The sequence below is a fragment of the Callorhinus ursinus genome, unplaced genomic scaffold (genome assembly GCF_003265705.2).
Source record: "Callorhinus ursinus isolate GAN/ISIS: 27379988/994484 unplaced genomic scaffold, GSC_fseal_2.0 scaffold87, whole genome shotgun sequence".
NCBI classification, from domain to species: domain Eukaryota; kingdom Metazoa; phylum Chordata; class Mammalia; order Carnivora; family Otariidae; genus Callorhinus; species Callorhinus ursinus.
In genome coordinates this window covers 678,200-814,418 of record NW_027397149.1, presented here as the reverse complement: position 1 = coordinate 814,418, position 136,219 = coordinate 678,200, and the positions used below count along the sequence as shown (strand labels likewise).

The window sequence follows — 136,219 nt, the reverse complement described above, 5'->3', positions numbered from 1 at the left end:
ACAGAAATGCTAAAAATGCATGAAGTTATCCATAGGTCTCGTGAAGCCCGTCGGCTTCTATGGATTCACGCAGTATTTCTTGAGAGTTCTGTGTCAGAGCCTGCTCTGTGCCCCGAGGGCACGGTGATGAACATGACAGACAAGTCCCTGCCCCCAGGAAGCATCAACCCAGTGGGAAAACAGAGTGAAAAGGTAGAAATGTGATTCCACGTGGGCGAGGGGTTTGTGAAGAAGATAAAACAGGATAGCAGGCTGGAGAGTGATGGGGAGGGCTCTCTTACATCGGTGATGCTCTGTCACACACACACACACATGCAAAAAGTGAATATTTTCATCAGGGTTGGGAGCAAAATAGCACAGAAAATCTGGGAGCTTCATTTCAGGAACAGACCTGCCCAGGAATCTATATCCCCACTCCCTTAAGAGCTCCCATCCTCAATTACCTACATGTCCTTCACCGCCTGTGTCTTTGCAAATGCTGTTCCCCTTGCCAGCGCATCCAATTCCAGCCCCTTTCTATCCTTTAAAATCTTCCTACTTCAGGGGCGCCTAGGTGGCTCAGTTGGTTAAGCGACTGCCTTTGGCTCAGGTCATGATCCTGGAGTCCTAGGATCAAGTCCCGCATCGGGCTCCCTGCTCAGCAGGGAGTCTGCTTCTCCCTCTGACCCTCATGCTCTCTCTATATATATATATCTCATTCTCTCTCTCAAATAAATAAAATCTTTAAAATAAATAAATAAATAAATAAATAAAATCTTCCTACTTCAAAGCACTTCCAAGCTTTTCTCATCCCCTCAGTTCCTAGACAAAATGACCCATTTCATCTTCACTTTATACCCCTTCAGAACACATAACACGGTGTGGGCTCCTCTCTCAAGACTGGGAGGTTCTAGAAGGCAAGATTCAGTCTTTGCTCACTTGTGTTACCAACACTGACCCCTCCCCAGGGCTGGCAACAAAGAAGACATTCAATAAGTGTTTGATTCAGTGGCCTTCACATGTTTTGGGCTCAGGACCTCTTTATACTCTTAAAAATTAAAGATCCCCAGACTTTTTGTTTATATGGGTTATACCTATTGGTGTTTGTCCAGTTAGAAATTCAAATGGAGAAAAATTTAAAACATATGGAGACCCAAGTCCACATTGCTCACAAGCTGTCCGAATGATGACATATGTTCTCACAGGCCATGTAGCCTCTAGAAAACACCATCCTCTTGGCACAGAGTGAAAAAGTAACACCTTAGTATCATTGGGAAAATGGTCAAAACTAGTCAGGTTTGAGTCCAGGCTCTGCTGCTTCGCAGCTGTGCCAGGGGGGGCCATTACTTACCTTCTCTGGGACTCACTTCTTCATCTGTAAAATGGGAATAATAATGGTATATCCCTCAGAGCTCTTGTGAACATGATATAACACTTGCAAGTGGTCTAGAACTTTGGGGAGCACATCTGTGCTTGATAAAGGTGGGGAATAGAAATGGTTTAGTTGTGGGGATGCCTGGGTGGCTCAGTTGTTTGAGCGTCTGCCTTTGGTTCGAGTCGTGGTCCCAGGGTCCTGGGATCGAGTCCTGCATTGGGCTCCCTGCTCAGCGGGGAGTCTGCTTCTCCCTCTGCCTGCCATTCCCTCTGCTTGTGCTTGCTCTCTCTCTGACAAATAAATAAAATCTTAAAAAAAAAATGGTTTAGTTGTGTAGCGCCTGGCTGGCTCAGTCGGTGGAGCAGGCGACTCTTGATCTCGGGGTCATGAGTTCAATCTCCACGTTGGGTGGAAAGATGACTTTTAAAAAAATGGTTTAGCTGTGCAGGACGATGTGGTCAAAGCAGCACGCTGGACTGCAAAAGACCTGGCACTGGAGTCCTAGTTCTTTGCCGTGACCTTGAGAAAGATGCATGCCCTTCCTGGGCTGCTTTGCCCCACCTGGGACCTGAAGGAACCTCAGCAGCTGTTGTGTGGAAGAGAGGGATGGTGGCCGAGCAGCTGAGGCCCCCTCACTTGACCTGCTTTAAATGCTAAGGTCCATAAGTAGCATGCAGGCTCCTTTATCAATTAAGCACCACAAGCACCGTGTCCAGGCCCCCCGGCTTTCAATGGCCTACAAACATGTTTGGGAGCTGAAAAAAAAATCAACCCCAAAGTACAAAAATTAAATTGTATAATTGAAATAAATGTTAAAGTAAATGTCTACAAATGTAATATGTCAGGTAGTCAAATGCGGTTCTATTTAACATCTGTAGTTACATATATGAACTATATGAAATATGGAGTATTTTAATATTTGAAATTATGTGTGGTAGGGTATCGTACAAAAATGTGCATAAAGTTTACAAAGATCTTTAAAAGACCGAGAGATATTACTTGAAAAATAATGTTCTACTCTCAAAAATAATTAAAACTTTAAAAAAATACCAAACACAACCAAACTGTGTTGAACTATGTGATTTATTTATTTTTTTAATAAGATTTTATTTATTTGTCAGAGAGCGAGCAGAAGGAGGGGGAGTGGCAGAGGGGCAGGGAGAAACAGACTTCCCGCTGAGCAGGGAGCCCGATGCGGGGCTCCATCCCAGGACCCCGGGATCATGACCTGAGCCGAAGGCAGACGCTTAACCGACTGAGCCACCCAGCCGCCCCAAACTACATGATTTCTAAGGCTCCTTCCAGAGCTTGCAGAACATAAGAGGCTGGATAGAAACATCGTTGGAGAAGTTATTTGCTCTTGACAAGTTAGAAGGCCCCGAGGATGGGTGTGGGGCTGGGGGTGACTTGAGGCTTCGAGGCCCAAGAGCCCTTATAGAGCCCTGAATCCCCCGCCTGCCTGTGTGGCCGAGCCGCTGGGGCTGATGGAGCCAGGCAGATGTGGTCTGAATGTCTCACCTGCCTTCTATCCACAGAGTGACTTTAAGCAGGTCAGAGCTCTGGGAACTCATTTCTCCTTATCCCTGAAAGAGAATGAAAAAATCTTCGCAGAGACATCGGGCCCTTACAGACACTCATCTCAAGACGTTCCTGGCAGCCGGGTGATTCCCCAGGGTGTGGCCTGTCCTACTCAGCTAAGGTCAAGGCAGGCCACACCCCAGGATCCCACACACTCACCGCTGACGCCAACTCTCCATTCTTTCCTGAGAGCCACGTATTAGGAGGGCTGAGGCTCAGATAGGAAAGAAAAGTAGGATAAAGGCAGGGTGGGAGCAGGGTGATCCCAATAGGCCCAGGGGTCCTAAAAAAGAGGCAGAGGTGTGGCAAATCCGGCCCAGCCTGGTGGGTTGGTCTTAAAGGCTGGAGTTGTTCAATCCTCTCACTGGGTCCCCTATGTGCCCCCTACAGGTGGGGTCGGGACTGCAGGCACTCTGTGGTTCTGGTCACTCCGGGTCTGCACAAAGTTGATGGCCAGAGGTTCCGGCTGGGGAGGGGGGAGGAGGATGGCACAGCTAGATGCTGGGAGCCAGAAAGAGATGGAACACAGGCTCTATGCCTGGCTATGAGAACAGGGTCTGTTCTCTGGCCCGAGGACAGACCCTCTGTGTTTGGTGAAAGGGATATCCCACAAAGTCAAAGGCTCTCTCACCCCTCCCACACTGAGCTCCCTCTGTGTTTGTGCAGGATTCAAAGCATGAGACAAAACTTGGGGATATACGGGCAGGTCACATCTCCTGAGCATCACATTATAAGATTCCAGGGAAACTTGGAACATAAAAGCGCTTCCCAGACAGGACCCTATGGCTTCACTGGCTCTGTGTACTTATCACTGAGCGTCTCCCACTGCCCGAGGCACTACCCATGCACACATTTTAAGGACAAGTCTCTTTTGCCACATAAAGGTTTTTATTGAACTCAAATTCAGGGGCTCCAAAGCCTGAGGAAGACAAGGGAGGCTGGGGTTTGCACTGAGGCCCAAGCCCCACCCCAGGGCCCCACTCCCCCCCCCACCTACCCTCACCCCTTCCTGACTCAACGAGGGTCTCAGTAGCTACCAATCTAAGCTACCCAACTCTAATTAAGTAACCCTCCCCCCTCCCCCCCACCCCCGCCTAGCGCTTTGCCAAGCCAGGCACCCACCAAGGGGCAAGTTGCTGCCAAGGCCAGCTCTCTGCTGACCTCTCTCCTGGATCTCTCCCAGAACCTCCCACTGCCTGCCTGGCCTCTCTCCAACCCCTCTTCATAGCCCATTTCCCATAAATCTCCAGGGCACGTAACTTCCTGCACCCTGGCCCTCGACTCCTCCAACCTCCCCCAGCTTTCCCACTATCCCCTCTAAAGGTTTTTCTCTAGCTCCCTGGCCTCTTCTCTTCTGCCCACCACCTCCCCAGCCTCTGGCAGGGCCCCAGGTCAGCGCCGGCCGGCTGCATGGGTCCGCTGGTGGCGGATGAGGTCGGAGCTCTGCGAGAAGGCCTTTCCACAGTCATCGCACTTGTAGGGCCGCTCCCCGCTGTGGACCCGGTGATGCTGCAGCAGCGTGGAGGAGCGGCAGAAGCCCTTGCCGCACACGGCGCACCGGTAGGGCCGCTCGCCCGTGTGGGAGCGCTGGTGCTGAATCAGCGTGGAGGAGCGGTTGAAGGTCTTGCCGCAGTCGGGGCAGCTGTAGGTGCGGCCTGGCAGGTGGGTGCGGGCGTGGATGGCCAGCACCGAGCTCTGGCCAAAGCGCTTGCCGCACTCAGGGCACTTGAAGGGCTTCTCGCGGGCGTGGCTGCGGGCATGGGGGATGAGCGCCGAGCGCTGCGAGAAGCTCTTGCCACAGATGCCACAGCTGAAGGGCCTTTGCCCGGTGTGCACCCTCTGGTGACTACGCAGGGAAGAGTTCTGGCTGTAGCACTTGCCACACTCGGGGCAGCTGTAGGGCCGCTCGTGGCTGTGGGTGCGCTGGTGCCGCAGGAGGTAGGAGCTGTCACCGAAGGCCTTGCCGCAGTGCGGGCACTTGTAGGGCTTCTGACCAGAGTGGGTGCGCTGGTGGCGAAGCAGGTAAGAGCTGTCGGCGAAGGCCTTGCCACAACGGGGACACTTGTAGGGCCGCTCGCCCGTGTGGGTGCGCTGGTGTTTGATGAGGTCAGAGCTCTGGGAGAAGGCCTTACTACAGACCTCACATTTATAGGGCTTCTCACCCGTATGGATGCGCTGGTGCTGGATCAGGGTGGAGCCCCGCCCAAAACTCTTCCCGCAGATGCCGCAGATATTAGGCCGAGGGCCCTGCCCACCCCTGGCCCGGCCACCCCGCCTGCCTGGCCCCCGAAGGGCCCCTGTCAGGCCCAGGGGATTCTGGAGCATCTCAAACTGGGGTGTGGCCAGCAGGGCCCCTGTGGGCATCTCAAAAGGTGGCCCTAGGGGTAGGCCCCCTGTGGGCTGCTCCCCAAACCCCTGGGTGAAGGAGTCCAAGGGGTGGACTCCCAAGGGGATGCTCAAAGGATTCTTTTCCTCAGGATTCAGAAGCATCTCTGCACCTTCCTGAAATTTGGAACTTTGAGCTTCAAATTCAGGGCTTTGGGTTTTGAACTCAGGATTCTGGGCCTCATATTCCGGGCTCTGGGATTCATACCCAGGGCTCTGGGATCCATACCCAGGGCTCTTGGGTTCATAACCAGGGCTCTTGGGTTCATAACCAGGGCTCCGGGGTTCATATCCAGGGCTCTTGGGGTCATACCCAGGGCTTTGGGGCTCATACCTAGGACTTTGGGGTTCAAACTCAGGACTCTCTGATTCAGGGCTTCTGGGTGCAAATTCAGGGCTTGGGGGCACAAACCCAGGGCTTCGGGACTCAAAACCTGGGCTTTCAGGCTCAAACCTGGGGCTCTGGGGTTCAAACTCGGGGCTCTGTGGCTCAAACCCAGGGCTCTGGGGTTCAAGCCCAAAGGGTATCTCTTCGACCTCATAGTCCCCAGTGCCTTCTTGTTGAGACATTTCTTCTTCCTCATTCTCACTCATGTTGCCTGCAGGATCAGAGAATTACAGAACACACAGATTGTGCGGGGCCTGGAAGGTCATTTGGTCCCACCACTAGTTGCCACAAACCCCTCCCTCCTCCTCCAGCAGGGTCGCTGGCCCTTGAGCAGGTGCTGAAATTCCCACCTCCCCCTCCGCCGACCCAGGACTTCCAGTCCCCGCCCCCGCCTCCTCCAAGTCCCAGGTGTCCAAGCCCCCCGCCCCCGCTCTCTTCCCCTCCCATGGCCCACAGCCCCCTCTCCCGCTCCCAGGCACGCTCCTCAGAGAGACGCTCCCTCCCTCACCTTTGAGGGACCCTTCGGGGCTCCCCAGTTCGTCAGGACTTTGCACATCCCCGGGCTCAAGGCCCCACGGCGACGCCTCCCGTTCCATCCCCGCCGGCTCCCAGTACGGCGGCGGCGGCGATGGCGGACGATCCTGCGACCAGGCCTGAGTGCCCTGAGACCCGGGCCCTCGCCGCCCGCCTGCTCAGCGCCGCCCAGGGGACCCGGCTGCCCAGCCCGGGCCCCTGAGGCCGGACGTCTTGACCCTGGGCCTCTCTGGCCGGCCGGGCCCCTCCCCTACCCGCGGCCCCGCCCCCACCCACAAGGTCTCGCCTTGCCCTGGGGCCCTCCAAGGCCCCCGTGCGTCGTGGCCTCGGAGACGAGGGTCTTCACGACTTGCCCTGCCGCCCCCGGACGCCGCTCCCCGCCCGCGACCCCGCAGTCTGGCCCCCCAGCCCCGGCTGGGCTGCGGCTGTCCGACCCCCTCCCCCCTCCCCCCGCACAGGAAGTGTCCGTCCGCGGCCAGTTTCCCCCGCTGGCTAGCGCCACGGCCTCTCTAGGAGCGGCTGGAGGTGGAAACTCGTTGGCATTAACCCTGGGCTGGATGGCCCCGGCTTTGAGGTGGGGGATGACGGGGAGCCCTGGAGCCGGCAGGAAAGGCTGGGGTAGTTTGTGTGCTATGTCCTAGGTCTCCGTCCGTCCAGGAGCCTATCTATCCGTCTCCCGGGCCCTGCGTCCGTCAGTGCCTGTGGCCAAGGGCGAGGCGACAAGCGAGACCAAGGTCAGCGAGAAGGAGCGACGCTTCCCGGCGCCAGCGGGGGCGGTGTCTAGCTCCCCTCCCCTCCCGGGCCTTGGGGTCAGCTTCGGCCGCGCCTCGGGAACCTAGACGGACCCCACCCCCAGCCCTGAGCTCCTGAGTCTTGGGGCTCCCACCCGCCCAACCCGAACTCTACTCCTCCGCACCAGCGCGCCCACCCTCACTCCTCCCGGCCCCCTCCCCTCTCTGCCCCTCCTAATCTCCACCCTACCCACTCCTGGAGGGCTAGGATCGTTGCCAATGAAACAGCCCCGCCTCGGGTTTCCAGAGGCACCGCCCCTACCACCCAAAGAGTACAGCGATTGGCCGGGGGAGCTTGTGCTCTCGTCGTCCCGCCTCCTCCCACTACACCAACTGCCAGGAGTTAATGGTCGCCAGGGAACGCGAGGCACCTTTCTGATTGGCTGGAGGGGGCAGGCCGGTTCCACCTACCCCAGCGGTCAGAAGTGCCTGCGGGAGGGCTGAGAGGGAGGTGCCTGGTGTCTCCCTGCCCGTCCTCCGGCTGGTGCTTTCAGAACTTTTCCCGCCTCTACTTACCTTTCATTATGTCTTATCTCTCTGAAGCAAGCCAAGGGATCTGGAGACAGACAGCCTTCCCTACACCGCCCCCCCCCCCCGGTCTCCCGCATACTTCCTTTCCCAGCACTTTCCTTTCTCCCACAGGTTCCTGGTGCTGAAAGGGGCCAGTTGGCCGATCCTCCCGCAGAGAGGAGGCTGCTTTCCTTTCTGTTACCTGCCTATCCCTTCCACCTTCCCCGAAGTGGGAACCTTAGTCCCTGGTTCCTGGGTTTTCTCACAGAGAGGCAGGGATCCTACGGGAGTTACTTCCAGGTGAGGGTGGTGTTCAGAAGTAAAGAACCATCTGGCCTTTAAGGGAGCTAAGAACTCTACAGTCCTGTCTGACTTGGACAGACGCTTGTAGAAGGGAACCTAAGAAACACTGCCCTTGGTGCAGCTTTCAATCAAGGGAAAAGTGAATCTGGAAAGACAATTCTTGTTCCCTTTTTTACCCTTGCTGCTGAAAGTATTTTGGTAGCGTTCTTGACAATTGATGAGCCAAATTCTCCCTGTGTGAGTGATGCAGGAGCCATGATTGTGTTATCTCGTTGCCTTCTCAGACAAATGAAGGGAAGAAACTGGTTTAGGAGGAAAGATGGCATCTTCCATTCTCCTGAAAAGAGATGAGAACAAGAATCTGGAGAATTGCAAGCAGTAAAAGCCTAGAGAAAACAGAGGCTTACAAAGAGAATCACAATTATCTCCCTACAAATAAAGCAGAAGCACGTTTCTCCCATGAAGAGGAACAGCTTCCAGCTCCATGCCTGTCTCCCACCCCACTGTCAGTCTGTCCTAAAACCTTCTGTGTCTGTCCTAAAACCTTCTGTGAAGAATGGCTCACCCAGTCCAGCACTAGATGGCCCACACGGGCAGGACACCTTACAAGTGCACTGACTATGGAAGGAGCTGGACCTGGAGCACTCTCTGGTCATTCCCAAAGCACTCACACGAATGAGAAACGGAAGTCTCCTTCATGAGACACTTTTCTCTGATCTCCAACCTGCTTACCCACCAGAAAATGTACACAGGAGAGCAGCTGTTCCCTGCAAAGTGCGTGGCGAGGCCTCCAACCCCAGCTCTGACCCGGTCCCATTGTCTGCAGCACTCTCCACCAGCCCCACATGTAGCAGAAGTCAGGGCAGGGCTGCAAGCTGCTTTGGCACCTGCATTGCCACATGGACATTCAGTCTTCCTAGTGCCTAGAGTAAAGGAGGAGCTGACCTCCAGGCAGCCTCCTCCAGCACCAGGCCTATCCATACAATAGGCCTGAGAAGCAACCAGCCTGTCTGCCACTCACCCATAGCAGTGAGAGGCTCTAAGCACAGGGAATCCTCTGATGTGGGTTCCAGCTTGACCCGGCACCAACTGATCCAAGGCAAGAGTCCACTGACCTTATTCTACCACTGTGTCCTGGTGAGGAGGAGCTGTGTTTGTGTCCTGAGTTGGGCAGCCACTTTGTCCATAGGATCTTTACCGGTGTGTGGCAGAGCTGGGGCAGAGATATTCAGTGTGCAGCCAACACTTACAGTCCAGCCAACTTGGCCAACACTTGAGCAAAGGCCCTCAGTATGAGGGCGACTCCTGCGTGAACTGCTCTTTCCCTGCATGCAACGGACAGATGCTACGAGAGACGTCCCTGTATATTCAAGAAGATTTGAGGTACCAAGAAGAGCTCAGCCATGGCACAGGCCCCTTTGGGAAGAACAAACAAAATGGGAGTCTTTGTCATCCTCTGACCTCAAGCATTTGCAAAACTAAAAGTAGCTAGAAAGTAACATTTTGTTCAGAGCATCATTACCAGGTGTGAGAGTCCATCCCTGGAGATTCTGATTCAATACTCCAGAGATAAAGCCCAGGGAGTTGGCTACATTTTAAAGTTACTGAATGGGATTCTGTGGCAGAAAGGCCTTACTTTGAAAAATACTTGCTTAGGGGCACCTGAGTGGCTCAGTTAGTTAAGCATCTGTCTTCAACTCAGGTCATGATTCTGGGGTCCTGGGATCAAGCCCCACATTGGGCTCCCTACTCAGTGGGGAGTCTGCTTCTCCCTCTCCCTCTGCCCCTCCCCACCCTGCTTGTGCTCACTTTCTAATAAAATCTTTAAAAAAGGGAAAAAAAAGAAAAGAAAAATACTGGCCTAGAGCAGGTTTTTCCTTCTTTGGGTCATAAACATCTTTGCACATCCCATTCCTAGAGACACACATAAACAAACATTCAAAAATGTTTAGGGGTCTTGGGGCACCTGGATGGTTCAGTCCGTTAAGCATCTGCCTTCGGGGGGGCGCCTGGGTGGCTCAGTCGGTTAGGCATCTGCCTTCGGCTCAGGTCATGATCCCAGGGCCCATGATCCCAAGCCCCACATCGGGCTCCCTGCTCCACAGGAAGCCTGCTTCTCCCTCTCCCACTCCCCCTGCTTGTGTTCCCTCTCTCGCTGTGTCTCCGTCTGTCAAATAAATAAAATCTTCAAAAAAAAAAAAAGGATCTGCCTTCGGCTCAGGTCTTGATCTCAGGGTTCTAGGATGGAGCCCGCATTCCCTGTGGGGCTTCCTGCTCAGTGAGGAGCCTGCTTCTCCTTATTCCCCTACCACACACACCCCTTGTGCTCTCTCTCAAATAAATAAAAACCTTTAAAAAAATGTTTAAGGGTCTTTAAAAGCTCAAGTCGACACTTGCCCTCATTTTACATGGCTTGGACAAGTTAGGAATGGGCCACGTGGTCATGACTTTGACCTTTCACTCTGGCCATTTGCACGGGGCTCATTTTGTCTGATTCAGACAAGCATTTCTCCTGATGTACCAAGAAAGCCCTAGGAAAACCCTCTTCCTGGCTTAAAAGTGCTTTGGGGTCTAAGCCTTAAAGACCTATGGGAGCAGAGAGAGAAAAGGGAGCCCCATCTCTGGTGGCAGCAACCATGCCAAGAAATGAGCTGAGAATGGAGTGAGGCTAAGGCTTAAGCATTTCGTGACACTCAAAAATCGATTAAATGGCAGAAAGTTGGGTCGTGAGGGCAGGAAGCGGAGGAGCTGGGTCTGGTTTTGGGGCCCTAAGCAAGCTTGGCAAACTTCAAAGCACTCGGAGAAAGTAGTAATTATGGTACCTTTAATTGTCAAGCTGAGGGCAGGATCCAGATCTGACTTTGAATCTGAGCTGACAACCGGTATTGCAGGCTGGGCTTTCCCCGGGCAGTGCTGAGCGTGAGGCAACGGAAGGGCTGTACGCTGGCTTCTCTTTAGGGAATTAGAAGCTGGTACAAAGGTAGGTCCTGCTGTCAAGGTGCCTCTTTTCACTGCACGTCCCCCTTGTGACAAGATGGCACCTGAGCCAACCCTCCCACTAAAATTTAGGGTAAGCCAGGTCCTGGTGGGGTCAGATCTGAAGATTAAATTGGTATCAATTCAGTTGATTATTTCACCTGAACAGTGTCTTTCCCCCCCCGATTTTCTCCCTCTTCCTTTAGAAGTTTCTCTAGGTTGACAAATCTGGTTTCTTCCTAAGATAGGCCAGACAGGACACGGGACAGATTTGGGTGAAGGAGACGGGTGCACACAGACCGGCAGAAGACATAAGCCCCTGCTATTACTCCTCGAGGTGAAGGTGAAGGAGGCAGGAACGGGTCTGCCCGTGGCTGGTAGCAGCGTCACTGGGACAAGGCTGGACTCTGAACACAGCGGAACTGGGTGGCTAATGGATAATGGAGTCACAAGCAATACGGCTTGGGAATACAGATGAGCAGGTCCCTTGGCTACTAACCCCAAATGTTCCTGGCCTTGTCCTTCTTTGTTCATGATGAGAGGTACTTAAAAAGAGAAGAGGCAAGCTTTGCTTCTGTTTGCCCTGGAACTCTCATCTCAGGCTGGTTTCTCCCTTGCCTTGCTTTGCTGTGTGGCTGTTCTGTCATTTTGTAACTGGGCCTCACTGACACTGGGTTGCTCTGTCCCTAGTCCAGGTCATTGTTTGGGAACTGTCGTAGGGAGGGAGCAGATTGCTCCAGAACCCTGGCTGAGACACGGGCAAGGAACTCAGGCATGGCGTGGTAAAGACAGCAGTAAACCAAGAACCCTGGAGTCTCACTCACTCTGTATGTGACCTTGGACGGGTCGTTTGGCCTTCCCCAGTCTGAGTCCCCAAAGAGAAGGACAGAAAAACTAAGATCTCTTCCAGATCAAAAATGTGATGAGGCCCTCCTGGCTGGCTGGCTGGTGGCTAAGGCCTGAGCAATAGGGCTCTCCCAGGGAGGCTCAAGGAGGACTGGAGGGCACACTCAGAGCCTTCCTCTTCAAAACCAGGAACTGCCGGTCAACCAAGAGGCCTATCGTGGCGTGGCAGAGATGCCTCTCGGTTTGGAGCAAAATATAGCCTCTTCCTGACTGGGCTGTCCTTTCCAAGCTACATGGACAAGGTCCAAGCTGATGGACAAAACAGTACTTTGTAAACCAGAGAACGTGATACAAGCAGACATCTGAAATAAAGCCTGCTTTTCCTTCTCTTCTCCTGCCCTTTCACACGGGTGCTGTCAACCTAAATCCCTGGGTGAGGACAACATGAACGTGGGGCGCCTGGGTGGCTCAGGTTAAGCGTCTGCCTTCAGCTCAGGTCATGATCCCAGGGTCCTGGGATCGAGCCCCGCATCGGGCTCCCTGCTTCTCCCTCTTCCTCTACTGTTCCCCCTGCTTCTGCTCTCTCACTCTCTGTGTCAAATAAATGAAATCTTAAAAAAAATAAAAATAAATAAAAAATAAAAAATAAAATAGAACATGAATGCTATCCACCAGTCTGCAAACTCAAATGACTACAGGAAGCCAGCGGGTCATGTAAACAAGGGGAAAATGCCCGATGGAGAGGGCCTGCTGTACTGGGGACATGGACAAGTGGGGACAAGGGCCAGCTGACACTGGTGGCAAGCCGGGAAGGGCTGGTGGGCAGGCTGAACAGCTGCCCTGCGCTTCCTGCCACCTGTGCCTTTGTGGGAGCTCAGGTCGAGTTGCCAAATCCCCGAATTTTTCAAAAGAGGCCAGAAACCTGAATTTTTGTGTGAAATATCCTTTTAAGTCTTAACCATGATTTGTAACATTTTAAAATGCTGGTTGGACCACAAATACTTTGTAAAAGGTTTGCTACGAGCCAGATTCAGTACAAGGCCGTCAGTTTTTAACCCCTGCAGTAAAGACAACCAATACAGCAAACTTCCCTTCTACCTCAATCCTCTTAACATGTCTAAGTGGAGAAAGAGCCTTTTCTTCCCCACAGCGGAGGTCTTGTGCAGGTGCTTACCTCAGCCCTAACGGAGCAGAGGGGGCTTCTAGAGTCTGGGACAGTAGGGAGCAAGGTGTCAGCAGATCAAGCTTGTGAAGGCCTAAGGTAAGAAGTTCCTCATCCCCCAGGTCCACCTCTTGCCTGGAATTGTGGGACCTCCCTGGAGCTGCCACAGAGGTTCAGGCCCCTGAGCCCAACCTGGGCCTCAGGCAATGTCTAGATCTTCACCCTTTGCCTTGACATCTTTAGGACCATCACCCACACTCCTGGATTATTTCTGGGTAGTGCTGGAAGCCCACAGGTGGGTCCAGGTCCCCTTGGCCAGGGGCCAGAGGCACAGGCAACGCACTGGCACCCCGGCCCCTGGGCCCCCCGGCACCAGGCCTATGGACCCACTGGTGCTTGGCCATGGCTGACTTCTGGCCAAAGCACCTGCCACACTGAGGACAGGGGTAGGGGCGTTCACCGCTGTGGGTACGCCGATGGGCTGCCATTTCGGAGCTCTGTCGGAAACAGCGCCCACAGTCTGGGCAAGGGTAGGGCTTCTCGCCCGTGTGGGTGCGTATGTGGCGCCGAAGGTCTGACGCATGGGCAAAGGCACGGCCACAGTCCGGGCAGGGGAAGGGAGTCTCGCCACTGTGGACCCGCTGGTGCTGGTAGAGGGCAGAGCTCTGGCTAAAGCAGCGGCCACAGTCAGCACAGCCATAGGGCTTCTCGCCCGTGTGGACCCGCAGGTGAGTGGTGAGGGCAGAGCGCTGGGTGAAGGCCCGGCCACAGTCCAGGCAGCGGTGGGGCCGCTCCCCACGGTGGATGGCCCGGTGCTTGCTCAGAGAGGAGGCCTGGCTGAAGCCCTTGCCACAGTCAGGGCAACGGAAGGGCTTCTCCCCCGTGTGGGTGTACAGGTGCTCCACTAGGGTGGAGCGCCAAGCAAAACTCTTCCCGCACATGTAGCAACCATGACGCTGGTCGGCTCTTGGGACAGGGGGATGCGTACAGAGTGGGGGGCGACCCCGGCGAGGTGCCTTGGACGGCTGCTCCAAGCTGTCAGGGAACCCAGCAGAAGGGTGTGTTGGAGCCTTTGGCCCAGGAGCTTCCACAGAAAGGCTCTTCTTCAGGGCCTCAGTCCCTTCTCTTTGTTTTTTCTCTTCCTTGTTTCTGGAATCTGCTGGGAGGTAAGGGGAGAGCTTAGACCCTCGCTTACCCTGGTTCTTATGGCCAAACCCCAAATGGTGACAGAGAAGCCTTTTAGATACAGCCACCTTCTGGACCCACTGCTGCCTCTGGGACTCAGCTCGGTACAGGCAAGGAAGCTCGGAGTGACACATTTTCCTGAACTGCAGAGGACAGAAAAGACACCAAGACAAAGAAGGAAGGAAGGAACGGAACACCGTACGTTCTACCTCAGAGCTGGGGAAATGCGGGCAGAGGGGACATTCTTGCTGGATCCTGGAGGATGACAGGATGTCTCAGGACACTCCAGGCAGCAGGAACATGTTCGTGCAAGAGAGGCAGGACCGTGGCCGGCATTGACAAGCTCACAGGGAGGGGGTGCGGTGCAAGGATCAACTGGAGGAAGTAAACAAACAGTGGAACCCACGAGAAAGGAGACCACAAAAACGTAACAAAAAGAAAGGAAGCTAAAACACAAGAGGCGGCCGCGAAGCTAGAGTGTAGGAAAGCGGCAGGAGGGATGATGTGAAGCTCGAGAGAGCTCTGAGACCAACCAGATGTGAGGGGCACAGATTCGCTGGAGAGGCAGGTACGCAGGGCCCCGCACCCCAGCAGAGCCCGGGCCACACTCGCAGCCCCTTTCTAGGCTGAAGCCTGCAGCGAGGCACGGGCCGGCATGGTAACCTCAGCGGGGAAAGCAACCCAGGGAAGAAAATGAGGAGCAGGGAAGGTGTTGGCAGAAGGTCAGCTGGGTGGCCCAGGCCCAGAGGCGGTCCCGGGAGACGCAGTACCCAATACTTCACCTGCGTCTGCTTCTGTCAGACACTCTCCCACCTCCGGATCCCGGGCAGCCGGGCCCCACAGGTCCGCCTCTTCCTCCACCCAGGAAATGAGAGCTGGCTTGGCGCCTCGGAACCCTGGGGGAGGAGAACGGAAACCCCACGCTGCCGGGAGGCCGCCCCCCGTCGCCCCGGCTTCCCGGACCTCGGGGCTCCCACTGCCGGGGCCGGCCCGGGAGGCTGGGCGGGGTGGGCGGGGAGGTGGCCCGGGCGAGCCGGCGGGGCCTCACCGAGCGCGCCCAGGTGGCCGTAGGTCTCCCGCATCACGTCCCGGTACAGGGCCCTCTGCGCGGGCCGCAGACAGCCCCACTCCTCGGGGGAGAAGTACACGGCCACGTCCGCGAAGCTCACGCCGCCCGGCCCCCTCCGCTCGCGCCCCGCGCCGTCCGGTTCCCACGCGGGCAGCGGGGCCGGAGGCGGCGCCATGGCAAGGGCCGGGCCGGGGTCCGCGGAGCCGCCCGCGCCGGAAGACGTCCCCGGGCCAGGGCGCGGGCCGGAAGGCCGCGAGCGCAGCAGGCCGCCCCTCGAAGGCCCACCAGGGTGGCCAAGGACCAAGAGCCGCGAGCGGAAGGGACACAGAGCATCAGAAAGAAATGGCGGCAACGCGCCGCGCGAACGTTTCTCCTACGCAACCGTGCCCAGATGACGCCTCCCCGGGGTCTCCAGGGGGCTTTGTCCTCGAGCCCTCAGCCAAAATGGCCGCGACGGCTACAAGTGCGGGAGGGGGCGGCGAGCCGCCTCCGCCCCGCGAAGTGCACGCGCCCGCCGCGCTGGGAGGCGCAGCCGCAGCCCCGCCCGGGTTTGGAGGCGGGACGGGCGCGGCGGAGGGTGCGGGCTGACCCGGCCCGCTCTGCCCTCGTGAGTTCCACGCTACTTTTCGTCGCCGGGCCGTTCATAAGTGGGTTCCTGGGTTTCGGCCCGTCACTGGGTGACAACGCACTTTCCCCAATGTTGAGAGGAGAAAAATGTAGTGGGTAAAAGAGAACCTTCTCTACCGGGAGCTTCTATTAAGGAGATCGTGGCGGCGGCTGGGGGCGGGTAGGGTAAGGTCTGTAAAAGTCGGCAGGACCCACTTTTTGCAACCTTACTTTCTTACTTTCTCCGCACATGCTCTGCAGGAGGCCCGTCGAACATCTATTTACCTTTAGCTCAAGCCTGGCTCCTAAGCTCCTGATCACAGAGCACAGAGCCACCTGCTCCCTTGCCCCTGCACGAATTCCCACTAGAACTTCACACTAGGCATGGCTCCCACTGAATTCATCATCCCTTTCTGCCCCCAGCCTGCTCTTCCTGGGGTCTTTATAAGCAAGTGACACCCACTCTCCCTATCATTTCTACCTCTAACCTCCTTCTCTCACTCCACACATTTATTGACGGCTTACTCTGCGTCCCCATATGCCTTCATAAATACCCTACCCTAAAAAGACTTGATAATTTTCCTTTGGCCGGCTAAATCACTGCATTTCACACCTTCCTTCACCAGGTCTGGGGTCTAGTCTGGAGCTTCTCTCTGCTTGCTTCCTTCCAGAGGTCTTCCTGAGGCTTTTGCCTAACACCTTGTATCTGGTGGATGCTTCTCCCCTACGCCAGAGGAGCTGGGCAAGTAGAGGTAATCAAAGTAGAAAGGGGAAAAGGAAAAGATGAAAAGCCTGGGAAAAGGTAAGGATGCAGATTTGCCCATGGACTTAGCCCTAGCTACTCCTAGCCTCCGGTCCCTGAAGGACACAAGAAAAGAAAAAATTTTTTTTCAGTAAGAGTAATAGCATTTTATCATCTGTCAGCGCCCACCCCTCACGGTGATGCCTCTCACACATAGGCCTGGAAGAGCTCTGGGTAGTGCTGGAAACTCACAGAGGGGTCTGAACACTCCTGAGGAAGAGCCCAGGGCAGAGTTCACACCTGTGTGTCAGCCCTTGAGGTCCACGGCACCAGGCTGGCACTGGGGTCTACTGGTGGGCCTCTGGCTAAAGCACCTTCCACACTAGGGACAGGAATAGGTCAGCTTGCCTGTGTGAGTCAGCAGGTAGCACGAGAGGTACCACCTGTGGCAGAAACAGGTGCCACACTACGCGCAGGCAAAGGGCCCCTCTCCAGAATGCACTGAGTCAGGTGAAAGGTCATGGCAAAGCGTGCCTGCACTCGGGGCAGGGTGCTGTGTGAGTACCAGGCACTGAGGCTGGGTGTAGAGTTGGGGCTTGGGAAAGGCCTGTCTACCTGGGGTGCTTTGGCCACAGGCTCAGAGACCAAGCTAGTGTCTCTGACCCCAGGAGCTCATGACAACTCCCCAGTAGACTCCTGCTGGCTTCTTCCAAATGTATCATTTTTCTGAGTGGCTGTTTTGAAACAGCAGATTCAAAACTTACTTTTTGCCCTATTCAGTCAAACTCTACTCAATGTTTAGGTGGCAGAATCAACTTTCACAACCTCAGATGGGTGCCTAGCCCCTGGAAGCACCCACCTAGACTGTGTTGACCAATTGAGGGGGTCACGGCAAGTCAGGGACATTCCCACTTCAGGACCAACCCAAAGAGACACCCTCAACCAGAGAAACAGGTGTTATAAGGCACAGGCACCTACAGGAAGGGGAACTGCTTCCATCCTAAACTTTCATTCACACGTTGACACTGACCTAGAGTTTGGATGATTTGTACAGTGTGACCTGATCTTGGGACGCGTGGATGCCTCAATTAAGTGAAAAAGAGAAGGTCAAGATTCTAGTCTCCGGTGGGTATCATAAATTCAGGCCAGCAGGGGCGCCTGGGTGGCTCAGTCGGTTAAGCTCAGGTCCTGATCCGGGATTGAGCCCCGCATCGGGCTCCATGATCGGCAGGAAGCCTGCTTCTCCCTCTTCCACTCCCCCTGCTTGTGTTCTCTCTCTCGCTGTGTCGTCTCTGTCAAATCAATCAATAAAATCTTTTAAAAAAATAAAAATCTGCGAGGGCGCCTGGGTGGCTCAGTTGGTTAAGCGACTGCCTTCGGCTCAGGTCATGGTCCTGGAGTCCCGGGATCGAGTCCCGCATCAGGCTCCCTGCTGCGCGGGAAGCCTGCTTCTCCCTCTCCCACTCCCCCTGCTTGTGTTCCATCTCTCTCTGTCTCTCTCCCTGTCAAATAAATAAATAAAATCTGGGCGCCTAGGTAGCTCAGTTGGTTAAGCAACTGCCTTCGGCTCAGGTCATGATCCTGGAGTCCCGGGATCGAGTCCCACATCAGGCTCCCTGCTGAGCAGGGAGTCTGCTTCTCCCTCTGACCCTCTGACCCTCTTCCCTCTCCTGCTCTCTATCTCTCATTCTCTCTCTCTCAAATAAATAAATAAAATCTTAAAAATAAATCTTTTAAAAAAACATTAAAAAAAATCAGGCCAGCAAAAAGTAGTAAGGTACATGTAGATGGTGTTTCTTTCTTTCTTTTTTAAAAGATTTTATTTATTTGAGAGAGAGAGAGAGAGCATGAGCGGAGGAGGGGGGAAAGGCAGATGGAGAGGGAGAGGCAGACTCCCCGCTGAGCAAGAAGCCCGATGCGGGACTCGATCCCAGGGCGCTGGGATCATGACCAGAGCCGAAAGCAGACGCTTAACCGACTGGGCCACCCGGGCATCCCTAGATGGTGTTTCTTGTTCAACAAAACATTTTCTCTTCCAGCTGGACCTGGAACATTACCCCCACTCCTCATCTTTCTTTCTCTCAGGCATCCACCTGGGGATCCTGAGCATCTGCACTCCACATCTGGGCCATCTTTTCTACCCAGGAGATGAGAGCTGGTTTGGGCTCTGGAATCTTGGAGAAGAACGTTAATCACTCAATAAACAATTCTTCATTCATTTAATGAAAACATATTGGGCATTGTGTGGCAGGCATTGTTCTAGATGTTCTAGGTGTTGGGAGACATTGGTGAACCAAGATAAGGTTCCTACTCTAAGTTTACACTAAGCTCTAGGTTTACGCTAAGGGAGAGAGAAGGCACCTATGAGCTCTGGGGGCAAAGGTGCAGAGACCTTCAGGCAGTTAAAGAGCTAGACAAAGCTGCAGCTGAGACTTCCTACTTGCGGCAGAAGAGCTTCAGGAAGAATTTCTTAGAGACATTTGAAAGGCATTTGAAAAGGGCATTGAAAGATGTTAGATTAGGCTCATTAAGCCAGATGTGTGTCCAGGGCTCCCTGCTCCGCAGGAAGCCTGCTTCTGCCTCTCCCACTCCCCCTGCTTCTGTTCCCTCTCTCTGTCAAATAAATAAAATATTAAAAAAAAAAAAAAAAAAAAACCAACCCAAAGATTCTTTGTAGCTGGAGCCAATGGGATCATTAGCCTGTAGGGAGAGACTGGGTTTGAATTGGGGGTTAGCAAGCCACGGGCTTTCACACTGTGGTACACAGGTTCTGAACTTTTTGCAGAAGTCCTGGGGAACCACGGAAGAGCCTGGCCAAAGAGGCTCCGCTGTAAATTTCAGTTGGGCCAATCTGGCGGGGGTCACAGGAAACGAAGTCATCTGAGGGCAGGAGTGGGGGCGAGTCTGTCACTCAGACCTGCGCATCCCACCCGCCCCCTTCCCTTTTCAGAGATGCGGGTTGGCTATCGATCTCCCGCGTCAGGTCTACGCATATGGGCCTCGGCGGGCACCTCAGCACCGAGCCGGGAGCAGGGCCAGGGACCCAAACGCCCCTCCCCACCAGCACCCCTGCACCGGGGAGGGGACGCCCAGCATTCCGCCTCCAGGGAGCTAGATTCTTCCGGGCCTAGGCGGCCGGCCAGTAGCCTCGGGTGGGGCGGCTCTAGGACAGCTAGAAACGGTCGGTTACGCGAACTCGGTGGTTGCGCGACCAAGAAAATGAAGGCGCCTTCAGAAAAGATGGTGGCATTCCAGTGTTTTTCAGTTTTAGAGAAGCATTTAACAGCGTCACTACCAGGGTGACGCCACTACCAGGGTCTGGTATTGATGACCTGGTTTATTCCTCTCTCCAGCTGTCCTCTGCTATTCCGCAAGCCGCCTTGGGAAGCGCCTCTTGCCCACAGTTAAGATGGCCGCGGCCGCTTCGGCGTCCGTGCTCAGGTCCGGCGGGGGGAAAAGGGAGGAGGCTCGGGTGCGTGAGCGCAGCCGGTTGCTAGGGGTCCGAGAGAGGGGGAAAGGGGCCAGGACTCTGGGCCCTCGGCCTGGCGACTCCCTCCCAGCCCCCTTCAGAACGCCCACTCAGTGACCTGGTCTTAAAAGAAAATTTCTTTTTGGCAAGCTAGTTCATTTCTCAACTTTTTTTCGTTTACAAGGTACAGAATAATATTCTGTGACGTCTCCTCCCCCACCCTTTTCTTCTATTAGGAGTTTCTAGAACATGCCTCCAGATATAGCCTGTCTACCTATCTGCTATTTCCATACACTTGCTAGCTCTTTAACCGAGGACACTAGACCGAATGCCTCTGAATGCCTTAGAGTTCAGCTCTTTGACCGAAGAAGAAACTGAAGCCTGGTGGTTACCAAGGTCAGGCAGCCCATTAGTTGACTGAGCAGCTTCAGACCCCTAAATTCAGCCTTTTTCACCATCTTGCGCTGCCTCCTCCAGGCCTGTTCCAGGAAAGCAACTGAAGACTTTGAATGTACTGACCCCTGCTGACCTTGTGAAAATGAACTCCATTCTCTATTTAAGAGATGATTGTATAAAAAGCAGATGAGTGACTGAATCACCTGACTTGTTTGTTTTAACACTCGGTTTGAAGGTGCCCCCAGACTTCCCAAGTCAAAGCTCCTCTAAAAGAACAATGGCCGACTATGCAAGGGATGCAGTTTGTTCTGTGATAGAACTAAGACATTAATCATACTAGTTTACCTTACTTGATCACTTACTATATGCCAGACTGTTCTAAGTGCTTCTGCCTGTTAACTCATTGAATTCTCACAATCCCTCAGAGATAAGTACCCTTCTGGATCAGGAAACTGAGGCAGAGAGCGGTCACCTTGCCCCAGGCCACCCAGCTAGTAAGTGGTGAAGCCAGGATTCAAACCCAGGCAGTCTTAACTCCAGAACCCATGCTGTAATGCTTTGAATAATTGAAGGTACAATCTCAGCAACCACAGAGCGAGGTAGGATTTTAAGACAGGCTACCAAGATGCAGTTGAAACGTGAGATATGGCAGCAACCTGGGAGGTTAGAAGAGCTGCTTCTGGTCACCTATACAACTCCATGCTGTCATGTAAATGTAAAGAGAAAAAAAACTTAAATGATGGGCTATGGTAAGTACTGAAAGTAAGTAAAAGGGTTGTATTTAAGAGTCATGTCATGGCAAAAAAAAAAAAATGTCATTCAGGTGTTTAGAAGGTATGTGAAATTGCCCTGGGGGAAGGGTGACGACAGGCTTCACAAAAGGTACCCTGTTGCATCTCTCACCAGTGGGCTCCTCTTGCCCAGGCCCTCGCTGATTTAGGCTTGGGTGGCCTGGCTGATCTCTGGGCCTCCAGCCTTTTGCCTTTCCCATCCATCGACACCGCAGCCTGGTATAGTGAAAAGAGCAAGAACATCCACTGAGAAATCTGGAGATTTGGGTTCCAGGCCTGCCTCTGCCACTACTTCAACTGTGTGATCTTAAGTAAGGGCCTTCCCCTCTCTGGGCCTCAGCCTTTCTCAGAGCGTATTCTGTGCAACAGTATTTACGTGAAAGCTTGTGGAAAGAACCAAACATTCTTCCCCATGTCCCCTGGAGAATCTCCTCAGGAAAGAAACCTATTCCACCCACAGCTTCCTAAACCCTGCTTAAACCTTTGAGCCAGGCAGCTCCTAAAAGCTCCCTTCCAGGTCTAAAATGCTGTGGTCCGTGGGGCACCTGGGTGGCTCAGTCGTTAAGCGTCTGCCTTGGGCTCAGGTCATGATCCCAGGGTCCTGAGATCGAGCCCCGCATCGGGCTCCCTGCTCTGCCAGAAGCCTGCTTCTCCCTCTCCCACTCCCCCTGCTTGTGTTCCCTCTCTCGCTGTGTCTCTCTCTGTCAAATAAATAAATAAAATCTTAAAATAAAATAAAATGCTGTGGTCCACCCTGTCACCACCTCCCAGGAACTGACCCCTCCATCTTCCTCCTCACTCAGCCAAAAATCTTACCATCGTTCCTGGCTCCTCTGAGGCTCTCAGCCCCACCACATTGCCCGCTGCAGTCCATTCTCAGAGCAACCAGAGTGGGTTTGCGGTCACATCACCTTGCCACTCTGCTTGAAACCTCCCCATGGTTTATATGAGGTCCCTAGAATAGTCAGACTCATAGAGAGAGAAAATGGAACCGTGGCTGCCGAGGACTGGAGAAAGGAGGAGTGGGGACTTAGTGTTTAATGGGTATGGGGTTTCAGCTGGGGAAGATGGAAAAGTTCTAGAGAGGGCTGATGGATGCACACAACGTGATTGTACTTAATGCCACTAAACTGTATACTTAACAAAATATTTAAAATGGTAAATTTTGTTACATGTATTTTACCACAAGGCAACAACAAACATGACCCAGTGGCTTTCCAATATGTTTAGAATCAAACCCAGACTTGACATCGTGGCAAGCCAGAGTTCTATGATCTGCTCCCTTCCCCTCCTCCAAGCTCATCTGTGATTCTGTTCCGCTCAGTTCCTCAGTCCAGCCACCAGGGTCCTTTCTGTACCTCACCCAAACTCACCCCTACCTCAGAGCATGGCACCTGCTATTGCCTCTGTCTGGAATCACTGCCCCCCCCAACTCCCAGCCTCTGAAACCCTGCACTTCCCCACTCCCACATCCTGCCACCTCACCCCTGTTTCCCTTTGGCTCCTTCTCATCATTTGGATCTCGGTTCAGATGTCTCCTCCACTCCACACCAAGACCTGGCTTAAGTACCTGTCTGCAACGGGCACTTTGAGGACATCCTGTTTTAGTACCTCTGTGGTACTTATTATTTACAATTATAATAACTTGTCTGACTTGTGCTGGCTTATCACTTGTCCGTCTTACTTTTTTGGGGGGGAGATCTTTCTTTCTTTCTTTCTTTCTTTCTTTCTTTCTTTCTTTCTTTCTTTCTTTTTCTTTCTTTCTTTGTTTGAGAGAAAGAGCACGAGCAGGGGGAGAGGGAGAAGTAAGCTCCCCACTGAGCAGGGAGCCCTACATGGGGCTCGATCCCAGGACCCTGGGATCATGACCTGGGCCAAAGGCAGATGCTTAACTGACTGAGCCACCCAGGTGCCCCACTTGTCTTACTTATGTGCTGGCTTATCCCTTGCTTTACCCTACCCTTCTTGAACGTAAGCTCCAAAACAGTTCCTATGTCTGTTTTCCATGCTCTATCTTGGCACACAGAGTAGTGCCTAGTACATGGCAGATGCTTAGTAGGTATTTGTTAAATGGATAAACACGAAAGAAAGCAGACAGCACTCACTCTGTGCCGTATGCTGACCTGGGCAACTCTGTGCCTGATACACTCTGCCAGGTTCTGCTCCCCCCTCCCTCATGGTGCCTCTTGTCTTTGCCTCACCTCTCTCCAGTACTGGTCATCTCTTGTGCTCCACACTGTCCCACTCCTGACTGACTGCCCCTCGCCAGACCTTCAGGCTCCCTTGCTCCAGCTCTCCATGCTTGAGCCCCCTGGGGCGTACTTGTTCCCAGCTCCTATTGTCAGTCACTGAGCCACACAGATTCTGTGGCAGAAGCCTGTCCTCAATATCTTTCTCCCCAATCCCAAGGTCAGCAAACAAGGGCAACTGCAAGAAAAAGTGTTGCTTTTCAGCCTGGTCCCAGCTCCTGCTCACCTCTACCTGGGAGCAGATGCCCAACAGATCTCTAGTCTAGTCTCCTGCACAGGTGACATCTTCGGACAGAACTGGTCAAATAGCCCTGCTCCCTGTTCAAGACCTGTCTATGGCTCCTCAGTGCCTACTGGGTAAACCTCAAGCCCTCCTTCAGGGATTGTTGGCCCCCCCAGATTGCTGCATGTGTCTTCTATGACCCTTTACCTAGTTCTTTATGTTTCACTCAGGTGGCACTGCTGACCATTCCCTAGACATGCCTAACCTGGTTGAAATCTTTCCCATCCTTCAAGGCCAGTTTGAAACTCCTCCTCCAGGAAACCTCCCTTGATTCAGAAGATCTGCCCACGTCTCCTCTTTGTCCTCTTCACATACTCTTTTATATTCTTTTAGAATAACAGTAACCAGTGTTTATTAAACACTAACGTGGGAAGCCTTCTTTGGTATTCTCTCATTTAATCTGTACATCACTCTTAGGAGGCAGGTGCTATTATTATGCAGGTTTCACAGATTAAGAAACTAAGGCACAAGAGGAACCATGAGAGACGGTGGACTCTGAAAAACAAACTGAGGGTTCTAGAGGGGAGGGGGGTGGGGGGATGGGTTAGCCTGGTGATGGGTATTAAAGAGGGCACGTTCTGCGTGGAGCACTGGGTGTTATGCACAAACAATGAATCATGGAACACTACATCCAAAACTAAAGATGTCATGTATGGTGATTAACATAACAATAAAAAAATTAAAAAAAAGAAACTAAGGCACAGAGAGGCGGGGCGAGCACCGACTCCACACTGTGCCCATTTTTCATCCTTCCTTTGAAATAAGGCTCCCTTTGCCTGAAAATCTCCCCTCACACCAATTCCTACTCTACTATTCCTACTATTTCTATTAGAATTCCTACTCATGTATGGGAAGCATAACCGTCTCCTTCTCCAAGCTGCATTTCCTGGTGGATCACCAGCCAGGAGGGGTTAGGTGGTGCCTCTGGACTTCTTCCAGCACAGCCCCAATCACCATGGAACATGGGACCTGAGTTTGAGTGTCCCTGGAGCCCAGCACAAAACCCCACAGAGGCCTCATATGGTGTTTACTGAATGAATGAATGAATGAATGAATGAGTCTGAGGGTCCCTAGAGCCCAGCACAAAACTCACAGAGGCTTCATGTGTTTGCTGAGTGAATGAATGAATGAATGAATGGGATCAGCCTGCCTCATCCCGAACTCCCTTACCACCTAGTAGTCTCTCCCACAGAAGCCACTCAATCTATGGCCACTGAATGTTGCCGGCACTTTCTAAGTGAAAGGTCACTGGCCTTGGTGGGGCTCTCCATTTCCTGCTGAGACTCCCCCAGGAAGGCAGGGCTGGGCCCCTGGCCAGACCCGTTTTCACCTCACCCTCACCTGAGCCCCTGCTCTGTTTTCTGCCCAGAAGTGACTGCCCATAGAAAGTGGTAGGTATCGGGTGCCTGGGTGGCTCAGATGGTTAAGCATCTGCCTTCGGCTCGGGTCATGATCGCAGGGTCCTGGGATCGGGTCCCACATCGGGCTCCCTGCTCCTTGGGAGCCTGCTTCTCACTCTGCCTCTCTCTCTCTCTCGCTCTGTCTCTCATGAATAAATAAATAAAATCTTTGAAAAAAAATGAAAGTTATAAAAAAATTTAAAAAAAAAGTGGTAGTATCTGGGCACTGTCAGCTTCCAGCTTTGCTGCCCTATAGCAGTGACCCTTTGAGAAAATCACTTTCTCTCTCAGAGCCTCAGTTTACTCATCTGCAAAATACGGCTATTGATGTCCATGCCCTGCCTCTTTAGCAGGCTTCTTTACATTTTCGGAAGCATAAAATGTCAACGATAATTCACTCTTTCAACAAATGTTTATTGCACATTGACTCTGTCCTACATACTATCTTGTTAAAATTTCAGCCTTCACAGTGACCCGTTGAGGTAGATATATTTAATCTTTATTTTACAGATGAGGGAGCTGAGGCTCAGGGACGGCATGTGACTTGCAAGCTGTGCCTGGGGACAAGTTGCAGAGACTAGATCTGTGCTTCTGTACTCTTTGCACCCACTTCACTTCCCAGGGTCCCTGCTGCTGTCAGTTAGCCGGGGCCTGCGCATGCCCTGGGTCCCGGAGCAGAGGGGAGAGCCCTCCCCAGGCCTTAGTCCCCTCAGCATTTGCCTCTGATGCAGAGGAGTAGCAAGGGGAGGTTTCTGAGACAACGTTGCACCTGCTGCTGAGATTAACACTTTGAGAAAAGTCCAGCATCTCACTTTTTTTTTTAGAAAGACTGGCGGGAGTAGTGTCAAGTTTAATCTATTTGCATCTTTACAGGCACTTTTCTTTTTACAAGTTTTGAAACTTGAGGGATCCTTGAGGGAAGCCCAAGGGATGAATTTCGATTCCCAAGTCCCGGCCTCCGGAGCCTCCCTCAGGGCTCAGGCAGTCCTAGGTCAGGCTCAACCCCAGCCTGCGGGAGCAGCTCACCCGCACTCCTCAAAGATGTCCGGGTAGTGTCGGAACAGCACGGGAGGGTCCCGGTCACCCCTCACCGGAGCCCGAGGCACAGCCCGGATCCCAGGCCTCCGGCCCCGCCGCCCGCCGGAGCAGGAGCGGTGGATCCACTGGTGCGCCTCCACGGCGAACTTCCTCTTGAAGCGCATGCCACACTCCGGGCAGGGGAAGGGCCGCTCCCCCGAGTGCATCCGCCGGTGGCTGACCAGCAGTGAGGGGTAGGTGAAGCGGCGGCCACAGTCCGCACACACGTGACGCCGCTGGCTGTCCTGCGTGCCCACGCCGGGGGCCGGGCCGGACGGCTGCGCGCCTGTGCTCTGGCTGCAGGCAGCGCTCGTGGGCCGCTGTGCTCTGGCCGAAACTTTTCCGACGGTCCAGTTAGGGCTCTGTTTAACCAGCTCTTTAGAAGGCTCCTTCCCGGGAGGCTTTCTGGGTCCCTTGGCTCCTGACCCTTCCTGCGGTGCCTCTTCCTTCTTGTTTGGGGTGTCTCCTGGGAAACGGGAATTAAGATACATTTTATTTTTTAAATATTTTATTTATTTGACAGAGAGATAGAGAGAGCACAAGGGAGTGGAGCGACAGGCAGAGAGAGAGGGAGAAACAGGCTTCCCGGCTGAGCAGGGAGCCCAATGCGATGCGGGACTCATCCCAGGACCCTGGGATCATGACCTGAGCCGACTGAGCCACCCCGGTGTCCCAAGATACATTTTTTTTTTTGGACTTTATTTATTTATTTGACACAGAGAGAGACAGCGAGAGAGGAAACACAAGCAGGGGGAGTGGAACAGGGAGAAGCAGGCCTCCTGCAGAGCAGGGAGCCCCATGCGGGGCTCGATCCCAGGACGCTGGGATCATGACCTGAGCGGAAGGCAGACGCTTAACGACTGAGCCACCCAGGCGTCCCCCAAGATACATTTTAAAACATATTTGCTTACACCATCTCAGGTTATAGCGTTCTTATACTTCGGGAAGTGGCAGAAAAGTACTGCCCAGCAATTGACACACAGTCTTTGCAGGATGATAAACAAGGTTCACATTCCTAAGAGTGACTTATCCGGGCCTTGCCTCTCATGTTTCAACTGGGAATCAGTGGTTTCTTTACTTCACAGGGTTAGGAGGATTAAATCAGGAGAAGCATGTTAGGCATTTAGTAAATGCTCAATAAAACAATAGCTAGTATTACTGTGTTTGCTCGATTTTTTATAGGATAAGACTTCTGCAGATGAGGAAACATATTTGCTCAAGATCACTCTGCTAGGGGATGGGGAGAAGAGCCACCTTGTTGATTACTGGGCATTTCCTCTTGTACCACTTTGCCTTGCTTGAGGAATGTGAAAGGAGGACCTGAAGCTGCTTCCATTCCTAGGGGGTTTTAGTCGTTCTTGAAAAGGGGAGAATGAGTGGTGTTTTCTCCAAGAGGGCCCTAGAAACCTGAGTCTGGGACTTGGGTTCCTGATTCTCCTACTCTGGTCCTAAAATGACAGATCTGCCTTCTTTCCTCTTTTAGTATCCAACATCGGGGGGCTCTTTAATTCCTTTAGGGTTGCTGGAAGTGGGGATCCAAAGGAAAATTTTGTGAGACAGGAAGCCCTGGAGCGCCAAGTGGGGGGAGACTTGGGACAATCCCTCACCTCTCAGAGCTCCTCCCAGGCTTTCCCCCTCCTCAGGATCCTGGGCGGCGGGGCTCCAAGCCTCACTCTCCTGTTCCATCCAAGAGATGAGGGCTGGTTTGGGGCCTGGGAATCCTGGGAGAGAACAGGGATCACAGTGCTGGCCTGAGAGGCTGTCCTGGGCAGATGGCATCCCCCTGCCAGGGTAAGGGCACCTCCTCAGAACTTAGGCTCAACCTGGACAGGGTCTGCAATGCTCCTGCCTGAAGGAAGCGGATGCCAGGTGGAAGCACTCCCTAACCTGAAGCCCTGGGAATGGAGGGGGCTGGTGCTGTTGGTGGAATAGTGTGGGATTAGGGCTCACAATCATCTCGGTCCTCATGTCATCTCCCCTGTGAACCCCAGTGAAGGAGGAGGGGGGGGCTCTGACCCGGGGCCTCACCGAGCGCGCCCAGGTGGCCGTAGGTCTCCCGCATCACGTCCCGGTACAGGGCCCTCTGCGCGGGCCGCAGACAGCCCCACTCCTCCGGGGAGAAGTACACGGCCACGTCCGCGAAGCTCACGGCCCCGGGCTTCTTGTAACCAGGCCCGGTCTCCCCCGGTCTCAGCGCCAGAAGCGGGGCTGGGGGCGGCGCCATGGGGCCTCCCGGCCCCGAGTAGCGGCCGCCTTGTCCCCGAGGCCACCGCCTCCCCGCGCGCGGCCTCAGCTTTCGTCGTCCACAGCAAGGGCTCCGGAGGTCGGGGCCCCGCCCAGCCTTGGCGTCCGAACGCAGTCGAGGGCACCGAGGTAGCAGGGCCTGGCTGCGAGGGATTCGGGGGTTGTGATGGGGACAAACAAAACCCCTCGGTGTTTATTCACTTCATGGCAGCTTGGACTTAGACAGCCGGGTTAAGGGACCCGGAAGGTGTCTTCAGAAAATATGGCGACATCCTGGCTTTAGTTGTCACTGGATGCTCTTAAGGGCGCCATTCCTTGATCATATCAAACATGGCGCCTGTCTGGCTTCTCTGGCCTCAGCGGCCACTTGCCCTCAACTACAATGGCCGCTACAGGGGGGCGGGGGGGGGGTTTAGGCGAGGCAGAGACGGAACTAGGAAAAAAGGACTGGGGGGGCGGAGCCTTCCTGCCCTCAAGAAAGATGGACGGGCCGTGGCTTCCAGCACCGCTCTTCGCCCGCGCTGCCCGGCGGCCGGTGATTGGCCCACAGAGCAGGAAGAGGCTGCGCCGCCAGGTCTCGGGTTGGCGGGGCGTTGGAAAGCGCACCTTGGTCACCTAGTTTTGGACCTATGGAGTCCTTCCGCGTCTGTGGAACTCGGGATTGTGCCCTCGACGGTCTCCCTCCATGCCTCCCGACGGCAGGATCTGGAATCGGGTCCCTAGCCCCTGTGAGAGACGCACATACCCTGGCCAAACCCTGGGGACAGCCGAGGTAAAACCAGGTACACGGTTTACCGTTGAGACCACGGCTGCAGGGCGCGCCCGACTCATTGCACCCGCGGGACGGCTCGCAGTTTCTGGACTGGAGCTTAGGGGGAGGAACTTTGCTTGGTGAGGTTGGAATCGGAGTGGGGAAATTATACATTACATTTTAATTTTCTGCAAATTACTATGCATGGCTTTTTAAAAAGTAATTCAAAATTATAATGAAAAAGGCAGCCCCCTGTATCCTTTCACCTTGTTCCCTAAAGACCACTTTGTTGAACTCTTTTTATGAATCTGAATTATATCATACATACAGTAAAATGCACAGTTTTTAAGTGTAAACTTCGCTCAGTTTTGACAAATGCATACAACCGTGTTAACCGTCACCCAGAACAAAATATAGAGCATTGATGACCCCTGCATGTTTCGTTGTGCACTTTTCAATCACTACACAACTTTTCACTGTGGTAAAATACATGTAACAAAAATTAACCACTTTAGACCTTACAATTCAATAGCATTTAGGACATTAACAATATGCAACTATCATCACTATTTTTATCACCTCTAAAGGAAACTCCCTACCCTTGAAATAGCCACTCCCGGGGCACTTGGGTGGCTCAGTTGGTTAAGCGACTGCCTTCCGCTCAAGTCATGATCCTGGAGTCCTGGGATCGAGTCCCACATGGGGCTCTCTGCTCAGTAGGGAGTTTGCTTCTCCCTCTGACCCTCTTCCCTCTCGTGCTCTCTATCTCTCATTCTCTCTCTCTCAAATAAATAAATAAAATCTTAAAAAAAAAAAAAGAAATACCACTCGCCATTCTCCCTGCCTCCATTGCTTGACAATCACGAATGTTTCTGTCTCTGTGGATTTACTTTTTCTGGATACTTCACATAAATGGAATCATGCAGTATGTGGCCTTTCGTGTGTGGCTCGTGACAGCAAAATGTTTTCAAGGTTCATCAATGTAGCATTTATCAGTATCTTACTCCTTTTTTATGGTTGAATAATATTCCATTGTATGGATACAGGTTTCCCCTGCTGTCCCAAAGTAGAACATTTCTATGAAACTTTTCATAAGCTGAAATGGTGTAAAGCAAAGAAGTAATTACCACTAATTCATATGGAAAATTTTTTGAGCATTCCCAGACTCCAAAAATAACCTCTCTTAAGGCTTTACTGATACCTTAGGACACATCTTGCTAAAAGATGCACAGAATAAATGTAGGCCAAGCACAGATGCTCACGTATTTCAAAGCTCTAATAGCTTGATGCTGAGAGGCTGAGTGTAGCTCCCTGGGAAGGAGCTTGGTGGGGCCAGTCTCCCTGCTTGGGGTGTGAGCTGCCTCTAAAAGTAAAAATCCTCTTCAGATTTCTTTTGGTTAGTGAAAACAGGTACTAATGTAGGTTTTTCTTAAAATGAAGTGGCCTAATGGGAGCTTCTGAAAAGTGAGGGGACAACTGGGGCACCTGGGTGATGCAGTCCTTTGGGCATTTGACTCTTGGTTTGGCTCAGGTTTGATCTTGGGGTTGTGGGATCAAGCCCTGTGTCCAGCTCCGTGCTCAATCTGCTTGTGTTTTTCTCTCCCTCTCCCTCTGCCCCTCCCCACTGTGCTCTCTCCCTCTCTCTCAAAATAAATAAAATAGATCTTAAAAAAAAAAAAGAAAAATGAGGGGACACCTGTATACCATATTTTGTTTATCCATTCATCAGTTGATGGAAATTTGAGTTGTTTTTACTTTTCATGTTGCTGTGAACATTTGTGTAAGGCATTTTGTTTAATCGTTTTGAGATAAAATTCACTCATTAGATAATTCATGCATTTATTTATTTATTTTTTAAGATTTTATTTATTTATTTGACAGAGAGACACAGCGAGAGAGCGAACACAAGAGGGGGAAGTGGAGAGGGAGAAGCAGGCTTCCCGCAGAGCAGGGAGCCCAATGCAGGGCTCGATCCCACGACCCTGGGATCAGGACCTGAGCCGAAGGCAGATGCTTGACAACTGAGCCACCCAAGCGCCCCTAATTCATGCATTTAAATTGTACAGTTCAATGGGTTTGGGTATATTACATTATTTTTTTTAATTGTGGTAAAATATACAAGACATAGTATTTGCCACTTTAATCATTTTTAAGTTTACAGTTCAGTGGCATTAATTACATACATGCTGTGCATCTATCACCACTCTTTCCGAAACATTTTCACCACTGCAAAAGGAAACTGGGAATCCACAAGGTGGTCGCTCCCCATTCTTTTCCCCAGCTCCTGGTAACTTCCAGCTTGCTTTATGTGCCTATGAATTTCCCTGTTCTAGGTACCTTATGTCAGTGGAACTGTATAACACCTGTCTTTTCTGTCTAACTTATTTCACTGCCATCCTAACCATTTTTTAAGTGTATGGTTCAGTGGTATTAAGTACATTCACATTGTTGCACAACCATCATCATCATCCTCTCTAAAACTTTTTCATCTTCACAAACTGAATCAATACACTTTTAACTCTTAGCCTTTCTTCTGGAGCTTGCATTTACTTATGTATGTATGTATGTATTTATAGATTTTATTTATTTAACAGAGAGAGAGAGACTGCGAGAGAGGGAACACAAGCAGGGGGAGTGGGAGAGGGAGAAGCAGGCTTCCCGCTGAGCAGGGAGCCCGATGTGGGGCTCAATCCCAGGACCCTTTTCTCCCTCTCCCTCTGCCTGCTGCTTCCCTTGCTTGTACACTCTCTCTGTCAAAAATAAATCTTAAAAAAAAAAATATGCTTTAGATTCTCTCCCTCTGCCCACCCCCAACCCCTGCTTGCTCCCACCCTGTGTACACATGCTCTCTCTCTCTCACTCAAAAAAACTCCTTAAAAAAATGCTTTTACTCTTGTTTCTTGATATATTAATTTTTTGTATTTATTTGTTTTAAAGATTTTATTTGTCAGAAAGAGAGAGAGCGTGTGCACAAGCAGGGGGAGCAGCAGGTAGAGGGAGAAGCAGACTCCCCACTGAGCGAGGAGGCCGATGCGGGACTTGATCCCAGGGCTCTGGATCATGACCTGAGCCAAAGGCAGATGCTTAACTGACTGAGCCACCCAAGCGTCCCTTGATATATTCATTTTAGAAATTATTTGTGGGCATCTTGCTATGATACTTGCTCAGTTTCTAGCCCCATCTCCTTCACCTCTTTTCCCGACATAATGCAATAAATTATTATGAAATTTCCTGGGGCACCTGGGTGTCTCAGTAGGTTGAGCATCCGACTCTTGAGTTCAGCTCAGCTCATGATCTCAGGGTCTTGAGATCCAGCCTCATATCAGGCTCCGTGCTCAGCGCAAAGTCTGCTTGTTCTCTTCCCTCCCCATCTGCCCCTTCCCCTGCTTGCACGCTTGAGATCTATCTAAAATAAATAAATAAATAGCTAGATAAATAAATAACATCTTAAAAAAAAAAAGTCCTGTACATGCTATGATTATGTTTCCTTTCTTGTCAACTGTTTGCTCTTTTTTACTGAAACATACTTGACATAGAACATGTGTAAATGTAAGGTGTACAACATGTTGTTTTGATAAATTTATATATTGTAATATGATTGCCATTGTGATTGTTGGCCTTTTTTAAAATTTCCAGTTGTATTCCCTTTCAGTTGCATTATCTGTGCTTTCTGCTTTTTTTAAATTTTTATTTTTTTTAGATTTTATTTATTTATTTGAGAGAGCGTGAAATCAAGGGAGATCACAGAGGGAGAGGGAGAAGCAGACTCTCCTCTGAGCAGAGCCTGATGCGGGGCTCCATCCCAGGACCCTGGGATCATGACCCGAGCCAAAGGCAGACACTTAACCAACTGAGCCATCCAGATGCCTCCGTTTTTTGTTTTTGTTTTTTATTAAAGATTTTATTTATTCATTTGAGAGAGAGACAAGCATGAGCGGGTCAGGGGCAGAGAGAGAAGCAGACTCCCTGCTGAGCTTGGAGCCTGATGGTTGGGCTCAATCCTGGGACTCCGAGACTGTGACCTGAGCTAAAGGCAGACGCTTAACTGACTGAGGCACCCAGGCGCCCCTCTGCTTCTTTAAGTTGTTTTAAATTACCAGGGATAGCATCAAATCTCAGATTACCATTTTTTCCCTGAGAAACCTCTTTCCTTGACCCCTCGGTCTTCTCTCTCCAGACTTGCCTGGGCCTCAGCTGTCATCCAGGGTCTGACTTCCCTACTGTCCTGAATTGTATCCTCTGCTTCCTAGTTTCAATATCTTCCTATTTTTTAGTGGAGATGGATCATCTTAATGGTTTGTGGCATTGGGCTATAGATACTAGATAGCTTTTTTTTTTTAAGATTTTATTTATTTGTCAGAGAGAGATGGAGAGAGCATAAGCAGGGAGAGCGGCAGACAGAGGGAGAAGCAGGCTCCCCGCTAAGCAAGGAGCCGGATGCGGGATTCGATCCCAGGACCCTAGGACCGTGACCTGAGCTGAAGGCAGCCGCTTAACCAACTGAGCCACCCAGGCGTCCCTAGATACTAGATAGCTTTATCCCATTGGGAATATTCCTGCAATCAGGCAGGATGCCAGGTGCTCTTTGCTAAGCATGGGGCTAGTCGTTGGATTAACGAACAAAACCTACATCTCTGTTGACAGCAGTCCACTATCTGGTCTTGGAACCTTGGATCTCCTGCCTGCCCTAGCACACGCTGTCTCTCTTTTGTGTTCACAAATGTCCTTCATTGCTAAGTTAGTGCCTTCTCCGTCTTTATATTTTCTTGCCCCACCCTTGCTGTTTTTCACCTGGAATACTTCTGGCTTTTGGTATGACTTCTGCTGATTTCATCTAAACAATTACCTGCTTGTTTTGTAACTTTCTAAACTTGAGTCCCGGAGGGACCTCACTGCACTCATTGTGGTGAATAGTGTAGAAATGGAATAAGGAAAAACGTATCTTCAGATAGGAGTCTCCTTCTAAACGGAGAATCAACTTTACCTAAAGAGAAACTACAAAGGATTTCACCTGGACCAAAAAATAGTTTTGTTTACTCAGGTAGTATGTTATAAATCACTTCTTTTTGCACCAGGGATAGAGAAAACTTAAGGAGATGGAGCTAAACAATGAACTGGGTGTTAACTAATGAGATTGAAATAAAGGTTCAAGACTAAAACTGCCCCATCCTAAGTGGCTGATGTTATGTTGTTTTTCCTGCCAAACATTATAAAAATACAAAGATGCTCTTGCTTTCAAATTGTTTTATTGCCCACCGAACTGTATGTTTGTTCCAGAATCTTAATCAGACATAATTATAAGAAATTATAAAACATACAATGATACAGTTCATAAATTTTACTTGTGTATAACAAGCTGCATTTGAATTTTTTTTTAAAGATTTTATTTATTTGAGGGATGCCTGGGTGGCTCAGTCATTAAGCATCTGCCTTCGGCTCAGGTCATAATCCCAGGGTGCTGGGATTGAGCCCCACATCCGGCTCCCTGCTCAGAGGGAGGCCTGCTTCTCCCTCTCCCATCCCCCTGCTTGTGTTCCTGCTCTCGCTCTCTCTCTCTCAGTCAAATAAACAAAATCTTTAAAAAAAAAAAAAAAGATTTTATTTATTTGAGAGAGTGAGAGCGAGCAGGGGTAGGGGCACAGGGAGGGAGAGAATCTCAAGCCGACTCCACACTGAGCACAGAGCCCCACACAGGGCTCATCTCACAAACCTGAGATCACGACCCGAGCTGAAACCAAGAGTCCAAGGCTCAACCGACTGAGCCACCCAGGCGTGCCGGCGTATCTGAATTTTAAGGGAGAGCTAAAGTTTCTTGCATAAAGCTTAGCCTTCTTCCATTGAAGTGTTTAGGGATGAAGTATAATGATGCCTGCAACTTACTGTGAAATAAGATGTATAAATGAACAGATAGGGAATGGATTCATTGATTGACATGTGATAAAGCAGCTTACTGTGAAATAAGATGTATAAATGAACAGTTAGGGGATGGATTCATCAATTGACATGTGATAAAGCAAATGTAGCACAATTATAGAATCTAGATTATAGAAAGGGTGTGAGTGTTTCCCAAAAAAATTCTTACAACTCTTTTGAACGAAAAATGTTAGTAAAACGTTGTGGGGGCACTCAGCCACTTGTTCTTCAAACTACGACGATCTGTGAGGTGCTTTCATGTTTTATCTCAGACAACCCTGTGGAGTTGCCAAGCGAGACAGTGAAGGCTTAGAAAGGTTGAATGATAGGCTTACGGCCCCACAGCTAGTGGGGACTGAGCCAAACCTGGAATCCAGGTCTACCAATTCAGGAGAGCCTATGTGGTGTGGTAAAATAACACCCAGTTTCCATTCATAATCATCTTTGGAACCCAGGAGTTCCAAGAGTAGTCTCTTGTTCACAGAGATAACTGAGTCCCCCAGGACCACTCCTAGCATGCAGCTGTGCTTAGTCCCACCCACGTCCTGATTCCATCAATAGTCTCCTGATCAGAAGTACGGCTAGCAGATCAAAGTGGGTCAGAAAGACCCCTCTTAACTGCTGACACATACAAGCATTACACTAAAAACTACACTGGAGATACTTGGCCTTGATTTCAAGCCTAATCACAAGTAATTTACTCTCTTAAATAGAAGTGCCAACATTATGTTTCCAGTTGCTGTAGCCCAAGAACACATCTTTATTCAGGAGATGTAAAATCCTGACGACATGCAAATATCTGAAGAGAAAAACACTGCAATCACTAATTCATAAAAGTTTGAGGGGGAAAAAAAACCCCTTTACGCTAAGCTTGGCACTTTTGTGCACTAGGAGCAGAGTGAGCATGGGGCAGGATGGTTCCCCACCTGAAGCCATTGTTCTCCTATGGTCACCTTCAAGATTTTAAGACCAAAGAGTGCCAACAGTGGCTTGACACCGCATGCGTCTCCTTGCCAGATGTCTCATCGGCACTGGGTAAAAGAATCCTTGGATGAGCTTCCCCCCGCCCCCCAGGGGATAGGCCCAAGGTGTGTTCTTGCATGTGGGGACCCCATCTCTGAGGAACAGGAGAGTTACAGGCCAGAAAGCAGAATGCTCTAATGGAGAGAACAATCCGGGGGGGGGGGGGGAAGCCAGGTAGGTAAATGATTTGCTGGGAAGAAACTCCAAGTGGGACTTGGAAGTGGGAGCAGGAGCTCAGAAAATGGGGTCAGCCTTCAGGTGGCCTTTCAGATTCCTGCCTCCTTCCAAAGGACCAGCTCTGTGCTCCCTTAACTCAGAGCTTTGTTTTCCTTCAATGCCTACTTCCTTTCCATTCCTTATCCCCCAAATGCATAAACTTTGCCTTTTCCCTTCCAAAGAAAACATCTCTTGTGAGCTCTATCACCCACATTCTTGAAATATATCTGGAAAGTACCGGAAATGAACTGGGGGATCCTGGCCTCCCAAAACAAGGATCGGCTCCGAGAGCCCTACTGCAGGCCGTCGCCACCTCAGCCTCTTGCCAGAGCAGTGAACCCACTGATGGGCTTCCAAGGCATACCTGCGCTTAAAGCCTTTCCCACACTATGGACAGGGGAAGGGCCGGCTGTCAGAGTGAATGCGCTGGTGACTGAGGAGGAGAGATGAGTAGGTGAAGCGGAGGCCACAGTCTGGGCAAGGGTAGGGCTTCTCGCCCGTATGTGTGCGCCTGTGGATAGCCAGCAGGGAGCTGTAGGCAAAACGGAGGCCGCAGCTGGGACAGCTGTAGGGCTTCTCGCCTGTGTGTTTGCGCTGGTGGATGGCTAGCAGGTAGGGGTAAGTGAAGCGACTTTGGCAGTCTGGGCATGGGTACGGCTTCTCCCCGCTGTGAGCCCGTCTATGGATGGCCAGGGAACCCCTCTGGCGGAAACGTTGTCCACAGTCAGGGCAGGAGTAGGGCTTTTCACCTGTGTGGATGACCTGATGCTGGAGCAGGTACTTGCGCTGGGAGAAATGAGCCTGGCACTGGTCACAGGGGAAGGGCTGCTCCCCAGAGTGGACCCGCTTGTGGTTGGCCAGGAGGGAGGGGTAGCTGAAGTTGCGGCCACAGTCTGGGCAAGAGTAGGGTGATTTGCGGGTCGTGGTGTCCTTGAACCAAGGCTTGACTGGGCTCCGCCCTGAGTTCCAGCAGAGCGCTGGGCAGGAGGCTCTGTGATTGGCACCAGATGGCCTGCTGGATGGTAACCACTCCTTGAGAGACACTTCCTCATGCTCCATCTCTTTTTGCTTTGGACTCTTCTTCAGTTCTTCTTTCTTTTCACTCTCATCCCTGGATCCTGAGACAGGGAAAAAGATAAAACCTGAAACTCAGGAGCACATTCCATACAGTGGCCTTCCCTGGGAGGCAGCATGAGTGTCTGAGTATATGGCAGTCTTTGAGACTGGGGCCTCATCAAGCCCAGAAAGCCATCCTGGAGTAAAAGCAAAATTCATCGTCTGGCTGGTGTTAACACAAGAAAGCTCTGAAAACTGGAGATAAATGGAGGTGTCAATAATATTGAACCCCTACTCTCAGGCAATGAGGGTGGTGATGGTCCCAGCCTTCATAGAGCTTACGGTCCTGAACCTGTTTATGATCCCTTTGCAAAATAGCCATTAAATGATCTCCCTTGGTGCCATTCAAGGCCATCGCCAAAATGTCTACACTTGGACTGTACTCCAGGTTCCACGGGAAGACCTGGGAACAAGCATTTATGACATGGCTGCAGAGAAAACACCTTTTCTTGATTTTAAGATCGCTGATGAATGACATTATCATTACAGTGTGATCCACATAATAGCCAAAAGGAACATTTGTCTTCATTTTATTACACAACAAAAACCAAATTACGGATGTGTTTCTCCTTTCCCTTGGCTGCCCTGGCAACTCGGGCACTATTTTGCACTAAACTGGGGATTCCCTGATTAATTAAGTGGTGCTGTAAGTCCCAATTTAGCTCTTCTATGAGCCATTCTGCAGTGACACTGGAACTTTCTGGAGATGAGGTGTAGGGAGACACGATGGGGCTTTGGAGGAGGCGGTGTGTACTGTGGATCCGAGTTGGGGGAAGGGGTTCTCAAAGGTCCCATACTGGGTTTGAAGTGAAGTACCTGTTACCTTACCCCTGTCTCTGATGACAGCTGCTCGGGTCTCACCCTCTGGATCCTGGGCCTCCGGGCTCCACGCCTCCACCTCTCCTTCCACCCAAGAAATAAAAGCGGGTTTAGGGCCTGAAAATCCTGCGGAGGGGAAACATTGGGTTCGGCTGAGAACCCGAGAGGGGAGGATGAGGGTGCTTCCTCAAGTGCCCGACACTTCCAGCCCACTTGTCTCTGGGGACATCAGTTAGTCCCAGCTTCCCACGTATTACTGGGTCTTGGCTGGACCGCCGGGCCTCACCGAGCGCGCCCAGGAGGCCGTAGGTCTCCCGCATCACGTCCCGGTACAGGGCCCTCTGCGCGGGCCGCAGACAGCCCCACTCCTCGGGGGAGAAGTACACGGCCACGTCCGCGAAGCTCACGGCCCCGGGGCTGCTTTCTCTCGTCGGCCCTCTCTCGGCCTCCCCGGGTACACCCGCCGGGAGAGGGGCCAGGGGCGGCGCCATGGGCAAGCTCTCCAGTGCTACGCCAAGAGAGGCTTCCGGAATATGTGGAAACGCTAGAGCCTTCCTGGCTTCTGAAAAAGTCCTTAAGGGCCAGAGCACTGCCCTTGACCAACATGGCGTCCCTCCGGACTCAATCTCCCTTGCCTTTCCCGTCTGCGGTTAGGTACCAAGGGGAAAACCAGAAGGGAGGTTGGAGCCGCAGCGCAGCCAACCGTAGATGACGTGCGTTGATTGGACAGCGCTGGGTGGACTGGAGAAGACGGAAGGCTGTGATTGGTCCTGCCGGAGCGGCATATTTGAAAGGCTGAAGGGAAGGGAGTGACTGGTCTGAAGGTGGCGGGCGCTGAGGGACAGTAGGCTCTTTTTTCACCTGGCTTTTCCCGGACAGGTCCTAAAAAAAGAGGTTTTGACGGGTTGGAGCTATTCCCTTCTACTACTACATGAGGCCGATGCTAGCAGATGCCGATGTCCCGGGCTTGGAGGTGAGTAAAAGCCGACGGGCTAAGGCCGATTCTGGAGATGTTGGAAGTGAGGGATGGCCCGTCCCCGCCTGCTCTGGGTACTCAGGGCAAGGCTACCCCGGTTCTTACCGGTATTTGATTTGACCCATGCCCCGAGGTCACAGATGTCTTGACTTTAACAGACGCAGCAGCTGAGGAACAGAAAGCCTAGGTGACTGCTCACGGGCGGCAGAGCCAGATTCAAAGTTATTTTCTGGCTTCCAGGTTCAGCTAAGCGCTAAGGCTTAGCTAAGTGCTTACTGTACCCTGTCTCAATCGGAAAACTTGTGTTTAAATTACAGCTTATAAATGAGTAATAAAACTGGGAAACGAATCAGATCATCTCTTAATCTGTTTTTCAGACTTTAACAACTAACATTCATAGGAGCAGCAAAGGAAAGTTCTAGAGATATAACAAAAAAGCTGACCATCCCCACAGTGCAACCACTTTGAACACATAGTATAGTTTTACAATTCATGTGGCTATGCATTCTATTTCATAATATAACCACATTCAATAGAATGCATAGTCAAAAGTAAGATTTGCAAATGTTGAATGCTCTTACGCTACAGGTGGAGTGTAAGTTGGTACAACTACTTTGGAAAACTGGCAGTATCTACTAAAGCTAAATATATGCATATCTATGACCCAGCAATACCACTTCTCCCTGTCTACCCAACAAATGTGCATACATATGTTTACTGAAAGACATGTGCTCAAATGTTCACAGCAACACTAGTTGCAATAGGCAAAACCCAGAAACTATCCACAACAGTAGAAAAACGAATTAAAATATTGTGGAATATTCATGGGAATACTATTTACAGAATACTATTCATAGAATACTGCTCAGAAATGAGAATGAATGATATAGAATTACAAGCATAATGTGGATGAATCTTGCAGATATGGTGTTGAGCAAAAGAAGCCAGACACAAAATAATATGTAATATGTGATTCCATTTATATAAAACATAAAATTTGGCAAAACTAATCCAAGCTATTACTAATCCAAGTTTTTTGTTTGTGAAGTGCTGATAATCTGTTTCTTGATCTAGATGCTGGTTACACAGAAGTGTTCTGTTTGTGAAAATTAACCTGCACACTTATGTATGTGTGTTATGCTTCAATTAAAAAAAAAAGTCTCCTCCCTCTAGTTTTCCTTCCCCTTCCCAGAGGCAACCTCTGTTACCGGCTTCTTGTGTCCTTCTGGACATAATTTAGGTACATAAAAACATATTTTTTTTTCTTTTCACAAGTAGCATAATAAACACCCTGTTCGCTTTGCTTTCTTTTCTCACTTGATGCATCTTGTAGATTGTTTAATTTCAGCACATATAGATTGCTTTTTTTAATGGCTGCATACATAGTGTTCCACTATATGGATAAAACAGTTTATTTAGTTCATTTTCTGTTGATGAGCAATTAGTTTGTTTCCAGTCTTACTACCATAAGATACTGTAATCACATCCTTAGATATACTTCTTTAGATGCATATATTAGCATGTCTGTAGAATAAAATTCTAGAAGCAGAATTGCTGATTCAAAGAAGATTTTCTCCCAAATCCACAAGAAGCATTGATATCCAGAAGATATATTTATTTTGTATCTTCAAGATGCCCAATTTTGAGAAGCGTGGTTTTAAGGTCTTTTATTTATTCAGGTGACATGGCAGACAGAGTAATGGACACCAAAGATGTCCATGTTCTAATCCCTGAAACCTGTGAATATGTTATATTGGCAAACAGGACTTTGCAGATGTGATCAATCTAAGGATTTTCAGATGGGAAGACTATCTTGAATTATCCCAGTGTGTCCAGTGTACTTACAATGATCCTTATTAAAGAGAGATAAGAGGCTCCTCTGGGCTCGGAGCTAGTTTGCAGCGACATGGCTAAAATGCACCAAGAAGGTCAGAATTGTCAGTAAATAAGGACCCATTATGGTGCCTCTGTCAGGAAAATGATGAAGAAAATCGAAATAAGGGGCGCTTGGGTGACTCAGTCGGTTAAGCCTCTGCCTACAGCTCAGGTCATGGTCCTGGAGTCCTGGGATCTAGCTCCGCATCGGGCTCCCTGCTCTGTGGGGAGTCTGCTTCTCCCTCTCTCTCTGCTCCTTACCCCCCAACTCGTGCTCTCTCTCTCTCTCACTCTCTGAAATAAAATCTTAAAAAAAAAAAATTGAAATAAGCCAGCACACCAAGTACATTTTTGCTCCTTCTGTGGCAAACCAAAGATGAAAACACGAGCTGTGACAATCTGGCATTGTGGTTCCTGCATGAAAATGATAGATGGTGGTGCCTGGACCTACGAGACTGCTTCTGTTGTCCATCAGAAGACTGAAGGAATTTTTTTCATTTGAAACATTGCTAGCCTATAATAAATGAGTTAATTTATGTAAACAAAAAAATGGGAGGGAGGAGGCAGGAAGATCAAAGTCGAAAAAGATGTGACAACAAAAACAGGTGGGAGTGATGGATTGCTGGAAAGGGGACACAAACCAAGGACTTTGGGCAGCCTCTAGAGGCTGGAAAAGGCAAGGGAAGGATTCTCCCCTAGAGATTGGCAAATGCAACCTTGCTAACACCTTGATTTTAGTCCTGTAAGACCTGTTTTCACACTTCTGACCTACAGAATTGTAAGATAATAAATTTGTGTTATTTTAAACCACCTAGTTTGGTAATTTCTTGTAGTAGCAATGAGAAACTAATCCAGGTAACCTTACTGAGGAGCTATTTCTGAGCTTTATCAGGTACTGTATTGGGTGTGGGAGCACTCTCCCAGCTCTGAATTCAAGAATTGAAGATCTGAAAGAAGCATTACTCAAAGAGATTATGCTGAATGAAAGAAGCCGTGGGCAGAAGAATACACACTGTAGGATTCCAGTTATATGACATTTTATAACAGGGTAAATGAATCTGTGGTGGGGACACAATTAGAGCAGGAGTTGTCTCTGGCGGGATGGGGATGGGTTTAACCAGGAAGGGAACTTTGTTGCGTGACGGTAATGTTCTATATCCTGATAGAGGTTTAGGTGTAAGCATTGTCAACACTCAGCAAATACACACTTAAAATTTGTTTGCATTTTATTCTTTGTCAGTTTATTTTTTTAAAGATTTTATTTATTTACTTGAGAGAAAGAGCACAAAGGGAGAGGGAGCACAGAGGCAGAGGGAGAAACAGACTCACTGCTGAGCATAGATATATATATTCCAGGAATATATCCCATTTGGTCATAGTGTATAACCCTTCTAATATGCTGCTTTGGTTTGCTAGTATTTTTTGAGGATTTTTCTATCAATATTTGTAAGGGATATTGGTCTGTAATTTTCTTTTCTTATAATGTCTTTGTCTAGCTTTGGTATCAGTGTAAGAGTTTTTAAAATATATTCTAGACTCAAATCCCTTTACAGATATATCAGTTGGAAATATTTTTTCCCATTCAGCAGACCATCTTTTAATTCTCTTCAAGATCTCTTTTGAAGCACAAGTTTTAATCTTGATGAAATCAGTGTATCTATTTTTATCTTTCATCACTTGTGCTTTTTGTGTCATATCTAAGAAACCATTGCCTGATCCAAGATCACAAAGATTGACATCTGTGTGTACTGCTATGAGTTTTATAGTTTTAGCTCTTATATTTAGGTCTGTGGTTTGTCCATATTGAGTTATTTTTTTTCCTTAAGATTTTATTTGTTTGAGAGAGAGAGTACAGTGGGTGGAGGGGCAGAGGGACAAGCAGACTCCTCGCTGAGCAGGGAGCCCATTGCAGGGCTCGATCCCAGGACACTGAGATCATGACCTGAGCCGAAGGTAGATGCTTAGCCAACTGAGCCAACCGGGTCCTCAAATTAATTTTTATATATGGTTGAAGGTAGGGACCCAACTTCATTCTTTTGTATGTGTATATTTAGTCCCAACACCATTTGTTGAAAAGACTATTTCACTTTTCGAATTGTCTTGGCAATTTTTTTGAAAATCAATTGATCATAGGGGTGCTTGCCTGGCTCAGTTGGTAGAGCATGGGACTCTTGATCTGAGCATCATGAGTTCAAGCCCCACGTTGGGCATGGAGCCTACTTAAAAAGAAAAGAAAGAAAGGGGTGCCTGGGTGGCTCAGTCATTTAAGTGTCTGCCTTCGGCTGAGGTCATGATCCCAGGATCCTGGGATCAGCCCCACATCGAGTTTCCTGTTCAGTGGAGAGTCTGCTTCTCCCTCTCCTTCTGTTCCTCCCCCTGCTTGTGTTCTCTCTTTCAAATAAAATCTTTAAAAAAGAAAAAGAAGATCACTTGATCATAGATATAAGGGTTTGTTTCTGGAAGGACATTTTCTTTTATTTAATAAATTCCTCACATTTAATCATTCCATCCTTCAGTTGCAGAGGAGTGTCTGCTGTGACCTAAATGGGAGTATAATGACTTAAGTGAAAATGTTGTAAGGTCCTTATATTTTACCTATAGTTTGGAGATTTTGGTCAACATTAGATTTTTTTCCTTCAAAAGATAAAAACCTTTTAAATCCTTTAGCAAGTCCCTGTGAAAATACTGTACTGTGTACAATAAAAGTGAAAGGTGAGTACCTAGTATCTGACACTTAGCTGACTGAGCCACCCAGGTGCCCCAGTGTTTTTCATTTTATTTATTTATGTATGTATTTATGTATTTATTTACTTATTTATTTGACAGAGAGAGACACAGCGAAAGAGGGAACACAAGCAGGGGGAGTGGGAGAGGGAGAAGCAGGCTTCCCGCGGAGCAGGGAGCCTGATGCAGGGCTCGATCCCAGGACCCCGGGACCGTGACCTGAGCCAAAGGCAGACGCTTAACGACTGAGCCACCCAGGCGCCCCGTATTTTTCATTTTACATTAAAAATAGGCAGGAGCACCTGGGTGGCTCAGTCAGTTAAGTGACCCACTTTTTTTTTATATATATAGATTTTGTTTATTTATTTGACAGAGCAGCAGAGGGAGAGGGAGAGGCAGACTCCCTGCTGAGCAGGGAGCCCGATGTGGAACTTGATCTCAGGACGCTGGGATCATGACATGAGTGGAAGGCAGACACCCAACCGACTGAGCCACCCAGGCACCCCAAGTGACCCGCTTTTGATTTTGGCTCAGGTTGGGATCTTGGGATCTTGGGGTGGTGAGATCGAGTCCTACATGGGGCTCACACTGGGTGTGGAGCCTGCTTGGGATTCTCTCTTCCTCTCCCTTTGCCCCTCCCTTGCTCTCTCGCTTTCTCTAAAAAAATTAAAAATAAACTAAAAAATAGACATACAGTGCTCGTTCAGCAGTACATATACTAAAATCAGAATGATACAGAAAGATTAGCATGGCCCCTGCTCAAGGATGACATGCAGATTCGTGAAGCGTTCCATATTTTGTGCAGGCTCCCAGCAAATGGCCACCCTTCCCAGATGAACTTGGAGGAAACGATATGAGTCAAAGCACAATGTGCGGCACCGAATAATGAAAATTGTGGCATTTCACTGGAAAAATATTAAAAATGAAATAAAAATAGGCATACAGATAATGAGAAATATTAGACTTAAGTTAGATATATGTGTTGAAAATTGAAGGGTAACTTCCAAGAGAATGTATTACTTTCTTTTTTTAATTTTTTTTTTAAGATTTTATTTATTGATTAGATAGACACAGTGAGAGAGGGAACACAAGCAGGGGGAGTGGGAGAGGGAGAAGCAGACTTCCCGCAGAGCAGGGAGGCCAATGCGGGGCTCGATCCCAGGACCCTAGGATCATGACCTGAGCTGAAGGCAGCCACTTAATGACTGAGACACCCAGTCACCCCAAGAATGTATTACTTTCAAAGAACAAGGGGTGAAAACTTGCATAAAGAAAGAATATGTAGTGGGTGCCTGGGTGGCTCAGATGGTTAAGCGTCTGCCTTCGGCTCAGGTCATGATCCCAGAGTCCTGGGATCGAGTCCCGTATCAGGCTCCCTGCTCGGTGGGGAGCCTGCTTCTCCCTCAGCCTTTCTCTCTGTCTCTCATGAATAAATAAATAAAATCTTTAAAAAAAAAAAAGGAAAGAATATGTAGCGAAAAATCATTAAGCCAATATACAATGACAAATTAGAAAAATATTTGCAAATTATATTCCAGAGGACTAATTTATTATTAAAGAATTACAAATGCAGAAGACAAAGACTAACAACAGAAAAATAGGTAAAACGATATAAATGGCAATTCACGTAAAAGAAAATACAGCAATGTCTTAAAGCATTTGAAAAAATAATCACATAACAGGGAACGCAAAGTAGAATTGCATGATGGTATTTTTCAGCTTTCAGATGAGCAGGGATCAAAAAGTTTTCTGATGGGGGCGCCTGGGTGGCTCAGTCAGTTAAGAGGCTGCCTTCGGCTCAGGTCATGATCCCGGGGTCCTGGGATCGAGTCCCACGTCAGGCTCCCTGCTCAGTGGAGAGCCTGCTTCTCCCTCTCCCTCTGCCTGCCTCTCTGCCTACTTGTGCTCTCTCTCTGTCAAATAAATAAATAAAATCTTAAAAAAAAAAAAAAAAGGTTTCTTTAAAAGGAAAGTTTTCTGATGGGGGAAAAAGTTTGTTGAAGAGGGTAGGCAGGGGGAAGAAAGTTTGCTGATACTCCTGTCCCCAAATAGTCCCCCTTGTCACTTTCATCCCCTCATCCTGCACTGACCACTTCCTGATATTGTTTGTCTTTTTCTTTGGCCTGGAGTCTCCACGAGGGCAAAGACTATATTGTCCACTGTTGCATTTCCATCTCTGAGAACATTACATGGCCTGTGGCAGTTGCCCAAGATACTTGTTGAATGAAGGAATGAATGATGCACTGTTTTTAGAGGTAGAGGCGCTCCCACATATTGGATGGGAGTGTAAATTCATGCAGCTTCCTTGGAAAGCAATTTGGTAATAACTATCAAAATTGCAAATACAACATTCATGTATTTATTATTTAATGGGTACATAGTATCTGTTTGGGATGATGAAAAGTTCTGGAAATTGTGGCAGGCTGTACAACATTGTGAATGTACTTAATGCCACTGAACTGTATACTTAAAAATGGTGAACATGGCAAAATTAATGTATATTTTACCACAAAAAAATCTGCAATTTTGTGACTTCCACAGCAATTTAAGAGACCAACTTATTTTACTTCCAAAACTTCTAGAACATCATTTATAGGAGATATGTACAAAGTATCCTGTGAATAGAATATTTTATTTGCAAGACTGACTCCTGGTTAGCAGCAGGCGGGACTGGGGACACAGACTTACCACCCGGCCACCGCTATAAGCGAGGTTACCCGATCCTGTTGTGACATCTTTTATTCTAGGTGCTCCTGTCCCTTTCACAGGTATGTTGACTTTCACTTTCAACTCTGTAGGAACATTTCCTGGTCTTGCTTTTAATGACATCTAAACCACTAACTTCTCTGTTTATTTATTTTTTAAAAAAGATTTTATGTATTTATTTGACAGTGAGAGAGGGAGAGCACAAGCAGGGGAGCGGCAGGGAGAGGGAGAAGCAGGCTCCCCTCCAAGAAAGGAGCCCGATGCGGGGCTTGATCCCACAACCCTGGGACCATGACCTGAGCTGAAGACAGATGCTTAACTGACTGAGCCACCCAGGTGCCCCTTCTCTGTGTTTGTTGTTAGGCTTTAATTCACAGGACAATTATGGTACTTTTTTTTTTTTTTTTTTGCATGTTCCCAGTTCTTGGAACTTGGGTTAATGTATTCATTTCCCAAGAGACGCTGAGAAGGAATTCCTACATGTACACACTAGAAGGAACCACAGAGGCACCAGGAACACTAGAAGAAAATGGTGCATGAAAGCTAAGTTATGAGAGAGCTTCAGTAGGAAAACTAAGATAAATAAGGTAAAAATTAAATTACCGATTTGCTAACTAAGTCATGAGGCGTCTTAAAGGACAGTTTCAGTGGAGTAGTACCTTGTATTGCAGCCAGCTTTGGAGTCAGACCTGGCTTGGAATCCTGGCCCTTAGGTTTACCAGATATGTGATCCTGGACATGTTATTTAATATTATCAGTGAGCCTTAGTTCCCTCCTCTGTTAAAGGGAAATAATACCTACTGTCAGGTGTGTAATTTAAGGTTACCCATTGTTTCATGGATGCCGGCCAAAGACAAGAGACTCCAATGTCATAGACGAAGGACCTTATTCATGGAACAAACCACCTGAGCATCATGTATGTATCAGCTCTTTTGCCTCCTAAGCCCCGCAGAGGCAACATGGGGCCGATGGATGCTAGGCACACAGTGAGTTGCACTATGGGGGAGGAACAATGAACTTGGAGAACCTGGTGCTTTGTGGTAAGTAGTAAGCAAGCTGCTCTTTGTCCCACATAGAGACACTACTTCTCCCTCATGGTTGCTTAACACAAACACAACCCTAAGAAATGGCTGAGAAGAGTAAACGAGGCGTCAGGGCCTTGTCTTTTTTTTTTTTTTTTTCCTTTCTTTCTTTCTGTGCTCTAGGTTATAGCTTATTAAAGGAAAAGGATACAGATTAAAATCAGCAAAGGAAAAAGGGGCATGGGGCAAAGTCTAGGAGAAACCAGACATGCACGAACTTACAAACTTCCAGGTGTCCTTGTCCAGTGGAGTTGCACAGGGATGCACTTTATTCTCCCAACAATGACTTGTGACAGTATGTGTGAACTGTTGCCAACTGGAGAAACTCACCCAAAGCCTGGTGTCTGGGGTTTTTATTGGGGAGTCAGTTACACAGACATGGAGTACTCACATGACTGATCTCAGCTACTCAGACTGTCTCCCAGAGCAAAAACAGGCATTCATCATAAACCACATTGTTAGGATAAACTCATCTGGTCAGACTGGTACAGCATGGCTCGAGGCCTCCAGCATATGAAAACACCCTAATCAGGCAAAATATTACAAGGGCTCGGAATTTATCTCCCAGGAATGAGCCAAGTGCTAGTCCTGAAGATGAGCTTTCTTTGGAATGTGCAGGGTTTGAGCAACCTAGGCCTGCTGAGTTAACCCTTTTCTGTACATGCCTGATCTTCATGAGTCCACTGCCTGGTGAACTACAGTGATGTTTTGGATCTCCAAGAATTAGAATGTGTCTAGATCCAATGTCCAGTAATCCCTGACAACTCTAGTTACTTTCCCTTTTCCTGTATCCTGCCACCCTGGGAAATGGTACCTTTGGAAAAGGCTAAAAGGAAGATATTCAGCACATTTTTGCCAATATAACATAGTCCTTCATCAAGGGACTCAACCTTTCCTCACTCAAAAGGCTCTAGGTCTGGAATCAGCTCATCTGACAATTTGTTGAAGGCAAGGCCTTGCCATTTTTGGCATACTCAGCAAGATATGGGGCAATGCGAGAGACACATGGAAGCGTATCTCCAAACAACTACTTTGTGGGGTTCTCATACACATCACATTGGAATGCATATAAAGTGTTAAGACACAGTACCTGGCCCATCATAAATGCTGTTGCAGTAGGCCAAAGAATACAGTGAATGTAAGCTACTGTTTCAAGAAATTTAGCTGAGGGGCGCCTGGCGGGCTCAGTTAGTAGAGCATGCGACTCTTGATCTTGGGGCTGCGAGTTCGAGCCCCATGTGGGGTGTAGAGATTACTTAAAAATAAAATCTTTAAAAAAGACAGATTTTAGATTGGCATGTGTGTGTTCCAGATAGGAGAGGGACTCTGAAACCATAAAACTAAGAGGAGAGAAAGAATAACAGATGTAGCAAAGTCCCCGAGAGGGCAGTAGATGAAATCAAGCACAGCTATGTTGGTGAGCGTCACACCTAAGTACTGGTAAACGTGGAGTCAGTGGGGAGTGGAATGTTGAATTCCTATTTGAAACCTTGGGTTTTAGTGGAAGAGAAGGTATTCACTGGTTAAGGATGTAGGGAAGACTTAAGTCATACTGAAGGTGAAGGCTCACTGAGGTTGGAGATCAGGAAAGGGGTCGTGCTGGCTCCTCTCAGCAGCACTGCAATTTTCCCCTCTTCAAAGCTTATGGGCAATAAATCCATACTGGGATGGTGGATTCGTTTATTCTTTGGGTTGCAAGTAACAGAAACAAACTACCTGAAACAGAAGGGGGAACAAATTGGAAGGATACTGGGATCTCCCGCTGAAAACAGGGCCAGGATCACAACTGGTCAGGAATGGATGCTGGGACTGAAGTGCCTTAGGGGACCTAGGAAGTTGTCGATCATCTTGGTCCTCCACTGACTGCACACACACTGGAACTTGGCCTCCAAGTCTTAGGAGTTACAATCCAGGCCCAAAGAAAGTTACAAAATTCCTAGATAAAGAGTTGGATCAGCCTGGTGATAAAAGTAGAATAGCCAGCTCTAATGCAGAGCTAGGCAGACATTCGAATAGCTCTGTTAGAAGGCAGGTCTCCATCAGAACTAAAAATTTTTACCCAGTCAAGGACCTAGACTTATGTTTTATAAACAGTGATTCAACAAGAAACATCATTTATCGACATTTTAATGAGACCCAATCTGGTATGACCCCGGTCGGTGTTGGGGCAGCTCATCCATTCATCCAAGGAGAAACAGACCAACAGTTACAATGCAACTTGCTAAATACCACAGAGGTAATTACAAACACTGTGTTCCCCAGCTGCTCTCCCACTTTGGGGCTGAGATTGGGAGAGCTGAAGAAACAAGCAACAGGGGTAGGAACATGACCCACTCCAGCTGTTGAATAGGAGAGAAGTCGTGTCTGAAAATTCCAATTTGGTGCAGCTACCCAAGGCAAAGTGGTAGGCCTTGATCATTGAATGCAGTAAAGCTTTACTGAGCATCTACTCAGGGGTGGGTGCCAGGGAGGCATATCAAAGATTAAGACACATTGCCGCCACTGCTCTGGGAGCTTCTGTAAGGAAGGCAGGCATGAACACAACTTGATGACTGTAGACTCCTTCCTGCCCTGTATTCAATTACTTAACTTTCTACCCTCCTTGAACAGCCTCATCTCACTTTATGAAAAATGTTGACTGAGGACTCATGGAAGGTTCTGTGCTGATGTCTCCTTATTCGGTTGAGAATCAGGGAGGAGTGAGGCCCAGTTCTCAAGGATTTTCTAGCCACTGGCTGCCTGGAACTAATCCAAATGCACTGGATGAAGTACAGACTAGTGCCAGTTTTACTCTTGCTGCTAGACCACAGCTCCCCTCCTTCTCCTTAAAATCAGTCTTTTCCCAAAGCTCACTTTGCCTATGTCCCAGACCCAACTTGAATCAATTTTCCAAACACAGGGGGCAGAAGACTTAACTTCACAGTATGTGGTTTAAAAAAAAAAAAAAGGCTTAGGTATGTTATGTGTCTGCCGCCCAATGAAGCCCTGCTACAGTGTCACCACCCCCAAATTCAGTGCAATCTAGAGCTGTCAAAACAAGTAGAGACCAAGGTGTACCGTGCACACTGTGGTGCTGGCTTATTTTTGCATGACCCTTTAAAAGGAACGTTGGAGAGAAAGCACGTGTGGGGACTGAAACCCTGTCTTTAAGGAATGATTGACCAAATAATGCTGTTTAACCTGAAAACACGGGCAAAGCAGCTGTGGTTATCTGAAATGCTGTCATGTAGATGAAGTATTATATACTCTGGGCAAGACTTCTAGGGAAGGAGAAGGTAGTACTTAACCACCTTCTAAAAATCAGAGCTATCCCACAGTGAAATGACCTGCCTTGTGAGGTAGTGAGCTCCCTGTCAAGGGAGGTTTTTAAAGCAAGGGTAAAAAAACCACTTGGCAGGAGTGTTGAAAAAAAGGGGGCTAAACCAGGTTTGTTTAACGCTGGTATGGAGGAAGGGGCAGAGTAGGGCAAGATACTGCCCCCCACAAAGGGGATTCTCCGGACTGCATACAAGGGGACAGGTGATCCCTGTATGCACAAACTAGAAAAGCAAACAGCCCCTAAGATAGATGGGAGAACTTTTAGCCCTGATATCCACACACACAAATTCTTTCAGGATAGGGTAGCCTGGAAAAGAGCCACGCGATGTCCCCTGTCCTAATGGGACTGTCCGTTCTAGACACAAGCAGTACGGCAGCCAGTGTGGTGAAATATACTAAAGTTCAGGTCTCCGTAGCAGGAGACCTGGGTTTTCCTGCGGACTCTGCCTTGTACGACCCGGGGCTTCTCCTTCCCTGGACCCCTCCACGAAGTGAAGTGAGAATCTACCGTCCTTCCCGTACTAAAGGGCACTGCCCTTCTGGCCGGCGCCCCCTATAGCGGCCCCGGGGCTACACTTGTGGACGGCCAGAGACCACCTCTGGCGGAAGCAACGGCCACACTCCAGGCAGGGGAAGGGCTTCTCCCCGGTGTGCAGGAGCTGGTGCTGCGCCAGGTGGCTCCACTGGGCGAAGCGTTTGGAGCACAGGTCGCACGCGTAGGGCCGCTCGCCTGAGTGCACGCGCCGGTGACTGGCCAGGAGCGAGGGGTAGGCGAAGCGGCGGCCACAGTCGTCGCAGGCGTGCAGCTTCTCCTCGGTGTGCGTGCTGCGGTGGATGGCCAGCGAGCCGCTCCGCCGGAAGGCACGGCCGCAGTCCGGGCACGGGTAGGGCTTCTCCCCCGTGTGCAAGAGCTGGTGCTGGAGCAGCGTGCTGCGCTGGGAGAAGCGGGCCTCGCAGTGCTCGCAGGCGTAGGGGCGCTCCCCGGAGTGCACCCGCCGGTGGCTGACCAGGCGAGAGGACGAGGAGAAGCGCCGCTCGCAGTCTGGACACGGGTAGGGCTTCTCGCCCGTGTGGATGCGCTGGTGGATGACCAGGGCGGTGCGCTGTCGGAAGCGGCGGTTGCATTCCAAGCAGGTGTAGGGCTTCTCGCCCGTGTGCGTGCGCTGGTGGATGGCTAGCAGGGAGGGGTAGGCAAAGCGCCGCCCGCAGCTGGGGCACTGGTGGGGTTTTTCGCCGGTGTGCGTGGTCCGGTGATTGGCCAGGGACCGGCTCCTCCGGAAGCAGCGGCCACAGTCAGGGCAGTGGTAGGGCTTCTCGCCTGTGTGGATGACCTGGTGCTGCGAGAGGTTCTTGCGCTGGGAGAAACGTTTGCCACACTGGTCACAGACATAGGGACACTCGCCAGAGTGTGCCCGCCGGTGACTGACCAGCAGGGAGGGGTAGGAAAAGCGGCGGCCGCAGTCTGGGCAAGGGTAAGGCTTTTTCAGATTCTGGGCACACTTGTGGCTCTCCAGGGCCAGCCGATCAGGGAAGGTGCAACCACAGTCAGGGCAGATGGGGCCCCCAGAAGTCTGCCTGGGGATCAGGCGGGGTTTGCTGGGCCGCCGGCCTCGCTTGCCCTTTCGGGGCGCCTCCTTAGGTGGGAACACTTCCTTCTCTCCGTCCTTCTTTCTGGTTCTGGTTTCTACAGAAACATAGGGAGATATTAACAAATACTGGGCCCCTCCCCTTGCCTATGACAGTGTCACAGATTAGAAGACAGACAGGCTCAGCCCGTCTTCAGGGAGTGTTAGTGCCACAGACATCCCACTGTGACACACCACTACAGAAATGTGGAGGATATTCCAGGAGTCCCAAGCTCAATCTGGAGAAGTCAGGAAGTGTTTCTTGCAGGTTATGCAGGCTTGAGAAATTAGAAGTTTTTGAAGAGGTAAGTGTAAGGCAGGAAGTGGAAATACAAGATATAAGCTGGCAGAGACTAGGTCATAAGGCCCTCTAAGCCAGTGGTTCTCAAATTTTATTGTGATCAGAATCATTTGGATGGCTCATTGAAACAGTTTTGGATTCAGCAGGTCTGGGGTGGGTCCCCCAAGAATTTGTATCTGACTCTTTCCCGAGTGATGCTGCTGCTGGTGTGAGGACCACACTCTCAGAACCACTGCTGTTCAGGACCATGGGCTCTATTTTATCCAATGGTTCTCAAACCTAAGCATGCATGCCAATCAACTGGGGCTGTTAAAAAAGAAATACAAGGTCCTAGACATCCATCAGAGTAAATCAATAGTTCTAGGTCCAGGAATCTGTATTATTTTTAAAAGATTTTATTCATTTATTTGACGGGGGTGGGGTGGGGTGGGGGGAGCGCACAAGCAGAGGGAGCTGCAGGCAGAGGGAGAGGGAGAAGCAGGCTCCCATGGAGCAGAAAGCCTGATGCGGAGCTCGATCCCAGAACCCTGGGATCATGACCTGAGCCGAAGGAAGATGCTTAACTGAGCCACCCAGGTGCCCCTAGGAATCTGTATTTTTTTTTTTTTTTACCAAGTTCCCCAAGTGACTTAGAGATAACTGACAGCCATTTGACAACCTCCATGGCAAAAACTGAAAGGTTTTTAGCAAGGAAGTATCATGGTCAGATCTGAATCTTGGAAAGATAGCCCTGGTGTCAGAGAATCTAGCACAGAAACGGCAGCCCAGATGGTTACATCCACCCCTGTGGGTGGATCTGGGGCCGTTCTACCTGAATGGCATTAATCAGAGCCTTGCTTGACCCTGAGGAGAGCACAGATTCCTTCACTGATTAGGGGTCACCCCTCCAAAAGGGCAGAAAGAGAGCCCTGCACCCCAGGCAGCTGTTCCCCATGAGATCCCTTCAACCAAAATCCAGAAACTCAGAGAGGTCCCAGGTGTCTAAGTCAGAGCACAGTTCAAAGAAGACTGAGGACAGGGATCCTGGGAGGGAGGCCAAGAGGGTAGCTCCTTTCAAAAGCTCACAGATTCATTCACACAATAGAGAACTGCGGACCCTTAGTATGCAAACTGATATGTAAATCACTGTATGGTGGACGCACCCAACACCATCAGAGAGACACGACCCTGAAGCAGTGAAAACAATCACAGTAAATAAAGCATTACGGCATGGGCCAGAGGTACCCCTAGCCACCAACACTCTAGACGGAGTCGTTGGAGGCTGCAGGCCCTGCACAGGCATTTTTCACTCACTTCTTTGGACTGTTAACCCCCTTGGGCACTCCTGCGGATCCAGGGCGGCCGGTTCCCAATCATCGGTATTTCGTTCCAACCAGGAGATGAGGGCTGGTTTGGGACCTGCGCACCCTGGGGAAGGAGAACCAGTCAGACGTCCAGCTCCTAGATAAGGCTGGGTAAAAGATCTACCCGGTGTCACCTCCTGCCAAGCCCCTGTCCTCCTCCCCTGACACAACCTAGTCACGGGCCAGGTCCCTGGACACTCTGGACTCCGTGCCGTCGCCCCCACCCAACCCCCCGCCCTAAGCTCCTCCAACGCTTCGGGCCCCGCGGAAGCGAACTGGGCCGGGCCTCACCGAGCGCGCCCAGGTGGCCGTAGGTCTCCCGCATCACGTCCCGGTACAGGGCCCTCTGCGCGGGCCGCAGACAGCCCCACTCCTCCGGGGAGAAGTACACGGCCACGTCCGCGAACTTCACCGCCCTCGGCCTCCTTCCCCTTCTCCGGCCGGGTCCGGCCTCTCCTGGTCCCCGCGCGGAGAGCGGAGCCGAAGGTGGCGCCATTGGACCCCAGGAGCCGGCGCCACGGCCTTCCCCGTCCCGGCCTGGACCCCCGGCGGACCCCGGGATTTGGGAACCCCCGCCGGCCTGGAGCTGAGCGTGCCTGGGGAGGCCCTGAGGGAATCGGAATCAGCCGCCTTGCGGGGCTAACGGAAACCTTTTGCTGTTATTCAGGAAACTCCTGCCCGAACTTCGGTGAAAGGCACCGGAAGATGCCTTCGGGGAAGATGGCGGCGCCGCTACCGCACCGCCTTAGCCTGGAACACAGGCGGCTTCCAGCTATCGATTTTATTGACCGGAGCGCCATGCCGGCTTCCTAACCTCTTTGCCCTCAAGTGTGATGGCGCTGCGATTGGGCTTCACGCCCTTTTTTTTCCCCCATTACACGCGCTCATTGGGCGGCGGCCGAAGATCGGGCGTTCTGATTGGGTGCTGGCGAAAGCGGCTTGTTTGAACGAAGCCGACGGAAGCGTAAGGGCAGGAAGCCGACCTTCCGTGCCGGGTGCCTGCGGCCAGATCCGCGGCGGGCGGCGGCTGCGAGCTGCCGTGGTGTCAGTGACGGGCCTCTGCTCTCTGGCAGGGGCTGCCTCGCTGACGGAGGGAAGGATTTGAGTGACGGAGCCGCTCCGGCCAACCCGGGGCTGAGATTACCCCGGGTGGCTTTCTCAGAATTGGGACAACTTCCTTGGTGCCCTTTTGGGAGGGAAATTAACGTTGGCGTTTCCTGCGCGCCGGCACTGTTCCCCTCTTAACACATCTTTTTTTCTTTGCTACCATTGTATGGAGTGATGGTCGTCATCCGGTTCTACTGATAAGGAAACTCTCAGAGGGATACTGCTAGTAAGGAGAAGGAACAAAGATTTTAAACCCGGGGCTGACCGGGCTTTTATTCAAACTGCTGAACTCGGCTCCCTTCCCCCACACTCTCCGAATTCGCTTGTCACAGTCTGAGCTCCTGGCCTCTTCTCAGGTTCAATCTTATTTTACATGACACATCTGTCCAATGTACTAAGCGTAGCGCTTGACAGTTTACAAATAAGTCATGCACCATGCTCTGAATGGAGTTCATAGCTGAGTGAGGCATACGCATTTCCAACTGATAACAGTGCTGCAAGCATGTATGTGAAAGGTATAGGAAAATTGCTGTTGGAACCAGTCAGCCCCCACTCCATCGGCTGCCACTCCTGTGTAAGTGTGCAGGGTTTCACCAGCTCAGGGTCATCTCCCAGGGGATCTGAGGGTCGGAAATATGCCATTTGCTACATACTAAAGCTGGTTACATACGTATCTCTCCAACCCATTAATCAAAAATTTTAAAGCACCTGCTATGGGCAAAACGCTACCCCAAAGCCTGCAAGGAGTGAAGACAACATGTCAGGAATTCACAAGATAACCTAGGTAGCAAGAGATTCCAAGGACGATGACTTTGAACAGAGGAAGTAGGAAACACACACACAACTGCAGTAAACATTGAGTTCTACTCTGTCCCAAGCACAGTGACGGTTTATTGAACAAACTACTGGGGGAGCGGGTGGAATGTCAAGATTGCCAAAATAAGTAAGACAGAGTCCCTCTGAATGACTTTCCAGATTGATGCATCAGGTGGGAAATGAGTTTGGTTTATGAATGGGTAGGATTTAGGGAGGGCAGTGGTGCTCAATGTACATCTGTTGAATAAACAGCTGAATTCCATGGCCATAAAGATCTCTGGTACAAAGCCAGGAATTCAGGAAAGTTCTGAGTGTGGAGGGAATGAGGACACTTTCTGATGCAGTACAAAATACTGTTAGGGTAAAACTGAAGGATCGAAAGGATATGTTGGCACCAGATATTGGACGGCTTCATCCTGCACATTGGGGAGCTCCAAATCAGTCTAGAGGAGTGAATTACCTTCCAATGTTTTCGGAAAATTACTCTGGTAGTCTGTTTGCACGGCAAACTGATAGCTTTGTGTCTATGCTTTCTGCCTATACATAGTTCAGTTTGGAGAAATAAGAAGAACTTAGGCTCCAAGGGAATACAAAGGCCAATGGACAGCAAACCATTTCATTTGGAAGAAAGTGACTAAACAGAAGGCTGGAAAGGAATCTGTGGACATTTTGCCTAAATGGTAATGATGTACTGTCAATGATGCTGACATTGCACAGGAAGGATGATTAACTACTGAGGTGAAAAGGTGCTGAGCCCTCTTCCCATAAGCAGGAAATGGGAGGGCAGGCTGGGCTGAGGTGCAGCCTAGCCCTTTGGCCCTGGGCTGGGAAGGCCCCATTTGGCCTGGCTTGCCACCGTCCTGGTGGGAGCTACTAAGGCAGGACCGAGGAATCAGGCAGAGTTAGAGGCTCTTAACTGTGGGAGATATTTTGGAGAGAGAAGCACCCAGGACTTAATGTGAGAGCAGAGGTTCTTGCTCCTTTTCTGTATAAATTCCTGGATCCACATTGGGCACAGGGACAAGCAGGGCTCCTCTTGAAGACTGCCCACTGTAGAGAAGGATGGAGAAGATCTAGGGAGTCTACACACCAAGAGGCCACATAAAGACTAAAGACACCTTGTTTTGGACAAAAGGAAATGGTGTTGAGGGCCAACTAAGTACCAGGTGCCACCTTGTAGGCACATCGATATAGATGATCTCAATTGAAACTCACCTTCCAGGGGCACCTGGCTGGCTCAGTCGGAGGAGTGTGTGACTCTTGATCTCGGGGTTGTGAGTTCGAGCCCCATGTTGGGTGTAGAGATTACTTAAATAAATAAAAACTTAAAGAAAAAAAGAAAAAAGAAACTCACCTTTCAAAGTCCTTATGAGGACAGTTATCAGACAGTTGCACAGCTTGCCCAAAACCTGTTAGTAAAGGCAGGGGTGAGATTTGAACCTAGAATGTCCTCTGCATTCCACTGGCAGCTCTAAGCTGGGTGCAAGGCTTTGAGATTAATTTCTTCTTGTTGCATACTCAGTGAGAGAGAAGTAACTGGCAGTGCAACCTTCGATTACAGCACACATGGACTTCACCTTATAGACTAACTGGAACCCAACCTTTGCCTCAAATGTCATTGCACCATGAACCCAGACTCCAGCAAGCGGTGTTAGTCCTGGGAGAAAGTCATGCCATGAATAATGAAGGAATCTCATCTTTTTTTTTTTTTTAAGATTTTATTTATTTATGAGAGAGAGAGAGCACACAGAGAGAGGGAGAAGCAGACTCCCCGCTGAGCAGAGAGCACGACATGAGGCTTGATCCCAAGGACCCTGAGATCATGACCTGAGCCGACATCAAGAGTCAGACACTTAACTGAGTGAGCCGCCCAGGCGCCCCTTGGCTTCTCCATGTTTGCCCAATGGATCCCCTGGTGGGCTTTCAGGGCAAACTTTCCCTGGGAGCTTTCCCCACGCTCAGTGCCATCAGAGTGGATGTGCCCATGGCTGAGCAGGAGGGAGGAGCAGGAGAAGCAGATGCCACATTCTGGGCAGGGGTACTTTCCTGGGTGTGTGTGTGTGCACCTGTGAATGGCCAAGGGTGCCTGTGGCAGAAGCCCCACGAACAGCCCCAGCACCGCTAGGGCCTCTTTCACGTGTGGATAAGCTGGTGCTGGAGCTTTTCAGAAAGAGTACCATCCCTTCTCACCGCAGGCCTCCAGAACTGTAGCGCGTTCTCATAAAGAAGGGTTGAATTTTTTTCAGAGGGAAGCTGGCACCTCTCCCTGGTTAAAGGCCTTACATATGGACATTTCAGTGGAAACATTTCTCAAAAAAACAAAACAAAACAAAAAAAACAAAACCCACACCTCAGTGCCTTTGGAGCACACAAAAACACCTGTTTTCATCCTAAATGAAAGGTGGCAGTCATTAAATTCTACAGAGGGCTCTAGGCAGCTTCCCGTGGCAGGATATGCCCTGAGAAACAGGGGCAGGCCAGCGAACCAAGTGCACTTCTGGCCTCTTTCCAAGGCCCGTCAGAAATGCACCATGCCTACTGAAAAACTCACTTCCTTGGGCACACGAGCCACATTTCAAGTGCTAAATGGCCACATGTGGCTAGTGCCTTCTGTGTTCGGCAGCACAGATAGAACATTCCCATAACTGAGGAAAGTTCTATTGGAAGCAATAATCTAAGTACTTAGAGGAAAGAAGGCAAAAGACCTCAAACCCCAACTGCTGCCTTGCCCCAACCCCTAGTTAGGGCCAGAGGGACCCGCTACCGTTGAACGCAAGGAAGCCTCCAGGTCTGGGAAAGAGAATTTTAGAAGAGAAGGTTCATCGGATTCTTAGGAATTGGGGTCCTTAAAGAGAAGGGTGCGGTGTAGGTGTGGCTGCGGGAAGAAAGGGCCTGCCCTGGCTCGCTCCCAAGAGATGCTGCAGAACGTCTCACCCCCACTTTCCTCACCTAGAGCAGATCCCGTGTGCCTCGCGCCCTCCTCTGGACGTTTTCCGCGCTCCACGCCTCCTTCTTCCATTTTCAGGAGACGAAGGCGGCTTTGGGATCTGCGAATCCCAAGGAGAATAGGCCAACAACAGGCGGGGTGCGAGGATGGAGCCTAGACAAGGCACTTCCTCTGCAGGGGTGGGTACAGCCTCCTGAACCCGAGCGGCGAAGACCCTCCCCAACAACACAGGCGCATCCGCAGCGATGCGCGCTGGGACCCTTCGATCATGCCCAGGTGGTCCGGGGTCAGGCGCATCACGTCCCTGCGGAGGGCCCAGTGCGTGGCACCAGGTCCACAAACCCTTCGTCCTCAAGGATAATGGCACCGCTGGGCTTCACGCCCTTCTCCCTCCCGTGCACGGCCATTGGGTGGCGCGGGGCCGGAAGCCAGGAGCCGCGTTCTGATTGGGTCTCGGCGAACCACTCCGTTACGCGGAAGCCGGCGGCCGCGTGCGAGCCGGCCTTCCTCCTGGAGCCCCAGCGAACCCCGGGCGCTCACCCGCCGAGCACCTGCTCGGTGCCCCGCGCGGTGTCGGGCAGCGCGTGCGAAGGGACGGGGCGGCGCAGCCCGGCTGCGCGAGGGCCCACAGCACCGCTCCTCCTCCCGGGCCCGCTCGGCCCCGGTCTCTCCAGAGCCCCGACTGCGTCGCTGCGGGGGCTCCCTGCCGCCTTCGCACTCAGACTTGAACGACGCTCCCCCTTGCATTGAACGCGAACTTGTGTTGAGTACAGCTCTGGGAGCCGGGTCAAGAGCCGGGACCTAAACAAAGTCTGCTCGGCCCCGGAGGTTACATGGCGCTCCACAGCCTTCCAGATTCTCAGGTCCCCGCTGGGTTGGACCCAAGGTTTAATCCCTGAGCGCCTGCAGCTCTGCGTGTCTGGTGACGATTAAACGCGGCATCTCCAGACATAATGCTGGGGACTGGAATGAGGTGGCTCTAAGGGTGCCCGCTCTCAGCGGTGCTTGCAACTTGGGTGAGACAGAGACCTAATACATAAGCAAAGGTCTGGGTGCCTAAGCCATAGTGACACACTGCAGGGAATTATGAGACAGTCTCTCATCTCTGAATAGAGCACAGGAAAAGATAAGCACTGTGAATCCCTTAAGGAAAAAATAAGGCAGTAATAGTTTCTAACTTGCTAAGACATGTAAAAGATGTAGGAATTTTACATTAAAAGCCGTTGTTTTCAGCAGGGGTGATTAGGTAAGGCTGTCCTCAATATTCAAGAAACTAGTGTAACGTGCAAAGCTTGGAAGGATATACACAAGAGAAATATTGTACTAGACAGTTCTGACTGAATATATATTATTTAATCCTCACAACCACCTCGGGAGCAGTATTAATGTACTCATTTTATAGTCAGAGAGATGTTGATGATGCAAGGGATGAGCCAAGATTGAACATGGGATAAACTGGTTCAAAGCCTATGATCCTCCTCTTACATTATGGCTCCTGGTCCAAGGAGGTTTGTTCTCCTGAGATCTACAGTCAGGGGAAACCGGAGCTGAAAGGTCAGAGGTCAGCAGTCCGGGCTGGGAGCGGACTGAAGGAGTCTCATGCTTTTTCTGACAGGTTCTTCACTCCGGATGTCCTGCCTCTCAGCTCCCAGGTCTTGCATAGATTCCAGATGTGGCTCAGCCCCCACCATCTCCATTTTGCCTGATTCCCTTTTTCTCCCCTCTCCTATCCCTTGCCCTCTGTGCACCTCCTTCCCAACACTTGATGAGGGAGAACCTTAAAACATTTGTTCCTTCACACTGCTTTACTCAGACACTCACACTACTGGAACATATCGGGAAAATGTCGGAAGTGTACGGACGGTTCCTGACCCTCAGGGACACAAGCCTGGGCTGGGGGTGGTAACAGAGGTCTGTCACCCCTCTGACTTGTCCCGCCTGTACGATGGATCCATTGGTGGGCTTCCAGGGCACTCTTTCGTTTAAAGGTTTTCCCACACTGGGAACAAGGGAAGGGCCTCTCAACAGAATGGATGCGTCTGTGGCTATTGAGGACACAGGAAGAGGTAAATTGGTGCCCACACTCGGAGCAGGAGTAGGGCTTCTCCCCTGTATGTGTGCGTCTGTGGATAGCCAGGGAGCCGCTTTGCCGGAAGCAGCGGCCACAGTCGGGGCACGCATAGGGCTTTTCCCCTGTGTGAATGAGCTGATGCTGGAGCAGGTTATTTTGCTGGGCAAAGCGGGCACTGCAGTGGGTACAAGGGTAGGGGCGCTCACCAGAGTGGACCCGTTGGTGACTGGTCAGGAGGGAGGGGTAGGCAAAGCTCCGACCACAGTCAGAACAGATATGGGGCTTCTTCCTAGTGTGGGTGCGCTGGTGGATAGCCAAGAGAGAAGGGTGTGTAAAGTGGCGTCCACACTCAGTGCACACATACGGCTTCTCCCCACCATGTCTGTGTCTATGGATGGCCAGCGCCCCAGTCTGGCGGAAGCAGCGGCCACAGTCTGGACATGAATAGGGCTTGTCCCCTGTATGAAGCAGCTGGTGCTGGACGAGGTGAGCCCTCTGGGAGAACTGAACCCCACAAGGTCCACAGACATATGGACGGTCTCCAGAATGGATTCGCCGATGCCTGACCAGCATGGAGGGGTAGGCAAAGAGCCTCCCACAGTCTGGGCAGGAGAAGGGCTTCTCCCCTGTATGTATGCGCATGTGGACAGCCAGGTTGCCTCTTTGGCGGAAGCAACGTCCACACTGGCCACATGGAAAAGGCCGCTCCCCCGAGTGGACCCGCTGGTGGCTGGCTAGGAGGGAGGGGTAGCTGAAAGAACGGTTGCATTCCAGGCAGGGGTAGGGCCTCTTGGGAGTCTGGGTGCACTGCTGCTCTGTGTGTGCAGACAGCTGAGGCAATGGATGGCGAAAGTCCCTGAAACTAGGAACCAGCCTGGCCTGCACCGCTGGCGCGTTCCTCACAGGGGCTTCCTCAAGCTCCTCGGCCCCAATTTTGCTGCTGGGTTCGTTCTTTTTCTTGCTTTCTAAAGAGACAAGAGAATTGAAACAGAATTGTTGAGTGCTTGTACGACCATGCCTGTGTTTTCCCTCACGGTGGGGGGATGGAGATGAAGGGGGTGTTTCTCTGTTCTAGACCCTGTTACAGAGCCCCCCAGTCTCATCTCAGGCAGCAGCTCCCCACTCCATGGCCGCCAGGCCCTTTAGTCCCCCCTCATGTAGGGCTTGGAAAATTGCAGTTTGTCACAAGGTGAGGGATCGTACTACCTGTTGGAAACAAGCAATCACCTGCTGTGTTAAAGGCCCTAAATGCGGGCATTTCAGCAGGGACGGCGATTTCTCCAGGCACTGGAATGGACTGCAGGTCAGTGTATATAAAACCGGCAGTCACTACCTGCGCCAAAATTACCGGCGTCACGAAGTGAACGTCTGGCCCCTTTCTGAGGCATGCAGACACTCTGGGAACATGAGAGAGCAAGGCTCACTAAATTTCTAACTCCAACCTCGCTGTCCTTGACCCAAGGTCTGGGAAAGGGAACTTTGGAAGAGAAGACTCAGAGGATTCCCAACTGGGCTCTGTAAGAGAGGCTGTGTGTGGGAAGGAGGCTGCGGGAAGAAACGGCCTGCCCTGGCTCGCTCCCACGAGAGCTGCAGTCCGGCTCAGCCCCACCTTCCTCACCTAGCCCAGATCCTGGGTGCCTCGCCCCCTCCTCGGAATCCTCGGCCTCCGGGCTCCACACCTCCTTCTTTCTCTCCAGCCAGGAGATGAGGGCCGGTTTGGGGCCTGCGAATCCTAAGGGAGGAGAGGCCGAGAGCGGACAGGGTAAGAGGATGGAGCCTAGATAAGGCGTTTCCTCCGCAGGGGTGAGTACAGCCTTCTGAACCCGAGCGGAGAAGACCCTCCCCAACAACAGACACTCAAGCGCGTCGGGACCCGAAGTCTAAAAATCTCCGTGTCACAAAAAGGGAGAGAAGGGGCGGGCCGGGGCTCACCGAGCGCGCCCAGGTGGCCGTAGGTCTCCCGCATCACGTCCCGGTACAGGGCCCTCTGCGCGGGCCGCAGACAGCCCCACTCCTCGGGGGAGAAGTACACGGCCACGTCCGCGAAGCTCACGGCGATCGGCCTCCCTCGTCCCGACTGGGTTTTTTCCTGCCCGCCGGCGAGGCGCGGGACCCGGGGCGGCGCCATGGGTCCAGAGCCTACCCCCCACCCCCACCCCGGTTCGCCGGCGGGTCCGGGGTTCTAGACGCGGCCGGTGCTCGGGCTCAGAGGGCCGCCCAGGAGGCCCGAAGGGCACCGGGACCAGCCTCTCGTGAGGCCAGTGCAAACCCCTCCGGAGTTATTCTTACGGGTCCTGCAAGGACCTGGGTTAGAGCACTGCAGGATGCCTTTTGCCACGGTGGAAGCACGGGACACGCTCGGCCGCAACGGGGCAGGAAACCCTTCGCCCTCAAGGATAATGGCACCGCTGGGCTTCACGCCCTTCTCCCTCCCGTGCACGGCCATTGGGTGGCGCGGGGCCGGAAGCCAGGAGCCGCGTTCTGATTGGGTCTCGGCGAACCACTCCGTTACGCGGAAGCCGGCGGCCGCGTGCGAGCCGGCCTTCCTCCTGGAGCCCCAGCGAACCCCGGGCGCTCACCCGCCGAGCACCTGCTCGGTGCCCCGCGCGGTGTCGGGCAGCGCGTGCGAAGGGACGGGGCGGCGCAGCCCGGCTGCCCGAGGGCCCACAGCACCGCTCCTCCTCCCGGGCCCGCTCGGCCCCGGTCTCTCCAGAGCCCCGACTGCGTCGCTGCGGGGGCTCCCTGCCGCCTTCGCACTCAGACTTGAACGACGCTCCCCCTTGCATTGAACGCGAACTTGTGTTGAGTACAGCTCTGGGAGCCGGGTCAAGAGCCGGGACCTAAACAAAGTCTGCTCGGCCCCGGAGGTTACATGGCGCTCCACAGCCTTCCAGATTCTCAGGTCCCCGCTGGGTTGGACCCAAGGTTTAATCCCTGAGCGCCTGCAGCTCTGCGTGTCTGGTGACGATTAAACGCGGCATCTCCAGACATAATGCTGGGGACTGGAATGAGGTGGCTCTAAGGGTGCCCGCTCTCAGCGGTGCTTACAACCCCTTAAGGTAGACACACAAATATACAAAGGTCTGGGTGCCTCAAGGGCTGGAAAAGCCCCGGATTGGAGCCAGCAGTCCCAAGGTAATAAAGACATCATAATGCAGTGCAGACTTCTTCACACCTAGCTTAGTATGACTTCTAGAAGCATCTGAAGGCAGGCCAATCGGCCTCTTGAATATTTCACTTCAGGTGACACCCTTTTCCCAACATATTGGTAAACCTGTGAAGATTCACACAGGATCTACCGTTGAGAAAGCCACAGTGATAGCACCGACTCACTCCAGGGAATTATCAGACAGTCTCTCAGCGGAGTTGAGAAAGACAGAAAAAGACAAGCATTGCGAATCAGTTAGGAAGAAGAAAGAAAGAAAAAAGGCAAATAGCTCCTCACTGACTTAAACCTGGAGAAAGAGCTAGAGAAATTACATTAAAAGCAGTTGTTTAGGGGTGTCTGGGGGGGCGCCGTCAGTTAAGCGTCTGACGCTTGGTTTTGGCTCAGGTCGTGATCCCAAGGTGGTGGGACTGAGCCCCGTGTGGGGCTCCCCGCTTAGTGGGGAGTCTGCTTCTCCCCCTCTGCCCCTCCCCATGCTTGAGCACATCCTCCCGCATTCTCCCTCTAAAATAAATAAATCTTTTTTTTAAGCAGTTGTTTAAAACGGATGATTACATAAAGCTGTTCAATATTCAAAAAAGCTGTGCTGTTCTCCAAACCATTAGGAGGCCTACTACAAACAAAATAAAACAAACAAACAAAAACAAAACAAAACAAAAAGAATAAAAGAAAAGAAGAAGTGCTGGCCTGGATGTGGAGTAACTAGGATCCTGTGCACTGTGGGTGGAGATGTAAATGGTGCTGCTACTATGGAAAACTGTATGATGGGTTCTAAAAAATTTAAAAATTACTTTATGACCCAGCAATTCCACGTTGGGTATGTGCCCCATGAATTCAAAGTATGGCCTTGAAGAGCTATTTGTCTACACGTTTATAGCAGCAAATTCACAACAGTCAAGAGATGGAAGGAACCCAAATGTCTGTGAACCGATGAATGGGGAAACAAAATGTGGTAGATAACATGCTATGGAATACCATCCAGCTGAAAAAGGAAGGAAATTCTAACACATGCTACAACTTGGACTGAACTTGAAGACATTAAGGGCGCTTTGGTGGCCCGGTCGTTAAACATCTGCCTTTGGCTCAGGTCATGAACCTGGGGTCCTGGGATCAAGCCCCACATTGGCCTCCCTGCTCCACGGGAAGCCTGCTTCTCCCTCTCCCACTCCCCCTGCTTGTGTTCCCTCTCTCGCTGTGTCTCTGTCAAATAAATAAAATCTTAAAAAACAAACCTTGATGACATTATACAAAGTGAAATAAGCCATACTGTATGATTTCACTTATATGAGGTGTCTTCTATAGTATCAAATTCATAGAAGCAGGAGGTTGGGTGATTGTGATAGTGGTTGGGTGATTGGCACAGGCTGAGGTGAGGGGGGAAGGGGGTTATTTAATGAGTATAGAGTTTCAGTTTTGCAAGAGGAGAAAAGTCTGGAGATTGGTTGCCCAACAATGCAAATGTACAGTTAAAAAATGGTTAAGATGGTAAATTTTATGTTGTGTGTATTTTACCACAAATAAAAATAAAAATACTTAACCAAATCCACTAACAGACCAAATCGAGCAACGTATAAAAAAGATTATATACCAGAATTGCACAGGACTAACCCAGAAATGTAAAGTTGGTTTAACATCTGAAAATCAATTAATATAATACATCATATATCAATAAAGACAAAACCCACATGATCATCTTAACAGACATGCAAAAAGCACTTGATAATATCCAACACCCCTTCATGATAAAACCACTCAAAAACTAGGATTCAAAGAAAATGTCCTCTACCTGATGAAAGACTGAATGCTTTCCCCCTAAGATCAGGAACAAGACAAGGAAGTCCACTCTTGCCACTTCTATTCTACTCACCAATTATTCTCATCAATTCTATTCCATTACATTGTACTGTTCTAGCCAGAGCAATTAGGCAAGAAAATAAAATAAAAACATCCAGATTAGAAAGAAAGATGTAAGACTATCTGTAGATGACATGATATACAAACTCTTGAGGAATTCATTGAAAAAGCCATTAGTATTGGGACGCCTGGCCAGCTCAGTCAGTAAAGCATATGACTCTTTATCTCAAGGTCGTTTGTTCAAGCCCCATATTGGGTGTAAAGCTCACTTTGAAAAAGAAAAAAAAAAAGCCACTAGCACAGCCATTTTATAAGACTGTCAATTTCTGGGTGCCTGGGTGGCTCAGTTGGTTAAGCGACTGCCTTCGGCTCAGGTCATGATCCTGGAGTCCCGGGATTGAGTCCCGCAACAGGCTCCCTGCTCAGCAGGGAGTCTGCTTCTCCCTCTGACCCTCTTCCTTCTCGTGCTCTCTATCTCTCATTCTCTCTCTCTCAAATAAATAAATAAAATCTTTTAAAAAAAGATTTTTAGGGTAATGATACTATAATGATTGGTGGATACATGTCATTATGCCTCTACCAAAACCCATAGAATGTACAAAACCAAAACTGAACCCTAATTTAAACTGTGGACTTTGGGTAATAATGACATATCAATGTAGATCCATAGGCTATAACAAATGTACCAATCTGGTATGTGATGCTGATAGTAGCGAGGCTAAGATGGGGGTAGAGGGTTATGGGAACTCTCAGTACTTTCAACTTAACCCTAAATTACTTTAAAAAATAAAATATATTAAAAATGTTTAAAAAATGATTCATGGAACAACATGGATGAACCTTCAAAACAGTATGCCAGGTGAAAAAAAGCCAGACACAAGAGACCACATATCTTATGATTACAATTATATGAAATGTCCAGAATGACAAATCAGTAGACAGAAAGTAGATCAGTGGTTTCCAGGGGCTGAAGGGGGTGGGGGAGAACAGGATCGTGATGACTAAAGGGTTTCTTTCCGGGGTGATGAAAACATTCTGGAGTTAGATTGTAGTGATGGTTGTACAACTCTCTGAATATACTAAAAATCACTGAATTGTTTACTTTAAAGGGAGGAAGTTTATGGTGTGTTAATTATATCTCAATAAAGCTATTTAAAAAAAAAACCCAACTATGTTGTAGTCTTAGACAAGGAAAGAGGGTTACGTAAATTATTTAAAAAAACAAAGCAAAAAACCCCAAGGCTTCCAGGAGGCATTCTAGAACAGTCCCTCCCTAAGTCTCAGCCCCGCCACTTTACCCCCTCTGTCCCCCATCCCTTCTAGGCCTTTTGCACGTCTGGGTGGTTTCCGTGGCTGCAGCTGTCGCCCAAGAACTGGTTTAGATACATTGTGAAAAATGAATGAGTGAGCAGCAAAAATGGGCAGAGCGAGCGCCCCCAAGTGACCTTAGGTCTCCGGCATCCCATCCGGCACAAGGCCTTCTGAGCCTCAGATTTCTCCATTCCCCCAAGAAAAAATACACGACCACCGCGGCGAGCCTCCTCGGCTCCGGTCCAGGTTCTGCTCTCCAGATGGGGAGCAGGGCTGGAGGCGGCGCTTTGGACTCTTCCAGTCCCCAGATCCTGGATGCTCCAACCCCAGGGTCACTGTCTTTTCCGGGCTGAGGAGACACTGCCCCGCTGGGCCCGGCGTCTGAGCTGGCCCGGACGTGGGGCCAAGCTCCGGCTGCAACGGAGGAATCACGGCATCGTGGGTCACTCTGGTACTCAGAGTGGGACCGGAAAATGCCCCAAGAGAATATGGCAGCGACCTGCCTTCACAACCGTCATTCAGATGCACTCGGAAGTTTGTTGTTATTCGTTCCGGTTGACCTTATCTGTCAAGTGTCAGCTCCGAACGCTCAGCTCCTACAATTCCTAAGCCCGTATTGGCGCTGGCGGAGATTGGCTAGAGGACGTTGCTTCTGGCAGCGCCCAGTGATTGGACCACTCCATCACTGAAATAACTGGGTCTGCGCTGGTTGGTCCCTGGGGCCAGACTCTAGGACGCTGTTGCTAGGTAACGCCTGGCAGGGGGCCGGTTCACACGCGCAGGACCAGGCGCTCCGACGAGGTTACTGTGTAGTGAGCCTGCACTGGTCAGAGTCCTCTGCGCGATTCTACCTCGGCTCTTTCTGTTCCGCTGATCCCCAGGACTCCGGGAGTGCTTCCCGGCTGCAAAATGAACCGCGTTCCTGTCCCGAGAGAAGCCAATTCTAGGGAAATTTATGGAATTTCTTCATTATCTATGGAAATTTATGGGATTTATGGAATTTCTTCATTATCCCAGGTACACAACAGCCTCCCTGTGAATCATCTAATTCTGAGCAACGCTCCTCATGAGGGTAAGGAGTGTGGTTCCTGTTTAAGAATAAGAACATTGAGACTAGCTCGATGGTACTCAGGGCTATCTGACTCCAAGTCCAGTGCTCGTTCTACTGATATAATCACTAGAACTTTCCGTCCTGAGCCATCTCAGCCCTTGAGCAGTTCACACACACTCCTGGGATAGAAGTCCTGGCCACCAGTTGCACTGCAGTGGGTTACAGAAGCGCCCTCTTCCCTTTTATCCACCGCTCTGAAGGCTGAGTGGGCAAAGGCAGAATCTTATTCTTTGTTGTTCCTAAACATCTAATAACTGTAGTGTAATAACAAAACAACAACCCACACAATGTGCCAGAAACTGCAGAAACACTTCAATACGTTATCTCATTTAGTCCTCGAAACAACCCCATGAGGCTGATCATTTCACTTTCTGAGTGGGGGCACTCAAACTCAGTCCAGTAAGATACCCTCCTCTGTAACACTGCTAAATGAAGGAGCCAGCATTAGAATCCAATGTATCCGACTTTGAAGCCCATTTATCCTAACCACTGTGCTATACAGCTACGCCTAAGCACAGCAATTGTTCAAAAATATCAAAGGAATTGGGGCACCCGGGTGGCTTAGTCGGTTAAGCATCTGACTCTTGGTTTCAGCTCAGCTCATGATCTCAGGGTTGTGAGATCAAGTCCCACATCAGGCACTGGGCTCAGTGAGGAGTCAGCTTGATATTCTTTCCCCGTTCCATTCCCTCCCCCTCTTCTCCTCCCCGCGCTCACGCTCTCTCTCTCTCTCTCAAATAAATAAATAAAACGCCTTTTTTAAAAAATCAAAGGAAGGAAACATTTTTTTCTTTGCTTTCCCCTTGCTCCTGTGCCCTACCCTCATCTACAAAAGAGATGGTCCTTCTACTTCGAGAGGTTTGCAATGGACCCTCAGTCTGTAGTTCACTCCCATTACAGATATGAGACACAGGACCTGTGATGGACTCCTAATTCAGTGGGAAGAGCTCAGGAGAAAGGAACCTCTCTTGAGCCCTGGCTCCACCTTTTGGCAGCTGGGTGATGTAAGCAAGTTACTTTACCTTGCCAGTGTAGGTTTCTTTGTAAGACTGGGGTTGTACCATCTGTCTCACAGACATGTCATTGAGATTTAAATAAGTTGACTGGGTAAAGTTTGGGGTCTGGTAGGCAGTTAATTCAAGAGAATTATTATCTGAAGGAGATGGAATTTGCCAACAAGAGAGATGCTTCCTACCATGTTCTACTATCTTGAAGCAGTGAGAAATGCCATAAGTTTATATTTTTTATTCTTGGAGAAGCCTTGAAGGGTGGGGGTATGGTCTTTGCCCCATCTTCTTCAGAGTCCCATCCCTTAGCTATTCAAGTATCTCCCAAATCTACATCCTTGGTGTCCCCCTCACTCTCCCAGACTCAACTAACCTAGACTTCTGGAAGATACCTGGATAGTGCTTAATGCCCTCAGGTGAGTCTGGATCTAAGAAAGACCCCAGTTCTTTTTGCTACTTCTTAACATGTTTCTGGATTTTTTTTTTCTACTACTGAGGGTGATTCGGTTGATGCTTAATCAGAGCTAATACATGGAAAAATATTTCAGGCCCTTGGGAAAGGTGTGAGGTCACTCCCCATCACTCATCCAGGTGATGTCCTTGTAAGAGCTAAAAAGGGCCCAGCACTTCCTCTACCAGTAGTGAGATAATTCTGGGCACTGCTTCTGTGGCTAATTCTAAAACTAGAACTAATTCTAGTTCCTAGGCCCTAGAGAAGCAACAGTCACACCCAGGAAAGAGGCAAGGCCACGCACCTTGGTGCAAATCCAAGGTAGAAAGTTTCCAGAAGGCCCAGGTACAGTCAAGGTAACATATCTGATTCCAGGGTTTATAGTGGGGGATTAACACAGATGGATGCAGACTGCAGGTTCTAAGATGTCAGAGCATCATGAATGCCAGGCCATAGTCCTCAGTCTCAGGGTGAGGCACCTGCTCTGGCCCTAATATTTCTACCTCCCAAGGTTTTTTGGCTTTTGGTCCCTTCCTTCTGCATCTCCTTCCTCTTATTTTCTGCTGGAAAATAGGGAGAATCTCAGAACTTAGTCTGTAACCACTTTTGGTCCATGGAGGCAGTGGGTAAATTCACACTTGAGTCAGAACTCAAGTTGATTAAGAGAGGTGCCCAAGTCCCCACAGTTGGCTCACAGTCCTATAGAATCCTGGGACCATTAATCCCTCACCAAGAGCCCATCTTGTCGATGAGGATTGATAGAATACCTCAGTGAGGGCATTATTCTCCACCTGTGAAGGTAGACTCCCCCCAACACTCCTTTCCAATAACAGGAACCCTCTAGGGACCTTCTAGGACTAGCTCAGGAAAGACAAGGGCCCTGAGATCCTCACCCTATAGAGAAACTACTTCAATACTCTTTCCATTTTAGGTTTCTAAAGGCCCAAGATTAGTAACACATGAGTGTTCAGAAAAATGTCGCTGGAAATCTGGGGAAAAAAACCCACTAGATTTTAACCTCTTTTTAATGAGTGGCATACTAAAATCCTGATCTTCACCTTGAAGTGATCATGAACATCAACTTACCTCATACAACTCTCCCACCCCAACCAAAGAAAATGTACCCCGAACTCCAACACTTAATTCATTTTTGGGACCCTTTCCAAAGAGTTTGTTTCCTTGTGAATTCCCATTTGTAAAGCACTCTGATCCTATGCTCCCCATTAGCAAGGGACTAAAATTCTCTGCCTTAATTTTCTTACCTATTAAACATGGGTAATCATTTCTTTTTCTTATGGATGTTGTGAAGATTAAATGAGATAATGTAATTAAAGATTCTCTTTAGGGGGCGCCTGGGTGGCTCAGATGGTTAAGCGTCTGCCTTCGGCTCAGGTCATGATCCCAGGGTCCTGGGATCGAGTCCCACATCAGGCTCTCTGCTCCTTGGGAGCCTGCTTCTCCCTCTGCCTCTCTCTCTCTCTGTCTCTCTCTGTCTCTCATGAATAAATAAAATCTTTAAAAAAAAAAAAAAGATTCTCTTTAGGAACACTGAGGTTCAGGACCTGAGTTCAGTAAGTGCTGAAGAAAATTTATTTCTCTTCCCCAGTTCCACATCAGGACACCCTTTCTCTGTATCATTCATTGGAGAAAAGATGTGTGGAGAAAGAATAGTCAAGGGTTATTTTTAGAAACTTATTGTTATATTCCCGAAAACTAGAAGCAGCTTGGTACCACTTGTAATCTGAGAAAATGGAACTAACCTAGAAAAGGTACTGAATTTGCACCAGATAGATCCTTTAGAAGGAGATCTTTGTGAGGGATGGGTCCTTGAGGCTTTCCAAGAAGTCTAACTTCAGGCATACATTGATCCCCTCAACTCAACAGACTTCTCTGGGATATGCCTTGTCTTTGGCATCTGGAGCTTAAGAGAACCACAGACCTCAATTTCTTGTCCTACCCAAGAGACAAAGGTTCTCTCAGATCCTAGGGAAGAAGAAATGAGTCAGAGATGGTATAGGAGTCCAGAGGAAGTGTGTGTGTGTGTGTGTGTGTGTGTGTCAGCGGTTGGGGGGGGGATACAACTCCTGCGAGGCCTCAGGTAGGCATTATTGGAACCATTTTAACATTAAAAAAACCTGGAGGCTCAGAGAAATAAACTGGTTTGCCCAAGCCCACACCACATATAAGAGAATCAGGATCAGAATTCAAGTCTCTCTAGTATCAGTGCCCAAGCACTTAACCACTTAGAGGTACTGAATATGCTACCTCTGGGACCCACAGATTGGAGCTTCAGAAGCATGGCCTAGGCTGGTGGGAGGCAGAGGGTCTTTGGCCCCGGGCCTTATTTTCAGGAACTCTGAAATGTAAACTTTTTTTTTTAAGATTTTATTTATTTATTTATTTGAGAGCGAGTGAGCGAGAGAGCAGAGCAGGGGTAGGGGCAGGGGCAGAGTGAGAGGAAACAAACTCCCCGCTGAGCGGAGAGCCCAATGTGGGACTGGATCCCAGGTCCCTGGGATCATGACCTGAGCCGAAGGCAGCTCCTTAACTGACTGAGCCACCCAGATGCCCCTAGAATGTAAACTTTTGATTTTATCTTCAAACAAGTAGTCTGGACCCAGAAACTATTACTAGACCTTCCCTTATGTATTATTTTTCTCTTATAGTTATTTTGTGAATAGCACAATTACACTGCAGTGTATTTTTGTATTAAAAGCATCAGTATTCTAAATGCATTTAAGATACACCACTGCTGTACTTTGTTTTGTTTTGTTTTTTTAGTCGTTACCTGCCCCCCCCCTTTTAAAAAATACGGCCGCTTGGGAGGGGGTGGGTATGTAGGGCTAGGACTTCTACCGACTTCTTAATTAGACCCACGTCGGCCTGGGGCAGCGCACCCAGGACGCCTCCTTCTCGCCCAGGGATCCTCCCCACTCGGAGCCCCAGGCCGCCCCTTAAGTTTAGGAGCCCCTTGGAGGACCTCTCATTTTGGATCTGTATCCTGAGAAAGTCGCGTAGAAAACCTGGCGACGCCAGCTTCACCGGGGCTGCCACAGCCGTGTGAGGACCTTTCCTCGCTAGGTCAAGTTCACCTCACTAAAGCAAGCACGGCTGGCGCTCCAGGCTCTTCACTGCCTTGGGCGCTGGGGCACGCGGCTCTGGGCGCCGCCGGAGCTGGGGGCCGTCCCACGATCGCGCTCGTTGATAGGCCATTTCCGGTAGAACGCTGAAACAAGCTGCGTGGTGATTGGGCCTCGGGGGCCGGGGAGGTGTGAATGGCCCCTGCGTGGAGTGACCTGCCGCCGCGCCTCTCTGGATCCTAGTGGGGCGGGTGACCCCGATACCTGGAGGAAAAGGTGGCCCGTGGCTGCTCTCACTTGCAATGCAGCGGCCGGAGTGAGGGGGGAGAACCCAGGCGGCTCTCCCCGCGGAGCTCGGGGTTAGCTCCGGGGCTGCTGGATGGAGGACCGCGGCCTTCCCACTCCGGAGTTCAACATAGCAGCTCCTCTAGGCAGCGAATTCGAAATCCATGTGCAAGTTTAGGTTTTACACATCCTCAACAACGGTCAGTTTTCTCCTGAAAAATAGGGGTGTTGATCCCCAAAGATCATTGTAAAAAAAAATTCCCACGAAGAGAAGTCCTTGTGGGAGTCAAATTAAAATGTGTGAAGGTTGGGCGCCTGGGTGGCTCAGTTGGTTAAGCGACTGCCTTCGGCTCGGGTCATGATCCTGGAGTCCCGGGATCGAGTCCCGCATCGGGCTCCCTGCTCAGCAGGGAGTCTGCTTCTCCCTCTGACCCTCTTCCCTCTCATGCTCTCTATCTCTCATTCTCTCTCTCTCAAATAAATAAATAAAATCTTAAAAAAAATAAAAAATAAAATAAAATAAATGTGTGAAGGTTTATATGAAATGTCCAGAATAGACAGATCCGTAGAAGGGCTGGGGAGGGGGTTGGGAAATAGAAAGTGACAGTAAATGGATATGAAGTTTCTTTTGGGAGTGATGAAAATGTCCTAAAATTAGGTTGTAGTGATGCTAATAGAACGCCTTCGAATTGCACTCTTCGAAGAGGTGAATTATGTGGTAGGTGAGCTCTACCTCAGTAAAGCTGTTTTTAAAGTGTGTGAAAGTTCTTTGTCACTGCGCTAAAATTTGAGCGCACTCTAGTATTCCAAAACTTCCCCGTGTATTATCTAATTTGTCCTCCATCCAGTTCTTTGAGTTGAGCAGAGTTTTAGAAAGGAACACAAATAATTGCAGGGCAGAAGGGACAGTGAGAAATGCCCTAGAAGATCAGAGGAAGACACTTGAAGAAGGCTTCAGGGAAGAGGTGCCATTTGATCTGGGCCTTCAAGGATGGACAAATGGAGACCTGAGGATGGCCTGGGAGAGAGTGGGAAAGCATAGGATACATAGCATGGTAATAATTAGATCACTTTGGCTCTAGTGTAGAGTATCTGAGGGAGAGTTTTTGCAAATGTCCCCAGAAATGTTCAAGTCCTAATCCCCAACAGCTCAGAATGTGACTTTATTTGAAAATAGGGTCTTTGTAAATGTAATCCCGTTAGGATGAGATCACACCCAATTAGAGCGGGCCCTAATCTAATAGAACTTTTGTGTGTATGTATGTATGTATGTATTTTAAGTAAGCGCTATGCCGAACTTGGGGCTTGAATTCACGACCCCAAGATCAAGAGAGGCATGCTGTACGGACTGAGCCAGCCAAGTGCCCCAGTGGCTGGTGTCTTTATAAGAAGGGAAAACAGACACCCAATGACAGACTCAAAGAGAATGCCATGTGATGACAGGACAGAGATTATAATGACGCAGCTGCAGGCTAAGGAATGCCAAGGATTGGTGGCCACCATCAGAAGCTGGGAAGAAGTAAATTCTGCTCAGGGTCTCAGAGGGAACATGACCCAGCTGACACCTCGATTCTGGATTTCTAGCTTCCAGAACTGTGAGAGAATAAATTTTTGTTGTTTGAAGCCACCCAGTTTATGGTTCTTTTTTTTTTTTTAAGATTTTTTTTTTTTTTAATTTGACAGAGAGAAAGACAGCGAGAGAGGGAACACAAGCAGGGGGAGTGGGAGAAGTGGGCTTCCCGCCGAGCAGGGAGCCCGATGCGGGGCTCGAACCCAGGACCCTGGGATCATGACCTGAGCCGAAGGCAGACGCTTAACAACTGAGCCACCCAGGCACCCCCAGTTTATGGTTCTTAGTTACAGTAGCCCTAGAAAAGGGAGGAATCCCTTTCTCTGAAAATGAAACAAGAATTTTGGTCCTTACGCTGTAGGTGGCAGGGAGTTATTAAATGTTCTTGAGCAAGGGAGTTATATGGTTTTAAGATTTGGAAGAGGAGAACCTGGAGGTGAAAAGAGGTTTTTGCTTTTGTTCATTCACATCAGAGTAAACAGGGGTCTTAATTCATGGAAGAGTAGTAGAAATGCACAGGAGTGTCCTTTCCAGAACCTTCTGTGGTCTACTGTGTTCTAAAAGAATGGCATGGTCTCATACTGTTTAGAAAATTCTCTTTTTTAGATCAACTTTTTATTTTTTTAAGTATTATTTATTTACGTCATCTCTATGCCCCAAATGGGGCTCAAACTTGAGACCTAGAGATCAAGAGTCACATACTCTTCCGGTTGAGCCAGCCAGGTGCTGCAAGAGAAAATTCTTAGGGCTCCCAATCCAGGAAGCCAATCTCTTGAAATTAGTCTGAGGAAGCTAAGGGTCAGGTCCAGATCCCATTTCATGCTTTTCTCCAACTTAATTTGTTTAGGGCTCTGCTCCCTTCTTCCTTCCTTCAACAAACATCCTCTTTCCCTCTTGAGAAGGGGAAAGATTGATCCTCTGTCCTTTCGAAGACCCTCCAGGAATGAAGAATGGCGGTGGAATACACCTTTGCTTTCTCTCTTCCCAATTTCCCTGCAGCTTCACCCTCTCTGATTCTCTCTGCTTTTGACCATGTTGTTCCATATTTGCCTGGTCCCTTTCTCGTTGCTAGCTACCAGACTGCATCTACTTTTTCATCACCTGTCTCACCTAGTTGTACACAAGCACACACAGACACACTGCAACAGGGTTTTGCCATGCGATTCCATTAAAACAATTCTCTCCCAAGTCCTGCCAACTTCCTCATTAAAACACTCTGCCGCTTGGTTTCATTGGCTTATGAATCCCTTTTTGTTTTGGTTTGGTTTTACTTTTCTGGTTTTTCTGTCTTTTGTCACAGCCTTCTTCTTTTTTTTTTTTTTTAATTTTAAGTAGGCTCCATACCCAGTGTGGAGCCCAACACGGGGCTTAAATTCACAACCCTGAGATCAAGGCCTGAGCTGAGATCAAGAGTCCAACACTTAACTCACTGAGCCACCAGGTGCCCCACAGCCCTCCTCTTTATTTACTTATTTTAAAAAATTTTTAGGTCCATTTCTATATCAGTTAGGGAGGACGTTAGGTTTGAGGTTGGTGTTGAGGAGAATAACTACCATGACTTCCAGTGCTTTGACGAAACCTCAGATGCGAGGCCTTCTGGCCAAGCGTCTGCGATTTCATATTGTTGGAGCGTTCGCTGTATCCCTGGGGGTTGCAGCTTTCTATAAGTTTGCTGTGGCCGAACCAAGAAAGAAGGCATATGCAGATTTCTACAGAAATTATGATTCCATGAAAGATTTTGAGGAGATGAAGAAGGCTGGTATCTTTCAGAGTGCAAAGTGATTTGGGAATGTAAAGAATTTCTTTGGGTTGAGTTCCATTGAAGTCTGTCACTGACCTGTGTTCTGAACTATGAAACACGAATACTGGCTTATGGAATAGTTTGTCTTGATAAATAAACAACTAACAAATAAAAAAAATTTTTTTTAAGTTTATCTGTTTATAAGTAATCTCTGCACCCAACGTGGGGCTTGAACTCATGACCCAGAGATCAGGAGTCGCGTGCTCTTCTGACTGAGCCTGCTAGGTGCCCTGACAATCTTCATTTTTAAAGTACATTTCCCCAGGATTCAGGGATCCAACCCCTTTCCCTTGGGTTCAATTGTCATTCTATCCTCTAGGACAGTGATCCCCAACTGGCGGTTGGGTGGTGATACCCCTTCCCCGGGAACGCTTGGCAATGTCTACAGCTATTTTTGGTTTTGAGGAGGGAGGGCGGTGGCAGAGAGAGGAGGACAGGGAGGGTTGTGTATGCTACTGACGTCTAGTGGGGATAGGTTAGGGTTACTTCTACTGAACATCTTACCATGCTCCTCACAACAAAGAAGAATCGGGTCCAAACTATTAATAGTGCTGAGGTTGAGAGGCCTCCTCTAGGCCTCCACATCAAACTGGCTGCTTGTTACTTTTTCTAGATATTTTAATTGACTATTCAACTACACTTCACTCCTGTTACTGGCATATCAGACTTACTGATATCTGACCCCTTCTTTTTCATGGCTTTTCCCTGCCAATCCTGAGAGTCTGTTATATACTAGAAGCTTAAGATAAATCAGTGAAGGGGCGCCTGGGTGGCTCAGTTGGTTGAACGTCTGACTCTTGGTTTTGGCTCAGGTCATGATCTCAGGGTCGTGAGATGGAGCCCTGCTTCGGGCTCCATGCTCAGTGTGGCGTCTGCTTGAGATTCTCTCTCTCCCTCTCCATCTGCCCCTCCCTCTGCTTGTGCTCACTCTGTCTCTCAAATAAATAAGTAAAATCTAAAAAAAAAAAAAAAGATAAACCAGTGAAAAGGTAGGCAAAGATCCTCTCCTCAAGGAGCTTACATTGCAAGAGAAGAGTATAAATAATTTCTAATAAACAGAAGTGAGAGATACTTCTAGATGATTGCTTTACCCTTGCTATCTTTTCCATTCCCATCATTCTACCTATGTGTAATACATGGCCTCAAAATTTAGTAGCTTTTTTTTATGTTATGTTAATCATTAGTTTTTGATTCAAAATTTAGTAACTTAACAACAAGAGTTATCATCTTGGTTTCCATGTGTCAGGAATTTGGTAGAGGCTTAGCTGGATGGCTGTAGGTCAGGGTTTCTCATGAGGTGGCAGGAAAGATGTTGGCCAGGTCTGCAACCATTTGAAGGCTTGATGGGGCCTGAAGGATTTGCTTCCAAGTTCACTGACGTGGCTGTTGGCAGGAGGCCTCAGTTTCTCTCATGTGGGTCTCTCTATAGGATTCCATAGAGCCACTTACAACATGTCAGCTGGCTTCCCCCAGAGCAAGTGATCCAGGATAGAGCAAAAGAGGGTGTCTTTTTATGACCTGGTCCCCAAAGTCACATGTTGTCAGTTCTGCTTTCTTCCATGTATTAGATTCGAGGTACTAGGTCCAGCTCATACTCAAGAGGAGGGAATTAGGCTCCAATTCTGAGGGGAGAAGATTCTAAGAATCAATGGATATACTTGTAAAATCACCACACCCCCCTCCCTATTATATCTAGCCTATTTTAATAACTTGCCCCCATATATAACTACTCCCAAATTCATCTTGCACAGGAGTTGCTAAATCTTCCTAAAACATCATCTTAATTTTGTCTTGTCCTTCTTCAAAAATCTCCACTATAGGGACACCTGGGTGGCTCAGTCGGTTAAGCAGCTGCCTTTGGCTCCCACCATGATCCCGGAGTCCTGGGATCAAGCCCTGCATCAGGCTCCCTGCTCAGCAGGGAGCCTGCTTCTCCCTCTGCCTGCTTTTCCCTCTGCCTGCCGCTCCCCCTGCTTGTGTGTACTCTCTCTCTGCCAAGTGGATAAATAAAATCTTAAAAAAAAAAAATCTCCAGGGCGCCTGGGTGGCTCAGTCATTAAGCGTCTGCCTTCAGCTCAGGTCATGATCCCAGGGTCCAGGGATCGAGCCCCACCTCAGGCTCTCTGCTCAGCGGGAAGCCTGCTTCTCCCTCTCCCACTCCCTCTGCTTGTGCTTCCTTTCTCGCTGTGTCTCTCTCTGTTAAATAAATAAAATCTTTAAAAAAAAAATCTCCACTATAAAATACAGGTGCTAAGTGACACATATGTAAAGGTTATCATTGAAGCATTGTTTATAGTACTGAAACGTAGAAAACAACTTAAATCCAATCAATAGGCGAGTGATTAAAGAAACTGTGGCATAGTCACACAATGACCAAGTAGGCAGCTGTTGAAAATAACACAGAAGTGCTCTCCGCACTGCCGAGGAAAAAGCTTCTGGATGTATGGGTGAGAGCAGAACGGTGTGTGTTGTATGCTACCTTTTAAGTATAAACAAGGCAGGGGGAAGAAGAGTAGATTGGATATTTGCTTTTATATGCACAAAGAAACTCTGGAGGATAGATAAGAATTTGATAAGAATGATTTCCTATAGGGAGCTAGGACTGACTAGAAAATTATTTTAAAAATATAAACCATGTGAATATACTACCTATTAAAAAGTGAATTTTAGGGGCGCCTGGGTGGCTCAGTCGTTAAGCGTCTGCCTTCAGCTCAGGTCATGATCCCAGGGTCCTGGGATCGAGCCCCGTGTAGAGCTCCCTGCTCCGCGGAGAGTCCGCCTCTCCCTCTCCTGCCTCTCCCCACCCCCAGCTTGCTCTCTCTCTCTGTGTCAAATAAGTAAAATCTTTAAAGAATAAAAAGTGAATTTTATTTACTTATTTTAAAGATTTTATTTATTTGAGAAAGAGTGCATGCACAAGCAAGGGGAGGAACAGAGGGGGAGGGAGAAGCAGACTCCCCGCAGAGCAGGGAGCCCGACGTGGGACTTGATCCCAGGACCCTGAGGTCATGCCCTGAGCTGAAGGCAGATTTAACCAACTGAGCCACCCAGGCGCCCTAAGAAGTTAATTTTATTTTATTTTTATTTTATTTTTATTTTTTAAAGATTTTATTCATTTATTTTAGAGAGAGAATGAGATAGAGAGAGAGCATGAGAGCGGAGAGGGTCAGAGGGAGAAGCAGACCCCCCCGCTGAGCAGGGAGCCCGACGTGGGACTCGATCCCAGGACTCCAGGATCACGACCTGAGCTGAAGGCAGTCGCTTAACCAACTGAGCCACCCAGGCGCCCCCCTAAGAAGTTAATTTTAAAAGTCAATAGTTTCTTATTACCTGCAAGCTTCCACTCACTCATTTGTTCTCGGACTCACTTAACAAATCGTTATGGATTACAAGCCTATTAGTCCCACCTTTATCCCCCCACTACATTTTTCCTCCAACTAAGCTGACTTTCACTGAACTCTAAATAATCTTTTCACCTCCCACTTCTTTGAGCATCCCTCCCCAGTTGCTGATCTTTTTTTTTTTTTTTAAGATTTTATTTATTTATTTGACAGAGAGAGACACAGAGAGAGAGGGAACACAAGCAGGGGGAGTGGGAGAGGGAGAAGCAGGCTTCCCGCGGAGCAGGGAGCCCGATGCGGGACTCGATCCCAGGACCCTGGGATCATGACCTGAGCCGAAGGCAGAAGCTTAATGACTGAGCCACCCAGGCGCCCCCTCAGTTGTTGATCTTTATGCTCTAAATCTGTGGCCCTAAACCAGTGGCTTTAAACAGGGGACAGTGCTACCCCCTAGGGAGTGTTCTGTGAATTTGTGGGGACATTTTTTGGTCACAGTGATGGAGGACCTATTGGCATTTAATGGGTGGACCCAAGGATATCAGTTGTCTTACACAATAGCAGATAGCCTTGTTCAATGAAAAACATGTCCCTTGTCCTCCACCATTTTCGGAATGATTCATGGACCTTCATGTAGGTCAAAACACATTTATGATTATCCAAGTACAGAACCTAAATCCATTTTATGTATAAACACACATTTATAAGTATAGTTCTAATCCTGGTGTACCTGGCTGGCTCAGTCGGAAGAGCATGTAACTCTTGATCTTGGGGTCATGAGTTTAAGCCCCACATGGGGTGTAGAGATTACTTAAATAAAACTTTTTTAAAAACTGTTTTAGGGCGCCTGGGTGGCTCAGTTGGTTAAGCGACTGCCTTCGGCTCAGGTCATGATCGTGGAGTCCCGGGATCGAGTCCCGCATCGGGCTCCCTGCTCAGCAGGGAGTCTGCTTCTCCCTCTGACCCTCTTCCCTCTCATGCCTCTCTATCTCTCATTCTCTCTCTCAAATAAATAAATAAAATCTTTAAAAAAAAAACTGTTTTAAAAAGGAGCACAGGTTTTTTTCAAAGATTTTATTTATTTATTTGAAAGAGAGAGAGAGGATGAGCGGGGTGAGGGGCGGAGGGAGAAGCAGACTCCCTGCTGAGCAGGGAGCCTGGTGTGGGGCTCCATCCCAAGACTTCGGGATCATTACCTGAGCCAAAGGCAGACACTTAACTGACTGAGACCCCCAGGCGCTGCAAAAAGAGTAGTTTTAATCCTCACTTTTCCAGAGAAGCAGACACCTTTATATACCAAGGGAAGATTGTATTTTGTTTTGTTTGGAATCTCACCAAGAATTATTTGCCATTTTGGAAAATCATAGCACAGATGGGCCCACTTGAATTTGAGTCTGAGCTTGTAGCTGCTGAATTCATAGAGATCCTGCATGCAGATGCAAGCATATGATGACTTCATTATGACCACTTCACTAAATCTTCTGACAAAGCCCTCCCCAAGCATTGACATATTGCGATATACATTATTTAATTTTTTAAAGAATAATATAATACAGGGGCGCCTGGGTGGCTCAGTCATTAAGCGTCTGCCTTCGGCCCCGGTCATGATCCCAGGGTCCTGGGATCGAGCCTGCTTGGCGGGAAGCCTGCTTCTCCCTCTCCCTCTCCCCCTTCTTGTGTTCCCTCTCTCGCCGTCTCTCTCTCTGTCAAATAAATAAAATCTTTTTAAAAAAAGAATAATATAATACAGAAAAGTGCACAATTCTTAAGTGTAAGCTCAATGAATTTTCACAAAGTGAATACATCCACATAACCAGTACCCAGATCAAGAAACCAAAACATTTCTAGCACCCTAGACCCTCCCATGCACCTTCCAGTCAGTGTCCTTCCCAAGGTTACTAGTCTGATTTCTAACATTAAAGATTAGTTTTGCGTCTTTAAAAAAAATTATATATACATTTTTTTTTAAAGATTTATTTATTTGAGGGAGAGAGCGTGAGTGAGCCGCAAGCTGGGGGAGGCGCAGTGGGGGAGAGAGATGGACAAGCAGACTCCATGCCGAGTGCAGAGCCCAACATGGGGCTCGATCCCAGGACCCTGAGATCATGACCTGAGCCGAAACCAAGAGTCAGATACTTTTACCCAACTGAGCCACCCAGGCACTCCTTAAATATATATTTTTAAGTTTATTTATTATTTTTTATTAATCTCTACAACCCCAAGGTTAAGAGTCACAAACTCCTCTGACTGAGCCAGCCAGGCACCCCTAGTTTTGCCTCTTTTTAAATGTAATACAAATGGAATCACACTATATATATACATATATGCATATATGCTCTTTTGTGTCTGGATTCTTTTCCTTCTAAAATTCATATTGTTGCCTGTAATTGTAATTTTTGATTCTAAATTATGTATTTAATTATTATATTATACTATTGGATACACATTTTAAAATAAATGACTTTGTCTTTTATAGTGAGGATTATATTGAGTTTTTAAATGTGGCACTGTAGGGGTGCCTGGGTAGCTCAGCCAGTTAAGCACCTGCCTTTGGCTCAGGTCATGATCTCAGGGTCCTGGGATTGAGCCCTGCATCTGCTCAGCAGGGAGCCTGCTTCTCCCTTTCCCTCTGCCTCTCTCTCTCAAATAAAAATCTTTTAAAAGTAGCACTGTAAATGTGTTACTTCTCCATTCATTTCATCGTAGTAAAAGGAGCATTCAAAATATTCTAAAAGGCAAGCAGTAGTTCTGATAGGCTGCCGAGCAAATTGTTTGCAGCCTCCTGAGTTTGCCCTCTAGCCCTTTGCACAGTTGAGGTAATCCAGGGAAAGTCTCCCTTCCTGACTCCCTTTCCTTCAATTCTCAGATGATTCATCACTTTCTCAGAGATGTCTCCTTCTCCAGCTCTGCTTCTGTGCTCTTTTAGGAACCTGTACACAAGTTGAGTTCAGCATTTATCTCACTATGCTCTGTGTCTACTTACTTGTCTCCCTCTGTCTCATTCACCATGGTAGCTTTTGAGTCTGGTATGTGCTTGGGATTCAACAAATGTGTTGAGCAAATAAATGGACACCTTAGCCCATATTTAGAGCTTTCTCCAACAGCCAGGGCCCTTGCTGTCCCCCATCTAGGCTTCTCTCTCTGAAGGAAAGATCATGGAGGTGTGAATCTGTGTGAGTGTGTGTGTGTGTGTGTGTGTGTGTGTGTGTGTGTGACGGAACTCCCTGCCCCAACATTGTCACTCTAGCCCTGAGTACCACTGTCCCTCGGCCTTCCCAGCCTGCAACACCAAGCACAGTCATTTCCAGAAACCTCTACCTACACTTGTTTCCTGAGTGCTGTCTAGAGCTGACCTGCACCTGAAACCAGATGATGCCAGGGATTGCCTTTAGACGACATGGCGGCTGTCCAGCTCAACTTCCTCCATTCCAACTGAGCCAGCTGTTCTCACAGGCACCATCTGCGCTCATTTTCTTCCTTTCTTTCTTTCTTTTTTCTCCTCAAGTGTGAAAGGAGCATTCAAAATGCCTTTATGGAATATGTCTGCAATGCAGACTTTAAGCCTTTCTTGAAAACGGCCTACTCTCTCAAGTATCTGCATGTAATTACAGTAGGGACTCTCAGATCTTCTGTTTTATTTAATGATAAAACACTAGTATTTTTGTTGGCGACAGCGTAAGTCTGCGTCCAATCAGGAGGGGGAAAGTACACAGTAATTTGAACAAGGACAAGTTTATTCTACAGAATTATTGGGGCAGGGGCACCTGGGTGGCTCAGTCGGTGAAGTGTCTGCCTTCCGCTCGGGTCATGATCCCAGGGTCCTAGGATCCAGCCCCATGTTGGGCTCCCTGCTCAGCGGGGAGTCTGCTTTCTGCCCCTCCACCCCCCCACTCATGCTCTGTCTTCTTCTTTATCTCAAATAAATAAATAAAATCTTAAAAAAAAAAAACAGAAGAATTATTGGGGCACCTGGCTGCCTCAGTCAGTGGAGCATGAAGCTCTTGATCTCAGGGTTGTGGCTTCAAGCCCCACACTGGGTGGCGAGATGGCTTAAAAAAAAATCTTAAAAAAAATGAATTATCAACTATAACAGGGTAGAGAAATGAGGGCTTGGAATGTGTGTTAGTTTCTCAGGGCTGCCCTAACAAGTTACACAAACCAGGTGGCTTAAGACAACACAAATCTATTCTCTCATAGTTCCGGAGACTGGAAATCTGAAATCAAGGCAACAGCAGGGCCATACTCCCTCTGAGATCCCGGGTAATAACCTTCCTTGCCTCTTCCTAGCTTCTGGTGATTGTTAGCAATCTCAGGCATTCCTTGGCTTGGAGATGCATCACTCCACTCTCTGCCTCTGTTGCCACATGGCATCTTCCTGTGTCTCTGTGCATGTCTTCACGTGGCGTTCCCCTTTCTATCTGTGTCCAAATTTCCTTCTTCATACAAGGACACCGGTCATTGGATCAGCACCCACCCTAATCCAATTTATGACCCCACTTATAATCCCAAAGATTCTATTTCCAAATAAGGTCACAGTTACAGGAACTGGGGGTTAGGATTTGAACATATATTTGAGGCGGGGGGGGGGGGGGGGGGAACACCATTCTGCCCCCTACAGATAATAGGAAGTAAAGATTCTAAAGAATGCAGGAACAGCAGATTTAAGAAGTCACTACCTCAGCTGGGGATATAGCACTCAAGGAATAGCCTCTACCTGGGCCTCCCTGGGGTGAGATCCAGAACTTTTTGGAGAGAGCACAGAAGTTGCTGGGGTGCTGCCTCTGGTGGCACCTGCTGGAAATCAGGGAAACTTGCTGGGATGCCAGGGAAAACTGTTCACAGGAAGGTGTCTCAGAGGCACTCCAGCAGAGAACCGTCCAAGGAATATACCGGGGGGAGCTGCTGGCCCCGCCCGGAGCCCGCCAGGAGCCCAGCACTGGAGAAGCTGCCTGCATTTCAGAACCTGGGAGCGGGGGAACCCACTTGTACCCCAGGATCCTGCCAATAGGGCTCACTGGAACCAGGCAACGAACCCCTTTTTTTCTGCAATGGCTCCCCAGCTGTCTACTGACAAATTTAATATGATGCCAGTTGGCAAAGAAAATATATTTAAAGGGCTCAGATCCTTTTCACAGAGGAGGCAAGAAGGATGAATTTGGAGCTGATAGGTAATAAATTGGCAACTGGTATAGCGACATACCATTGTTTCAGATATTAATGGACATCTCCCTTCACCCTTCTTGATTCTACTTTCCTCAACCTTCTCCCCATCTCACCATAAGCCCTATCACTTTATCATTCAGTTCTTCTACACTTGACACCTTCCTATCATCTCTCCCTCAAAAAGAAAAGAAAGAAAGAAAAAGGAGACAAAGAAAGAAAGAAAAAGGAGACAAAAAAGAAAAAGAGAGAGAGGAAAAAGGAAGGAAGGAAGGAAGGAAGGAAGGAAGGAAGGAAGGAAGGAAGGAAGGAAGGGAGGGAGACAAATACAGTACTGGTGGCAGGTGGCTCTCTAACTGGGCAAGTGGAGTTAGACCAGAGGCAGGACCAGCTTTCTCAGACCAATATAAATTCTGGCAACTCATAGTAGCTGACCAGAGTGGAAAGCCCCGAGAGGTGGGTCTTGAAAGCTCCTCACCTGGGGAATTAAATTGATCAGGAATTGCTGACACCTGGCTGGGACAAGCCCTTTAAGAAGAAAGAGAGCTGAAGCTGCAGGAAGTAGCAGTAAATGCCAATTTTGTATACAGAGACGAAAACTCCAACTTCCTGGGGATAAGCACCTGTCTATCGCCAGGCACAGCATGTAGAAGGTGTTGAAATCTTGTTAAATGGCTGATGCCAACCAGACCAGCAACCCAAACTCAAAGCTTCCTGTCATTTTTCAGGGGTGGTTCTTAGCAAAGGAGCTCTAGCTGACCATCACACCCCTCCCAATACCCAACAACCCAACACAACCTGCCCTACCCTGGCTGATCTGGAGCTCAGCCTAGAGGCTTCCGCAGACAAAGGTATTGAGCAGAGCTGGCTTGAGGGCCAGAAGGGATAGTGTACTCTGAGAGAAAGAAGAGATAGTTTTATCATCTGCATTTTGCGTGTAACCCGAGACTTAATTTATCAGGCACATTCAGATGTGTCTTCTCATTTGATCTTGATCTTTCAAGTCGATTTTGAGATAGGCATGACAGCGTTTATTGTTCCCATTTTACAAGTGAGGCCACTGAGGCCCAGAGTCTAAAGGGGCCCAGAGTTTCTGGAGAATGAAACACTCATGTGTCAACCTCCAGCCACATCACCTGCCCCACTGAAAGCTATGTGGGGCCTCTTGCCACTGGATCAGCACACACTGGCCATGCCCTAGAGCGTGTACACAGGTGGTGGGTTAAGGTAAGAGTTGTTGAAATGGTAGTCACAAAGAAGGCAGAGGTGAGACCGTGAGGCTCTTAGGCTCACCATTAGTGGCCTGGGCGTAGGGCCAAGACACCCCAGTCTACATTAGACTTCAATTTGATGAACTCCAGCACCCCAACTTAGGGTCTTAGGGCTGTGCCCTCTCTACCAGATTCTCAGGCCCAGGCCCTTTCCTTAGGCTACTTCCTTTGTCCTTCGTGTTGACTTCTTCAGGAGACCCAGAGAATCAAAACTCTCATCGGGCATGCTCTGCCCTTGAAAGCTTTTCTTGCCCTGGGGCTTAGGAAGCACCTGTTTAAGCAGAAAAGTGAGAGCCTGCAAGAGGGGCTCTCAACTCACCAAGGTTGAGAAGGTTCTCCAAGCACTCACAACTGGAAGCATCACCATACCCCTAAGGAAACATCTTCAGGCACCACACAGCCAGCTGGGATCCAGGGGAGAGAAAACCTCTAGCTGAAAGAGCTGCTGCCTACCCTCATCAGAAGTTTGATCATGGATTTCCAGAGGTCCCTGCAGGCCTTGTGTTACAAAGAGTTGGCTGTAGTCCTGGGAGAGCTATCTGGATAAGTCCTTGCCTTACAGAGCTGGGGAGGAGTCTTCACTTTCCACACCAGCTCTTAACGGATTTTGCTCTTTGCATATCATCCTCTCTGTGTCATTACTTTTACCACTAAGTCCCAGAAGAGAGAATTCGGCTGGGCTGGGTACTCTGCACCTTCATCTCAGACCCAGGATTCTAGGCTTCAGGCTTTCTTGTTCCACCAAGAAAATAAGTACAGGTTTGGACCAGAGAATTCTGGCGAAGAAGAACTAGTGGAAGCGCAGGCTCTGGTTTGGCGGTGAGGATGCCTTCACAGTGCAAGAAGTTCGTGCATGCCCACTTCCTCCCCACCAGTAGCCCAGCTCCAGGTAAACGTTTCATGATACAGCCTCTCTAGCAGCGGGATTTCATCCCCGATCCCTTAATAGTAAAGACTACTACTATTACTACTACTACTATTACTAAGGACTGTTTCCCTTGAAACAGGGCTCGTGGTAGCCCGGAACAGAGAGGAAAGCTGCCGAACACCACCGAGCACGGCAAGGTGGTTATTGGTGCGCAGCAATGACGCCCCTATACTGAGCCCTCGGCGCGGGCCACACAAACCCCCACAACTCCGGGAAGAAGATCAACGCCCCCAGCCTCCTCCCAGTTTTGGCTCAGCCCAGGCTCTCCGGGACGTCGCGCAAACACTGGGGCCGGAGGTGGCACTATCCCTAGTCCCCGGCTCCTAGTCCCGCCCCAAAATCTTCTCTGCGACGTGGGGACCCTTTCGAGGATTCCCGGAGGGTACCGGAACCGCTCTCAGTGAGGCCTCTCTAGGAAACTGGGAATTTCACGTGTCGTTAGTATTCAGTTCACGTTTATTGGCCTAAGAACTAAAGAACCGGAAGATGCCCTTAAAAAACGTGGCGGCACTCTATTCACTACAGCTGCCTCAGTAGCTCAAGAAACTTGGCCTAGTGTTCAGCCACTGACTGACTGGCCTTCAGAAAATGACACCATCCGGTCCACTTCGGTTGATGGGGGACAGAGCTACCTGCCCTCAACTATAATGGCGGCGCTGCCCAATTTGGCTTCTTGCCCCTAGGGAAGATGGCTGCCAGATGGCTTCACTTAGTTTCTCACTACCCCGGAAGACGGGGATCGGCGATTGGGCGGTGCCCGAGGGCTCGGAGAAGAAGGCCCTTGGCGGTTGGGCAGTGCTGGCTAAGGCTAGTTTTAAAGGAGCCGGAGGTGGGAGCCGTCGAAGACCCGGGATTCGCGGGAGGCGGCGGTGAGCGGCGCGCGGGGGAGGGCACCGAGCGGCTGGAGAGAGGGCGGGAGGAGGGAGGGAAGGAAACATTTGAACCATCTGGTCCCGGGCTGGGGAGAGCGCGGGGCGGGGAGCCGGGGAGGGGGGAAGGAAGGGGTCTGTGGGCGGGACCTCCCGGGATTGGAGTGAAGGGGGTATCTGCTTGACAGTGGATCCCCGGGGATCCGGACTGAGTTCGTGATGCTCAAGCTCGGGCCGCCCCTGTCTGAGTGGAGCTTTGCGGAGCCCAAACTCACAGTGAGAGGAGGATCCTCGCGGCTTCTCATTGGAGGAACCGCGCTGTAGGATTCTTTCCGCAGGGATCTAGTCTAGGGGATCTGGTGTGGCGGTGGGGGGGGGGAACCATCGGTGTGTGGGAGTATTGCTTCGGAGTTCTTGGCCACTCGCTGGCAGTGGATGAGGATTACAGAGGGATCCGGCGGAAAGTGAGCCTCCCAGGACCGGGATCCCAGCCGATCCCGGGAGATCTCAGGGCGGATTCTGCAGGGACAAAGGCCCCAGAAGCTCACTGGGGCCTCTGCAAGCCAGGTTCTCCCGGCAAGTGCCAGTCAGGGCGCGGGTGATCCACTGATCTCGGGCGACGGCAGCGGGAAGACATCCGCTCCGGGCGGCCAGCCGGGGGCGCCCTGTCACGCCCCAGGGCTTCGGCCCGTGGGCTACCGGGAGCCGCGGGCGGACCATGAAGGGCGGAGCCCCAGGGGAGGGGCTGGCCCTCACTCCCCGCTCCCCCGCTCCCCCCCCATCCCAGGCTGCCGCCTGGGATCCCCCAGGGACTCCCCGGAGCCGCCGCTTCCCCCATGGACTTGCCCGGGGACTCCAGGTGAGAGCGCACCCCGCCCGCCTGTCTTGAGCACGGGAAACGGGGAGCCTAGCGGCCGTACCGGGGAAACCACAGAGCCAACGACAGGCTCAGGCGACCGCCCTCTGCTTCTCTCATCCTCCAGTCCACCTGGCCGGCCACGTCTGTGTCGCCAGCCTCTGGCTCGAGCATTATGGGGAGCCAGGAGCCCCAAACGGCCGAGACTGCAGTCTCTAGCGGCCCCTTCACCTTTGGAAAAGGCCTCTCGGCGGGTTTTGGCTGTGGTGCTGGAAGATGTTATGGCTGCCCACATGGTGAGCCCCCCGAACTGAGAGGCCCCCCTTCTCCCTGAGGCCCCCTCTTCAATACCAAAGTCAGACCAGATCACTAGTGAGGATAATTGAGATCCAAATACCTCATTCTCACACCCTTTGCTAGGCAGCCTCCCTAATGCTAGAGTCCTACTTGGCTCTCACTTAATCCAATCTAGATTTGGGCAGGGTCTCTAGTGCCCATTCCCCACCATCAACCCTGTTGGGCTGGAACCACATCTCTACAACTCTTAAGTATGAGAAACCCTTGCTTTCTTCCCAACCCAACGTCTAGGCAATTCTTGGGAAGCAGGCTGAGGTCTTTGGCTCCATTGCATAGGTTAGAAAAACAGGCCCCAAGGGCACCTGGGTGGCTCAGTCGTAAAGCGTCTGCCTTCGGCTCAGGTCATGATCCCAGGGTCCTGGGATCGAGTCCCACATCGGGCTCCCTGCTCAGCAGGAAGCCTGCTTCTCCCTCTCCCACTCCCCCTGCTTGTGTTCCTGCTCTCGCTGTCTCTCTCTGTCAAATAAATAAATAAAATCTTAAAAAAAAAAAGAAAAGAAAAACAGGCCCCAAATAGGGCAGTGACTCACCCAAGGTCACTCCTTTTTCATTTCTCCAAACAGCCTGGCTGAGATTACTGCTGCCCAGGATGCTGTAATAACTGGCCCTGAGACTGATTCAGTCCAACGCACTTCTTTGGGTTCTCAAGTGAATTCTAGCCCTAATCTCTGTCACTTTTGTGGCATACAGCACTATTAGGTTCAGGGAGGTCCTGTCCAGTCTGACCTCATTTCATCACCTTGCTCTTGACACTTCCTCCTCAATTAGGTTCCCCTGGTGCCCCAAGAAGAGACCCCCACCCCACGGCACCACAGCAACCAACGGGATTCTGTCCGCAGCCAGCCACCTGCCTCGCCACCCCAACAGGCCACGTGGTCCTCACATACCAGGTGAGCATGGCGGGATGGAGGGTAAACTAGAGGCCTACCGGAGCCCCACTGATCTTCCTGTTTCCTCTCTAGGCCTCCCGACCCACTGGACCCACTGCGCTTATGCCGAGAGCCCCTGAGCCGCATCCACCGGCCCTCTTCTACCCTGAGGCGGCGATCAAGGACAACCCCTGGCCCAGAGGAGGGCCCTTCACAAAAGGTGGACTGGACCCCCCAGCCCACTCTGGTGGTGATGCTAGAAGACATTGCCAGCCCAAGACCCCCAGCTGAGGTATGAGAATTTGGGGGTAAGGATGTCAGGGGTTCAGCTGGGATGAGTTTTGCTCAGAGCAAGGAGAACAGCATTTTAGATGGAAGACGCTGAGGAAAGACCTATATGAAAAAGTCTTTGGGGGGCGCCTGGGTGGCTCTGTCAGTTGGGCGTCTGCCTTTCAGCTCAGGTCATGATCCCAGGGTGCAGGGATCGGGTCCCACATCGGGCTCCTTGCTCAGTGGGAAGCCTGCTTCTCCCTCTGCCCGCCTACTCCCCCTGGCTGTGCTCTCTCTGTCTCTCTCTCTAACAAATAAATACAATCCTAAAAAAAAAAAAGAAAAAGTCTTTGGTGTGAACCCTGGCAGGCTTCTGGACACTTGAGAGGGTCAGAATGTGGGGAGCTAGGGAGGCCATAGGGGGCTTCCCTGCCTCCCCCAGAACATCCTTTGTTTACATCCAGGGCTTTGCTGATGAGACTCCCAACTTCCTCATCCCAGCGAGAAGGTAAAAGGGCTGGGGAAGGGATTATCGAAATGTCCAGGCAGCTAGAGCTAAGGGCATCAGAATTTACTTGTCCAGTCCTTGCCTGTAGCACCTTCTGAAGCTTTAAGGGACAGGGGAGGTGCTGGCTCAGGTGGGATCTGAACCTGGGAGCTCCCTCAGCCTTTACTTTGCCCCTTCACCCCAGAGCTGAGCCCATGACGATTGTTCACCAGTCAATGCCTCCGTCCAGGGACCTGGATCCCCCATTCCAGCCATCTGCCCTGCCTGAAGACCCTCCAGAGACCCCACCACCAGGTAAGGACTCAGAGGGATGAGATTTAGGGCTCTGTAAAATCCTGGCTGAGCTTAAAAGGGGCAGGGGCAGAGCAGAGGCGGGGGGTGAGGCTTATCTCCCTCCCTGAGGGCAGTTTGGTGTGTGAAGTTGGGGTATAGACTTCACAGGCCTGATGTTCAACTCCTAAATTTAGGGCTCGGTATTTTAGGTGTGGGCTTCTACCTCTGTGGGCAAAGCTTAGTGTTAGGGGGAGGGGCTGAGGCTACTGAAGTAGGGCTTAGGCACTTGCAGCCGAGGAATGCCCACCTGAGCCTCTCCTTTTTCTCAGCCCGGGATCCTCTACTGGAGCCCCCATCGATCCCACCGCCGTCCAGCCTTTTACGCCCCCGCCTCAGTCCCTGGGGCTTGGCCCCCCTCTTCCGTTCCGTCCGCTCCAAGCTGGAGAGCTTTGCTGATATCTTCCTCACACCCAACAAAGCCCCACGGCCCCCACCCCCATCACCCCCCATGAAGTTGGAGTTGAAGATTGCCATTTCAGAGGCCGAGCAGTCCGGGGCTACTGGGGACACTGCGTCTGTCAGTCCCCGGCCCCCTATCCGCCAGTGGCGGGCCCAAGACCACAATCCCCCCGCACCGCTGTCTAAGCCCTCTCTGGGCCGAAGCCACTCCTGCCCTGATCTGGGGCCCCCTGGCCCAGATACCTGCAGCTGGCCCCCTGCTCCACACCAACCAAGCCGGTCACGGCCCCGGCGGCACACTGTGGGTGGTGGAGAGATGGCCCGAGCCCCACCACCCCCTCGGCCCTGTCTCCGGAAAGAGGTCTTCCCTCTTGGAGGAGTGGGAGGCTCTCCTCCCCTTGTCACATCTTGCTCGTCCACCGCATCTTCTTCCTCCTTCTCTGAACCTGCAGAACCCAGGTAGTGCTCTCGATAAACCCTTCTTTTTTTTTTTTTAAAGATTTTATTAATTTATTTGAGAGAGCGAGCGAGCATGTGCACAAGTGGGGGGGAGGGCGAGGCAGGCTCCCTGCTGAGCAGGGAGCCCGACATGGGGCTCAATCCCAGGACCCCGAGATCATGACCTGAGCCAAAGGCTTAACTGACTGAGTGAGCCACCCAGGCGCCCCTCGATAAACCCTTCTTAAAGCCCTGGCACAGTCTGGGCTCAGCCTCCTTCCCTGTTATCCAGTGGGCAGGCGATGGGGATATTGCTATAAATGTTATTTGTCCCTGAACCTTGACCTTCTCTGCAGGTTGGGTTCAACCAAGGGGAAGGAGCCAAGGGCCTCAGAGAACCAGGTGCTTTCAGACCCTGATACCAAGGTAGGAGTACAGATGGGGGGAGGAGACAGGTGGGAGCCTGAGGCCATGCTGCACCCTTATCCTTTGCCCTATTTTTGCAGAGCATGGGAAAGGTTTCTCGATTCAGAATACGCAGGACGCCAGCCCGTTCTCAGCTCAACCTTACACCAATGGGGCTGCCTCGACCAATCAGGTGAGTGGCTCAGTGTACACAGAGCTGCCTTGGCCAGACAGGTTGTAGGCTCAGATCCCCTGAAGTGTGGCTTTGTCTTCTCTCAGGGAACACAATCCAGCTTGGAGGAGTCAATCTGGTCTGGACATGGTTTGCCCTTAGAACTATCTGTCTGCCTTAGGCAGCACTCCTGGCCATAGCGTGTCCCAGAAACTGAAATATAGACCAGGCCTCGCTTATCCTTTTTCCAGGGTACGATGGCCCTGAGTTTTTCAATGGCCTTGGGTTTTTCAATGGCCTCTGCTCTTTGCTCCCAGGTTGAACAAGAAGGAGTTCAGCTTAGAAGAAATTTATACCAACAAGAATTATCAGTCGCCTACAACCAGGAGGTGAGAAACTTTGAAGGCTTGGGGGTGATAGAGGGAAGGCTGGAACCAGGGGCCATGCTGGTAACCAGCACCCCTCCCTGCCTGGTCCAGGACCTTTGAGACCATCTTTGAGGAACCCCGGGAGCGCAACGGGACTTTGATTTTCACCAGCTCAAAGAAGCTTCGGCGGGCTGTAGAATTTCGGGACAGCAGCCTTCCTCGAACCCGGCGGCCCTCTCGTGGGGTCCGGGCTGCAGCTGGCAGGACCCTTACCCCCAGCCTGGCCCCCAGCCCAGATGTGGGACCTCTGCTGCAGCAGCGGCTGGAGGAGCTGGATGCCTCACTCCTGGAAGAGGAGGAAGTGGATAGGGAGCGGCCCCATCGGACCTAGGAGCTCCACCTGTTTGTTCATCCGTCCTGAAGCATCTGGGGCAGTTATATATTTTTCTCTATATTTCTAGTAAAGTTTTCGATATGTTTCTGATCCTTTTGTTACGTCTCTAGCTGAGTTTGAGATTGACCGTACTGCCTGATGTTTCTACCTTGGCCCCCAAAGACTGGGAAATGGGGGAGGTGCCAGGGAAGACAATGAGGGTTGGATACAGGAAGAAGTGGGGGAATGGTCACCGGAGCTACTTCCTTGATTTGAGAATTTTCCTGTGTGGAGGGATACTTCGGAACCTACTTCAGAAGATACTGTGACCCTGGACCCTGCTCAGGGTTCTCTAAATTCACTTACAGCAAGGAGGAGACTGAGGGACCCAGAGTGGACCAAGGCCTTGATCAAGATGGCTCTGAAATCCTCCTAACATGCAGGCCAGGACTTGCTTCTGGATTCAAGAGATAAAAGTAATCAGCTATAATTGAGCACCTCCAACAACCTATCATATGTACTTGACTTGCACATAGTCCTGTGAAAGGGAATTATACCCACTTTACACATAAGAAAGTAAGTTGAGGGGCTCCTGGCTGGCTCAGTTGGTGGAGCACACAACTCTTGATCTCGGGGTGTCATGAGTTCAAGCCCCACGTTGGGTGTAGAGATTACTTAAAAAAAAAAAAGCAAGTTGAATGTTATAATGTAATGTCCTCATTAAAACGGTAACCCAGGCAACCAGAGGCCAGAAGTGGCGTTCTCCCATCTTTTTGAAATTTAGAGGCAGAATAGAGCAGTGGCTAAGAGCACAGACTGTGGAGTTAGACTTGAGTCCAAACCCTGTGTAGGAAACTGTGCATCAATTCCCCTCCCTCTCTGTAAAATGGGGCTAATAGCAGTACCTTCCTAAAAGAATTCTTACTGCCAAGTGAGTTAACATGTGAGAAAAGTAGCCGGCGCACGAACGCACGGTGTATTTTTCCTTATTAGCACGCGGACACCACAAGCCAGCACTTTCCCATTGAAGGGAGCGATAACGGGACGCAGTTTCCTTCCCAGCGCGCCTGGCGCTCGCAAGGCACGCCGCGTGCTCGGGCAGCCCGGCACCGCGGGGGATCCCACTGAGCTGCCAGCCGCTCGACAGTATCACCACGCGCGTGCGCGAGAAGCCAGGCGGCCTGTGGGCTAAGCCAAGCGGCGCAAAGGCGGAGACGACGTAACTGGTAGTCGAAAGGAACCTTCCGCGGCCACACGCCGCCAAGCGGCCAACCGCCCCCTAGGACTCGCGCACTACATCACGACTCTTAGTCTCGGCGCTGTCTGAAGACGGACCAATGAACAGAGAGCAGGAAGAGGCGGGGTCACCTGGGGGACCGCCCCAAGCGCCTACTTCTAACCAGTCGAGTCACAAGACCCGATGAGGGGCGGGGCTAATCTGACGTATACCCAATCCCAGATTTGAGGGCGGTTACATATTACCCACTCCCCGGAGCTTGACTCCGCCCTTCGCCTTGTCGTACACTTCTCAACCTATCAACGACTAAGCTGTGGAAGGGCGAGGGGAAGGGGGCGGAGAGTGGGAGGAGGCCCAGAGAGGAAGGAGGCGTAGGCTGAGGAGGAAGAGGGAGGAGGGGCAGGGAAGTCCTGGCGGAGAAGAGGCTCAAGACGCCAAAGGAGACAACAGGAGGGTGCGCTGGAGCTCCCCCGCCTCCCAACGGCCGTTCCGGATCCCTTACGGCGCAAGTCAGGCAGAGTCGGAGGAAAGGAGGAAGAGACTTTTATGTCGGCAGACAGAGAAGCTCTACCCGTCACCGTTGCCTCACATCCGGGGCTTTGGAGGGCTGGCCCCGCGGCCCCGCCCCCCCCCAGCCTTTCATGGCGACCGGAGGCGGAGGCTGGAAGAGCCGGGCCTGGAGGAGGCCCCTTTAAATCTCCTTAAAGGGGTGGCCGGTGAACTCGGCGACTACAACGGCAACCTTAAAGGGAAAGCCATCGAACAGAAGCTGACAAACTGAGAACTGTGCTGTTGGGAGACCTGGAGCGAGTGGGGATTCTCACCTCCTTTTCTCCTCCACGCAAGAAGTTCTTTAAACTCAGCTTAAAGGGGAAGTGGCCGCTTGGTGGAGGACCAGAAACTTAACTCCCGAGTCCTTAAAGGGGCGGCCTGCTGTTTGGAGGACCCTGGACTCCTTAAAGGGGTGGCCTCTTTTAGCCGGAGGACTGGAGACACTTTTAAAGGGGAGGTCTGCGTTTCGGGGCGAGCTTTCGGTCCCTTTTAAAGGGGTGGCCCTTCCTCTTCCTCGGGGAGACTTGTCTCGACCCCTGGCAGGGGGCGACCACCGCACTAGGCCGGCTGGACACCATCGGGTCGTCTTAAAGGGGTCAGGGGCTGGACAACTTGAGGCCTCGCCTTAAAGGGACGGCCGCCCTGTTTTCGCCTTCTCGGCCCCGCCGGCCCCACAGGGGGGGCCCTCGGGCTTGTCGCCCCGGGGGCGGCGCCGGCTCCCCGGGCTTTGGCCTTGGGGCAAGCTCGGGGCCAGTAGATCCTGCTTTAAAGGGGAAGCCGTGGCCTTTTCGTCCCTGTGCAGCCGCCAGCGCCGCGCCTGCGACCCCGGGCCTGCGGACAGGCCGCTTCGGGCCCCGCCGCCTCCGGATGCGGCGCTGAGGGCGGTCGCCATGGAGACGGCAGCGGCCGCGGCTCCGGGCCCGGGCTGGGCCGCCGAGGGGGAGCGGCGGCGGCGGCGCTGCTCGCGCCGAGACCGAGACCGGGAGCAGCGGCGCCGCCGAGGTCCCGGCGGCGATGCGCCCCGGGCCCTGTTGGCCGCCCCGCGCGGCTCCTCGTCCTCCTCGTCGCCGCCACCGCCCGCCAGGCCTTGGTCGTCAGCTTCGTCCGGAGAGCGGCCCGGAGGCCCGAGACGACGGCGGCCCCGTCCCAGGCCTCGGCCCCCGCGACCCCGAGCTCGGAAGCGGCCTGCCGGCTCGGGCAGCCGCGGGGAGGAAGAGGAGGAGGAGGAGGAGGGGGGCGCAGACGACGGGGAGGCCGAGGAGGAGCCTGAAGAGGAGGAAGAAGAGGAGGAGGATTTGATCGATGGCTTCGCCATCGCCAGCTTCGCCAGCCTTGAGGCCTTGCAGGTGGGGGCTGATGGAGCTGGGGACCTTAGGGGGCTTCAGAGGGGCGGAGAGAAGAGTATGGTGCCTGGAGTGGGTGGAGTTGAGGGGGGAATGCTGGCACCCCAAACCAGAGCAACCGGCTCCTCTGGCCAGGTCTCTGCCCCACCCTGGGGTGGGAGGAGGTAGAGTTAGTCTCCAGGGACCAGCCAGGTTACCCGGCCTGAGAGCCACTTTGGTAGCTTGGTCACCCCTAGAGAGGTGGGGAGATTGCCTTTCTCCATCTACTTTAGTCCCACCTCCTCCTCCACAGAAGGATGCATCTCTTCAGCCCCCAGAGCGACTGGAACATCGGCTGAAGCATTCTGGGAAGCGGAAGAGGGGGGGTTCCAGTGGGGCCACTGGGGAGCCAGGGGACAGCTCTGATCGGGAGCCTGGCCGGCCCTCTGGGGATCGGGCCCGAAAATGGCCCAATAAGCGGAGAAGGAAAGAGGTGAGCTTGTCATAGATCCTTGTCATTTAAAACTCTGGACAGAATGTCCTTCACAGAGACTTGTTTTCCATCAGCAATGCTACTGCCCATCATAAACAGTGATTTTATTCTCTAACAGCAGAGAAGAAGGCAGAGCAAAATTGAGCCCTCACTCCTCAATCCAGGTCTGATAGAGAGATGCCCACAGTCAGACTTTTCCGCTTTTGGCTGGCCCTGTCTATTTCAAACGTGTTGATTAATCAGAGATGTTTAGACTTAATGGAATCCTAAATGAATTAGATACGGTCTCAGATCTCTCCAGGCAATAGCAGTTTAGCAAGAAAGAAACAATCTGAGCAAATACCTAGATCAAAACCTGAGAAGCTACAGAAGGCAGAGATCTGGAAGAGATGCTGCAGAAACCCACATGAGGAAGCCACTCATTCTGCCTGGGGGATGGGAGGAGGGTTGTGGTTAGGGAAAGCCCCCTAGGATGTCTTAGGCCTTGAAGGATAGTCATAAGTTTGCTAAGAGGAGAAACGCGCTAAGTTGTTTTGAGCAAAAGCACAGAGATGTGAAAATATATTCAGAAAATGGCGAGAGCATTGGGAACAGGGTGAGCCATAGCAGAAGCACCTAGAGAGAGATTGAGAGCGTGTCGTGAGGGGCCTTGAGTTCCTTGCTAGAGAGTTTAGACTTTATCCAAAGGCCTCGCCAGTCAGCCTTCCTTATGTCTGGACTCTGGTCTTTCTCAGGCCTCCTCCCGTCATTCTCTGGAAGCTGGATACATAGTAAGTGCTCTCCACCTGTACGGGCCCCTCCCCTCTCAATTCCTCTCTGAAAGTCCCCTCTCTCCCTTGGGCCCCACTCTTCTTCCCTCTTGTGACACCTGTCTTTCCTTTTCCCCAGTGTGATGCAGAAAGCGATCTGGACGAGAGGGTGAGTAGGGCTAGAACTTGTTGGGTGGGCAATGTTGTAATTTGTAAAGTGAAGTCCGGTGTAGGGGTCTCCTACGTGCAGCAGACAGAGCCTCCCCTTCAGTGGGGAACATAGGTTAGGTTGAGCCATGACTGGATTGGGGAGTGGGAGGGTGGGTAGATCGAATGGGTAAAAGACTTTTTTTTTTTTTTTTTTTTTGGTAACTAGAGCCAGTTGACCAAAGAATAGAAAGCCCGTGCCTTGGTGTACCATCTTTTCCAAAGCCCTTGGAGATACCAGTGGTTCTCCACAGAAATTCAGGTGGCTGTCGAACTGAGCTGGTCATTCCTGCTTGCGTTAGTCTGCTCTCACAGATTAGAGTCTGAGCAGAGACCACGGTTATGGCAGCGAGGACACCAAACCATGTGGTCAGTGTAAGAACATGTCTTAGAAAGTTGTATTTCGGTTTATCGTTAGGTCAGATTTGCTTGTTTTGGAATAACGTGTTCTAGCAGCTCATGCTCTACCCCTGTAACAACTAAATTTGTATTCCCTGATGTGTGTCTTGTTTTAGTTTAAAAAGTTGGTTGGACAGGGACTGTGGTGAACCAGAGTTCTTGTCTGTCTAAAGGAGGTGACCACTGTCTAGTTCTAGCTAAGTGTTGCCATGCAAGAAGAGGAGCCAATTCTTAAGGGAACCTGCAAGTCTGAGTGTTTGTGAGCAATTCCTGGGTTTGTAAATATCAGCAATTAGTTTAAAAGGTTTTTGCTGACACTTGGGAGCCAAACAAATCTGTAAGTCAGGTAGTCATATGGGCCAGCACTTAGCGATACCTGACATTTTGGCTTTGATGTGCCTACTTCTCTGCAACGTAAGTGCCACCTCAGTTCAGTCCTCCTGGCCTATCAAATTCTCAGGCTCAGCTCTCCTACCCCTCTTCCCAAGCATAGGCGCCCTGAAGCCCACAGTCTTTGCTGGATTTCAGCTAAGCTGATGGAATAGACTTGCCCCCACTGCCGCTTCCTAGCAGGCTCTGGGGGCTGTTAGTCTTCCTGGGTGAGGGCCTCGCTTGACCGGAACCTGACCCTGTCCCTGCCCTTCTTCCCCAGGTCTCCGATGATGACCTCGACCCATCCTTTACTGTCTCAACCAGCAAAGGTTGGTCTCAAGGGCTGGGGCTGGAGATGAGGGAGGGAAATTGGGGGAGTGTGGGCCTCAGCTGAGTACGTCTGCTGTGCTTTCCTCCCAGCCTCGGGCCCCCACGGCGCCTTCAATGGGAACTGTGAAGCAAAACTCTCCGTAGTCCCTAAAGTGTCGGGCCTGGAGCGGAGCCAGGAACAGCCCCCAGGGCCCGACCCGCTGCTAGTGCCTTTCCCCCCGAAGGAACCACCGCCTCCACCGGCCCCTCGGCCTCCTGTCTCACCCCCTGCAGCCCTGCCGGCCGCCCCCAGTCTGCCACCCCCCCCACAGCCCCAGCTGCAGCTCCGGGTCTCGCCCTTCGGCCTCCGCACTTCTCCCTACGGCAGCAGCCTGGACCTCAGCACTGGCAGGTGGGTGGTCCGGGGTTTGGTCTGGTCTGCAAGGACCTGGCCACTTGGGCGCCAACCCCTGCATTCTGTGGCTGGGACATGGGATGGTACCTGCGGGATGTGACTTGTAAAAGGGATTCAGAGGCTGAAAAGCTTGAGAGACACTGGGTGAAAGAACCGTCAAGTGATTACTTGCTGACAGGACTTGGCAGAACCGTTTCACCCAGCATTCCCGTGCAGGGGAGTCCACTTGGTGCCGATTCCCAACTGTATGTGCTGGTGTAGACCTTTTTGCAAGACACATCTGCTAGGAATAGTGTTCTTCAGAACATACTCTGGGAAATGCTGACATGATTAAGGGTGCTGGCTTTGGTGTTAGTCAGACCTGGTTTCAAATTCTTAATCCGCCACTTGCTTAGTGGCTGTGTGATTTTTGACAAGCCACTTAATCTCTCTCAGCCTCAATTTTCTCTTTCTGTAAAAAAAGAAATGGTAACGGTACCTTTACCTTGGTAAAGCTATTGCGAGGATCAATGATGAGTTCATTCAGTGTTTCCCAAAGTGTGTACGTGCATCATTACCAACATGCGAGATCATTTCAGCTGTTACGGGGACAAGTTTTTTTTAGCTGTTAAACGAGCTTTAGAAAAACACGGTTAGTACCTCAACCCTTTGATTTCACACGTGTTGCTTGGGTGAGGCTAAGTAAAAAAGCAAGAAACCGAGTTAAGTGAAAGAAGTAAACGGTACAGGTGGTTACGTGGATGCGGCAGCCGTTGGGAAGGTGGTGTGACATGGTGGAGATTTGGATTAGCATGTAAAGCGGGTGCCAGCACTTGGCCTACAGTAAGTGCTCGCTAAAGGGTAAGAGTCACTGATACGTTACTATTATCGGTGCTGTTTCTAGTATCGTCATCGTTACCGTCCTTTTTCTTGTTCTTGAGAAAACTAAGGCTCAGAGAGGGGCAGTGACTTGCTCAAGGTCACCCAGGGTGTTACTGGCAAGACAGGCCTGGAATTGAGGTCGTCTGACTCCTAGGCCAGGCCCGTGAGGTGCTGCTTCCACTGTCTTAGGGCGGGAACCCAGGTGGCCTGTTGTAATGAAGTGTCAAAGTGAGTGACGTGTTTTGTGCTGCGGTTGAGGCAGGAAAGGGCACGTCCTGTGGCCGGAGACGTCCGAGGCAGCTGTGTGGAAGAGACCTAGAGAGAGGGAGAGAGAAAGAGAGAGAGAGAGGGTTGCCGGGTGTGGGGGGGTACCTCAGTGTGAGGATGGGCTCCCTGGGGGAGGAGGGGCGGCGGCGGGGGGGGGGGGGGGGGGGGGGGGGGGGGGGCGGGCCTGGGGGCCGGGTTCCACCACCTTCCACGTTGGAGCGCCAGGGTCAAGGTATCGCCTAGGCTGCTGATCCCCCCCCCCGTCAGAGCTGGCACCTCCCAGCCCCTCACTCATCTCCCCACTTCTCTCCCCAGCTCTTCACGGCCGCCCCCCAAGGCCCTGGCCCCTCCCGTGGCTCCGCCTCCCCCCTCATCATCCTCTTCGTCCTCTTCCTCCTCATCTGCCTCCTCCTCGTCCGCGCAGCTCACCCACCGGCCCCCGACGCCCTCACTGCCCCTGCCTTTGTCCACCCACAGCTTCCCCCCACCCGGGCTGCGGCCCCCCCCACCCCCCCACCACCCCTCCTTGTTCTCCCCTGGCCCCGCCCTGCCCCCACCCCCACCCCTGCTGCAGGTGCCAGGGCACCCTGGGGCCTCAGCTGCTAACGCCCTTTCTGGTGAGTGTGGGGTCCTGGCCGGGGTTGGGGGCCGGGGGGGGGACGCGGTGGGGGGGCGGCGGCGGCCATGGCCCCGGGCTTGGGCCCAGTCGGCTTTGGGGCATCTGGACCTCAACAGATATCAGGGCTTGAGGAGGGAGTGGCTCAAGGCCAGAAGGGAAGGCCGGTCCCCCCCCCACCCCCCGGGCCCAAGGAGGCTGACCTGGTGGCACCAGACGTTAAAGCCTTCTCCCCCCTCCCCTCCCACAGAGCAGGACCTGATCGGCCAGGACCTGAACTCTCGCTACCTGAATGCCCAGGGTGGCCCCGAGGTGGTGGGGGCAGGGGGCTCGGCCCGGCCCCTGGCCTTCCAGTTCCACCAGCACAACCACCAGCACCAGCACACCCACCAGCACACCCACCAGCACTTCACCCCTTATCCCCCGGGCCTGCTGCCACCCCACGGCCCCCACATGGTGAGCTCCTCACTGGGCCAGTGATGAGGCCCGGAGACTTGGGGGGAGGGTGTGGCTTCCAGGGGAAGGTCTTGGGTCCCTGGCTGGCAGCTTACTCTTCCCTTCTCTTCCCTAGTTTGAGAAATATCCAGGAAAGATGGAAGGCCTTTTCCGGCATAATGTGAGTGTGTGTGTGTGGGGGTGGGGGTGGGTGTGGTGTGGTGTGTGGTGTGGTGTGGTGTGGCGTGTGTGGGCACAGACGCATCAAGGTGTGTGGTGGCCCTGACTGTTGGGGTCCAGTCTTCAGCTTCAAAAGCAAGAGCCTTGAGCCTGGGAGAGCTCCCTGGGGGGTTTTAGGGTGGAGGCCCGAGGACTGATGGGCAGACCAGACGTGGGCTGCACCTCCACCCCCGGCTTGGACTAGTCCCCTTCTCTCCACAGCCGTACTCGGCCTTCCCTCCCGCAGTGCCCGGCCTACCTCCGGGCCTCCCGCCGGCTGTCTCCTTTGGCTCCCTGCAGGGGGCCTTCCAGCCCAAGGTGAGCTCCCAATCCAAACACCACCACCTCCCACCCCCTACAAACCCAGACACCACACCCCGCCTCCCTGCCCCCCAGATCCACATACCTCCTTCCATTTCCCAAAGCCATGCCTGTTCTGCCCTCCCCCTGTGGACCCAGCTTTCTTCAGAGCCATCCTCCCTCCCTGTCCCAGCCCCCAGCCTTGGTTCCAGACCCCTTTTATGCCTGGTGCCAGCTCTCCTGACTGATCCCTCCCCTTTCCCAGAGCACGAACCCCGAGCTGCCACCACGACTGGGGCCAGTGCCAAGCGGGCTTCCCCAAAAGGGGACACAGGTGAGGGGGGCCAAGGCAGGTCCTGGGGGAACTAGAGTATCTGTTGAGGGAGAGCAGGGTTGATTGAGAGCAAACCACTGATTGTTGCCTTTAATGTACGATCAGGGGTATCTCTGAGAATCTGATGAGAAGGAATGGCTGTAGATGACGAGGTTTCCCAGGCACGAGGAATAGGAATTTCATGAAGTTGCCCCAGAAATAAGATTACTGGGACAGTGGTTTTTGTGGGAGTGGTTCACATTTTTTAAGTCACAAAAATCTTTTTTTTTTCCTCAAATGACATCATACCAGGAAGTCCTGTCCGTAAAACAATGAAAAGATAAGCTGCCCCTTTGTGAAGTGGCACAGGGAGCAGCTTTCGAGCCCGTGGCTCTGGGAACATCGGGAAAAGCACAGGATGTGTTTCCTAAAGGAGAGACTAGACCAGATACCTTGCAGGGTCTTCTAGCAGCAGTAAAGGTTTTTTTCTAAAGAAATTTTAAGTAGAGCCTCATGACATAAAGCTGTTAATAGGAGAGTTTCTCTGGTTGAGAAACCTGTCCTGCCTGCCCGCTAACCCATTCCCCAGTCTTCCAGGCAGGGCACATCCTTGGGGTCTGATTCAGGAACTTAGTGCTGGAAGGGAAATGCCCAGAGTGGGAGAGATGGGGAGAGGAGTCTTAACAGGAGCGGGAAAGGCGTGAGGGAGCCACACAAGGTCTCCAGTGTTTGGGTGGGGATTAGGGACTATGGAGATGAGGTGCCCAGGACAGTAAACAGGTCTGAATCGCCACCAATCTCTTGCTTTGCCATCCCCAGATCCCCGACCATTTCCGGCCACCTTTGAGGGTGAGTTTGGTGAGGACCTCAGACTGCATGAGGCTGGGGGCTGGTGTCAGGGTGTTTGGTTGAGGGCGGGTCTTGCTTGGGAATGAGCCAGAAGCCCAAGACATGGAGGCAGCCAGATGTGGAACAGCAGAAAGGGCAAGGCTTATATGCCACAGACCTGGGTTCCGACGTAACTGGCTATGGGACCTTGGGCAAGACAGTTTCTCTCTCTGAGCCTCAATTTCCTAGGCCATGAAATGAACCTAGTCATCCCTCAGTTGTAGGGATGATGAATGGGGATGTTGTGTGGAAAGGCTGGGCTGAGGACCAGGCCTGGAGTGGATGATGAGTGAACGTTCTTTCCTTCCCTTTCCCTTTGGTTATCCTTCTGGGGCGGCAGAAACCAGGGAAGTGGTGTGCCATGCACGTGCGCGTGGCTTACATGATCCTGAGACACCAGGAAAAGATGAAGGTACTGGGGCTGGAGGGCTGGGGCAAGTGGGCTGGCCTGAGCCTTGGGCATCTGCCTTTGGCCGAATCTTGGCCAGAAACATCCCCTCCTGTCCCTGGTCACTGCCTGAGTTCTTTCACAGTAAAGTTAGCACTAGGTTCTCTGGCTAACTAGGGGGGATGGTCCGAGAAGGCGCTGAGAGAGGCGGAGGCTAGGCACCCAAGCCCCATCTTGGCTCCAGCCAGCCCTTGGAGGGGACCTAGGGGTGGAAGAGCAAGAGCGGGACCTCACTTGGCTCCTCACTCACCACCCCTCTCCCTGTCCCATGCAGGGCGACTCCCACAAGCTTGACTTTCGGAACGACCTCCTGCCCTGCCTTCCGGGGCCCTATGGGGCCCTGCCCCCTGGGCAGGAGCTCTCCCACCCGGCCGCCTCCCTCTTCACTGCGACTGGTGAGTCTGGCCAGCCCTCTTGGGGCTTGAGGTTCCCTGTCTCTAGCCCAAGGCCCACCTTGCGCCCACTCAGCCTCATCAGAATCTCCCACCTCTCTGCCCCAGGTGCCGTCCACGCTGCAGCCAACCCTTTCACGGCAGCTCCCGGGGCCCACGGACCCTTTCTGAGCCCCAGCACCCACATTGGTAAGAGCCAAGGGCACGATGGGCAACCCCAGCCTGGTCCCTGACTTTCAGGCGTTCTCAAGCTGGGGATGGAAATTAGGCCAGAGAGGCAGCTGGAATGGGGGTAGGCCTGGTGCCACTTGGTTTGTGACCTTGGACGAGTTACTCTAACCCCTCTGAGCCTTGATCTCATCACCTATGAAATGGGATAGGGCAGGGCAGAGAGACTGCCAGGCTCTGCCGGCTCAGATGCTCTCTGAACTAGCCAGTGCTGGGGGTAGTGTGCCACCTGGGCGAGGAGGCTGGAGGAAGGCTGTGCGGGCCCGGGCGGAACGTCGGCACCGGCTCCGGCTCCTAGCAGTCTCAGCAGGCTTTGCAGGGAGATTTCACCGGGGTCTGGGTCAGCAGGAGGACATGGAGCCTGATGGCGTAGGGAAAGGTGTTCCTGGAAGAAGGAAGTGTGAGCTGTTCCCGTAGTAGAATAAATAAGTTAGTCGTTCTGACTGGCTACAGGCATGAGATTAGGGTCAGGTCGGGAAGGGCCCTGCATGTCAGGTGGGCGGAAGCCGGCGGGGATCTTCAGGCAGATGGCTTGCTGTAGAGCTGGTCTGGGTGGCTGGTGTGGGGGATTGTGGGGTTAGAGCTTGATCTCTGGAGTCACAGAGGCCCTGGCTTGGGGGGTACCACTTCCTGGCTAGATGACTGACCGTTGGCAAGTCACTTCACCTCTCTGAGCCTGTTTCGTCATCTTTAAGTGGGAGCGGTCCTGTCTGCCCCATGGGGCTTGTCGGTTTGTGAGGTTAAACGACACCGTGCGTGTCACAGCTCAGTGTCTTGCGAGGCCCAAGGGAGTGCTCAGCACCCTGTTGTTACAACCAAGACCAGGCGGCTGGTGGGGCTCCGGGGCCTTGCTCCGGAGCTGCCTCTTCCCTGCCGGTCTTGGTGCCTTGGTGCCTGCTCAGAGCCGGCAGCCCAGTGCTCTGACCATCCCCCTTTCCTCCCACAGATCCCTTTGGGCGTCCCACAAGCTTCGCCTCCTTGGCTGCCCTCTCCAACGGGGCCTTTGGAGGCCTGGGCAGCCCTACATTCAGTGAGTGCGGGTGGGGCCGGGCGGGGCGGGGCGGGCCGGCGGCTGGGGGGTAGGGGGGGTGGGGTCCCCGAGTGGGGCGGCCGCCGCCTCCTCGCGGCTCCTGTCACTCTCTCCTTCCCCCCCTGTCCAGACTCCGGCGCCGTGTTTGCCCAGAAAGAAAGCCCAGGGGCCCCACCAGCCTTCGCCTCCCCCCCAGACCCATGGGGCCGCCTGCACCGCAGTCCTCTGGCCTTTCCTGCCTGGGTCCGGCCCCCTGAGGCCGCCCGGACACCAGGCTCAGACAAGGAGCGGCCTGTGGAGCGGAGGGAGCCCTCTCTCCCCAAGGAGGAGAAAGACAGGTGTGCTTGCCCGCCCCGCCCGCCCGCCCGCCCCGGCCGCCCGCCGGCCGGCGCCCACCGCTGGAGGCCCTCTGTTCTCTCCCCAGGGACCTCCCCTTCTCACGGCCCCAGCTCCGCGTTTCTCCCGCTACTCCCAAGGCCCGGGCTGGCGAGGAAGGGGCCCGGCCGGCCAAGGAGTCCGTGCGGGTAAAGGAAGAGCGGAAGGAGGAGGCCGCCGCTGCTGCCGCCGCCGCTGCCGCCGCCGCCGCTGCCGCCGCCGCCGCCGCCGCCGCTGCCGCCACGGCCGGGCCCCAGGGCCTTCACCTGCTGTTCGAGAGGCCGCGGCCGCCCCCCTTTCTGGGCCCCAGCCCCCCCGAGCGCTGCGCTGGCTTCCTGGAGCCCACCTGGTTGGCAGGGCCGCCTCGCCTGGCCAGGCCGCCCCGTTTCTATGAGGCCGGTGAGGAGCTGACGGGCCCCGGGGCCGTGGCGGCCGCCCGCCTCTACGGTCTGGAGCCGGCCCACCCCCTGCTGTACAGCCGCTTGGCGCCCCCGCCGCCGCCGCCGCCACCGCCGCCCACCGCGGCCCCGGGAACCCCTCACCTTCTCAGCAAGACACCCCCAGGAGCCCTTCTGGGCGCACCACCTCCACTGGTGCCCGCCCCCCGGCCTAGTTCCCCACCGAGGGCCCCTGGCCCAGCCCGGGCTGACAGGTGAGGGGAGGGGAGGGACGGGGGAGGGGGCAAAGCTCCGTTCCCCCTTTCCTTTTGACAAGGTCCTAGAGCTGAGGTTTCAAGCCAGGGCTGGAGGGCAAAGGTCACGACCTCACCAGCCACCTCTGAGGTCATGGAACCTGGGAGCAGAAGCCCCCACCCCCACAAGACCAAGCATCAGATGGACCTTGGGGTCACCGGGAGGGCAGAGGTCACAAGCCTCTAGAGAGAGGTGTGTGTGTGTGTGTGTGTGTGTGTGTGTGTGTGTACATGAGAGGTGAGAGTGGGGGTCATGTCAGAGGTCATAGCTCGTGATCTCCTGAGGTACACCATCCCCCCCTCTGAGGGCCCCTAGGCCCTTGGCCTGCCTCCCCAAGGGCTCACTAAGCCAGAGGCCAAAGTGCCCCCCTCCCCTTCACCTACCACCCAAGTCCTCATGCCCTCTCAGGGCTGGGGGAGGAGGGGCTAACGGAAGGGGGGTTCCATGTACATATTTATCTCCCCTTCCACATAGCCCCCCAGACCTTTTGTACATTTTTACAGGGGTGCCCCTCCCAATAATCCCCCTTCCTGGTTAATTAAATCCTCAGACTGGTGCTGTGTTCCTAGCCTCTGGCCTCTCTGTGGGGGGAGGGGGGATTGTAGAGGGAAGAGCTGGGAGGGGACAGGCCGGAACCCAGGGCTTTTATCCCTGGGAATATGGAGTCAGCAGGAGACAGAGCAACTCGGGAAGGGACCTGGGTACCTAGGCTGGAAAGAAGGGCAGATGCTTCCTGCTTGGCTGACAGCCCAGGTCCGCCCCCCACCCCCCCACTTGTTCCTGTTACCTCTGTGTGCCACCACCCCCAAAAGGCTCAATCTCTTAAGCTTCAGCCTCTTAGTGGCTCAGTTCCCCCTACTCCATTTCCAAGTGCCCCCAGGACTCCTGGGCCCTGCCCTCCAGAACCCTGTTCCCCAGAACCCTGCCCTAGGCTGGGGAGGCGGGCAGAGAAGGTCACCATGTACCACACACCAAAGAAGGGGGTCGGCCCGGGGGCGGGCCACACAGGCAGCTCCTTCAGCAGCCTCTCAGCGGCAGCCCCAGCCTTCCCAAAGCAGCAGGCACCCCCAGGCTGGGGCCCGACCTAGAAGGCAGGGCTCAGTTTAACAGAAACGTAACGTTGACTTTTTTTCCCCCGCTGGGGCTTATTCTGTAACATGACTTGCGGATATTTATATAAAAACGAGTGTTACAATGAGGCCCCTTGGCTGCTCTTTCAGTGTGTGTGGGTCATCTGGGGGTGGGGGGGGGTACCTGGTCAGGGAGGGATGAGGGAGGACAATACTAGGCATGTCCTGATGAAGGTTCGCCCTCCCTCCCACCTGGGAGAGCTGTTCCTTTACTTGTGGATGGTTGGATTGGAGCATTGGGCATTGAAGCTTTTCAGTTTCTACAACCCGTACATATTATACAGGATTCAAACAATACAGAAGAATAGCAAAACTAAATTTCCCGTTTACCTGCCAACCCATGCTAAGCTTTGTGCCTTTCCTGAGGTAACCACTCAGTCGTTTGGTCTGTGCTCTTCAGGCCCATTTTTGTGTGTTTATCTACACGTGTGTACATGCATAGTTCTGTTAGAAAAGATGTACAGGTTTTTTTTTTTTTAGAAACTATTGGTTTTTCTCTTATATATGATCACTATGAAATGAATACAAATACATAGCACAAGGGGAAAGTGCCTTATAATCTCACTCCTCAGAGGTGACCACTACTAATTGTCAGGAATATATCTTCCTCTAGTTATTTTTCTAGCTGTATGCTTCAAATACTGTGAAAAAGATGGGATCCTGTGAGATGTATGATTTTGCAACTACCTTTTTACACTTAACGTTATTTTTTGATGCGGTCATTAAAAACCAAGTGACTAAACTGAGCTAGAGAGGCTGGCTCCCACCCGAGCCGCCCGGAATTGTCCTGTCCACTGTACGCATCACCTTAGGGAAGATGGCCGCCAACGTTCTCTGCTCCACATGCCCAAGGCCTCTAGGGAAGGCTCAAGCCTTGACTGTTCAAACAGAAATCAGAAACAGTTGACCAGAAAGACATGGCAGTCCTTGTTTTCAACTTCTTAAGAAAAATCTAAAAATCTGTTGACACTATACCTGCTTTCTCTGTGGCTGCCCCCTTGAGATGGGGCATGATCTCTCCAGATCGCCACTGTCTCCTCCACTCTTGTTTAGGAAGGAGTCGTCGTCACTACTGAGGTACCTCCCTGGTCCCCGTACACATTTGAGTGTGGAACTCTCAGAAGAATACCTCCTAGATACGTATGCCCAACGTCTCCTAGACCCCCCCAAAAGTAACTTAGATACCCAGTCGTCTCCCAGATCAGATGCTGTACCCCCTAGCCCGACCCACTTCCATCTCTCTTATCAGCACCCAAGTCAGAAAGCTCCCTCTTACTTCACTTGATTCACGGTCGGAACTAAGCTCCCTCTTACTTCCCTTGATTCACGATCGGAACTGCGTTGTATTCTTTCTACCACTGTTCTTTTGATCACCCCAGCCACTGACCTCGTGGCTGGGGATACAGAGGTAAACAAAACAAAAAAAACCCCAGCTCTCCTGGAGCTTAGGCGCCGGTCCTAGGAGGAGTAACAGCACATGCTTCCAAAAGACAAGGAGGGTGAAGGGCACGACTCCCCAGGGCTACCTTTTTGGGGCCTGTCCTTAGAACCACTAGGCTTCATTGACCCATCTTTGCATGATCTGATCTGAACTCAGGAGCTCCTCAGAGGTAAAAGAGGAATCCAGAAGGACTGAGTGCCAGGGAAAGGCAAAACAAAACCAAAATCGTTTCACCATCATGAGGCTGCTATTTGGAAATGCATTTTTTTGTTGTTTTGAATGAACTCAGAAGTGTAGCTGTGTAATCTTAAGCAGTGTGCTTATTTCTGAGCCATGGTTTATTTGTAGAATGGACAGCGTTTTTTTTTTTTAATTTGAAGATCTAATTGACTCTATTAAATGATTCATGGATTGGGCGGCACCCCATCTAGCAAATGGAGAGGTGCTCCTAAAATGGAGGGTTTTTAACACTTCACTGAGATAAAATTCACCCCGTCTTTTATGACTGGCTTCTTTCACTTAGCATGATAAGCATTCCTTTTTATTGCCAAACAATACTCCATTATATGGATGTACCACATTGTGTTTATCCATTCTTCAGTTGATGGACATTTAAGTTGTTTCTTTAAAAAAGATTTTATTTATTTTGAGGGCGGGGAGAGAGAGTGCCTGCGGGGGGGTGGGGGGCCGTAAGAGCAGAGGGAGGGGGCAAGCTGACTCGGGTGAGCGCAGAGCCTGATGGTGGTGGGGGAGGGGGCTGGATCCCACAACCCTGAGATGACCTGAGCCGAAACCAAGACGCTTAACTGACTGAGCCACCCAGGCGCCCTAGGTAATACCTTTCTGGTTTGAAACTCCCAAGAAGCAGATCTTAGAGCTCAGTTAAGGAGAATGGCTTACTTACATGAAGTTTATTGGGAAGGCACATTTTTCAAAACAGACTTTGAGGTGAGGAGCATCTATCATAGGGGCAGAAGAAGTCTGAGCCAGTGAAGAACACAGGTTTAGAGCCGCCTTCATCAGACAGACCAGAGTTTGAGTTCGCCTCCACCAACTAGCTCTGAGACTTTGGTCTTTAGCCTGCTTCCGCTTTTCAAAGAAAATGACAATCCCAGCCCACAGGTTCATTGTGATAGTTACATGCAGGTAGAGGGTACTGAGCACAGAATTGAGTACACAGTGGACATTCACCAAATGAGAGTGTTGTTACTGATTGCAGCGGGAAAAACTATAAACAGGTCCCCAATTTCAAAATAGGTAGGTTGAAGTTCAGAGAACTTTATATGAGGCATGGAGTTAGGAGAAGAAAGGAGACATACACATTTGGGGAGGAGATTAAAAAAATAAACCTGATTATTGTTAAAACAGCTTTAGAGGGGCGCCTGGGTGGCTCAACTGCTTGGGCATCTGCCTTCATCTTGGGTCATGGTCTTAGGGTCCTGGGATCGCGCCCTTCATCGGGGCTCTCTGCTCGGCGGGGAGGCTGCTTCTCCCTCTCGCTCTCCCTCTATGCTCTCCCTCTCTCAAATAAATAAAATCTTAAAAAAAAAAACGAAAACAGCTTTAAATATACAAAAAAATTGGCAAAGATAGTAAGCGAGTACAGAGACTTCCTATATGCCCCGAACTCAGTTTCCTGTATTAACACCTATTAACATCTCACATTTGTTACAATTCATCAATCAGTATTGGTGCATTATTGACTTAAGTCCAACTTTATTCAGATTTCCTTGTTGTTGTTGTTTTTTAAGATTTATTTATTTGAGAGAGAAAGAGAGGGAGATTGCACCAGCAGGAAGGGCAGAGGGAGAGAAAATCTCAAGCAACCTCTGCGCTGAGCAAGACCGACCTGGAGATCATGACCTGAGCCAATAACCAAGAGTCAAAAAAAAAAAAAAAAAAAGAAGAGGACCCTTAACGGACTGGAATACCCAGGGGCCTCCAAGTTTTCCCTAATGTCCTTTGCCTGTTCCAGGATCCCACAAGGACACCACATTACGTTGTCATCATGTCTCCTTAGGCTCCTTTTGACCATGAGTTTTCTAGACTTTCTCTGTTTTTGATGATCTTGAGTTTTGAGGAGTATTGGTCAGGTATTTTAGAAAATGTCCCTTATTTGGGATTCATACGTTGTTTTTCTTAGGCTATAGTTTTTCTTAGACTAGAGTTATGGGTTTGGGGAGGAAGCAGAGGTAAAGTGCTGTTTTCATCACATTGAGTCAGTGGTACATGCCTTCAAGATGATCCATCCTTGTGGCTGAGGCAGTTCCTGTCAGTTTCCACTGCAAAATTACTCTTTCCCCCTTTTTTGCATATTCTACTCTTTGGAAGGAAGTCACTCTGCAGCCCAGACTGTGGGAATTGGGAAATTATGCTCCACCTCCTTGAGGGTGGAGTATCTACATAAATTACTTGGAATTCTGTTTAGGAAATGTGTCTCTTCACCCTTTATTTATTTATTCAATCATTTATTTATATTAGGATGGATTCATGGATATTTCTTTTCTTCTTTAGGTTATACCGCAGTACTCTTTTATTTATTACTCCCCGGTTTTCATTTGGCTCCTGTGTCCCTTTCATTGTGGGGTTTTATTTTGCTTTTTTTTTTTTTTTAGCAGAAGCTGATTTTTTTTCTGTTTACCCTTTTGTATCTTTTGGTTTTTGTCTCATGTGCATGTATTATCTGTTCTTAAAAGTTAAAAACTGCCAGTGTAATTAACATAAAAAGTTTGTAGCTTATAAAAGAAGGTAGAATCGGGGGGGCACCTGGCTGGCTCAGTCAGAAGAACATGCGACTCTTGATCTTGGGGTCATGAGTTTGAGCCCCACATGGGGTGTAGAGATGACTTAAATAAAAGTTATTTTTAAAAATTTATTTTTTTACTTTTTAAAATATTTTATTTATATTTTTTAATTCTTTTTATTTTTTATTTTTTTTTAAGATTTTATTTATTTATTTGAGAGAGAGAGAGAATGAGAGATAGAGAGCACGAGAGGGAAGAGGGTCAGAGGGAGAAGCAGACTCCCTGCCGAGCAGGGAGCCCGATGCGGGACTCGATCCCGGGACTCCAGGATCATGACCTAAGCCGAAGGCAGTTGCTTAACCAACTGAGCCACCCAGGCGCCCTTTTAATTCTTTTTAAAAAGGAGGCGGAGTAAAAAGTCTCCTTCCTTCCCCTGATCACGCCTGCCTTGCTCCATTTCAGCTTTTCAGAGATACCATGTTGATTTCTTGTTTGTGTCTCCAGAACAGTTCTTTTTTTCTTCTTTCAAACAACTATTTACATATTACACACTGTTCTGTATGCTGTTTTTCTCGAATAACTATCTCTTGCAGGTTATAGCATTCCTTTGTGAGGCTATACCATAATATATTTAACCAATCTCCATTAGTGGACATTCATGTTCTTTCCAGTCTTTTACTAGAACAGGGAGTGCTGCAGTGCCTACCCACCTCTTTGTATACCTGAGCAAATAAACCTGCAGGATAAATTTCTAGGCAGAGAATTGCTGAGTCGAAGAACATAGGCGCTCAAAATTTAGACACTAAATTGTCCTGCACAAACCTCATGCCAGTTGCCAGTTCTCACTCTCACCAAGAACGTAGGAGAGGACCTGTTTCCCCACACCCTTGCTAACCGGAGAACTAACAGGCTTTTTGATCTTTGCCAATCCCACAGGTGAAAGAAGGTGACTCATAGAAGTTTGAATCTGTGTTTCTTTTATTATGAGTGAAGCCCAACATCTTGCTGGACATTTACAAATCCTTTGTGTCTTCATTTTCTGTGAAGATGCCTTTTCAAACGTCTGCCCATTCCACTCTCCCCTGCTGTTTTGTGTGGGTTTTTTTAAGATTTATTTATTTATTTATTTTTATTTGAGAGAGAGAGAGAAAGCACACACAGAGGAAGAGGGAGTGGGGAGAAGCAGGCTCCCCACAGAGCAGGGAGACCGACGCGGGGCTCGATCCCAGGACCCTGGGATCATGACCTCAGCCGAAGGCAGACGCTTAACGACTGAGCCACCCAGGTGCCCTCTTTGGGTTTTTTTATAATCTTTGTTTTGTGTCTCAGTGAAAGCTACTCATTCATTTCTTCCACTAACAAATATTTATTTACCTACTGTATATCAGGCTCTGTTTTAGCAATGTGACAGTGACCAGAAAGAGCGAAGGTATTTTTCTTTGGGAGATTAAAATTCTAGAGGGGGTAGACAGAGTAAAGGAACAAATACATGTTGGCCGGCAATACCTGTTAGGGGGAAAAAGTAGGGTATGGGCTTGAAAGTTCTGGGGTGCTATTTTATATAGATGGATTGAAGAGGGTTTCTCTGAGGGATGCTAAGGGACCAGAGATGGGAATAAAGTGAGAAAAGGAAGCATGCAGTCGTCTGCGAGAAGCGTGCTTCTGGCAGAGAGCAGCAGGGCGAAGCCCCTGAGGTAGGAACGTGGTGGCTGAGCTGGCAGATCAGCTCAAGGGCCGGCGTGGCTGGAGCAGAGCGAGCGAGAGGCAGAGGGGCTGGGACACGAGGTTTGAGAGGTAAGTGGAGACCAGATCATGCAGGGCCTTGCAGGCCTTTGTAAGGACTTTGGCTTCTACTCTGAGTGAGGTGCTAGCCATTGCAAAGTTTGTTTATTTTGCCTACACCTTTTTTTTTTTTTGGACAGTTTTGGAGCAGAGGAATGACATTATCCAATTTAGCTTTTTAAAGAACCATACAGGGTGCCTGCATGGCTCAGTTGGTTGGGCATCTGCCTTCAGCTCAGGTCGTGATCTCAGGGTCCTGGGGTTGAGTCCCACATTGGGCTCCCTGCTCAGTGGGGAGTCTGCTTCTCCCTCTCCCACTCCCTCTGTACCCATTCTCTCTCTCAAATAAGTAAATAAACTATTTTTTTAAAAAAATAAAAGACGAAACAGCACGGTCTAGGAATTGAGACATTACAGTACACGTGTCACTGGGGGCATTTCCCATCATCAGCCTGTTCAGCTGGAATATTTAGGAGACTGACCTGCTTTTTTCTTTTTAAGATTTTTTTTTAAAGATTTTATTTATTTATTTGAGAGAGAGAGAATGAGAGATAGCACGAGAGGGAAGAGGGTCAGAGGGAGAAGCAGACTCCCTGCTGAGCAGGGAGCCCGATGTGGGACTCGATCCCGGGACTCCAGGATCATGACCTGAGCCGAAGGCAGTCGCTTAACCAACTGAGCCACCCAGGTGCCCTCTTTTTAAGATTTTATTTATTTATTTGAGAGAGCGAGAATGAGAGAGAGAGAGAGCACATGAGAGGGGGGAGGGTCAGAGGGAGAAGCAGACTCCCTGCTGAGCAGGGAGCCTGATGTGGGACTCGATGTGGGACTCGATCCCGGGACTCCAGGATCATGACCTGAGCCGAAGGCAGTCGCTTAACCAACTGAGCCACCCAGGCGCCCGACTGGCCTGCTTTAAGCAAATCCCTAATGTGTGTGGGGCGCCTGGGTGGCTCAGTCATTAAGCGTCTGCCTTCGGCTCAGGTCATGATCCCAGGGTCCTGGGATTGAGCCCCGCATCGGGCTCCCTGCTCCGGGGGGAAGCCTGCTTCTCTCTCTCCCACTCCCCCTGCTTGTGTTCCCTCTCTCCCTGTGTCTCTCTGTCAGATAAATAAATAAAATCTTAAAAAAAAAAAAAAAGCAAATCCAATGTGTGCAATTTCAGATGGACCTGATTTTTCTCTAACGGACTGGGCAGTCATTGCCATGACCATGGGCTCAATTTGGCAGGGCTAATGAGGTGATCCCAAGCCTCTAGTCCCAGAGCTTTTGCTCATGGGTGACAAATAAGCCTACCTTTTTTTATTTCCATTGGAAGGAATCATCTCCCCAAAGCTCAGCAACCACACTCTAGAAGTGCTTCCTGCTGATGCCTTTGTACAAACCCATAAATATGTGTGTTCAAGAATGTTCTCAGAATTAGATAGGTGGTAATAGCTGCACAACTTTGTGAATATACCAAAAATGCCTGGATTGTATACCTTAAAGGGTTGGAATTTATGGTATATGAATTGTAATTCAATAACACCAATAAGAGACATTCCTAGAAACCCTGTTCATCATAGGACAAAGACTGGAAACAAGTCTATCCATGGGGATCTGTTAAATGCACTTCTGGATCATCAGTGGGTAAACATGGAGACATTAAAAAGAATGAGGTGTGTCTGCCTTTGCAGATGTGGGAGAGAGAGAAAGCTCTCTGTGATGGACTGTTAAGTTTTAAAAAATGAAGGTGAGGAACTGTGTGTGTAGCATACTACCATTTGTATTAGAAGAGTGTGTACTCATACACGGAGACTATTTCTAGATAGTTGAGAATTTCTTAACAGGAACTTTTAGGGAGTGGAGATAGGGTTTTAACTTTACTGATGGTTTCTACCCTCTCTACTTCTATTCATTTTTAAAAAGATTTTTATTTACTTATTTGACAGAGAGAGCAAGAGAGCATAAGCAGGGGGGAGCAGCAGAGGGAGGGGGAGAAGCAGGCTCCCCACTGAGCAGGGAGCCTGATGCGGGTCTCGATCCCAGAACCCCGGGATCACGACATGAGCAGAAGGCAGACCCTCAACTGACTGAGCTACCCAGGTGCCCCTACTTTTATTCATTTTTAAAAAGATTTTAAGTAATCTCTACACCTAACGTGGGGCTCAAACTTACAACCTTGGCCAAGATCAAGAGTCACACCCTCTTCCAACTGAGCCAGCTAGTTGCCCCTCTACTTTAAAAAAATATATATATATGTTGGGGCGCCTGGGTGGCTCAGTCGGTTAGGCGTCTGCCTTCGGCTCAGGTCATGATCACACGGTCCTGGGATCGAGCCCCGCATCGGGCTCCTTGATCAGCGGGGAGCCTGCTTCTCCCTCTCTCTCTGCCTGTCGCTCCCCCCACTTGTGCTCTCGCTCTCTCTCATCAAATAAATAAATAAATAAAATCTTTAGAAAATACATATGTTTCTGTATAACTTTTATGCACACATACATTTTAATTATCACAAGAAAAATACAAAAATAAAGAATTGGGGAGAGGAATGCTTCAGGCAGAGGGAGCAGGAGTGCCCAGTGGCTGAGGTAGAAATGTGCTGGGTGGACTGGGGGATCAGCCAGGGGCCATGCGTGGCTGTTGCTGGCTACTGACCGAAGAACAGACTGTGATGAGCATTTGTGGGGCACTTTCTACATGGTGGGCGAGATTGAGATACTTTCCCAATTCCTCCCAACTCCCAGAGTTGGTGGGAGGCCCCAGGTCTTGGAGGGCGTCCTCTCTTGCCTTCTTTCACCCCCTCCCACCTTTTCTCCAGGACCCATCAATTCTGGAGTAGGCAATGACCCTTGAGCAAAGGACTTCACCTTCCTCAACCTTAGTTTCCCCATCTGCAAAATGGGAATAATGATAAAGCCCATCTCAGTGGATTTATGAGAATTATCGGTGTCCTAAAAGTAGTGAGAAATACTGTGAATGTTAGTCTACCTCCGGCACTGACTACTTGGGTTGCCTATTGAATAATAAGAGTATAATTATTCTCACAACTATACAGAGAGGTAGGCAAGGCTGGTATGACTATGCCCATTTTGTACGTAAGTACAGTGAGGCATGAAGATGAAAGGGGCTTTCGAACTTAGTGAAAAATTCAAAATGAGCAGAGTTTAGGGTCGTACAGAATATGAGTTTGAATCCCTGCCCTGCAGTGTATTTGCTTTGTGACTTTAGGCTAGTTAGCTCTCTGAGTCTGAGAGTTAACCACACCACCAAAAAGGGACAAGGCCTCAGACCTCGCAGGACTTCAAGGATTAAAAGCTGCTGGAAAAGAGAAAGGCCTCCCATAATGCTTGGTCCAGGAAATAGCTGCTATTAAGGTAATTATTCTGTAAATATTCTGAATGATAATAATATTTATGGACCGAGGTGTCGCCTATGTTAGGTGCTGAGGTCAGATGAGAGACTAGGTCTTGTGGTCTCTAACTCTTTCCCTAATAGCGGCTCCTGCCCTCCGGAGCCCCACAGTGAATGAGGAGGAGAGGCCCTCAGTGATGCAAATGAATGTTGACTTTTTCATTAACAAAACAACGAGCTCGTTGACACAGACGGGGGGGGGGGGATATTTAAAACTTTGAAAGGAGAAAAATCGGTTCACAAGTATTTGTTGATATACTCACACCCTGCTCTCCTCATCAATAAACATTTCCCAAGGTCTGCGGGGACAACCCCGGGTTGGACTCCTGGTGAGGTCTCTAAAATGCTGTGTGAACTGGGGCCTCAAAGGGTTTCAGGCTAAAGGATGCCAACCCCTCAGGGCTGGGGGGCGGGGCTTTGGTGAAATGTGTACGAAGAGCCTGGGACCACTTAGAAACAAAGCAATTTTTCTTGTCTAAAGAAATCAGTTTATTTTACCCCAAACCTCCCCCCCAACCCTTAGCTTCAGGAGGACGCTGACCACAACCTTTGGGGATCACAGAGCCGCCGTCAGTCTCCTGGGGAAGACATGGGGGAGGAACAGGGGGAGGAATAAGGAATGAGGACACCTAGGGCCATTGTGCTGGGTGCAGAACAGGCTGGTTAGGTAAGCAATAGAGAAATAAAAAAAAAAAAAAAAAAACAACAACAACAACTGTTTTTCATATACGTGAAGATATTCACTACAAGTGTATCCACTAAAGTATTGCTTCTAGAACCTAGAGAATGAAAACAATTCCAGTGTCCAAAATAAGAGACAGATTAAATACATCATTTGACATTCACCCAATGAATGGACCAATACGGCTTTTTAAAATATAAGGTAGATCCTAACATGAAGATCTGGGCTAATCTTCAAGATTTATTATTAATAAGTAAGCGGAGATATCTTGTGTTCATGGAGAGGAAGACAGGATTGTGAAGATAGAATTTTCTCCAAATTGATTTGTAAGAGTCAATACAAAACCAATAAAACAACAGGATTTTTTTTTAATGAAACTCAAGAAATCAATTAAAAAATAGAAGGGGGGGGCGCCTGGCTAGCTCAGTCAGAAGAGCATGTGCCTCTTCATCTCAGGGTCGTGAGTTTGAGCCCCACGTAGGGTGTAGAAATTACTTAAAGATTTTTTATTTATTTATTTGACACAGGGAGAGAGACAGTGAGAGCAGGAACACAAGCAGGGGGAGTGGGAGAGGGAGAAGCAGGCCCCCCGCCGAGCAGAGAGCCCGACGCGGGGCTCCATCCCAGCACCCTGGGATCATGACCTGAAACGAAGGCCAACGCTTGATGACTGAGCCACCCAGGCGCCCCTAAATAAGTAAAGTTTAACTATAGGGGCGCCTGGGTGGCTCAGTCAGTTAAGCATCTGCCTTCAGCTCAGGTCATGATCCCGGGGTCCTGGGATCGAGCCCCACGTCAGGCTCTCTGCTCAGCAGGGAACATGCTTCTCCCTCTCCCTCTGCCACCCGCCCCCGCTTGTGCTCTCTCTCTCAAATAAATAAATTATATATATAATATACGTGTGTGTGTATATATATATATATATAGAGAGAGAGAGAGGAGTAAAGGGGCAAGAACAGGAAGATGCTTCTAAAGAAGAATAAAAAGAAAAAGCTTGTTCTACCAGGATTGTTTAAAAGTTATAGTAATGAAGACAAGGTGGTGTTGGTAGCAATAGGAATCACCAAAACCAGCTCATGAATATAAAAAGTTCTGATAAATAACCAGGGTGGCAGAGCACATCAAAGGAGGGACTGTTCAATAAATGGAACTATAACAAAAATTGTCATCCATATGGGAAAAAATGAAGTTAGATCATTTCCTCACACTATCCACAAAACCCAGCTCCAGATGTAAGAACTTAATTATCAAAAGCAAAATTTTAAAACTTTTAGAAGAAAATCTAAAGGAATTTCTTTCTGGACTTGGGGTAACAAAGAATCTCTCTTTTTTAAGATTGTATTTATTTAGTTATTTTAAAAATTTATTTATTGATTTTTACAGAGAGAGAGTGTGTGAGCCAGGAAGGGCAGAGGGAGAAGGAGAGAATCTCAAGTAGGCTCTGCGCTTAGCACAGAGCCCAAAGCAGGGCTTGATCCTACGACCCTGAGATCACGACCTGAGCCAAAATCAAGAGTCAGACGTTCAACCGACTGGGCCACCCTGATGCCCCTTAAAAATTTTATTTTTAGGGCGCCTGGGTGGCTCAGTTGGTTAAGCCACTGCCTTCGGCTCGGGTCATGATCCTGGAGTCCTGGGATGGAATCCCTCATGGGGCGCCCTGCTCAGCGGGGAGTCTGCTTCTCCCTCTGACCCTCCCCCCTCTCATGTGCTCTCTCTCTCTCTCAAATAAATAAAATCTTTAAAAAAGTTTTGTTTTTAAGTAATCTCTACACTCAACGTGGGGCTCAAACTTACAACCCCGAGATCAAGAGTCACATGCTCCAGCAACTGAGCCAGCGAGGCACCCAAAAAAGAATCTCTTAATTAAACAAAACACAAGAGTACTCATAAAAGAAAATATTAATACATGAGTTATGTATTTTAATATATAAGAAAAGAAAATGAAATGATAAGTTATAAATTTGCAGAAGAAACGTGCAAACATACAACCATTCAAGGATACTTTCGAGATACTCTAAACACCTTCTGCAAATCAATAAAGAACAATAAACCAGTAAAAAAAAAAATGAGTAAAAGACTTGAAAATGCACTTGAAAGAAAAGGAAACGTGGCTGAAAATCTCAAGAAGGGATCGATGCTCAGCATCACCAGTAATCAAGGAAATACAAATCAAGATCACAATGAGATGCCGCACCAATTTATATGCAGTCTGTGGCAACAATTAAGAAGTCAGATAACACTAACTGTTGGAGAAGAGCAATAGGTCTCCTGTCCTTAGCTGGAGGGAATGTATATCCATTTAGCCATTTTGGAAAGCAATTTATCATTTTCTTATAAAATTGAACACTCATATACCTTAAAACCCAGCACTTCTGCTCTTGGGCAAATATCCAGGAGCACGTCTTGCACGTGTGCTCAAGGAGACGTGTATATGAATATTCATAACAGCAGTGAATAAATGGCAAAAAAACAAACAAACAAACAAACCTCAACAACAACAGAAAGAACTCCAACTGCCCTTCAACAGAATGGATAAATACATGGGGGTACATTGACCAAATGAAATATTACAGAGTGAAATTTGAATGAATCACAGCCACACATAACCGTATGGATGCTTTTTTTTAACATTTATTTATTTGAGAGAGAGAGAGAGCATGCACGCATACAAGGGGAAGGGCAGAGGGAGAGGGAGAGAATCTCAAGCTGACTCCGTGCTGAGCTCAGAGCCTGATGCAGGGCTTGAACTCACCACCCTGAGATCATGACCTGAGCCAAAATCAAGAGTCGGATGCAAAACCGACTGAGGCACCCAGGCGCCCCAGGGATGATTTTTATTAATATAATACTGAGTGTAAAAAAAAAAACAAAACAAAACAGAAAACAGAAAGCCAAGAAATACCTACACCATGATACCCCCTTTCTAAAATTCAGAAACACTACAACTAAACAATATATCTTTAATCATCACATCAAGGACAAAGCTACAAAACTAAAGGCAAGAAAACAATAAATACACAATTCAAGATTGTGGCTTCCCGGTTTGTAGAGTGGAGAAGCAGCTTGAATAGGATAGAGGTAGAGGTCATCAGAAGATGTGAATTATTGTCAATATGTGGTATTGATGAGGGAGGGGCAAACAGGCACCCTTCATACCCTGTTGGTGGAAGAAATTGGTGCAGCTACTTTGGAGGGCAATATTTAGTAGTGTCTGTGGAAATCTTAAATGCACATATTCTGACCCAGCAAGTCTCTTCCACTTTAAGAATTTTCTTGGGGCGCCTGGGTGGCTCAGTCCTTAAGCGTCTGCCTTCAGCTGTCATGATCTTGTTTTTTTTTTTTTTTGCTCAGGTCCTGATCTCATGGGTTGTGAGATCCAGCCCTCCCCGCCCCCCCCAAATTGAGCTCTGCGCTCAGTGGGGAGTCTGCTTGAAGATTCTCTTCCTCTGCCCCTCCCCCCACTTGTGCATGCTCGCACACGCTCTTTCTCAAATAAATAATCTTTATTTTTTAATGTTTTATTTATTTATCCATGAGAGTCAGAGAGAGAGAGAGAGAGAGAGAGAGCCAGAGGGAGAAGCAGGCTCCCCGCAGAGCAGGGAGCCCGATGCGGGACTCCATCCCAGGATCCTGGGATCATGACCTGAGCCGAAGGCAGACGCTTAACCATCTGAGCCACCCAGGCGCCCTCAAATAAATAATCTTTAAAAAATAAAATCTTTTAAAAAACATTTTATTTGTTTATTTGAAAGAAGGAGGGAGAGAATGAGAGAGAGAAAGAGATCTCGAGCAGGGGGGAAGGGTAGAGGGAGAAGCAGACTCCCCGCTGAGCAGGGAGCCCGATGTAGGACTCGATCTCAGGACCCTGAGATCATGACCTGAGCCGAAGGCAGATGCTCAACCTTAACTGACTGAGCCACCCAGGTGCCCCATAAATAAAATCTTTTAAAAAAAAGAAGCAATGGGGGCGCCTGGGTGGCTCAGTCATTAAGCGTCTGCCTTCAGCTCAGGTCATGATCCCAGCGTCCTGGGATCGAGCCCCGCATCGGGCTCCCTGCTCCTCGGGAAGCCTGCTTCTCCCTCACCCACTTCCCCTGCTTGTGTCCCCTCTCTCGCTGTGTCTCTCTCTCTTTGTGAAATAAATAAATAAAATCTTTTAAAAAAATAAAAAATAAAAAAAAGAGCAATGTGGGGTACCTGGGTGGCACAGTCGGTTGATGCATCCAGCTCTTGGTTTTGGCTCAGGTCGTGATCTCAAGGTCATGAGATCAAGCCCCACTTTGACTTCACACTTAGTGGGGAGTCAGCTTGAGATTCTCTCTCCTTCTCCCTCTGCCCCTCCCACTCATGTTCTCTCTCTCAAATAAATAAATAAATCTTTCAAAAAAGAAGGAATGTAAAAAGAAACAATTTTTTGCTCACTGCAAAAAAAATTTTTAAGACAATATAGAAGCATATGAGGAAGAAAAGATGACAGTTTTTGCCTTCTTATCCTCAACAAGGGGTGACATTTAATAGTTTGGGGTATATTATTTTATTTTTTTTAAAGATTTATTTATTTATTTATTTATTTGAGAGAGAGAGAATGAGAGAGAGAGAGAGAGAGTACATGAGAGGGGGGAGGGTTAGAGGGAGAAGCAGGCTCCTCGCGGAGCAGGGAGCCCGATGCGGGACTCGATCCCGGGACTCCAGGATCATGACCTGAGCCGAAGGCAGTCGTTTAACCAACTGAGCCACCCAGGTGCCCCTGGGGTATATTATTTTAAAAATTTTTTCTGCTTTTTTTGTTTGCTTATTTAGATATATTTAGTTAGTTAGTTAGTTTATTTGTCAGACAGAGGGTCTGCCGTTGGCTCAGGTCATGATCCCAGGGTCCTGGGATTGAGCCCCGCATTGGGCTCCCTGCTCCGCGGGGAGCCTGCTTCTCCCTTTCTCCCTCCCCACCTGCTTGTGTTCCCTCTCTAACTGTCTTTGTCACTGTTTCTCTCTCTCTCTCTCTCAAATAAATAAATAAATAAATAAATAAATAAAATATTTTTAAAAACCCAAAATGGAATCATCTACCTTGTCAGTTTTTTCCACATTTTACCATGTCAATAATATATATGTACAGTATCAGTTGTTTCCAAAACCGGAAATAACTACTTTTTTTCTGATTAGACAAATGTGATTCACAGAGAAAATAACTCTGTAGCTGTGTGGCTAAATAAGAAATGCAAATTGTTGGGGCGCCTGGGTGGCTCAGTCATTAAGCGGTTGCCTTTGGCTCAGGTCATGATCCTGGGGTCCTGGGATAGAGTCCCGCATCAGGCTCCCTGCTTAGCAGGGAGCCTGCTTCTTCCCTGCCTGCCATTCTCCCTGCTGTGCTTGCTCTCTGTCTCTCTCTCTCTCTCTCTCTCTCTGTGTCAAATAAATAAATAAAATCTTAAAAAAAAGAAATGTGAGTTGTAGAACAATACATATAGTATGATGTCGTTTTTGTTTTGAAAAAAGGAAAAAAAAAGAAAATGTGAATGTGTGAAGGTCTGAAAGATGGTCTATGAGGAGAACCACTAAACTCTGTTCAGAGTAATTACAGGTGGGAGATTGGATTGAGGGAGTTTGGGAGTTTTGTAGTGCGTTGTTTTCATAATAATGATACATGCATGTGACTACAATTTTTTTTTTAAGATTTTATTTATTTATTTGACAGAGAGAGAGAGCAAGAGCAGGAACACAAGCAGGGGGAGTGGGAGAGGGAGAAGCAGGCCTCCCGCCAAGCAGGGAGCCTGATGTGGGACTCGATCCCAGGACCCTGGGATCATGACCCGAGCTGAAGGCAGACGCTCAACGACTGAGCCACCCAGGCGCCCATGTGACTACAATTTTTGAAAATTCAGACAAACATACAAAAAGTTGAGATCATCCCTAAATCCTACCGCTCAGAGATAACACCAGTCAGCATACTAGTACACATTCATTCTTCTTTCCTTCTCCACCTAGAGAAACATACTCATCCTTTCAATTTATAAACTGGAATCATCCAGAACACACTACTCTGTGCCCTGCTGTTTTCAATATGTTCCGTGTCAGTACATTACTGTAATGACTGCACATTTTGCCATTATAGCATCTATCCCATAACTTAATCATGTGATCCCTTGCTGTTGCCCCCCCCTTTTAACTTTTTAATTGGAAAGTATAACACACATTAGAAGACTGTATAGGAACATATATTTTTTATTTTTTTTAAAGTTTTTTTTAAGATTTTATTTATTTATTTGAGAGAGAGAATGAGAGATAGAGAGCACGAGAGGGAAGAGGGTCAGAGGGAGAAGCAGACTCCCCACTGAGCAGGGAGCCCGATGCGGGACTCGATCCCGGGACTCCAGGATCATGACCTGAGCCGAAGGCAGTCGCTTAACCAACTGAGCCACCCAGGCGCCCAGTACATATATTTTTTAAAAGATTTTATTCATGGGGCGCCTGGGTGGCTCAGTCGTTGGGCGTCTGCCTTCGGCTCGGGTCATGATCCCAGGGTCCTGGGATCGAGCCCCGCATCGGGCTCCCTGGTCGGCGGGAAGCCTGCTTCTCCCTCTCCCACTCCCTCTGCTTGTGTTCCCTCTCTCGCTCTCTCTCTCTGTCAAATGAATGAATGAATAAATAAATAAATAAATAAATAAAAGATTTTATTCATTTGAGAGAGAGAGAGAGAGATCATGAGCAGGGGGAGGGGCAGAGGGAGAAGTAGACTCTCTGCTAAGCAGGGAGCCCAATTTGGGGCTCTATCCCAGGATTCTGAGATCGTGACCTGAGCCGGAGGCAGATGCTTAAACATCTGAGCCACCCAGGTGCCCCTAAGTACATGTATTTTTATTTTTATTTATTTTTTAAAAGATTATTTATTTGTTTATTCATGAGAGACAGAGAGAGAGAGAGAGAGAGAGAGAGAGGCAGAGGGAGAAGCAGGCTCCCAAGGAGCAGGGAGCCCGATGCGGGACTCGATCCCAGGACCCTGGGATCATGACCTGAGCCGAAGGCAGACGCTTAACCATCTGAGCCACCCAGACGCCCCAGTACATGTATTTTTAAAAGAGTAATTATAAAGCAAACATTTATGTTACCTCTACCCTAGATACATTATTTTTAAATTGTTTTTGGGACGCCTGGGTGGCTCAGTCGAGCCGGTGAGTCCCGGTGACTCCAGGATCATGACCTGAGCCGAAGGCAGTCGCTTAACCAACTGAGCCACCCAGGCGCCCCTACAACTTTTTTTTTCTTTTTAAGAAACAATCATTTAAAAATCCAAATCAAAGGGACACCTGGGTGGCTCAATTGGTTAAGCATTTGGCTCAGGTCATGATCCCAGACTCTTGGGATTGAGCTGCATCAGGCTCCCTGCTCAGCAGGGCATCTGCTTCTCCCTCTCCCTCTGCCACTCACTTGTGCTCTCTCTCAAATAAATAAATAAAGTCTTAATAGAAATCCAAATAAAAAATACTGTGGGGGCGCCTGGGTGGCTCAGTTGGTTAAGCGACTGCCTTCGGCTCAGGTCATGATCCTGGAGTCCCGGGATCGAGTCCCGCATCGGGCTCCCTGCTCAGCAGGGAGTCTGCTTCTCCCTCTGACCCTCTCTCCTCTCATGTTCTCTCTCTCATGTTCTCTCTCTCGGATAAATAAATAAAATCTTTAAAAAAAAAAATACTGTGTACATCTACACTCCCCCCTGCAGCAGCACGTGAGTGCCCATCTTCCCACACCCTTCCCAGAACTGAGGGTCAGGATTTTAGTTTCCTTCTTTGAGGGTTGGGGATGTTTTTGATTGGGGATGTGTTTGCTTAAGATGTGCTGGATTCCACCTGTAAAGTCCCTGTGCCGTGTTGGCTGTGTTCTCAAAAGTTCCCGGGTGTCCTAGAGAGGAGAGAGGGGTTCTAGCAGCTCGCCACCCTCTCCTAGCCTCCTAGGACCTCAGCCACTTGACCACTGCCTTCCGGAGGCTCTTCTCAGAGGTTCCCCCCCGCCCCGGAAGAGCTATTTGCTAAATCTGGCAACGCTACCCCCAGGTTCCCGTTCTACTCCTCTCACCTAGAGTGCAGCAGTCACCTCCGGGTCTCACCCCTACAGCCCTTTTCGACACCAGCCTCTGCTCGTAGCCCTCCTGCTACACTTAGAATCCCATCTAAACTCCTGAGCTTGACCTTCAGAGCCCTGCCAGATACAGGCCTGGCCCTTCTCTCAGACCTCATTGCCAACTGTTCCCCAGTCCCCTGCAGCCCCCTGGGCCTCCTGGTTGTTTCCTGTTAGGATAAGCTGGGCCAGCCTCAGAGTCTTTGTACTTATTTACCTCTGCTTAGAATGCTCTCTCCCCCAAGCATTCTCTGCTCAAATGTCACCACACCAGAGAGGTCTTGCCAGGCCACCTTGTCTAAAACAGCACCTCCCCTGCCCCAACCCTGCTTTATTTTTCCCTAACACACATTACCCGTCATTATTTTATACTTTGACTTGCTTAATGTGTTTGTTCTTTGTCTTCCCTCACCAGGAATGTAAGCTTGATAAAAGCTGGAACTTAAAGTGTTTTACTGGTTTGTTTTTCCAATATTATCTCCCTGGTGCCTAGGATGATGCCTGGCACTTCTCAGCCCTGGATCTGACAGGCTGTCCTGCACAGCAGTTAAGGGCACAGCGGTGAGTCAGTCTTTCTGGGTTCAAGCCCCTGCTCTGCTTGGTGCTTTCCAGCTGTGTCACTTGGGGCAAGTTCCTTAACCATCCTTTCTACCGTCTGTAAAACGGGGATGACAATCTACTTTAATTGGGTTATTTTTTAAAATATTTTATTTATTTATTTGACAGAAAGAGAGAGCAAGAGAGCAGAAACACAAGCAGGGAGAGTGGGAGAGGGAGAAGCAAGCTTCCCGCTGAGCAGAGAGCCTGATGTGGGGCTTGATCCCAGGACCCTGGGATCATGACCTGAGGTGAAGGCAGATGCTTAATGACTGAGCCACCCAGGCGCCCTAATTGGGTTATTGTGAGAATTAAATGAGTTAATCCATGTGAAAACATAGGCTGGTATTTAGTGTTTGTCACTATTACAGTTTTTGAGCGAATTTAACACCGACGGATTATTACTATTATACACACATGCAAACGTCACCCAACCCCGATCTACTGATATTTAGTATGTGCCTGTCACTCCCCCAGACGATGGGCATAGACACCCACACAGAAATTAACAAGACAGATGTGACCCCTCCCTTACCACGAGTCTTCAGGAACTCAAATAATTATTGCTAGTGTTAAAAGTGTTGAGAGGCAACAAAGCACAGAATTTTTCAGGAGATATAACTTAGTCTGAGGGCCAGCAAGAGATCCTGGAAACCTCCACTCTGTAGGTTCTGACCTGGTGGAGAGGAGAGAGGAGAAAGAGCCTGTAGAGTGGGAAGACCAGTGTGGCAGGAGTGCAGGGCTGGGGAGATAAACCCGGAGAATCTGGAGGGACCACCAGGCGGGGCTTTGGTGGTCTCAGGAGTTTCACAGGAGCTGTGAAAGGACTCAGAGTTGGAGCCTGATTCTGTCCGCTAAGCAGTTAGCCAAGTTTTCCCTGTCACTTTAGGTCTCTGTTCAACTGCCACTGGAGACCACCTTGTCTAAAACGGCATCTCCCCTGCCGCCCCCACCTCTGCCCCTCTTCCTCTGCTTTATTATATCATGAGCCCTGGCATTCTATCACACACACTCTCTTTTTTTTTTAAAAGATTTTATTTATTTATTTGAGTGAGCGAGCGAGTGAGCGAGCGAGAGAGATCATGAGTGGGGGGAGGGGTAGAGGGAGAAGCAGACTCCCTGCTGAGCAGGGAACCCGATGTGGGGCTCGATTCCCGGACCCTGGGATCATGACCTGAGCAGAAGGCAGACGCTCAACCGACTGAGCCACCCAGGCGCCCCTCTATCACACTGTCTTATGCTTGTTCTCACGTCACCACCTCCATTGGAATGGAACCTGCGAAAGAGCTGGGACTTTGGGGAGGAGGAGAGGGACTGGCCACAGGAAGACCAGTTAGGAGGTTGGCCCAAGCTCTAGAACTTTGATTTGCTAGGAGGGTCAGGAGCAGCTAGCTGGCTGGTAGAGAGCAGGAGGCTAGAGGACTTGACAGCTTGAAGCTTCATTTGCATAGCATTTTACGCAAGACTGAGAAAAGAGCAATTGTCCATATCAAAGAATGGAGTGGGGAGGCAATGGAGATAGTGGTGGTGAGGAAGGGGGACTAAAGTCCCGGCAGTCCTAGGGTGCCTGGCTGGCTCAGTCGGTAAATAAAGTCCCAGCAGTCCCAACAAGCCAGTTCTTGGTACTGTCACTGATTTTGAGTCATCAAGGGCTAAGGATCAAGTGTGGGGCTGGAGAGAAATAGAATATAGAAATATTGGGGCACCTGGGTGCCTCAGTCCGTTAAGCATCTGCCTTCAGCTTGGGTCATGATCCCAGGATCCTGGGATGGAGGCCTGTGGGGCTCTCTGCTCAGCGGGGAGTCTGCTTCTCCCTCTCCTTCTCACCCTCCCCCGGCTTGTACTCTCTCTCTGTCTCAAATCTTTTATTTATTTATTTGAGAGAGAGCATGAGCAGGGGAAGCCACAGGTAGAGGGAGAAGCAGACTCCCCGCTGAGCAAAGAGCCCTACAGGCCTCCATCCCAGGATCCTGGGATCATGACCCAAGCTGAAGGCAGATGCTTAATCAACTGAGCCACCCAGGTGCCCCAGGAATACAGAAATCTTTAAGATGTAATGGACAAGACTTGGTGGCCGGATGTGGGGCATGAAGGAAAGGGAGGGTGATGGCTTCGTTTCTGGTTTAAGCAACCGGGGCGGGGGGGATGGTGTTGTCATCTACTCAGAGCAACTGGGAGGCCTGGAGGAATCCAGGAGTTAGACTGATGGGAACACAAGTTCTGAGCTGGGGGAAAATGCTTGGCTTAAGAGATGGTAATTGGAATGCACAACGAAATCATGACAAAATGCCTTTTTCTTCTGAGATCTCTTTAGGCAAATTACCAGAAATGTTTACATGCAAATGCTTTCTGGTTGCAGACGGGCTTCTCCGCTTCATCTAGGCCATTCTACAACCCCCAGATACTTCTAGCAATGGAGGGTCTCTGTAAAGAAGGGGTCCAGAAGCTTAAACTTCCTTAGCTTCAGGGTATCTGCCTCTGCCCTTGTGGATGTGTTGGATGAGAGAAGGCAATTGAGGGAAGAATCTTGAGGAATGCCTACAATTGATGGACGGGTCCAGGAGAAGTGGGCTGTGAGGGAGTCTGAGAAGGGGCATCCAGGGAGGTAGGAGGTAGGAGATAGGAGGAGACTGGGAAAGGCTTCACAGAAGGCAAGAAGAATGGCTGTTTAGAGGATCATTATCACTAGCAATCAACTGCCAAGTTCTGCTGAGGCTTCCCCTGCCGTGTCTCTCCCTCTAACTCCACTGCCACCTCCTGGCCAATAGTCCTCATTACAACTGCTCGGGCTTCTCTATTTCCAGCCTCTAGTGGAGCCTGGACGGGGCCCATCCCTCCTCAACAACTCTCAGGAGATCCCTGTCACCTCCAAACTAATCCCACTACCCAGCCTGGAATGCTGGACCTTTGGCCGCCTGGTTTCAGGTGAATTATCTATCTCTGCTCCCTCATAAAGAAGATAAGCTGATCTATTCACTATCCCCACAACCCTCCACCTTTTGTGGCTGGGTCATCTTCCTGAATTGCCCACCCTTCATGCCTAAATTTTTCAAGGTCAGGCTCAAATGACATCTTATCTAGGAAGCCCTCCCTGATGCCCACTGGATCTGATCTGACCCTTGACCACCTTCTCTTGTGACATCAAAACACTGCCCTGATTTTCACAAGCTCACAGATCACCCCCAATGAGACTAAATTCTTGAGAGTAGAGACTGTGTCATCTTCTCTGCTGTCTCTCCCATTTTACCCAGTACAGGGCCGGACACTCAGTGGGCAGAGGAAATGCTGGTCAGGAGAGAACACCCACTACCACCCAAATGTAGGAACAAGAAGTCACAGATTCAACTACCCCCAGGAGCCAGACAAATATGACAAATGCGCAAAGTTGCCCAGTGCAAGACAATTAGGAATGGTAGGGCCTATGGCAAGTGGGAGACTTCATTCTTCTGCCTAAAGTATTAATAACACTCAGAACATTAAAACACGCTGTAAAGCATATCTGAAAACTAAACTTGACCAGAAGAGTCATGAGTTTGAGACTCTGAAATATGGGTCCAAAGTACACCCCTCTATTTAGGCAGTTCTTTAGAGCTTTCAAAGAAATTTTACATCAGCAACTCTATCTCCCTTATACACGTGAGAAGAGTGAGGTTCAGAGAAATGAGGTACTTCTTTTTGTAAAAGATTTTATTTATTTTTTGACAGAGAGACAGTGAGAGAGGGAACACAAGCAGGGGGAGTGGGAGAGGGAGAAGCAGGCTTCCCGCTGAGCAGGGAGCCCGATGCGGGGCTCGATCCCAGGACCCTGAGATCATGACCTGAGCTGAAGGCAGACGCTTAACCGACTGAGCCACCCAGGCGCCCTGAAGTGAGGTACTGCTTAAGATGACATAGCAAGGAATTAGTAGCACAAGCCTAGGTCCAACCCATTCCGACTCTGGCCTGGCTTCCTGTCTTCTGAAGGTGATGGGAAGAGGGTCTAAAAAGATGGGCATCATTCACTTTTTAAAAACGAAGGCTAGGGCACCTGGGTGGCTCAGTTGGTTAAGCTACTGCCTTCGGCTCAGGTCATGGTCCTGGAGTCCCGGGATCGAGTCCCACATGGGTCTCCCTGCTCAGTGGGGAGTCTGCTTCTCCCTCTGACCCTCTTCCCTCTCATGCGCTCTCTCTCTCATTCTCTCTCTCAAATAAATAAATAAAATCTTTAACAATTTTTTTAAAAAATAAATAAAAAAATAAAAACTAAGGCTATTTTGGGGCGCCTGGGTGGCTCAGTCATTAAGCGGCTGCCTTCGGCTCAGGTCATGATCCTGGAGTCCCGGGATCGAGTCCCACATCGGGCTCCCTGCTCAGCGGGGAGTCTGCTTCTCCCTCTGACCCTCCTCCCTCTCATGCTCTCTCTCTCTCTCAAATAAATAAATAAATAAAATATTTTTAAAAAATTTACAAATAAATAAATAAATAATAAATAAATAAAAACTAAGGCTATTTTGGGGCGCCTGGGTGGCCCAGTCGTTAAGCGTCTGTCTGCCTTCGGCTCGGATCGTGGTCCCAGGGTTCTGGTATCGAGCCCCGCATCGGGCCCTGCATCGGACCCGCATCAGGCTCCCTGCTCAGCGGGACGCCTCCTTCTCCCTCTTCCACTCCCCCTGCTTGTGTTCCCTCTCTCGCTGTGTCTCTCTCTGTCAAATAAATAAAATCTAAAAAAAAAAATCTGAGAGTCCTAAATCTTTAAAAAAAAAAACCACTAAGGCTATTTTTTAGGGCAACATTACATTCACAGCATTGAGGGGAAGGTACAGAGATTTCTTATACATACCTGGTCCCCACACATGCAGTCTCTCTATTATCAACATCCTTCACGATAGTGGGACATTTGTTACAATTGATGAACCTACATTGACACAGTCTAATCATGCAAAGTCCATGATTTACACTTTAGTTAACTGTTGGTATTGTACATTTTATGGGTTTAAAAAAATGTATGAGAACATGTATCCACCATTAGAGTATCATAGAGAGAATTTTCTGCCCTAAAAATCCTCTGTCCTCTCCTCCTATTCATCACTCCCCCACTGACCCCTGGTAACTACTGATTTTCTTAGTCTCCATAGTTTTTGCCTTTTCCAGAATGTCATACAGTTAGAATGATACAGTATGTAGCCTTTTCAGATTGGCTTCTTTCACTTGATAATATGCATTTAAGTTTCCTCCATGTTTCTCTCTCTTTCTTTTTTTTAGAGAGGGAATCGGTGGCGGGGGAGAAGGGGCAGAGGGAGGGGGGAGAGAGAATCTTAAGCAGGCTCCACGCCCAGTGCAGAGCCCAATGCGGGGCTTGATCTCACTACCCTGAGGTCAGGACCCGAGCCAAACTCAAGAGTTGGATGCTTAACTGACTGAGCCAACCAGGTGCCCCTCCTCCATGTTTCTCTCTGGCTCAATAGCTCATTCTTTTTAGTGCTGAATAATATTACACTGTCTGGGTGTATCACAGTTTATCCATTCACCAATGAAGGCCGCCTTGGTTGCTCCCAAGTTCTGGCAATTATGAATAAAACTGCTATAAACATCTATTTGCAGATTTTTGCGTGGATATAAGTTTTTTTTTGACTCCTTTGGGAATTAAAAGGAGTGTGATTGCTGGATTGTATGGTAAGAGTATGTTTACTTTTGTAAGAAACCACCAAACCATCTTCCAAAATGGCTGTACCATTCCCACCAGCATGAATGAGAGTTCCCATTGTTCCACACCCTTGTTGGCATTTGGTGTTGTCAGTATTCCAGATTTTGGTCATTCTAATAGATGTGTAGTGGTATCTCACTGTTTTTTTTGTTTTGTTTTGTTTTGTTTTTAAAGATTTTTTATTTATTTATTTGACAGAGAGAGACACAGCGAGAGAGGGAACACAAGCAGGGAGAGTGGGAGAGGGAGAAGCAGGCTTCCCGCGGAGCAGGGAGCCCGATGTGGGGCTCGATCCCAGGACCCTGGGATCATGACCTGAGCCGAAGGCAGACGCTTAACGACTGAGCCACCCAGGCGCCCCTTTGGCTCATTTTTTAATCAGGTTGTTTTCTTACTGAGTTTTAAGAGTTCTTTGAATACTTTGAATAACAGTCCTTTATCAGATGTCTTTTGTAAATATTCTCTCCCATTCTGTGGCGTGTCTTCTCATTCTCTTCACACTGTCTTTTACAGAGAAGTTTTTAATTTTTTTAAAGATTGTATTTATTTATTAGACAGAGAGAGACACAGCGAGAGAGGGAACACAAGCCAGGGGCGTGGGAGAGGGATAAACGGGCTTCCTGCGGAGGAGGGAGCCCACAGGAAGCTGCGATCATGACCTGAGCTGAAGGCAGACACTTAATGACTGAGCCACCCAGGCGCCCCAGAAGTTTTTAATTTTAATGAGGTCCAGATTACCAATTATTTCTTATATGGACCATCCTTTTGGTATTGTTTCTCAAAAGGCATCAACACCACTGTCAAGGTCATCTAGGTTTTCTCCTATGTTATCTTCTAGGTGTTTCACAGTTTTGCTCTGTACATTTAGGTCTGTGACCCATTTTGAGTTAATTTTCGTGATGGGTGGAAGGTCTGTGTCTAGGTTAATATTTTTGCTTGTGCATGTCGTTGTTCTAGTTCCACTTGTTGAAAAGAGTATTTTCGCTCCATTGTATTACCTTTGCTCCTTTGTCAAGATCAGTTGACTATATCAATGTGGGTCTACTTCTGGGCTCTCTATTGATCTATTTGTTCCATTGATCTATTTGTCTATACTTTTGCCAACATCGCGCTGTTTTGATTACCGCAGCTTTACAGTAAGTCTTGAAGTCAGGTAGTATTAGTCTTCCAACTTTGTTCTCCTTCAATAATATTTTGGCTATTCTGGCTCTTCTGCTTCTCAGCATAACCTTTAGAATCAGTTTGTTGATATTCACAAAATAACTTGCTGCGATTTTTATTGGGATTGCACAGAATCTATAGATCAAGTTGGGAAGAATGGACATCTTGACAATATTCAGTCTTCATCACTCACTTTTGATTCAACTGAAATTTCATTTGTCAAATGGAACAATTTCCTTTTCACAGGATTGTTTGAAATGTTTTTCATCATTCAGTAACTATCTAGAGTACTGTAAACCCTGTGACAATGTCCCTGCTCTCAGGGAGCTTATCTTTTAGAGGGGAAGGGGGCAGACAATAAACAAGCATACAAATAAATCAGTGACTTCAAATAAGTGTTGTGAAGAAAGCATGGAATAGGGAGTGACTGGCAGTGAAAGGGTTATTTAATACCAGGGAACTCCTCTGAGGAGGCAACATTTGAACTGAGACCTTCATGAAAAGAGCTCAGGAAAAACTTTCAGAGGAAACAACAAAAATGAAGGCTCTGGAAGCAGAAAAGAACTTGATGGATGGTTTGGAGAAGGGCATGGTGGCTTCAGTACAGTGAACAAGGGGTAAATGAAGTTTTAAAAAAAAGTAGACAGGGGTCGTAGCCTGTAGGATATTTATTTTTAAAATTTAAGTATAAAATACATGCTTTGAGGTACACAAAGTACACAGATTTTAAGTACACAGTTCAATGAATGTTTACATCTGTATATAACCATGGAAATGACCTCATCCAGATCCAGATAGAGAACATCGGTCAGCAGACATTTTTTGGTAAAGCACCAGACAGAAAATAGTTTAGGCTTTGTGGGCCTAGGGCCTGTGTTGCAACTACTTAGCTCTAGTACTGTAGTAGGGAAGCAGCCATAGATGCCATGTAAATCAATGGGTTCATTTCTAGTAGAGCCCTGTGGCTCTTCCCGGGTAAAATCCCTGTCTCTCAATGGTTATTTTTATTTATTTTTAATTTAATTTAGTTTTTTTGTTATTTTTATTTTTATCACCTGCTCTTGAACTTTATATAAATGGGATTATATATACTCTCTTGTGCTTGGCTTCTTCAGCTCAACATGTCTGTCCTGTGGAGATTTTTAAGTTATGATACATAATTTGGGTTTTTATTTGAGTGAATTAAGATGCCATTTAGGGGGTCATAGGTGTGAGAGCAACATGATCTGATTTATATGTGAAGGTCACTCTGGTTGCTATGTGGAGAATGGAGTAGAGAAACAGGAGTGGATGTGGGAAACCCAGTCAGGGGTAATCCAAACAAGAGATGATGGTGGCTCGCTCAAAGGTGATAGTCATGGAAATAGAAGAGAGATTTGGGGTTTATTTTCAGTTTGAGCTCATGAATCTAATACCAGTTATTTTTGTTTTTAACCAAGTATTATAATACAAGTAGTTCACACTAATAAATTTCCTGAATAATCTGAGACTGGCTTAGTGGATTTTCATGTATAAACAATGTTCCTATCCTCAAGGGGTTAATAATACTTTTTGGGGTGGAGGGGACAGACCATGAATCCAGATATAATGCAATCAGTGCTTTATGAAACCCGGGAGGCTATGGGAGCCAACAGTATGAAAACCAGCCTAGGTGTGGTCAAAGGAGAGAGATCACCTGGGGGTTGTCGCCCTTGAGCTGAATTTTGAAGGAAGAATAGCTGAAAAAGGACGAAAAGGTTTATGGAAAGGCCAAGAGATGTGAGATCTCTTGGAAGCTTAGTGCGGTTCTATGATGGGGTCTCAGAAATATGTAAGCTTGGTATGGAAAAAAAAAAACAGACTGAACTGGGCTTAAATGGATAGGCATTCAACCACTTTTTCAATCAAACAATCTGTCCTGGGTGCTTTTGTATGCCTCGAGGCCCCAGCATAGGCCAGAGGTAGAAAACTGGCAACCTGTGGCTGAATTTGACCCTTTTGGCCGGCGGGGTGACCACTGGAACAGTGGTTTGAACAGGGGCAGGACAGATCATATAGTCTCCAGTCCCTCACATTCCTCATCCGACCCTCTTCATTTTATTTATATTACCTTCCTGGCTCTTTTAGGTATTTGAGTTTTCTTTATTTACATTTATTTTCTTAATGAAGTATAACGAACATACAATGTTATGTTAGTTTCACGGGTACACATTTTTGAGTTTTCAACCCTGATCTTTGCTGTAAGAAAAACAGATCTTCAAATCAGTGACACCGAGAGAAGGATCAACTCTTTGAGTAAACCAGATAAGAACTAAACTGAGTGGATGAAGAGGACCTGAATGAGAACTTTATCAGGGCTTCCTAACCTGACTCCCAGGGTGGGCTTTAGTTGGTAAATTTTGCCTGTGTACCCTTGTGATTTAGACTGCTTGGCTATGAATCCTGGCTTTGGGCTCTGTCACTGGTTAATCTATGAGCTCCAATTCATTTGTAAAATGGAGCTTGTTGGGATTAAAAGAATTAGTGCACAAAGTGATCTCAGTAGAAGGTAACTGTTATTATTCTTTCCTGGGGTGAGGGCATCTCAAAGGAGTTCTTAACCTAGAAAGTTGGCCAATAAATGGCATATAGGTGCTTGGAGCTATCAGGAATAACTTCCTTGCGTAAAACGAAGCAGCTCTCTATGTAAGTGGACTGCCGTGGGGAATCCAGAGGCCCAGGCTCTACTGCTAACTTGCTGACAGGACCTGACAAATTGCTTTAGTTCTCCGGCTGATGTATTAAA

The 136,219-nt window shown here is 49.8% G+C and overlaps 8 protein-coding genes, 3 long non-coding RNA genes and 1 other non-coding gene across 21 annotated transcripts; 5 read left to right on the top strand and 7 right to left on the bottom strand.

The window, feature by feature from the left end:
- Window positions 1-3,801: 3,801 nt before the first annotated feature.
- Window positions 3,802-7,167, bottom strand: ZNF768 (zinc finger protein 768). Its single transcript, XM_025854059.2, has 2 exons — window positions 6,214-7,167; window positions 3,802-5,916 (listed from the first exon to the last, which is right to left on the bottom strand). The coding sequence occupies exons 1-2, from the start codon at window positions 6,299-6,301 to the stop codon at window positions 4,325-4,327; spliced, it is 1,680 nt and encodes a 559-aa protein (XP_025709844.1). The 5' UTR covers window positions 6,302-7,167; the 3' UTR covers window positions 3,802-4,324.
- A 5,425-nt stretch (window positions 7,168-12,592) lies between these two features.
- LOC112810447 (zinc finger protein 764-like) lies at window positions 12,593-15,646 on the bottom strand. 2 transcript variants are annotated; one of them, XM_073888153.1, is made up of 3 exons: window positions 15,061-15,646; window positions 14,795-14,908; window positions 12,593-13,986 (listed from the first exon to the last, which is right to left on the bottom strand). In XM_073888153.1, the coding sequence occupies exons 1-3, from the start codon at window positions 15,254-15,256 to the stop codon at window positions 13,076-13,078; spliced, it is 1,221 nt and encodes a 406-aa protein (XP_073744254.1). In that variant the 5' UTR covers window positions 15,257-15,646; the 3' UTR covers window positions 12,593-13,075. The 2 variants fall into 2 exon arrangements, with proteins under 2 accessions (XP_073744254.1, XP_073744255.1); XM_073888154.1 differs by having other exon boundaries at window positions 12,593-13,983; window positions 15,061-15,643.
- LOC112810448 (uncharacterized) lies at window positions 14,383-18,660 on the top strand. 2 transcript variants are annotated; one of them, XR_012376842.1, is made up of 4 exons: window positions 14,383-14,580; window positions 16,359-16,489; window positions 17,484-17,554; window positions 18,515-18,660. It is a non-coding gene; the product is annotated as an uncharacterized lncRNA (long non-coding RNA). The 2 variants fall into 2 exon arrangements; XR_003204831.2 differs by having other exon boundaries at window positions 16,359-17,554.
- A 7,196-nt stretch (window positions 18,661-25,856) lies between these two features.
- Window positions 25,857-28,705, bottom strand: LOC112810279 (zinc finger protein 688-like). 2 transcript variants are annotated; one of them, XM_025853789.2, is made up of 3 exons: window positions 28,123-28,705; window positions 27,702-27,815; window positions 25,857-26,560 (listed from the first exon to the last, which is right to left on the bottom strand). In XM_025853789.2, exons 1-3 carry the CDS (start codon window positions 28,316-28,318, stop codon window positions 26,040-26,042), a joined length of 831 nt encoding a protein of 276 aa, XP_025709574.2. In that variant the 5' UTR covers window positions 28,319-28,705; the 3' UTR covers window positions 25,857-26,039. The 2 variants fall into 2 exon arrangements, with proteins under 2 accessions (XP_025709574.2, XP_073744258.1); XM_073888157.1 differs by lacking the exon at window positions 27,702-27,815 and having other exon boundaries at window positions 28,123-28,704.
- A 188-nt stretch (window positions 28,706-28,893) lies between these two features.
- Window positions 28,894-41,800, top strand: LOC141371689 (uncharacterized). The gene is made up of 3 exons (XR_012376843.1): window positions 28,894-29,110; window positions 39,056-39,149; window positions 40,227-41,800. It is a non-coding gene; the product is annotated as an uncharacterized lncRNA (long non-coding RNA).
- On the bottom strand, window positions 34,319-38,840 carry ZNF785 (zinc finger protein 785). Of its 3 annotated transcripts, XM_025853774.2 has the most exons (4): window positions 38,463-38,840; window positions 38,186-38,328; window positions 36,991-37,359; window positions 34,319-35,801 (listed from the first exon to the last, which is right to left on the bottom strand). In XM_025853774.2, the coding sequence occupies exons 1-4, from the start codon at window positions 38,780-38,782 to the stop codon at window positions 35,767-35,769; spliced, it is 867 nt and encodes a 288-aa protein (XP_025709559.1). In that variant the 5' UTR covers window positions 38,783-38,840; the 3' UTR covers window positions 34,319-35,766. The 3 variants fall into 3 exon arrangements, with proteins under 3 accessions (XP_025709559.1, XP_025709558.1, XP_073744256.1); XM_025853773.2 differs by having other exon boundaries at window positions 34,319-37,359; XM_073888155.1 differs by having other exon boundaries at window positions 34,319-37,359; window positions 38,186-38,260; window positions 38,463-38,789.
- Window positions 41,801-44,446: 2,646 nt separating the features above from the next.
- LOC112810532 (U6 spliceosomal RNA) lies at window positions 44,447-44,551 on the top strand. Its single transcript, XR_003204851.2, has one exon. It is a non-coding gene; the product is annotated as a U6 spliceosomal RNA (small nuclear RNA).
- A 3,234-nt stretch (window positions 44,552-47,785) lies between these two features.
- ZNF689 (zinc finger protein 689) lies at window positions 47,786-55,774 on the bottom strand. Its single transcript, XM_025854117.2, has 3 exons — window positions 54,418-55,774; window positions 54,077-54,190; window positions 47,786-52,541 (listed from the first exon to the last, which is right to left on the bottom strand). Exons 1-3 carry the CDS (start codon window positions 54,620-54,622, stop codon window positions 51,379-51,381), a joined length of 1,482 nt encoding a protein of 493 aa, XP_025709902.1. The 5' UTR covers window positions 54,623-55,774; the 3' UTR covers window positions 47,786-51,378.
- Window positions 55,775-60,202: 4,428 nt separating this feature from the next.
- On the bottom strand, window positions 60,203-64,770 carry LOC112810377 (uncharacterized). 3 transcript variants are annotated; one of them, XM_073888107.1, is made up of 3 exons: window positions 63,372-64,770; window positions 62,686-62,799; window positions 60,203-62,032 (listed from the first exon to the last, which is right to left on the bottom strand). In XM_073888107.1, the coding sequence occupies exons 1-3, from the start codon at window positions 63,511-63,513 to the stop codon at window positions 60,819-60,821; spliced, it is 1,470 nt and encodes a 489-aa protein (XP_073744208.1). In that variant the 5' UTR covers window positions 63,514-64,770; the 3' UTR covers window positions 60,203-60,818. The 3 variants fall into 3 exon arrangements, with proteins under 3 accessions (XP_073744208.1, XP_025709746.1, XP_025709747.1); XM_025853961.2 differs by having other exon boundaries at window positions 63,000-63,510; XM_025853962.2 differs by lacking the exon at window positions 62,686-62,799 and having other exon boundaries at window positions 63,000-63,510.
- An 11,859-nt stretch (window positions 64,771-76,629) lies between these two features.
- On the bottom strand, window positions 76,630-87,851 carry LOC141371692 (uncharacterized). The gene is made up of 2 exons (XR_012376845.1): window positions 86,792-87,851; window positions 76,630-78,325 (listed from the first exon to the last, which is right to left on the bottom strand). It is a non-coding gene; the product is annotated as an uncharacterized lncRNA (long non-coding RNA).
- Window positions 87,852-88,138: 287 nt separating this feature from the next.
- On the top strand, window positions 88,139-93,728 carry PRR14 (proline rich 14). 2 transcript variants are annotated; one of them, XM_025854146.2, is made up of 12 exons: window positions 88,139-88,269; window positions 89,057-89,128; window positions 89,253-89,421; window positions 90,251-90,372; window positions 90,445-90,643; window positions 91,086-91,129; window positions 91,359-91,423; window positions 91,732-92,320; window positions 92,656-92,725; window positions 92,806-92,897; window positions 93,194-93,265; window positions 93,356-93,728. In XM_025854146.2, the coding sequence occupies exons 2-12, from the start codon at window positions 89,106-89,108 to the stop codon at window positions 93,633-93,635; spliced, it is 1,725 nt and encodes a 574-aa protein (XP_025709931.2). In that variant the 5' UTR covers window positions 88,139-88,269; window positions 89,057-89,105; the 3' UTR covers window positions 93,636-93,728. The 2 variants fall into 2 exon arrangements, with proteins under 2 accessions (XP_025709931.2, XP_025709930.2); XM_025854145.2 differs by having other exon boundaries at window positions 91,314-91,423.
- Window positions 93,729-95,177: 1,449 nt separating this feature from the next.
- Window positions 95,178-107,935, top strand: FBRS (fibrosin). 2 transcript variants are annotated; one of them, XM_025854054.2, is made up of 18 exons: window positions 95,179-96,752; window positions 97,042-97,221; window positions 97,956-97,991; window positions 98,110-98,139; window positions 99,229-99,277; window positions 99,369-99,669; window positions 101,116-101,417; window positions 101,667-101,872; window positions 101,988-102,032; window positions 102,293-102,388; window positions 102,636-102,704; window positions 103,503-103,532; window positions 103,912-103,983; window positions 104,294-104,414; window positions 104,520-104,600; window positions 105,586-105,669; window positions 105,800-106,007; window positions 106,094-107,935. In XM_025854054.2, the coding sequence occupies exons 1-18, from the start codon at window positions 96,297-96,299 to the stop codon at window positions 106,698-106,700; spliced, it is 2,973 nt and encodes a 990-aa protein (XP_025709839.1). In that variant the 5' UTR covers window positions 95,179-96,296; the 3' UTR covers window positions 106,701-107,935. The 2 variants fall into 2 exon arrangements, with proteins under 2 accessions (XP_073744262.1, XP_025709839.1); XM_073888161.1 differs by lacking the exon at window positions 101,988-102,032 and having other exon boundaries at window positions 95,178-96,752.
- The last annotated feature ends 28,284 nt before the right edge of the window (window positions 107,936-136,219 follow it).

Excerpts from the sequence above, each read along its gene's own strand:
- ZNF768 (XM_025854059.2), bottom strand. The coding sequence starts at position 6,301 with ATGGAACGGGAGGCGTCGCCGTGGGGCCTTGAGCCCGGGGATGTGCAA. Across the intron at positions 5,917-6,213 it reads CCCCGAAGGGTCCCTCAAAG|GCAACATGAGTGAGAATGAG; the intron begins GTGAGGGAGGGA and ends CTGATCCTGCAG.
- LOC112810447 (XM_073888153.1), bottom strand. The coding sequence starts at position 15,256 with ATGGCGCCGCCTCCGGCCCCGCTGCCCGCGTGGGAACCGGACGGCGCG. Across the intron at positions 14,909-15,060 it reads CGGCCACCTGGGCGCGCTCG|GGTTCCGAGGCGCCAAGCCA; the intron begins GTGAGGCCCCGC and ends CTCCTCCCCCAG. Across the intron at positions 13,987-14,794 it reads TCTGACAGAAGCAGACGCAG|CAGATTCCAGAAACAAGGAA; the intron begins GTGAAGTATTGG and ends CTTACCTCCCAG.
- LOC112810279 (XM_025853789.2), bottom strand. The coding sequence starts at position 28,318 with ATGGCGCCGCCCCCAGCCCCGCTTCTGGCGCTGAGACCGGGGGAGACC. Across the intron at positions 27,816-28,122 it reads CGGCCACCTGGGCGCGCTCG|GATTCCCAGGCCCCAAACCA; the intron begins GTGAGGCCCCGG and ends GTTCTCTCCCAG. Across the intron at positions 26,561-27,701 it reads CCTGGGAGGAGCTCTGAGAG|GAGACACCCCAAACAAGAAG; the intron begins GTGAGGGATTGT and ends CCCGTTTCCCAG.
- ZNF785 (XM_025853773.2), bottom strand. The coding sequence starts at position 38,782 with ATGTTGGTCAAGGGCAGTGCTCTGGCCCTTAAGGACTTTTTCAGAAGC. Across the intron at positions 38,329-38,462 it reads CGGCCTCCTGGGCGCGCTCG|CCGAACCCAATGTTTCCCCT; the intron begins GTGAGGCCCGGC and ends TCGGGTTCTCAG. Across the intron at positions 37,360-38,185 it reads AGCTGTCATCAGAGACAGGG|GATCCAGGGATGAGAGTGAA; the intron begins GTAAGGTAACAG and ends TCCCTGTCTCAG.
- ZNF689 (XM_025854117.2), bottom strand. The coding sequence starts at position 54,622 with ATGGCGCCACCTTCGGCTCCGCTCTCCGCGCGGGGACCAGGAGAGGCC. Across the intron at positions 54,191-54,417 it reads CGGCCACCTGGGCGCGCTCG|GGTGCGCAGGTCCCAAACCA; the intron begins GTGAGGCCCGGC and ends CTCCTTCCCCAG. Across the intron at positions 52,542-54,076 it reads GGGGTTAACAGTCCAAAGAA|AAACCAGAACCAGAAAGAAG; the intron begins GTGAGTGAAAAA and ends ATGTTTCTGTAG.
- LOC112810377 (XM_025853961.2), bottom strand. The coding sequence starts at position 63,195 with ATGGCGCCGCCCCGGGTCCCGCGCCTCGCCGGCGGGCAGGAAAAAACC. Across the intron at positions 62,800-62,999 it reads CGGCCACCTGGGCGCGCTCG|GATTCGCAGGCCCCAAACCG; the intron begins GTGAGCCCCGGC and ends CTCCTCCCTTAG. Across the intron at positions 62,033-62,685 it reads GCACCCAGGATCTGGGCTAG|AAAGCAAGAAAAAGAACGAA; the intron begins GTGAGGAAGGTG and ends TTGTCTCTTTAG.
- PRR14 (XM_025854145.2), top strand. The coding sequence starts at position 89,106 with ATGGACTTGCCCGGGGACTCCAG. Across the intron at positions 89,129-89,252 it reads GACTTGCCCGGGGACTCCAG|TCCACCTGGCCGGCCACGTC; the intron begins GTGAGAGCGCAC and ends CTCATCCTCCAG. Across the intron at positions 90,373-90,444 it reads ACGTGGTCCTCACATACCAG|GCCTCCCGACCCACTGGACC; the intron begins GTGAGCATGGCG and ends TTTCCTCTCTAG.
- FBRS (XM_025854054.2), top strand. The coding sequence starts at position 96,297 with ATGGAGACGGCAGCGGCCGCGGCTCCGGGCCCGGGCTGGGCCGCCGAG. Across the intron at positions 102,705-103,502 it reads TTCCCCAAAAGGGGACACAG|ATCCCCGACCATTTCCGGCC; the intron begins GTGAGGGGGGCC and ends TGCCATCCCCAG. Across the intron at positions 104,601-105,585 it reads GAGCCCCAGCACCCACATTG|ATCCCTTTGGGCGTCCCACA; the intron begins GTAAGAGCCAAG and ends TTCCTCCCACAG.